This window comes from Tenrec ecaudatus, chromosome 4 (genome assembly GCF_050624435.1).
Source record: "Tenrec ecaudatus isolate mTenEca1 chromosome 4, mTenEca1.hap1, whole genome shotgun sequence".
NCBI classification, from domain to species: Eukaryota; Metazoa; Chordata; class Mammalia; order Afrosoricida; family Tenrecidae; genus Tenrec; species Tenrec ecaudatus.
This window is the reverse complement of record NC_134533.1, coordinates 163,423,717-163,567,895: the sequence shown is the minus strand read 5'-3', so window position 1 is coordinate 163,567,895 and position 144,179 is coordinate 163,423,717. Positions and strand designations below refer to the sequence as shown.

Here is a 144,179-nt window from a genome sequence, read left to right as displayed (position 1 = left end):
AAGTGGCCCATAAGAACATGGCTTTGACAGAAGCAACATCGACATGCTGATAAGCAGAAAAGCCACTAACATACAAAATTTACAAGGTAAAAAACAAAACAAATTAAAAAAGACTAAGCAAAAAGATAGCAAATATTAAAAGAAAAATTGCTAGTAGTTCAAGGTCCTTTCGTTGGCCTGTAGACCATCCTTTATACTCCCTCGGGCTCCCTCTGCTCTGCTTCCTCCTCTGCTCCATTGCACACCCCCAGTGTTTGCCTCAGTGTGGCGGGGTCAGCTCAGTCGCCCATCCCCCATTGTGTCTCAGGTGCTGTCCCATGTAGGGCCATGTGTTGGTGCAGGATGTCGTATCTCGTAGTGTGGTCAGCTGAATGGTCCTCTCTGTATGACGGGCCCTTCTAGCTGGTCTATCGACTTTGGGCTTGGTGGACCCAGGTGTACTCCACTACGTCCTTTCTCCTTCTTTTGTTTCAGCTTCCTTCTGGATGTGGTGTGGTGGGTCAGTTCCTTTCCCACTCCAGATGATCTATTTTTGTTTTCTGTGGTATTCCCTTCGAGTGTGGGGGTCAGCCTAATTCTGGTTTGGGCCGGCTTGTCGTCCAGCCTCTTTGTGTAGACCTCTGTACTTTGCGTTGCCCTCCTTGTTTGGTGTGTCGTGTTGGGGTCCGTATGCATGTTCCAGATCTGTGGGGACACAACCGATACTCTCCCCCGGGTGGGTTAGTACCCTGCCCCCCCCCCATACCATCCATTCAGATTCTTCCCCTCCCGGTTCTCCCTCTCTCTACCCCACTACTCATTCTTTATGCTGGGCTCTCATATACCTCCCTAGGTGTGGCCTGTCCTCCCTCCAACTATCTATGCTTCCTCCCGTTTATTGTGGGATGGATGTTTATTCTTCTAATTCTGTCATGCTGATTGTACTTACCTCAGGGGACTCATGTTGTACCTGTCCCTTTGGGTCTGGCTTACCTCGCTTATCATAATTCCTTCCAGCTCTTCCCATGAAATAACTTGTTTCATGTGCTCATCGGTGCTTTTCAGTGCTGCATAATACTCCATTGTGTGTATGTGCCAAAGTTTGCTAATCCACTCGTCTATCGATGGAAACTTAGGCTGTTTCCAAGTCTTTGCTATTGTGAATTGTGCCGCAATAAACATTGGAGCGCATATGACTGGTCGTGTTTTATTTGCTGCTTCAACCGGGTATATGCCCAGTAGAGGGATGGCTGGGTCGTAAGGTAGATCAATTTCCATTTTCTTTAGGTATCGCCAGATTGCTTTCCACAGTTTCTGTACAAATCTGCACGACCACCAGCAGTGGAGGAGGGTTCCTACTTCACCACAGCCCCTCCAACACTTGTTGCTCTCTGATTTACTGATCTGGGCTAGCCTCAGGGGTGTTAGGTGGTATCTCATGGTTGTTTTGATTTGTATTTCTCTTATGGCAAGGGACTTCGAGCACTTTCTCATATATTTATTGGCCATATTGATCTCCTCTCTAGTGAAAGTTCTTCTCACTTCTTTTGCCCACTTCCTTAGAGGGTTAACTGTTTTCCTCTTTTTGCAGGTCATGATGGTGTTGTAGATTTTAGTAATGAGCCCTTTGTCTGACGTGTCATTACTAAAAATCTTCTCCCAGTCTGTGGGTTGCCTTGTCACCCTCTTGGCAAAGTCTTTCGAGGTGCACAGGTGTTTTATTCTTAATAGATCCCATTTGTCGATTTCCAGATCACCTGTGTGTGTCCCCTTCCCTGTTGCAGTGAGCCTATGTGCTCCCTGGGCCAGTGCTCTGAGATTAGTCCCGATTCCCTCCTTAATGGTCCTGATGGTTTGGGGTTTGACTTCTAGATCTGTGATCCACCTTGAGTGTATTCTTGTGCATGGGGTGAGGTAGATGTCTTGTTTCAACTTTCTACATGTGGATATCCATTGTTTCCAGCACCACTTATTATAGAGGGCATCTGCTTCCCACTTGACGTTTTTGGGACCCTTATCAAAGATCAGTTGTCTATATGCTGATGATTTTACTCCTGGGCTTTCTATTCTTTTCCACTGGTCTGAGTGTCTATCATTGTGCCAGTACCATGCTGTTTTGACCACTGTAGCTGTGTAGTAGGCATTAAAATCAGGTAGGGCGAGTCCTCCAATTGTGTCCTTCTTCTTGAGGAGTTCTCTGCTAATTCTGGGTTTCTTCCCTCTCCATATGAAGTTGGTGGTCAGTTTCTCCAATTCTTTGAAGAAGGTTGATGGTAATTGGATTGGTATAGCATTGAACTTGTAGAGTGCTTTAGGAAGAACTGTCATCTTTACTATGTTCAGCCTACCTAACCATGAGCAGGGGAGGGTCATCCATTTTTGAAGGTCACTTTTGGTTTCCTGTAATAGGGTTTTATAATTATGCTTATAAAGGTCTTTAGTATTTTTTGTTAAATATATTCCTAGGTATTTCAGTTTGTTCTTGGCTACTGTGAAGGGTACTTCCCTCTTAATCGCCTCTTCCCTGGCCCTGTCCGATGTGTATAGAAACCCTACCGACTTCTGTTTATTGATCTTGTATCCTGCTACTCTTCCGTATTCCTCTATTGCTGTAAGTATTCCAACTGTGGAGTTTTGGGGGTCTTCAATGTATAGGATCATTAAAAATGGTTTTATTGCGAGCTCTTACATAGTTCAATCACATCAAGCAGTATTATACAATTGCTACAACAATCAGTTTTGAAACACTTTCTTGTACTCCTTGATATTAGCTCCCTTTTATCCTCTCCAACCCCCACTCAACCCCCATGAACTCTTATCTATCTATCTATCTATCTATCTATCTATCTATCTATCTATCTATCTATCTATTTGTTGGCTGGTTGCTTGAGGCCATATCCTTCCCCACCCCCTATCTCCTTTCCCATACAATTCTGTTCTTCACTCCTTTCAGTGGGATCCTACAGTCACCCATGCTATAAACTCCGCCCCTCCGCATTCCATCCTGTACCTCAGGGCTGTAATTCTGATGTTTGGGTTTAGGAGGGGATGCAAGGAAGGGCTGTTTGATCACCTTGCTGCCATCAGCTGAAAATGCTCCCACTCATATCCACAGCCCAGAGAAAGCAAAAACTCTGCTCTGTTCCCCTGCCTACTCAGGATCTCAGGCGTGCTCCAGATCCCTGGCCCGCCAGATCTCCATATTGCTTTAGATCTCTGGCCTGCTCATGGGTGTCCAGGTAGCATCCACATTCTCTCATCTTTCTGATCTTCAGTTCCACAGTGTCTGCCATAAATCCGATATTAGCCCGTATGACTGATACCAATCTATAAAGTCCTCTTCAGACTCAAGAAACACATGCAATGATGCTAAATGCAGGATGATCACAAGTCAGTGGGTAGAAAGTCTTTGGATCCCTGGCATTGTAAGCATCTCTGCGCTGGCAGAGGTCTGCCCATGGCTTCTCCATTTCCCAGGGCTGCATCAGGATAGGTCCATGTGGCTTCTCCTCAGGGATGTCTCACAGGGAATTAGTCTTGTGTCTTGTCAGCAAAGCATCTCTAAGGGAGCGAAGTAGTGAAAGAATGTGTCTTCCTCCTCCAAGGAGGAAATACCAGAGTTCCCAGAATTCTCAGCAGATAGCCATGCCCATGCAGAGCCCTCATTGGTTATATCTTGATTGACAAGCCAGACTGCATCCCTTCACTCGTAATCCTCTCAAATGGACACCAGATCATGTCACTACCACACCTTGACAACTCCAACCTTTTCTCTGAATATCATGGTGTTAAATTGTCATCCATATTGAAGACTCAATCCTTCATTTTCATCAGCAATTGTTGCACGTTGTTTTCACTCAGCAAACATGGTTGTGTCATCTGCATCTACTGTAGGTTCTTAATAAAACTTCCTCCAATCCTGTTGCCACATTCTTTCTCATTCAATCCAGTTTCTATGATAACTTGTTCAGCATACACATTAAATTAATGTGGCCAGAGGATACAATCTTGACACAAACCCTTCCTGAGTGTGCCATGAATTCTATCCCGTTTCTGTTTCAAAGCTGTCTCTTGATCCCTGTACAGCTTCCACAGGGCACAGTGAAATATTATGGAATTCCAGTTCTCTTCAAGGATATATTGGTTATGATCCACAGAGTCCCACGCCTTAGCATAGTCAAGAAAACACAGGAACTGTTGTGATGTTCAACACAGTTTCCAAGGACAGCACTATAGGAATGTGTACGAGTGGTTTTCTCTTTCAAAAAAGGTAAAATGTTGATTGATGACAAACCCTCATTCTGGACATTCATCCATTTCTTGAGCCTATCCTTTGATAATTCATGTGCAGATCTTTTATTCATAATTTCTTCCATTTGTTTTAGCCATTCTATATTCAAAAGCAAATTTTAGAGTCTCTTCTGATATATTTTTTGTATAATTGATGACTTCCTTTTTAATGAATGATATATAATTTTAATCATTTTATTGGAGGCTCTTACAGCTCTTATAATGAATGATATTCTTGATGTCATCCCACAACTTGCCATATCTTCTGTAATTAGTGTTCAGTAACTCCTAAGATGTTCCTGAAATTTAATTGGAATAAACCAATGGTCATATTTTGGTTCTTATGAAATTTTTTTGTTTTCTTCAGCTTCATCTTGAACTTGCATATGAACAATCGATGGCCTGTTCCACAGCGAGCCCCCAGAGAGCTCTACTTTGGCTGCCAACATTGAGCATCTGCATAGTTTCTTCTTGCAGATGTGTCAAATTGACCCCTGTGCTTTCTGTACACCTAGTTACATGGACAATTGCTGTTTATGCTGTTGACAAAGAGGATTTTCAGTTGAGAAGTCATTAATCTTGAAAAATTGCATGATGTGATCTCCATCTTCATGTCTATCAACAAAATCTTATTTTCAAACTACCCTTCCTTCCTTTATATTGGCAATTTTTGCATTCTAGTTGTCAATAATTATCAACAAATCTTGTTTGCATATTTTATCCATTTCAGAGTGAGGAAATTGATTTATTTTTCAACAGATTCATCATTAGATTTATTAGTTAATGGATACTTTTGAGTAATAGTTTTCCTAGCTGAATTTCCTTTTAGGCATCTAGACATTTAGTTATCACATTGTACTTCAAGATAGATCCTGAAATTTTCTTTTTTCTTTTGAATGCAACCCCACTTAAAAAAATGTGTCATTCATAGTGTAGTATACCAGAGGATTATCTGTTTAAAATGTTACTAAACCAGGGGACCCTAAAGCAAGCTTGTCAAAGAAGAAAGAATATTAATATATACTTCCAATTTCCTAGATTCATGCTTTGTACATTCCACTCTCTAATTGTTAATTGATGTGCACAGCTGTTTATTTTCATTTTGAGTCATGCCTCACCACCTAATGAAAGTTGAGAAAGCTTTACTCAATCCATATCATCACGGTCAACTCTACTTTGAGGTAGCTCTTCTTCAGTCATATGCTGAGTTCCTTCCAACCAGAGGTGCACAGTTTCTGGCATTATATCTGATAATATTGGGTCATACAATATTCTATTGATATTCATGAGTTTTTCAGTGGCCAATATCTCAGAACTGGGTAGACTATGCCTTCTTTGTAATTTTTCCTAAGTTTGGAATGTACATTGATTCTTCCTGTTCACCTTGGGTGACCACACCCCCTATGCCCCTTGTATTTAAAATACCTGTGACATCTCTTCCAGCATCACAATAGCACACAAGCAACCGCAATATAACGAACTGACAGCCAAGTGGTGGAAATGTGTGCCTTTAACCATCATTTTGGGGCTGGTATTATTATTTTTTATTTTTATAAAACATTAAAACTGTGTTAACATCTGACCCACATACTCTTCTTCTATTATTTGACCACGTAGTTACTCCTCCTTTTACGTGTTAATTGCTTACCTCTGTTAATTTCCTGTAGCTTGTAAGTTCCAGTGTATATCTTTTGCTTTCATATCCTCAGTACCTGAGGAGTGTGTGACAAATAGTAGGTTTCCAAAATATATATTAAGTAAATAAAGACATTCTTAAAGTATATTTCATATGAATTAATTGTTTCCATTTTATTTTAGTGGAAATGTGCATAATGATGGTTCGTTGACACATGGGTTTATCTGTTCAAATACTTACACCAGATATTATTACAGTGTAAGTGGTAATTTAATGGGAAGAAAGAAAACGTACTTTGATCCTTTTATCACAGGGAACTTTGTGCTGTTAAACACCTTTCCATTTTATGTGTATACTTTTCTTAGCAGTAAACCTACTATTAGATTAATTATTCTTGATTTGTCGAGTGGGTAATTTTTAATTTTTCACCACCATGAATGAATGCAAAGTATTTAATTATATTACCATATACCAACAATTACAATAATTCAATTATGCCTTTTCCCCAGAATTTTCCGATGATAATGAACAGTATTTTGTTTTATTCATTTAAAACCAGATTGACTATTAAGAAAGCCTCCTACATGAAAATACCTATAACCAACAGTCCTCTAATTGTATTTAAATTATATTCCAGCTAGTGGTTTTAGTACTAATGTAATATAATGGCCCTTGAGTTTCCATTCTTTCAAGTCTAAAGAGAAAAAAGAGTCAAATCTTTTTCCACATATAAAACATGACACATGTTCATAACTTGCTCTTCATTCAACAAGTGAAAATTCAGCAAAACCCTGGCCCTAGAGTAAATTCTGACTTGCTATATTCCTACAGAATTATGGAGAATGTTTCCAAAATTGTAAATATTTACAGGAGCCAACTTTCCTTTTTTCTCTTGCAGAACAGCTGGTGGGTTTGCATTTCTTATCTTTCAGTTGGCTGCCATATGCTTAACCACAGTACTACCAACATTTTTAACCAGTGAAAAGTTCAGTCAAGTCTGTTGACATTACCAAGTAGGCTTAGGTTAGTAGTTAGCATAACTACTTAACAAGTTATATTAAAATCCACCCTTTCAATAAAAAAATTAAATGTCACTAATAGTTATGAAACCACTGAAAATCCCTTTAATTTACTTCAAATTAAGCTCACAGGACTTAATAAAACAAGCATTTGCCAGGTGAAGAAAGGACTATAAATACATTTCATTATTGTATAATATTTTAGATTTAGTTTTAAAGCCACATTTGTGATTATAGTAGGTTGTAATGTAAAAATAACAAATTAATATCAATGATATTAAAACTGTAATAATAGGTACATTTATTAAACAATGTGTAAAACATTGAGACATAGGAACTAGTGTTAACACTTGGCCTCTTTCATTGCTTGTGTGAGTCTACAATAGTGTAGTCATGTGAAAACAGTTTAGTGGTTCCTCAAAAATGTACACATAGTTACCATGTGACTCAGAAATTCTATCCCTGACCCTTCAGATCTAGCTCAAGAGGGAAAAAAATAAAACTGAAGTAGACTTGGAGACTATAGTGACATACATGGTCATACACATATATGTATATATATTATTCTTCGGTATAAGCAAAAATATTGAAAGCAGGGACTCAGGTAGATAATTATAGAACTATGTTCATTATAGTAATTTCATACCAAAATAAAGCTGGAAAGCACTCAGGTGTGTATCAAGAGAGGAATGGCTAAGGAAAACATGATCTATCCACACAGGAGAAGAGTAGTCATCAAGAACAGAGAATTAAATTCCAATACATACTACAATATGAATCCACTTTGAGACATTATGTTATATAAAATAAACCAAGGGAAAAAAAGGTGTTTTTATAATTTTTAAAAATTATTAGGTTGATTCTCTGGTGTTACCCAGTTCTACATTTATTAAATATCCTGATAAAAGTTCTATATGATATTTTATAATATCAATTCTTTGGGTGTTTTCCTTCTTATTACTTAGATGAATATTTCTGACAGTCGAGATAATAGGTTTGATGATTTTGATTTTTTAGCAATGTTCTGATTTTTGTTATTTTATTCTTTTTATTTTTCTTTATTTTTGAAGAAGTAAGTATAGTTTTATATGAAAAACTTAATATATGTAAAGTATGCACATGATAAGTTTTATCATGTGCTTCTACTCATGAAAAAAACACTGAAGGAAAGATTGTGAATATATTCATCACTTCCAAAAGGTTTTACATATTAAAACTAAATCACAACCCCATCTTATCTTTATACCATCACTGGCAGTTTTGAAAAACATTCATGTGTTTCTTTTCACTATAGATTGATTTGAATTTTTTGGATTTTACAGAAGTGAAATATGACTGGTCCATTTTCATGCAATCCATCTTATAAACAAATGGTCCATTTTTCTAACTTCTTTCATTTAGCACTACCTTTTGCCAATTGACTAGTAGAAATCCATCTTTGTGTCCATTCCCAAGAAAGGAGACACAACAGAATGCTCAAATTAAGGAACAATATTATTGGCATCACTTGCTAGGAAAATTTTGGTGAAGATAATTCAACATCAGTTGTATAAATACAGTGACAGGGTGCTGCCAGTGGCCCAGGCCAGATGCTGCAGAGGATTTGGAACAAGAGTCATCATTAGGCCCATGCCGAACTTGTACATGGAATAAGAAGCAGTTGTGAGAACAGAATAAAAGACTACTGCATGGTTTAAAATCAGGAAAGGTGCATCAGGGCTATATCCTCATATCATCCTCAATCTGTAAGCTGAGAAAATCTGAGAAGCTGGGTTATATGAAAAAGAATGGACATCATGATTGGAGGAAGTCTTACTAGAAACCTACAATAAGCAGATGACACAGCCTTGCTTGCTGAAATGGAGGAGGCCTTGAAGCACTTGTTGAAGATCAAGAATTACAACCTTGAGTATGGCGAGTGAATCAGCGTAAAGAAGACCACAATCCTTACAGTTAGATCGAAGGGTGACATCATAAAATAGAGAGAAGGTTGAAGTTGTCACAGGGTTTGTTTTGCTTCTGTCCACAATCAATGCTCATGAAAGAAGCAGTCCAGAGATCAAAAGTTGATTTGCATTTGGTAAATCTCCTACACAAGACCTCATTAGAGTACTGACAAGTGAGGAAATGACTCAGAGCACCAATGTGCATCTGACCCAAGCCATAATATTTTCAAGTGCCTCAGATGCATGTGAGGGTTGGACATTGAATAAGTATGACCAAAAAAAATAATTAATGTATTTGAATTGTGGTCCTGGAGAAGGATGTTGATAGTACCTTGGACTGCTAAATGGACAAACAGATCTATATTGGAAGAAGTAAGGCCAGAGTGCTGTTGAGAGTTAAAGGTGGTAAGGCTTCCTCTTACGCACTTTGCATATCTTGCATGTTGTTGATGGGTCCGTGGTACCTTTGGTAGAGTAGAGGGGCAGAAAACAAAGGAGGACCCTCAAGGAGATGGATCAGCATTACGGCTACAACTATGTGCTCCGGCATTGTAACAGTTGTTGGTGCAGGACCCAGAAGTGTTTGGTTCTATTGTGCTTATCAGAGTTGGATTGGAACCAATTCCAATGTAACAACAGCATTCTCCCCACAGCTGTGTGGCTGCTTCACAGAAGATCCCATCATGGAGTTGATCGTATTGAGTTAAGTCATATCATAGGAGAATCCTGGCCTATTGAAGCCAAACTAAAACCTAATTATCACATTGTATATACTACTTAAAAAATTCATGTTGATAAGTCCATGTTGATACTTATTTGCCATTCTCCAAGGAGATTTTGATCAAGCTGAGAAGATAAATTTGTAAATTTCTGTCTATAGTCCCAGGCTGAATGATAAAAATTCTGTATCATTATTCAAGAAAGAGCACCTTATTTCTTACATGGTAACCAGAGGTTGAAAAATGAGTGGAGGTAGGAAATTGGGAAGCAGAATGAAGAGATGTGGCAATGATGTGAAAAATGTTTTATATGGATTTGCTATCATCCCAAATTCTTGAAACTTTTATAGAAAAGAATGGTTTTTATAATTTGTTTGCCTCTTTTTTTCAGCTGTGGGCTGAATACTGTTATGAATTTGTTGATCAGGGAGGTGATTTGATGATCTTAGAGGCTAAAAGCAGAAGTCATTTATTTCTTCTGTGTTCCATTATAGTTTAATGTCTAACTGAGCTTTCAGGGATTGAGATTCCTGAGGGAACTAAGATTATCATTGGAAAAGTTCTGAGAACAGAATATCCCATTTCATGGAATGCTGCAAATGATTGCTCCTCTACAATTATTGACAATTTAAAAATAAGAATTGAAATTAATGTATGATAAATGTTGAAATAATGTAACATTTGCTATGAATTCTGAAATCATTTGAAACATCAGTTTCTTTGGTCATTACCATATGAATGAAACTATATTTTACTATTCAATATTTTGAGGCTAAAATAAGTGAATTATTTCAATGATCCATCTGCTATAATTCCTCCTTGGTATTCCCTCTGTGAGTATCCTTGTGCTTCGGAACAAACATCTGCCCTCCCTGAAGTCTAACATACTATACCTAAAGGAGCTGTGATGAAATTCTAACTGGATCAGGGTGCAGTATAGAACATACAACTTTCCTCTAGATTTTTAATGCTCCCCCCCCATCAGGACCCCAATTCTACCATACAAATTTGTCTAGACCAGAGGATGTACATAGGTACAGGTAAGAGCTGGAAACACAGGGAATCCAGGATAGATAAATCCCTCAGGAGCAATAATAAGAATAGTGATACCAGGAGGGTAAGGGGAAAGTAGGGGAGAAAAGGGGGAACTGATCACAATGATCTACATATAATTCCTTGCCAGGGAAATGGACAACAGAAAAGTGGGTGAAGGGCAACATCAGTCAGTGTAAGACATGAAAAAAATGATAATAATTAATAAATTATCAAGGGTTCAGGAAAATGGAGTGGGGAAGGGAGGGAAAAAAGTGAGCTGCTGATACCAAGGTCTCAAGTAGAAAGAACATGTTTTGAAAATGATGGTGATAACAAATGTGCAAATATTCATGACACAATGGATAGATGTATGGATTGTGATAAGAGTTGTATGAACCCCAATAAAATGATTTTTTTAAAAAGAAATTATTACTGGAGTTCATAGAATCCATGTTACATCCTGAAGTTCTTTTCCTAATTATCTGTTTTTGGGATATAAAATTTTATATTACATTAATATTCACTTATTCCTAAATTTATATGTTTTAAACATTAACTATGCATTTATGATGATCATTACAATATATTATCATTAAAAGGAGGCATGGTGGCAACAATGAGTTAAGCATTGAGCTTCTAACAATAAGGCTGGTGTTTCAAATTGACCAACCTTTAATTGGGAAAGACGAAGTGTCTGCTTCTATAAAAATGTACAGTTGAATACCCAGTGGGGTAGTTTTAATTTGTCCTATGGAATCTCTATGACTGTTAAATTTGGTATTCTTCTAATCATGTAAGAGGATACTAGTTCTGAGGATTAATGGAAAATCATAAATGTATGGGAAACCAAAAGATGTTAGGCAATGATAGAATACATCCATAATCAAGTTTCTGGAATTTTTCACTTCGAATATCTCCAGAAATGCTGGATTCTTTATTTTTTGCCTCCCCAATAAATTACCTTCAAGTCTAAATCAAGTAACTACTAAGAACAGAAGAGGGGCTATACAATCAATTTTCCCAGTGTGAGAGGTTCCTTACTTCCCATTTCCTGAGATCTTCCCCACAATAATGTTATTTGCTGTTGAGTTGATTCTGACTCATATAAATCCAAGGGTTGAAGAAGAACTGCCCCTGGGACATTCTTGCCTGTCAGCAGATCACGTCATCTTCTTCCTTTGAAGTCACTGAGGTGCATTTGGACTTCCAACATTTTAGTTAGCAGTCAAGTTATTAACTATTATGCCACTAGACTTTCTTCCTCTCTGTGATAATAGTTTACAATGCTATCAGCTTAATTTTCTTTTAATCAATTGCTTTGAGATAAGTGGCACAAAAATTAAAAGTATTCGGTGTTTTCCAAGGTTGATGCTCCCCCAAAATTAAAATATTAACTAATGGTATTAAATAAGAGGAAGTTTATAGAATTAAAAATTATTTAATTGGGGGATTATACAACTCTTATCACGATCCATACATACTTCCATTGTGTCAAGCACATTTGTACATTTTTTGCCATCATAATTCTCAAAGCATTTGCTTTCTACTTGAGCCCTTGATATCAGCTCCTCATTATCCCCCTCCCTCCCCACATCCCCCTCCCTCATGAACCCTTGATAATTTATAAATTATTATTATTTTGTCATGTCTTACTCTGTCCGATGTCTCCCTTCTCCCCCTTTTCTGTTGTCTGTCCCCCAGGGAGGAGTTTATATTTAGATCCTTGTCATCAGTTCTCCCTTTCTACCCTACCTTCCCTCTACCCTCCAGGTATCACTACTCTCACCACTGGTCCTGAAGGAGTCATTTGTCCTGGATTTTCTGTTTCCAGGTCCTATCTGTACCTATAGATTTGTAAGGTAGAATTGGGATCATGACAGTAGAGGGAGGAAGTATTTAAGAACTAGAGGAAAGTTGTATGTTTCATTGTTGTTACCCTGCACCCTGACTGACTGGTCTCCTCCCCGTGACCCTTCATAAGGGGGTGTCCAGTTGTCCAGAGTTGGGCTTTGGGTCTTCACTCTGCACTCATCCTCATTTACAATGATATGATTTCTTGTTCTTTGATGCCTTATAACTGATCTCTTCAACACCTTGTTGTCATACAGGCTGGTGTGCTTCTTCCATGTGGGCTTTGTTGCTTCTGAGCTAGAGGGCTGCTTGTTTATCTTCAAGCCTTTAAGATCCCAGATGCTATATCTTTTGATAGCTTGGCACCATCAGCTTTCTTCACCACGTTTGCTTATGCACACATTTGTCTTCAGTGATTATATCAGGATGGTGGGCACCCACTGATATTTTTTGTTCTTTGATGTCTGATACATGGTCCCTTCTACACCTCATGGTCACACAGGATGGAGTGCTTCTTCCATGTGGGCTTTGATGCCTCTCAGCTAGATGGCTGCTTATTTACCTGAAAGCCTTTAAGACACGAAATGCTATATCTTTTGATAGTCAGGCACCATCAGCTTTCTTCACCACATTTGCTTATGCACATATTAGTCTTCAGTGATCGTGGCAGGAAGGTGTGCATGATGGAATTCCAATTTAATAGAATAGTGTTCTTGCATCGAGTAAGTACTTGAGTGGAGGTCCAATGTCCATCTGCTCCCTTAACAGCAAACCTATAAATATATGCACATAGATATATTTCCCCATCCTCCTATATAAATATATTTACATATGTATATGCCTGTATTTATACCTCTATAAATACCCTTTGTCTCCTAGTTCTTTCCTCTATTTCCTTTTACTTTTCTCTTGTCCCACTATCATACTCAGCATTCATTTGGGTTTCAATAATTTCTCTTGGTTACATTGCCCTTACCAAGCCTCTCACACCCTCCTTGCCACTAATTGTGGATTACTTTCTGCTCCCTTGTCCCTGGGTGGGTCAACACCATCTCCCTACCCCAGTCTCCCCCTCTCCCATGTCCCCCGGAACCATCGGCCACCTTGTTTTTTCCTCAAGACTCTTCATCCAGCCTATCTTATCTACATGGATCTGCAAACATAATAATATGCACCCAAGAAACAAGGCATAGCTAGACAAAGCAACAAAAGAGAACACAATGATTATTATAAAAGAGAAAACCAATGACCCATAAAAGAATAAATTAATTTAAAAAGAAAAATTTGTTTTTAATTAAAAAAAAGAAAGAAAAACATGTAAATAGATCACAGTCTGATTTTTGACCTCTAGGCAAGTCCTCCAGTCAAGTCTGATGGGGTACCATGCTCTGGTTCCCAAGTCTATCCTTTGTACTCCCTCAGGAGCTCCCTGCTCTACTTCCCCCGTTTCTCTGCTGCACAACTTTAGTGTTTTGCCTTGGTGTCGCAGGGTCAGTCTCAGCCAATCCCAACACTGAGTCTCCAATGTTGATTCCCGCAGGCAAGGGTCAAAGAGGGACATCGTGTCTTATAGTGGGATCAACCATATTGTCTGTTCTATGTATTGGCTGTTCAGAGCAGGGATATCTTCCTCCAGGTCTGGTGGGCCAGGATGTGCTCCACTCTCTCTTCCTCCCCATTCATTTGCTACCATGTACTCTGATCAGATATATCCCTCTACCCTAGCTGAAGCTTCAGTGCCATCCTCTAATGCAAATTCTTCTGGGGGGAGGTGCAGTTTTCCACGAATCTGGTATGGGGGTTGAGCCCTCAGACCTCTCCATGTTGGCTCACTGCATTTGCATCCCAGAACACTGGATTTAAATCTGGTTCCTCTTTCCTCATGGAGACATAAACAGTGCCCTTCTCTTGAGTGAGCCAGTGCCCTATACCCCACCACAAACCCTCCCCCTCTTTCCTGCTAACCCTCCCTTTTAGTTGGCTACCATATGTACCCCTGGATTTGGTCTGACTCCTTCCATACTTACTACCTGGACCTCACCCCTAGAGTGCTTGTATAAGGTAGCTTTTTCCCTGTGCCCCTCTTGCATTTTTCTGTTCTTTCCTTCCTTCCTTCCTTCCTTCCTTCCTTCCTTCCTTCCTTCCTTCCTTCCTTCCTTCCTTCCTTCCTCCTTCCTTCCTTTCTTTCTTTCTTTCTTTCTTTCTTTCTTTCTTTCTTTCTTTCTTTCTTTCTTTCTTTCTTTCTTTCTTATAAACTTACCTCGGCAGACTCATGTTGTACTTGTCCTTTTGTGCTTGACTTACTTCTCTTAGCATAATTTCCTCCAGTTTTTCCCATACAGCGATAGGTTTCATGCATTCATCACTGCTTTTTAGCGATGCATAGTACTCCATTGTATGTATGTACCACCGTTTTTAGTCCATTCGTTTGTTGATGAAATTTGGGTTGTTTCCAACTCCTTGAGATTGTGAACTGGGCTGCAATGAACATTGGAGCACAGATACATGGCCGTGGTTTGTTTTCTTGCCTCTTCTGGGTAAATGTGCAGTAGGGGGATTGCTTGGTCGTATGGTAGCTTAATTTCCATCTGTTTTAGAAATTGCCAAGTCGATTTCCATAGTGGCTGTACATACCTACAGGTCCACCAGGAGTGGATGAGAGTTCATATCTCCCCACAGGCCCTCCAACACTTGTTTTCTGATTTTTTTTTAATTGGGCTACCTTTGAGGGTATTAGGTGGTATATCATAGTTCTTTTAATTTGCATTTCTCATAGCTAAAGATCGGGAACATTTCCTCATATGTTTATTGGCCTAGGATTTCTGTCCCTGTGAAACTTGTGTTGAGGTCCTTTGCCCACCTCCTCAGTGGGCAATTAGTTTCTTTCTTTTTGAAAGCTAGTAGAGTATTGTAGATTTTAGTAATAAGGCCTTTGTCTGATGTGTCATTTCTAAAGATGCTTTCCCAGTCCATGAACTCTCTTAATATTCTCTTGGTGAATTCTTTCAATGTACACAGGTGTTTAAACTTCAGTATATCCCATTTGTTAATTTGTGCCTCCTCTGTGTTTGGGCCCTTCCCTATTTCTGATAGTTTATGGATTCCGTGTGTCAAAATTCTCAAGTTGGTCCCAATTCTGTCATTGATGACCTTAATAGCTTGGGGTTTATCTTCAAGGTCTGTGATCCACCTTGAGTTTATTCTTGTGCACGGAGTAAGATAGGGTCTTGTGTCATTTTTCTGCAGGTAAATATCCATTTTTTACACGACTTGTTAACGAGGGCATCTGCTTCCCATTGAATATGTTTGGGCCCTGTATGCTAATGATTTTATTTCTGGGTTTTCAGTACTTTTCCATTGGTCTGAGTATCTGTCATTATAACAATACCATGCAGTTTTGACAACTGTGGCTGTATAATATGTGCTAAAGTCAGGCAAAGCAAGCCTTCCCACTGTGTCCTTCTTAAGGGGTTCTCAGCTAATTCTGGGCTTCTTCCATCTCCATATGATGTTGGTATTCTGTTTTTTCATTTCTTTGAAGAAAGATGAGAGTAATTGTATTGGGATTGCATTAAACTTATATAGTACCTTGGGCAAAACTGACATCTTGACTATATTGAGTCTTCCAATCCACGAGCATGGGATATTCTTCCATTTGTTGAGGTCTCTTGGTTTCTTGTAATAGCGTTCTGTAGTTTTCCTCATATAGATCTTTTGTTCTTTTAGTCAGGTATATCCCTAGACATTTCAATTTGTATTTGACTATTCTGAAGGGTAACACCTTTTTGATCTCCTCTTCTGTGGTCTTATCTGATGTGTATAACAGTCCGATGGACTTCTGTTTGTTGATCTTGTATCCTGCCACTCTGCCAAACTTCTCTATTACTTCCAGTACTCCCCTTGTGGAGTTTTTAGGATTTTCCATATATAAAATCACATCAGATACAGATAACAATAGTTTCACTTCTTCCTTCCCCAGATGAATACCTTTGATGTCTTTTCTTTGCCTTATGCTGTTAGATAAAACCTCCAGCACGATACTCAATAAGAGTGGGGACAATAGGCATCCTTGTCTGGTCTCCTTTTTCAGTGAGATTGTATTAGTTTTTACTAAATTGGCTACCACGTTGGCTGTTGGTTTTTCATATATTTGTATTCTATTGAGGAATTTTCCTTCAATTCCTATCTTCTCAACTGTCTTAAAGAAGATTTAGTTTAGGGTGTTTTTGAATTCTTTTTCTGCATCTATCAATATTATCACGTGGTTCTTATAAGTTTTCATGGCAATGTGATGAATAATACTAATGGTCTTTCATATTTTGAACCATACCTGGTATGAATCCCACTTGATTGTGGTGAATTATTGGTTTTATATACTTTTGTATTCTGTTGGCTAATATTTTGTAATGATTTTTACATTGATATTCATTAGGGATATTGATCTATAGTTCTCAATTCTTGTGGGATCCTTGCCAAGTTTTGGTTTCAGAGTTATAGTAGCTTCATAGAAGGAGTTCGGGGGTTTGCTGCTTTTTTATGTTCTGGAAGAATTTGTGTAGGATTGGTGTTAGTTCTTCCCTAAATGCTTGGTAGAATTCTTCTGTGAAGTCATCTGGACCTCGGCATTTTTTGTTGTTGTTAATCCCTTGATAACCTTGTCTATTTCTATTGCTATGGGTCTGTTGAGATTCTTGATGTCCTTTGGGGATAGTCTAGGGAGGGATTGTTTTTACAAGAATTTGTCCATTTCTTCCAAGTTGTTGAATTCATAGGAGTACAATCCTTCGTAGTACTGTGTAATTATCCCTTTGATTTCATTAGGGTCTGTTGTAATGTCCCCTCTTTCATCCCTTATTCTTGATATTGAAATGTGATCCCGCCTTTCTTTGGTTCTGTTTGCCAGCAGTCTGTCGATGCTGTTTATCCTTTCAAAGAACCAACTTTTAGCAGCATTATTTTTTCCATAATTTTCATATTATCACTGTCCTGACTCATACCCCTGATTTTTATTATTTCTTTATTTTGCTATTAGTAGGATTGTCCTACTGACTATACTTTAGTTGTTGTAAATTTTGTGCCAACATATCAATCGTGAGTCTCTCTTCCTGTTTCAGGTGTGCATGTATTGCTATGAAACTTCCTCTGATGACTGCCTTTGCTGTGTCCTATAAGTTTTGGTACATCGAGTTCTCATTTTCATTGGTTTCTAGAAATTTCCTAACTTCATCTTTGATCTGTACCAGTGCACACTCCTTTTCCAACAGTGTTATTCATCCTCCAATTTTTTGCTTTTGTTTTCTTTGTCTTCCTTTTTGTTGATTTCCAGCCTATGGCACAGTGGTCAGAGAGAGAGTTCTGTATGATATCAATGTACTTAAATTAGTGTTGACCCACCTTATGCCCTAGCATGTGGTCTATCTTCAAATATGTGCCATGTGGACTTGAAAAGAATGTTATTTTTTCTTGTATTTGGATGAAGAGCTCGTAAATATTTATCAGGTCAAATTGTCTAATTGTAGTATTACATCTTTAGTCTCCTTGTTGAGTTTTTTTTCCCTGTGATCTATCTTTCTCAAAGAGTAGTATATTGAAATCACCCACTATAATTGTTGAGGCTCTGATTTCTTTTTTAATCGCTTTGAGTGTTTGGTTGATGTATTCAGCGGGTCTCTTATTCGGGGTATATATGCTTACAATGCTTAGGGTTATTTGTCTACTGTTCCCTAGAGCATTATATCATGTCCCGACTTATCTCTTTTTATAGTTTGCACTTTGAGGTCAATTTTATCTGATATTAGGATTGCAAACCTTCCTTTTTTTAATTACTGTTTTCTTGGTATACCTTTTGTAAGGTTTATTGGGGTATGAAACAGAACCAATGATCCAATTGACAAAGTTTTAGAAGTAGGCTTTATTGAGAAGCTTGTGGATGGGTTCAGTAACTTAGGGTATTGAGCTATTGAAGCCTCACTGGGAAAAAATCCTGGCAGCGTTTTTATGCCCACTGCTGGCAGGCACTGTTGGGAAGGATCAAAGCTGGGGAGGATCTGCGCACACGTGCTTCAGAAGGGAGAAGGTCGTTAATCTTATCTATATGTCAAGGACGGGTGGAATGACCATATCTTAAAAGAAAGTCCTGGCTCTGGAGATGTTTGGTTCTCAGAACTTGCGGTTTTCAGCGAGGGGAGGGGAGGCCAGAGAGGGGTGAGTTCTGAGAGCTAAGGTGAAGGTGCCGAACTCAAAATGGAGTCCCTTGTGCCAAGACCAGGCACCTTTCTCCAGCCTTTGATTCTTAGCCTATTTTTCTATAGCCTTGAGATGTGTCTCCTGTAGGCAGCAGATTGATGGGCTGTTCTTTCTAATTCAGTCTGCTGGCCTCAGTCTTTTAATGCCCGAGTGCAGGCAATTGATATTCAGGGTTATTATCTCCATCTGTGGACTCTGTGATGTCATCTTATACCTTTTGTGTTGAGTGTTTTCCTACCTTTCTTTCTTATTAGTGTGTTGTGTGTGTGTGTGTGTGTGTGTGTGTGTGTATTATTCTTAACTTCTTTTAGCCAATGCTATCTTGGCATCTTTTTTCTCTTTGTTGCCCTCTGGATTAGGTTGTTCTATGTGGTGGTCTCTTATTTATGCTTGATGAGTGTTGTTCTTCTGCTCATACTGAGATGGCAATGATCTTCTGTAGAACTGGGTTTCTTCTAACATATTTGAGTTTTTTCCTTCTCTGGGAAGACTTACTTCTCCATCTATCTTGATTGATAACTTGGCTGGGTAGAGTATTCTTTGATTTGCCTTGTTTTCCTTCTATTTTTGGAATATATTACTCTATTCTCTCTTCTTCATCGTTTCTACTTATAGGCCTGAGCACATTCTTCTTTGGGTACTTATATATGTGATTGCTTGCTTTTCCCTAGTTGCTCTCATGATTTTCTCCTTTTCCTCCAAGTTGGATAGTTTCAATATTGTGTGCCTTGGTGATTTTTTTCTTGGCATTCAGTCTAGCTGATGTTTTCAGCCTCTTGAATGGTTGCTTGGTTTTCATTCATTAAGCTGGAGAAGTTTTCCTCCAAGAATTCTCTCACAATTGTTGCAGAAGTCTCCTTTGTTGTGTCTTCCTCCTGTAATCCAAAAATTCTAATGTTGTTCCTATTCTAGCATCAGACATAGCTCTTAGGTTTTCTTCATCTTCTCTGATGATCTTATTCGATTTTTGTTTGCGTTTGTTAAAGTCTGCTTGGCTGTCCTCCAAGTCACCGATGCGGTTCTCTGATTCCTCCAGTCAATATTTGATGTCCATGAGTCTGCTGAAGGTTTTTGTTAGCTCATCCCTAAGCTCCTGTATTTTCCTTTGGTGTGTAGGCTTTATCTCCTCTATCATTTCGTCCTTTTTCTGTACTGTTTTCCTCATATCCTGTATGACTCCAAACAGCATTCTGAAAATTTTTTTCTGTGGCAGAAAAATGTCTGCTTTTTCTATGCCCATCGTTAGGTTCAGGTCACCTTCTGCCATTGCCTTTTGTGTCTCCTATGTTTTCATTTAGGTTTTTGAGGCTGATGGTTGTTTGCATTGTGGTGTTTTAGAGGAGCCAGGTGCCATTTTCCACGGAGTCGAAGAGCACTGGCTCTCTCTGGGAGACTTGTAGGAATGATTCTTCGAACTGCCTAAAACTAATTTCACTTTGGAATTAGCCTACCACTTTATCCTCCTCTGGCTTCCCTCTCATGTAAGCATCCCAGAAGACTGGTGGGTTGCCTGACTTGGTGTAGAACACTGCGAATATTGGGAGGAATTTCCCTGGCCAGTTAGATCACTGCAGAGGTTGGGCAGAAGCTCCTGTAGCATCTTGGAATGTTGGTAAGTGTTGACTGAGCTGCATTATGCCATGTGAGGCACTAAGGAAGGTGGGAGGAAGTTCCCTCAGCCAAGTGGGACAACAGAGGAAAAAAGGAGCTCCCCCAGCCACACAGGCAGGAATTCCCAGGAAAGAAGTTGGGCGCAGTATCCCCTTGTGGAGGTTGGTCAGGTTCCCCAGCCTCTGGCTATGCTGCACAGGGTGGAGCTCAAGTAACTGGGTTGGGGGGGAGGGGGAGGCAGGCTTAAATGCCCTAGGCTAAGGGGAGTAGCCTGGACATTGGCAGTGGAGTGTGTGAGAACAGGGACAAAGAAGTTAAAAACAAACAAACAAAAAACTAAGCCCACTGAGACTGTGGGGGGATAGAGAAGGGAGGGAAACAAAAGTAACAATATAGCTGCTCCCTGATACCTGCCCTTGGGACTACAAGGGTTTAATTCCTGCCTGGAGGTGGTGGCAACCTGTGGCTGCTGAGATTAAGTCCCTGTGCCAGCTATAAATGGTCCCAGCTCTGGCCAAGCCAGTCAGTGGTGGGGCTAAGGTCAAGCCCTGGCCTCCACTGGGGTAAGCCAAAAGCCCTCAGCCCCTCAAAACATGGTGGATCTGTTCCTACTTATCTTTATGATGCTCCTCTTGTGATCCAACATTGTTCAAATTTCCCTCCTAGTAACTCTCCTAGGCTGATTTCTGCGGCGTCCCTCTAGTATGTGTTACTCAATCACCACCTTCCATTTTATAGAATTTAAAATAAATAACTAATATCTTCTTTTAAAGCATCCATTGGAATATTTTATTTTATATACTCTTGAGTTATTAGCAATTGGCAGCCTTTTTTTGATATCAGGTTTTATTACTTTGTGTTTTTTAATCTATGGTTCCAAGGATTTTAATTGTGATTATAAATAACTTAGAATATACACATATATGCACAATGATTTTATTACCCTTGCAAGTTGGTATTCTTTTCTCAATAATCAACTGGAATAGTTTCATTTTCAAAGATTCATGTTTATTACTTTACTGGCCAAACAATAGTTTTTTAATAAAATATTTGCACTATTCTCAGTGTGGAGCAGAGATTAACAATAAAAAACAACAAATTATTCCTTGATATACTGGGAGATAATATACAAGGTGGAAAGCTCTTAAAATTATAAATGAGAATAGATAGAGCTAATCCAAGTTCTACTGCATCATTTTGAGCCAGACACAGTGATATCTTCTAGCTTAGTGAATGCTCTGTAAAATGGAAATAGTGAGTTATAATTTGTAATGGTAAGAATTCAAGGTAATTTGTATGAGTCTTCTGTATTCATGTTCAGCCTTAGTTTTATGCAGGAGTCTTCCTGTCTGTCTTTTGAAACAGTGGCCTGCTCAATCATACTATCTCAGACCGCAGGTATAGGGTGACCTCTTTAGAGATCTGGATGCAGGATAGCTTTGATGGAAGAATTCCAAAGTATACTAAAGATATTGGTGAAAAGCAAACTTTCATAAATTGATGGGAAACAAACCAAAAGGTTTCAGTAAACTAACGTAGATCTGCAAGTGCTCCTTTTATATGCCAAGAAATTTAGATGACAATTACATGGCCAGCTAACTGAAAGATATCTATATTTACACTCACTCCAAAGAAAGTTGATTGAATAGAATTAAAAAATCATGGAAAATTATCATTAATTTTACACAAAAGTAGATGCTTGCTGAAGATATTTCCAGGACTGTTGTAACAGTACATAGACAGGAAAGTGCCAGATAATCACACTGGGTCAGAAGAGAATTTGGGGTGAGAGAACATCACTGCAGATGTCAGATGAAATAACTGCAATCAGAGAATATCAAAAAGATGTTTATCAGGGAACTGATTACAAAAATCTACATATAGCCTTCTCCCTGGAGGATGGACAGCAGAGAAGAGTGGCCAGGAGGAGACTTCAGACAGTGTAAGATATGACAAAATAATAATTTATGAATTATGAAGGGTTCATGAGGTAGGGGCAGTGGGGAGGAAGGGGGAAAATGAGCAGCCACTATTAAGGACTCAAGTGGAAGGCAAATGTTTTGAGAATGATAATGGAAACAAATGTACATATGTGCTGACACAATGGATGGATGTATGGATTGTGAAAAGAGTTGTTCATGGCCCCAATAAAATGATTAAACAAACAAACATAAAAGATGTTTATCTACATTTTATTGATAATGCAAAAGTATTTGACTATGTAGATATATGATTAATATTGTAAGAATGAAAATTACCATATACTTAATTGTGCTTTTCTCAAGTATGTACAAAAACCAAAACACAGATATTCAAATAGCATAAAGGGACATTATATAGTTTAAGATCAAGAAAGGTGTGCATCATACTTTTTACCATACTTATTCAATCTGTATACTAAGCAAATACAATGAGAAACTGGATGACATGAAGAAGCAAATAGCTTCAGGATTGGAGGAAGTCTTAATAACAATTTCCAATATGCATATGACACAACTCTGATCAATGACATTGAAGAAAACTTGAAATACTGATGATGATCAAAGGCCATAACCTTCTATATGATTCCATCTTAACAGTCGCTCAAACCCACTACCATCAAGTTGATTTATACTCAAAGAGATCCTATGGATAAGGTGGAACTGCTCCCTTGGGTTTCTGACACTGTGATCAATAGAAGTATAAAGCTTTGTATTGCTCCCTCACATCTGCTTATGGTTTCGAACTGCTTACTTTGCTCTTATTACCAAACATATAACCATTGGACCACTAAGCAATGTCATGTAAATAAAGAAAAGACTGAAGTTTTATTGGAACTCATTTTACTTGCATTAACAACCAACATCCAGGGAAACAGTAATCAAGAAGTCAATCGACTTATTGCATTGGAAAAATCTACTGTAAAAGGCTTCTTTAAAGTGATTAAAAAGCAGAGATGGCCACTCTAAGGTATGCCGTACCTAGGCTATGGTGTTTTCAATAACATAGTAAGCATGTTAAAACTGGACAATTAATAGGAAGACCTCCCCACCAGCCAACAAATGATGCCTTTGCAGTTTAGTGTTTATAAAACTCCTGGGGGAATGGGGATGGTGGTGGCAACCATTTGTAGTTCAGGTTGTTTTATTGTGTTGGTTTGTGTTTTGCTGTGAGGTTGGAAACGGTGTCCCCACTATTTAATATGCCAGCAGGATCATCTAAAGTGAAGAGGTTTCGTGGAGCTTCCAGGCTAAGAACAGACAACAAAGAAGGATTCAGCTGCTCACTTCGGAGGAAGGAGCCACTGAAAACTTGGTGCATAGCTCTGACACAGTGTCAGATACTGATGGAAGCAGACCAGTGTGTTGAACATAATGCCAGAGGATGGGCCCTTCAGGTCAGAGGAGACTAGAGATATCACTGAGGAAGACCTACTTTCTCAGAGTGGGGTTAGCCATGGCGGCGTGAATGGAATAAAGCTTATGGGAGTGACGCCTTTGAAATCTTCATTTGCTGCTGGGACCCAACTCAAAGGAAGAAAAATAGCAACAAAAGTCTGCAAATAAACAGAACTTGAAATGTGCAAAGTGTGAATTTAGGAATATTCAAAGCCATGAAAAATCAAGTGGAACTCATAAAGGTGGATCTCATAGGCTTTAGTTCAGTGCAATGGTCATATATTGGCCATTTTGAATTAGAAAATCATATGACTCACTCTGCTGGGAATGACACAATCATGAAGAAGGGATTTGCGTTCATTGTCAGAAAGGACAGTTTAAAATCAATCCTGAAGTACAATGCTGTCTGTGATAGGATTCTATCTGTTGACTTCAAGGAAATCCAATCAATACAACTGTTACTCAAATTTGTGTACCAATCACAAACTGCAGCGATGAACACATTGAAGAATTTTACCATTGTCAATGGGAAATTCATCAAGTGTGCAAGCAAGATGTATTGATAATTGTTGGCGACTGGAATGCAAAAGTTGGTAACAGGAAGAAAAAGTAGTTAGAAAATACAGACTTAGGGATAGAAACAAAACTGGAGATTAGATGGCAGAATTTTTGAAGACCAACTGTTTTTTCCTAGCAAATTCCTTTTTCAAAAACATAAAATATCATTGTTCACCTTGACTTCCACAGACAGAATACACAGAAATCATGTATACTACATCTGCGGGAAGAGACAATGGAGAAGCTTAAATATCAATAGCCAAATGCAGGCCACAGGTTGGCTGTGGAACAGATAATGAATTGCTCATATCAAAGTTCAGGTGAAAGTTGAAAAAAAGAAATCCATGAGAACCAAAATACAACCATGAATCAATTCCACCTGAATTTGGAGAACATCTCAAAATCAGATTTTCTGCAGTGAACCCTAAAGACAGAAAACCTGATGAGCTGTGGGAGGACAATCAAGAACCTCATTCATAAAGAAAGCAAAATGTTATTAAAAAGACAAGAAAGAAAGAAATGATCAAAGTGGTTGTCCGAAGAGATTCTGAAACTTTTTCTTAATCATAGCATAGCTAAAGCAAATGGGAAAAATGAAGTCGAAGAACTGAATAGAAAATTTTACAGAGAACTTTGAAAGCACCAAGGAAAAAATTATAATGAAATGTGAAAAGACCTAGATTTGGAAAACCACAAAGGAGGAATATGCTTAGCATGTCTTAAACTGAAAAAGTCAAGAAAAAATCCAAGCCTTGAGATGCAGTGCTAACCGGTTCTAAGGTTAAAATAGTGAATAAATACTGAGTGAAGACAGATTTCGAACTGCACTGAAAGTATTAGCCGAAAACAAGGCTTCAGGAATTGATGGAACACCAAATGAAATGTTTCAACAAGCTGATGAAGCACTGGAAGCACTCACTCATCTAGGCCAAGAGAGCTACTTGTCCAACTGATTGGAAGGAATCCATATTTGTATAACCATTCCAAATAAAGATAACTTATATTTTGAAAATATTGCATAGTCTATGCAACAATATCATTGCTATCACATGCCAGTAACATTTTGCTGAAGAGCATCCAACAACAGTTGTTGTCGTACATTGACAGAGAGCTTCCAGTTTCAGACTGGAGTCCAAAAAGGACATGGAACAAGAGATCTCATTTCTGATGTCTCATGGACCTTTCCTGAAAACAGAGAAGACCATGAAGATGCTTACTTGTGTTTCATTGACTATATCAACACATTTGGCTATGTGTACAAAACAAACTATCAAGAACCTTGAGAAGAATTGGAATTCCACAACACTTCATTGTGCTCATGCTGAACTTATACATGGATCTAGAAGCAGCTGTGAGAACAGAATAAGCGGATAGTGTATGGTTTAAAGTTAGGGAAGGTGTGAATCTTGGTTGAATCTTCTTAACATATTTATCAAATCTATAAACTGAGAAAATAATCAGAGGAGCTGGATTCTATGAAGAAGAATGTGACATCAGGTTTGGATGAAGGCTTATGAACAAGCTCTGCTATACAGATGACACATCCCTGTTGGTGATGGAGAAGAAAACTTGAAGCATTTGTTGATGAAGGTGAAGGATTTCAGGCTGCAGGATGGGCAGGGACTCGATGTAAGTAAGACCAACATCCTCACAAGTGGAACAATGGGTAATATCATCATTAATGGAGAAAAGGTTGAAGTTGTCAAGGATTTTGTCTTGCTTGTGTTTAAAATTAATACTCATTGATCCAGCAGTCAAGAGATCGAAAGATGTGTTCCATTAGGTCAATGTGCTGTAATGATCTCTTTAGAGCAGTGGAATGGCAGGACATTACTGTGAAGATGTGCCTGACTCAACCATGGTATTTTCAATGGCCTCATATGCGTGTGAAAGTTGGACATTGACTAAGGAAGACTGTAGAGGAATAGATGTATTTGCTGGATGCATGGTGCTGGAGAAGAATATTGAAAATACCATGGACCGCTAATGGTGACTCTTCTTTCTTGATGGTTCTGGAATTCTTCTTCTCTCTGCTACTAAGACCTTTCTCTTAACTCAGAGGAATGCCAAACCAACCAGTGCCCTCTATTAGTGCTCCACACACAGCATCTTCATGGTGCCATCCAAATATTTGGCAAGAATTTAAAGAAATGAATAGAAGCATAATTTTACTTCACCAAATGTACATAAATATATATTTATATATCCTGTATGTTTTGTAATGTGTGTGTATGTGCCTATAGTGACTATTTTTAAACTATTTGGTAAACTACATAAAGAAAGTCAAAGGATGTAATTGAGTATACAAATAATTCACTTGATAAAGTGATTGATCCAGAGTAGACACACTTATCATTCATTGCATCCTGAGATTTAATAATTCAATACTCGTTATTTTCTCAGCAGCCATATTAAACTAATTTGGAAAAAGAGCTACAGTACCATAATTAAAGAAGAAAAAAGAGAAAGAAAGAAATGAGAGAGGAATGAAAAAGCGAGAAGGGAAGAAAACAAAAGCAGATAGAAGACAAATGTTCTTCTGTGCAAAGAACAGCAGGAGGGCAAACAGAAGATAAGGTGTGGCTTGGTGCTGGACTTGGAGTTCTTTTGCCTTGGCAGCAAGAATGTGGACTGATCTGTGCTGGGGACAGGGAAAAAGTGCTGCTTAGATGAAAAATCTTGGCTGGGGTTGGTAGGCCTTGGCTGAGTCTACCTAGGAAGTACATGTATCTGCAAAAGGAGGGGGTCGTGTTGGAGGAGGAAGTGGAAGTCGAAAAGAAAATTGAATAAAATAGAGTAAAATAAAACACAAAAATTGTAAAGTAAAAAATTAAAACTGCAGTCTGGGTGAGGATTGTTAGTTGTTTGTTGGGGTTGTATGGACACAAACCTGTCACTCACAGGACATGGACGCCCTTTGGGGGAGGGGCATTACAGAAGGAAGGAATGAAAAACAAATAGAAAAAGGATAAAGCACTGCTTGGGTAGTGAGTATGTCTGCATCAAAATACAAGTAACAAAAGGGAAATCATGTATTTGAAAGGAAACATCTACTTATGTTCTGAAGCTGTACCATAACTTTCAGAAACCAGATAGCACACTTCATAATTAACTTGGATTCCCAGCTAGAAATATCTGTGCCAACTATTCTCAGGGTTAAAGCTTTTCACAATTGCATGTTGCATGAAAGTTTCTTAAACATTGATAGGCTGATGAGGGTGCAATAAAATTTTATGAGTCTCTTAATATATTGCTGGCACTCTCCCCTGATCATTGCTTCAGCAGCCTTACACAACTGTGCCACACTCCACAAACGGAACAGGCTATGAAATAAGGGTAAGTCCAGGGTGGGGAAATCATATTTTAAAATTTTTGTTATTTTCAAATCTTAAAACTACTATATTTCCTCCAGTTTATGTTACTAGCATTTATGGCTATCTGGAGTTGATTACAATATAAATTATAACAGATTTTCTTGTTTATTTTAAATATGTAGACACTTGTACTAAAGCAACAGAAAACATTTATATTTGTTTCTGATATAAGATTATTTTCTTTAATCAATTACTTATTATTATTGTCTGATGAGGTTGAAAGTATATCAGATTTAGTTTATTGACTTTGCAGGACATTATAAAACTTTAAAGTATCTCTAAAAATAGAATATTATGATAACCATGAGCAACTCTATATTATATAAGATACCTATATAAGCAAAGTAGAATGCTACAATCATAAAGCATTTAGGCATTTTTTACAAATCTTTTAAAGATAAGTTATCAAACAACCTTTTAATAAAGTATTATTTTGAAAATCAATATTCAGAGAAAGAGCACCTATGTAGTTTGCAAAAAGTACTTTGCTTAAATTGTTATGTTGCTAATATGATCATTATAATTAAAAATTACAGCTTATAAACACATTTAGCACTAATTGTTTATGAGTACTCATTTTAGTAATTCAATTTTGGGACATTAATTTTGTTTTCATTTTTCTAGAAAGTAAGCGTGCTTAATAATAATCTGAAACGTTATTATTTTAATGTAGGCTTAAATTTACAAGAGGAAAGGATGGTTCTTTTACTGATTTTTTTCTTCTTCTTTTTTGGGGGGGTTGTTCATAAAATCAAAAGTAGAATGTAATTTCAGTGAGCTTCACATTTATTTAAAATTAGGTCTTAAATGCTGTAGCATTATTCTTCACATAGTATTAAGCAGTTGAATTTATTTTCCTAAGAAGCTTCACATATTACACATTGCTTTGTAGAGCTCAGGGTCTATGAAGATCACAAAGGTAATACATACCCTGATAAATATCTATAACAGGAAAACACATGCTGACAAGAATGCTAAATACTTATTATAAATGTTTATTCATAAGATATTTGAAAAGCTAAGGCTTTCTTGATGTTAAACTTGAACTATTTTCAGGATTCTTGCTGTTTACAAATAGACCTATTTTTGAGAAAATTAGTAGATAAATAATGTCAGTAGCATAAGATATGTACTATAATATAGGAAAATGATAGATTAACTGCTTCCAGGAGAAGTCAACATTTTATGTTAAATATGAATTGGGGGAAAATGAAGCATGTAGATGGGGAGGAAGATGGGATTGGAAGATCAAATTTCATGGGTGACAGACATATGCTATCCAAATGATTCTATAGTGAGGGGAATAGGGAGAGGATATGATATGGAAATATTTTAGATGTAGAATCAATATGGCCTGTTGAATTATTGCTATGGTAGAAATACTGGAATAATTAAATTGAACATTGAATATCCAGGTTATAAACTTACATTGGTATAGGATGGGGAACTGGTTTGAGAAGTAGACATACTACTAAGAAAAACAAACCCAACAAAATTTACCATGGAAATTCCAAATTAAAGGACATTAAAAGAAAAGCCACTAAACTCAGGACATACAGAGTAGTTAAATATACCAATCAGATATCATTAAAATAGAGATAATAGTCAAAAGTACTGAAGGAGATTAGCTTTTGAATTGGCAGTGGTGGGGGCAGTAGCAAAGCACTACTGGAAACGTTTCCAAGACTGGAATGAGAAACAACATTTACAGGACAATATTAAATAATAAAGTTGAATAAGTCCAAAGATGGAAAGAATAAAATATAGTTCAGATGGTGATTAACAACACTTAATACAGAGAGAATTCATAGAATATTAAAAGTGAAAATAGCCATTTCACCAGTAGGAAGTTACTGGTGACCTTTGCTAGAATACGTTGGATCAGTAGAAAGTTTATCAAAATAAGTTACTGGGAATTGAGAAAGTGGAGAGAGCAAGCAACCTGGATTTTGAGAAGGAGAGAGTAGCAGCATGATGCCTAAAATCAATCAATCTCTCTCTCTCTCTCTCTCTCTCTCTCTCTCTCTTTCTCTCTCTCTCTCTTTCTCTCTCTCTCTCTCGCTCTCTCTCTTTCTCTTTCTCTTTCTCTTATGGTGATAGCTTGATCTGGCTTCCAGGTTGAGAGAAGATTAGAGTGGAGTGGGAGAACTATGGAAAAGCACACATAACTAAAGCCTGTAGTGAGACAGGAAGGATACGCTTATGAGAAAAATTAAAGGGATCAGCTTTGCTAACAAGAAGGAATGAGCAAGAGTGCTATTTTAACTTATTGAGCAAAATGACCATTCTTAGGATGTACTGATTTCTTTATTGGCAAATTATATATCTAGTTCCATAGGCAAGTGAATAAAAAAGACTTTTTCTTCATAAATTAAAAAGCAGCATGATGCTATTATATGGAACATTGGGAATAGTAGATACCACATTATTAAACTTAATCCAATTTCACCTGGGCATGGCATACTAGTATAATATGTCAGGAAAGAGGGAAATGGTGAGGGTAACAGAGACAAAATTGATTTCAAATCTAATTCCAGAGTCCTGCGATGCAGCCTAATTTCTCAACGTTTTTGAGGTTTGACATGAATGTGAAAAGAGGCTTCTACTTTTATAAAGATTATTTAAAAATGACATTTTAGGCCGTATTTAAGCCCCTTAGCAAAGTGCATAACACACGAGTTTGATTCAGTAGGAGTCATTGTTGTAATCACCATAAACGAATGGCTTCCTTATGTAACTGTGTAACTTCTTGAGTTATCAAAGCATAGTTCCAGTTCAAAACTAGAACACATTCACTCCCTGAGAAATAACTTGGTAAAAAAAATGACAGTTCCCCATTTTTAAAAATAAAAAATCTGAAGCAAAGTTTTTTGAAATCTTTTCCAGTATTTTAACCTTATCATTTCATAAGTAAAAATATAAGATCAAAGGTTACTTTCCAGGACTAGGAAAGAATGAATCAGTGGGAATCATATTTCCATCTGCAACAGTTTTCTTGAATGACCATATTCTGAACTAGTTCTCAAAAAATTAAAGGGATTTAGATGTCAGGATGGTGATGATAAGAAAATTTATTGGGATTAAGAGTTCAATTTGTGTTTGGTTAAATTTATTTTATAGAGGTATAAGGAAGCTCATTAATTATTTTAGTGGCTAAGAGTATTTGGGCTTAGACCAGAGATTGGCAAATTGCAGTTCAAGAACCATATGGAGCAGTTTTGGAAAACGTATGTGGCTCTGAGTTAGATTTAAAAATGAGAATAAATCTATCCCGGTTTCATTTATAAAATTCAGATAATGGTGATTTCATGCCTTTAATTTATTTACGGGTATAAATATGTTTATGGCTCTTGGATAATTATTTTAAATTGTGTGAGGAACAGAATTGGCTCTTCCATTTCAAGTTTGTTGACCCCTGACTTAGACTATGGAGCACTTAGCAATCGCTTCAGTATAGAGACTATGGGGGAAATATATGTATTTTCTCTATGTCCAGTTGGCTGATAAGACTTTGTCTGAAATTCATTCATGCACTGTTTGAAACCCAGCCTTATCGTTGTTAGTTGCCATCAAATCTAACCTAGCGTCAGAGTAGAATTGCACTCCCTAGAGTTTTCAAACCTGAGACCTGGAGGAAGCCAATCACCAGGTCTAACAGAAAGAGCCTCTGCGTGCCTGCTGAACAGGCATCTTGTCAGCGAGTAGCCCAGTACTTGTCCAGGTGTGCCTCTAGAAACCAATGCAATATTATTTTATCAGATACACCCATTCTTTTTCATGGTTCTGCATTGGTACTGACCACAGGTTAGCACTTCAGACGCACCAGCACTTCAAAGGAGAAAGATGAAATGTTCTACAGTCTCTGAAATCTAAATAGTACAACTCTTTACCATCAGTCAGGCTCGACACTATGGCAGTGGGTTTGGAGTCAGGTTTTGTTTGCCATGGAAATGTCAGGGGACTTTTATAATACAGATAGACATGAAAATGCTTACAAGTAGAACAAGAGAACAACTTGAGTTTAGTTTTAGTCATGTTGGTAAGGATCATCAGTGGACTCTTTCCAAGCTTCATAGAGTCAAGAAAGAATAATTGAAAATTGAGATTGCTAGTACTTTTATTAGTTGTAGACAAGGGTTGTGAAGCAAACCAGTTTATTTAAACCTTGCAAATGAGTTGATAGAACAACAAGCAGAATTTTAAAGGGAATATCATCTATGGACTTGAATTACAAGTTAATAGATTAAGATTTGATTAATTGGTAATGGAAAAAAACACACTTGAAAATGTGCATTTATTAGGGATGGATATAACTTTACCAGGAAGTATAATATAGGAAAATGATACCAAAAGACCATAGAAATGAACTAGACAGCAGCTAAAGAATACCTGAAACAAACTTCAGACACAGAAAGAGTACAGATAATACAAATCGTGTGTGTATGACAATATAATGCAGTTAATATTGACAAGATATTACACAAGATAAGATGATAAAGGTGCTTAAATGTTATAGTATGAAAGTTTCAAAAAAGTAGATCTAATTGTTACAACAAAATATATTATTCAAGGTAAATAATTGATATCTCTTGAGAAGAAATTTCCACAGTGTATGTCATTTATTTTAAAAAAACATTAACATTCATTCTGGCTAGGAAATCTAGTTGTTCTCGTGTGCCATTAAATTAAGATTTGTGTAAAATTATGCAATGCAAAATTATGAAAAATTAAAGATTAGGAGAGATATAAGATAATAAAAGAAGAAAGAGAAAGCTATACATTAAATTGTACAAAAATGTTTTAAGACTAAAATGTATGTTAGTCAAAAATAAGTATACCTATTACTAGGAATTTCTATTATATTTTATTTAATATAAAATAAAGAATCTCAATACTATATCTCTCAATTTAAAAAAAAACCTTCAATATATAAGTGGGTACCCCCTAAAATAGGATTAAAAGCTTCACGGGGTGAAGTTTTGGGAGTATACAATTTCTCCTTTAGGCTAGCATCAAGCAACTTGCTCTGAGTTAGTTCACCCAGTGGCGTCGTCTGGAAAGGTTCTCTCTGGTCAAGGCAACATTTTTTGTAAAAGCAGTTTCATTTGAACCTCGTTTCTTTTTTTTTTCCTGTGTGTGTGGTGGTGGTGGAATTAAAAGAACAGTGTGCAGCTGTGAAATTTTTTTTCCTGATCAGGAAAAGTTCGGCAGAAACTGTTGTGATGTTGAATATGGCTTACAAGCACACCTCTATGGGAAAAACTCATGTGTATAAATTGTTTTATCATTTCAAAACAGGTGAAATGTTGATTGATGACAAACCTGGTTCTTGATGCCTGTCACCTTCATGAAGGAATAAGAACGTCCACAATGGTCTGTTGTAGGTCTTCAAGCAGAAGTACACGAATTGTGTTGACATTTTTATTCCTTCATGAAGGTGACTATCTTGGAGCTTGGTCCAGTGAATTTTAACTGAAGATTTGGGAATGAGAAGGGTCTCTGTGAAATTTGTGCCTTGGGTTCTGAGTGACCAGGGAAAAATGATTGCTGAGTGGAAACGCGCCATGCTTCGAAAGAACAAACAGCTCCGAAGCGACCCAGACGGTTTCTCCAAGGTCATTCATTACTGGTGACAAGACATAGTGCTGTTCTTAGAACCCTGAAACAAGACATCGAGCAAGCCAGTGGAAGACACCATTGTCACCTCACCCTACTCACACAGCCATCTCAGTGGGCCAGTTTTTGGCAACAATGAGCATGCCTCTCTTGCCCCATGTACCTTACTCACCTGACCTTGCTCTATGCAACTTCTTTTTCTTTCTGTGAATGAAGAGGGACATGTAGGGACAGCGATTTGAAGACAGAAGAGGTGAAGGAAAAATGAGGGAGGTGCCTGTCAGCTATCCAGTTAGATGCTTTTGAAAACTGTTTGCAGGAATGGAATCGTGCATTTGACACATGCATTGTGTAATGGAGAGTATCTTGAAGGTGATAACGTTGTTTTGTACAAAGAAATGTAAGTAGATAGCTTTGAAGAAAATTCTGGTGTGTTTTGGGTACTCCCTTGTTTATACTACTCACTAAACCATATTTATATACCTTGAAAAGTTTTTGTTAAAGAAAAGCTGAGTTGAAATTGGAGAGTAGAGTTAGATTAGGGAGAACTAAATAATTTGATTTTGAGAATATATTCTCTATAAATATGTTGATGTCAGATGATATCATGTCAATTTTCACCCCATAGCAAACTCCACGTGATGGTCAAAGTGCCTAGGGTTTTCTAGGTTGTAATCTTTACAAAGTAAAGTACAAAGTCTTTCTCTTATAAAATAGCCAAGATTTTTTATCGTTTATTGATTACCCATTGCATCACCAGAGCTTCTTCACTCATTCTATATCTATATTCAAATAGGTAGAGATGATATACATATGGATATATGTATGGAAATTGTATACATAGGTAATTTGATTGATGATTTATGCTGATAAGTTTATGTATTTTTGTAGAGTCTTGGGGTATATGTTTTGGTGACCTAGTTGTTTACGTTTTGGCTACTAACTGCAAACTCAGCAACTCAAGCCACTGGGAGGGAAGAAGATGGGACTATTCACTCCAGTAAAGATGACCATATATTTACTGTTGCCATGTCCTCTTTGCTTTTTCAATGATCTCTCTTAGTCTAGCAGGCAGAGTTCCGGCTTTGTGAATGAGTGCTATTAAAAGTTTTGCCCTATCTCCATCTCTCATTGTTTGTGTAAATAATATCCTGTCATTTAAGTTTCTAATCTGTCCAAGCCAGCAATCCATGCATTGTGGTCTAAAAAACTCTTTTGCATGTATACTCTCCTTTTCTAAATATTGCTTTAATTCTATAACAATTGCTAAATTAATGATACTGTTAAAATAATTACCACATGTGCCATGGGAGTGATTTATAATGTTCCTCAAGAAAATGATAATGTTGTCTCTAAAGTGAACCAGGGGCATATATAAACACAGTATATTGATTTTGAAGTTTCAATTATTATAGCCCTAATCTAAGTACAATTATTCTTACAACTTGGCCTTATTCAGTATTTTCCTTCATGAAGAGATCACTGAAGGTATGGGTGCTACAGTCAAGTGTAGTGAAGAAATCAGATTGTACGCAGCTAACAGAAAGAATAGCATCTGATTTCTTTAAAGCTTTTCTTAAAATAAGCAAGTACTTTGCAAGCTAAGTCCACATGAAAGAATCACGCCAGCCTATGTGATCCCAAAAGGACAAATATTAAAATCCATATCCAGAGGAGGTTAACAATATTTGAGTTAAAATGCTGAGCACCTGGTTTGCAGAAAGCTATGAATGACAGTGAAAGTGCAAATCCATTTGTGGGGCCGCGCGTGGCGTCAACCTCTGGTGAATCCACTCTGACCATTGACCAAGGGAATGAACAGCCGTGCCAACAGAGTGCATTGTAAAGACAATTAATGCAAACGTAGATTGAAATATAATACCCTTTCGTTTGCTTTCCTTTTGAATAATTTAAATTGTTTTCAGTTTTTAATAGTTTCTGCTTACTTTTCCCGTTTTATTTGTCATTATTGAGGTTTTTGTGTTTTACTCTTTGTTTTTAGTTATCTGTGAAATCCAGGATAGGTAAACCCATAGAGCCAGTCCTGGATTAATAGTGTCGTAGGGCCCTGGCAGGGACGGTTAGTGAAATGGGAGTTAACAGTGAGCATATGAAAGAGGAAAATGTTTTTAACTTGTTTGTGTTAATAATTTCACAACTCTGTTTGAAATAAATGAGCTATTAAAGTGCGTGATGTATGAATTATATGTCAATGAAACCATTTTTTAAAAAGATTTACAGTCTTAGAAACCCACAGGGGCCATTCTCTCATGTCCTAAAGGGTCACTATTTATTAAAATATGCTTGATGGCACTGAGTTTGCTGGACGCTTTTGGTTATACATTTTATATTTTCAACACATTTTTTTTCTTCTAGATGGCAAGGAAGAAATTCAGTGGACTCGAAATCTCCCTGATCGTCCTCTTTGCTATAGTTACTATAATCGCCATTTCCCTAGTTGCTGTTTTAGCCACTAAGACACCTGCTGTTGAACGTAAGTAACATGGCAAAGACTACATATGATGATGACCCCATAATTGGTGAATATTAAAAAAATTAAGATAACTCTAAATTAAAAACAAAACAGAATGCACATGAAATGAAATATAGGAGGAAAGATCTAGCATACGAGACACAATTATTTCAAATTTTCCATTCATTGTACTCCAGTTATTTTAGTGCAGAAATGGAATAAGGAATTTGTGCACCATGGCATTAGTGATGTTCCCTAAATTATGGTGTTCGATCAGTTTGCAAAGAAGCAAAGGGCTCAAGATGTCAATGTTAGGTGTGATCCTGGCCTGAGGTTCATAATGAGTTCTCTTTAGGCTTTTGGACACTTTCAAAGAAATTCCTGGGAATATGCCCTTTGCCTTAAGCACATTGAATTCTTTTTTCAAAGGAGAGGTAATTATTATGACAAAGACAAGAGGACAGAAGCGTGTTATGTTTAGTTATTATTGTATTGAAGTGTTTACTTAAGATTTTAATATTTACTCCTTATTAAACATTAGAATATTCTGATCCAGACCATCAAATCCACTTTCTCTTTCTTCATCATTCTCTCTCTGATGAAATAAGAATTCAAATGCACATTTTTAAGCATTTGCTGCTGCAGACTGTTCCTGGTGTGACCCGCATGCAGTAATGGAGAGTCCGGCACATGGCGACTCTTATCCATAGCTGATTAACCAAAGGCTTCTACTTCTTTTTTTTTTTTTAACATATAGTTGTCCTTTATTTAGAGCTATCACGTATTTTTATTAGTATTTCTTTGATTCTTTACCTAATAATTCTTCCCTTCAAAATGCTTGTTTTCTCCTCTTTTCTTATTTTTTTTTCTAGACTTTCTTTTCTGGGTCTTCTCCTTAGGCCATGTGAGTTGTTCCATTGTCTTTCTTTCTATATTGAGCAGGCACTATGACCAGCTGTGAAATGGGGATAGCCTCTTTATTTGTTTTTCCTTTTTGATTCTATCTCAAGACTTTGGTGTCTAGTTCGGTGTTTCAGAGGAACAGTCAGTAGGGCTCTGCATGGTCAGTTTTAGAAATGATTTGGTTCTCTTCATTTTTATGACTAGAGCATGAACGAGTTCTTTCCTTGTGCAAAATTAAAATTTAAATACATTTCATATTGATCATGTATCCTTCCAATGTATTAATTGCTTGAAGAATCTGGAAATAATTAACACCAAGTGTTATTTTAATGTTTGTTTATTTCCAGAAACCAATCATCCTACTGTAACTACTGCTACCACTGCATATCCACCTGGTCCAGGAAAATGTCCAACTGAGCCAAATGACCCTGTGAATGAGCGAGTAAACTGCATCCCAGAACAATTTCCAACACAGGTATACAATGCATTCTTTAGTATTTTATGAGTGACTAAAATTATAATAATTATTTAAAAGTAATTGTTTAATGCTGATTCAATTACATTGATTCAATTCAAACTACACAAAAAAGATAAGAACTATTAGAAGTTACTGAGTTTACTCCAACTACACTTTAATAAATAAATTGCATATTCATGTGCCAGAGATACTTAAATTATGAACAGTTAAAAATAAAATATTGACAAGGTTCTCAATTCTGCCAGTGTTACACTCAATGTCTCTACATTTCTCAACTTCTTATATTTTATGTATAATTCTTTTACCATTTCACATAATTTTATAGATTATAACATTATTAAGGAGCTGAGGTGGTGTAGTGCGTATTCATTGGGCTGAAAACTTCAAGGCACCAGTTCAAAACTACCAGCCACTCTACAGAAGAAAGACAGGCATTCTACTCTGGCAAATAGTTATAGTCTCAGAAACCCATAGGGCCAGTTCTACTTTGTCCTAGAGGGTCGCTCTGAGTCAGCAGAAAGTGCAAGGCAGTGAGCTGAGTTGAGAAAGTTATTAAAATTTCACAATCTTGACATCCTCATTAAATATAATTCCTGAGCTATAAATTAGCTTGAATAATTGAAACCTTACCTCAAACTTAGTTTTAAAAAATCAATATAGTAAACATTTCAGGTAGTCATGAACTCAAGGCCATATTTTCATCTTTGTATTACCATCGGCAGCTTAATATAGAATTAGCATTTAATAACTTCTTCAGCTTTTTGGTGTCATCATTCCCACATAATACATTACAATTATCCAGATGATGGACACTTCAAATATATGCACTTAAAGTAATGTGCATATGAATTTGACAAATCATGAGTCACAGCATCAGCGTCTGATATGGTATAATTGATTCAGTAAACTAAATGTCTACATTTCTTCCAAATGAAAGGAACAAAAGCATAGGTAATTTTTCAGCATACTATGAAGAAAGAGACATATTTAAAAAAAACAATTGTTCACTGAAGGAAATAATTATGAAGTAGTGATTGATACATCCAGTAACAGTAAAAATATATGATTCTTTTACACTGTTTTAACAGGCAATTTGTGCTCAGAGAGGCTGCTGCTGGAGACCATGGAATTACTCGGTTATTCCTTGGTGCTTCTTTGCCGAAAACCATGGTTACAATGCCCAGCCCGTGAAAACAACAACTACCGGTAAGATGTGCTCTGTCACAACGGCTCATGATGCTACAGGTGGAACAAAGGAGAGATGTTTGATCTTTCTCTTAACATACAAAAGTGTGCCCATTTGATGAGATGGTTGTTTCCCTTCCTGATTGTTTTCTTTGAAATCAAGGAATAAACCCTTGGCATTTGTGGTAAAGGGAATGGGAATATTGTTTTTAATATTATGAAGATTTGATGGGTATTAATCCTTATATCCCAGAGGTCAGTCACACCAGCTTTATTCTTTTTTAAAGGACTTGAAACTCAATTAAACAGGATACCTTCACCGACCCTATTTGGAAATGACCTTGATAGTGTCCTCTTTACAACTGAACATCAAACATCGAATCGTGTCCGGTTTAAGGTTTGGCTTTTGCTATATCTAAACAGGATTTTAAGAACAAAAGTATCTCATAGTTTACTCTTTCATCAGATCAAGGCATTCTCTATTGGAAGAATAATATTTATTTCATAGAAAAGGAAAATTTGACAAATTACTTCTCTGAGTTGGATTACTCAAATGCAACATAAGAATGATAGTTTCTTCTGCAGGCATTGGTAGAGAATGGAAATAACATCATGCATTTAAAATATTTATCATAGTGCCTTGATCTTGAGAAGAATAAGCCCTGAATAAATATTTGAACTTTTTACTATTTTGACCACAGTTTATAAGGAAAGATAACCTTAAATTTTAATGTGAGAAAAGGATTAATAGTGTTGAATAAATGTAATGTACAGTCACTGTCCCTTTTCACTAATAGCTCTTATACATTGTTTAAAAAGCAAACAAAATAAATGAATTTTTGTCCTTTTTAAGCAAATATTTTACTACTACTGTGCTTAGATATCAGAAGTGAAAATAACACTATAGCCTTTGTATAGTTCCTTTTCAGCAATAATTTCACAAGAATAAAGACTTTTAAAAAGAGCATTAAAATCTTCAAGGTAAAATTTATGAAAAGTAATGAGAATAATGATAATTTTTCAAAATGTAGTATACTTTAATCAATATTTTCTAATATTAGTATTTGCTAACCAACAAGTCCAGCCATTCAAAACCACTAGTCTCTGTGCGGGATGAAGAGGAGGCCTAACCCCATAACGAGTGACGGTCTTGGAAACACATAGGGGAGTTTCAGCTTTGTCTTACAGGGTCACAATGAGTCAGAATTGCAGTGAGTTTGGTTTTAGTGTATCGTTAATTTTAATATCGATACAAATTTAAAATAAATTTTACATATAGTATTTTGAGTATATAACTTCTGTATACTCCTTAATATTTTATGCAGTTTATTTTCTTCAAAATTGCGTTAGATTTAATGTGCTGCTGCAAACAAAATAGTACAAATGGGTGGTTTAAAGAAAAGAATTTTATTTGTTCATAGTCATAAGAAGCGGAAGTAAGGGTACTAGCTGTCGAGGAAATCTTATTGTCTCTTGGATCTGGACGAAGGTCCTTTTTATCTTTTAGCTTCGTATCTTGATGATCCTCGGGTGGCATCTTTCATGGCACTGGCTTGCCTCCTCTATGCCTGCCACTTTTCGTTGACATCTAGTCAATTCTAACGCATGGAGACCCGTGGGAGCCAAGTGGCCTTTCTCCACTGTGGTCTCAGGCTTTGAGCATTCGGAAGCAGCTCGCTAAACCACCGTGCAATGGCGCCACAAGATAGCTTCAGCCGCCAACTCTGCAGGGACAAAGAGAGCACTTAACTTGTTGTGCCACACAGGATTTTCCTGTGTCTATGCGGTTTATTTTATGTTTTATATCACTCACAGACTATAATAGAACTTCATTAACACATCAAAGAACACGACATCACCTTATTTCCAAACAGATTATATCCACAAATGTAGAGGTTAGAATTGTAACACGTTTGGGGGACCGGAGAGAGGATAGGAGAGAGTGGCAATCGCAGCCATAACACCCAGTATTCACAATATTAAGATTAAGTATGTGAACAGAGGACCTGTTCATCTATGCGCTCCCAAACCAAACTCATTGCTTGGAGTCAACGCTGACCCATAAGGACTCCCTGTGCTTCCCGAGACTCTTCCTGTTTACAGGAGGAGAAAGCCCCGTCTTTCTTCCGTGGAACTGCCAGTGGTTTCAGACAGTCCAACCACGTGGATCGCATAGCCTTTTGGAATGATCTGTAAAGTTATTAAATATATGCTTTTCTATTGGGAACTTGCATTTGATATTTAATTTTGCATTATTAAATTAAATGGCTATTGTGAAGCAAACAATATTAATTTATTTAAATCTTTTCAGATTACTAATCTAGGGAAGACTAGATATGAAGTTCCTCATCAGCATGTAAAAAATTTTGCTGGCCCTGCAGTTTCTGACACATTATATGAAGTATCAGTTAAAGAAACACCGTTCAGCATCCAAGTTATTAGAAAAAGCAATAAGAAAGTTTTGTAAGTAGCTATTTTGCGTTTCTACCACTTTAACTAGATACTTTAGTATCTAAATGGGGAAGTCTTAATGTCAAGGCATATTCCGAAAGAACGAAGGACTGAAAACAACTTTAAAAGTCTGGGTATGTATACTTGTACAGACCATCCTTGTAAAATAACTTCGTGTCTTGTGAATGTGAAGTGCTTGAAAGTGAATGGGATACACAGAGACTGAAAATAATAGAGTAGTATAAACATATTGACAGCCAATTTGGAATTTTTCTTTTCTTTTTTAATTTATTAGTGCCATAACTGAGATTTAATAAAATCTATTTACATTCAAGGCACTCACACACACATGCACTTATACATGCACATACATTATTCTGCATTATAAAATCTCTGCATCATCTTAACTTGACAGTGTCTATTGATTAAACTATATTTGGATTATGACTATAAAGTCAATAAAGAAAATGGTTTTGAAGGAAAATGTTTGCCTATTAAAATGTCAGTGAATGTCTAATTAAATTTACTCTTCCAAAATGAGAGTGAAAATATACTAAGGTTTATGTAAACATATTTATTTGCTCTATATAAGGATATGATTCCATTTTATAGTGCGAAATTGTGTGACTCTCTTGGTGATTGTTAGACATAGATAATGGCCTATCTCCTAATAAAATTTGACTTCAATTTTCAAACATATTTGAGAAATATTCCCAATAATACCTCTAGAATGTATACTTTTAAATGTGAACAGCTTTTCAATCGTCCTCATATAGCCACACTAAAATATCCTCATTTTTAGCACTTTGAGACTTTATTCTTTTGGCTTAAATTACAACACAAGAAGTTTCACACCTCTCACATCTATCTTGCATGTTGGCGTACCAGGCAGGGAATGAACTCCTCTCTGTGAGTGTCAATATTTATCAAAGCGTTTGGCAGTATTAGTTACAAACTTGATGAACCACTATTTTAATAAAATTCTATCCATGGCTATATTTATGAATATCTAGAAGTTCACTGTTGATATTTTATATCCTACTGTGTTTTCTCCTCATGGTTCATTTGATTCTGTGACTAATTTATAGACTAGGTTATGCATTTGTAGAAAAAGTACCCAATATTTTAAATATTACTCCTAAAATTATTAATATTAAAACCATTTCCTTATTTCTATTAAATTGCACATAGAATGGTTACCTTCATTATGAACATTTTCAGTGTGAGGTGATATTTGTGAAAGGTGTTCATTGATTCCCTATGTATATGTTCATGATAAATTCTTTTGCAATTGACACTGTGTTCAATAATTAAAGCAGAAAAAAATCAAGTGCCTAAATGCTAAATACATTTCTTATATATATTTGATCAGCATAAAATTTCCAACTTTTAATAGAAATTTGGTCTGGAAGCTAAAATATGACTGCATTTTAGAAATGAATTATTGAAGTAAGACAAAACTGATCTTGAAGCATGGCATTTCCATCTACCAATTTGTAACCAAAAAACACATGAATTACATTTTTTGATCTGTGTCAATTTTGAAATGTGATTTAGATCAGTAGCTATTAGACTTGTGGTGAAGATTAAAGGTGGGATTTCAAATAGATAATTGGATTTGTGATGATGAGGCAAATTCTGTTGAGGTGATTAAATCAGTTAAATTATGGTGTAATTCATTTTTTTCCTAAAATGAGATTAACACCTAAACTCTGACATTTTTAAAGTTAAACATTCTGAGTGATCCTTATTTGGTAGAATATCTTATATAAGTTGCTAGGTTATTTCTTTATGTATGTATGTATTTATCTATCTCCTTACCTATTTATTTATTTAATTGTTCAGGTTTGACACAAGTATTGGTCCCCTGGTGTATGCTGATCAATATTTACAGATCTCAACAAGACTTCCAAGTGAATATATGTATGGTATCGGAGAACAAGTTCATAAGAGATTTCGCCATGATCTATATTGGAAAACTTGGCCAATCTTCACCAGGGATCAACTTCCTGGTGATGTAAGGAACGATACTTCTTGTTCTAAATAAAATTATTATATTGGGAAGATGATCATTTTAGTCTTTCTGAAAAGATTATTTGGTATTATCTACTAAACTATTTGGACATCAGGTAGACCAAAACCAAAAGCCTTTTATTTTGAGAATGATGATATCTAGCTAAGCATTAAATAAAGTTAATCAGTGTCCAACAGATTTTGTGAATATTTGGACAAAATGTTTAAGATAATCGAGGCTTTCTTTGAGTTCTATTTTCATATTTTATTATTCGCTTTTTAGTTTAGTCATCCTTATATTTAAATCTACTCATGAGAATGCATGTATACATTAATTATGCACATACATGTCAAACACTTATCATAATTTATCTGAATCTAGCTAATCTGATATCTACTTATATCTGGAGCATCACCTCACCACATGTCTGTTCAAATTTTCCAATTTTGTAGCCTTTGATAATCCTAAAGCTTCACATCTTTATGCCCAATGTTATGGCTCTACATACTGAACCTTGACCATCTTTATCATATGCTCAGTAAGACATTGAGAGTTTATCAGCTTTCATCTCATAAGACTGTCTCCCTATTTCTCAATACAGGATAAATATTTGCATTATAATATCTTATTAAAATCTCATATGACCATCAACCTTATCACTGTGTGTTGTATATTTATATGCACCTATAGAATTTTTCCTTATTTGAAACACAGCTATTAATAAATTCTATTGATCTCTGTAATAGTGCCCTTACATTCCTAGCACCAAGATGAGAGCCTCGTAATTTCTTCTTTACTTTAAATTTCCATGTCCACTTGCTCAGGAATTTTTCTTTTTAGTTCATTTAGGTCTTTCCAATTTTCCTTACCTTACCATTATAATTCCTCACTTACTGAGAAAACTTCCACCAGAATGAGTATCAGCTGAGACTTTCCAGCTGTGGCTTGGATTTGCATGGAGCATAATGGATTGACATGGCATTGCCCTATCCTGGGTAGACTTATTAAAATTAATGTAAATACTCTATTAATAGTAGACTACATGTACTACATTTTAATCCAAATAAATCCTATATTCCTAGAACAATGGTCTAGATGTTTTGTTTTATAATATTTCATATTTGACATACAGTCTTCTACATTTAAATATATTTTTGTATTTTCATTTTTCTCTTATAGAATAATAATAATTTATATGGCCATCAGACATTTTTCATGTGTATTGAAGATACTTCTGGAAAGTCATTTGGTGTCTTCTTAATGAACAGCAATGCAATGGGTAAGAATAATTTAGTTGATAATGAGTTAAACTAGGTTTAACTTGAAATGACTGAATTAGTTCATTTATTCCAATGATATATACTCTCGACCTGAGTGCTAATTTTGGTGTGTGAATTTATTATAATCAGTTATTTTTAATTTAGTAATATTAGGCTCTCTAATGATGTGCATATCATGTCAATTAGGCATTTATTTTTCCTTCTGAACAATATTGAAAGATAAATATTCCAAACCCATAGCCTCATTTTTTCAAGAGAAGATAAAATGCCATTACAAGTAAAAATAAAACTCAACAAGAATATAATTAAACACTAAAAAATTCTCTATGGAGATGGATAGAAGATAGACTCATTTTTCTTTATATGTCACAATTCATTTCCTGTCCAATATTTGTTGTCTTAAATACCTGTGTTTTCCCATGTACAGGGGGCCCATGAGCGATATATTTCATTTGATCACTAACCAAATGATTGGCTTTTATCCCTAATCAGAGTCATCTCAGAAGGAAGATCACAGAGTTGAGCACTCAATGGTGTTCAGTTCTAGTCTGCACATGTGCCGTTGCCATAAATCAGAATCACTTTAGTTTTTACTTTGACTTAATAGATAAATCATGTAACAAAAAGTGACAAAAATTAATAATGTTAAGGAATTTCTTACTATTCCTATTTTGTTCAGTGTTTTGATCAAAAATGGGTGTTAAATATTCTCTTTTCTGCATCTTTAGATATAATCATGCGACTTTTATTATTTGACTTGTTTATGTGATGGATTACATTGATTAATTTAAAATATTGAACCATCCCTGCATCCCTGGGTTGAATACCACTTGGTCATAGTGAATTAATTGTTGATATGCTGTGCAATTATACATGTATTTTAAGGATATGAGCATGTTTGTAATGAGGGATGCTGGTCTATAATTTTCTATCTTTGTGGGGTATTTGCCTGGTTTGGGTATTAGCATTATGCTGGTTTCATGGAAAGAGTTTAGGAGTTTCTTTTCTTTTTTTTTAATTTTTGGGAATAGTTTGTGTAATGTTGGTGTCAGATCTCTGAATACTTAGTAGAATTCTCCTGTGAAATCATCTTGTCATGGCTTTTTCTTGATCGGGAGTTTCTTAAAGATCTGCCCTATTTCGTCTGTTGTTCTGGTCTGTTGAGATGCTTTCAACACCTGTCTGCACTAATTTGAGTAGGTCATATATTTTGAGAGAGTTGTCCATTTCTTCTAGATGGTACCATTTCTTTGAGTACAACTTTTCAAAGTAGTGTTAGATTTTCTCTCTGTTTTTCTCTCTATTTGGGTTTTATATTTCATTTGGATCTGTTGTAATGTCACCCTTTTCATCTCTCATTTGTGATTGCATATCTCCCCCCTACCCCTTTGGTTAACTTTGCCAGTAGTCTATTTTGTTAACCCTTTTAAAAAACCAGCTTCTTGTTTTGTGGATTTGTTCCATTATGGGTTTTTTTGTTTCTTTGTTTTCCATATGATTTATGTCTGCTTTGATTCTTATGATTTCTTTCCATCTTCAACTGGAAGGTTTATGTTGTGTCCTTGTTCAAGTTCTTGAAGGTGTTGTATAAGTTTTTGATTTTGAATTACTGCTCTTTTTTCATGGATGGGTTGATTTCTATAAATTGGGTTCTGATTGCTGTTTTTCTGTGCCCCAAAGGTTTTGCTATATTGTGTCATTTGTCTCAGGGTATTTTTATATGTCCTCCTTTACTTACCCAATGCCTTTTGAGGATTAGGTTGTTCACGGTCCACTTGTTTGTCTTGATGTTACTCTTTTATTGCTGATTTCTACTTTTATAGTGTTGTGGTCTGAGAAGATTGGTTGTAGGACCTCAATTTTTTTTTAATTTGCTGAAGCATGCTTCATGACCTAGTATGTGATCTGTTCTTGAAAATGTGCCATGTGTGTTGGAGAAGAATGTATACCGAGTTTTTGTTGGATAGAGTGTTCTATATATATCTATGAGGTTGATTTTGTTTTGAGCTTTATTGTGTCTTTGAGGTTTTTTTATTGATGTTCTGTCTTTCTTTGAGAGTGGCATAGAGAAGTCTCTTGTATTGTCGAGGTGTCTTTATATTTTTTCAATTCTGTGAGGATTTTATTAATATAAAAAGGTTAATTTCAAAAAAGGTTAATTTCTATATTTGGCACCTTAATAATCCCCTGCAGTAATATGACAGGTTTCAATCTGATAGGCAAAGATCTGTATTTGTAAGAAGTGAGAGGAAAATTTCCCCTAATACCAATCCTCATGCTCAATGTAAACAGAGCTCAATCAATTGAGAAACATATCTCTACAAAGCAACAACTGATGGGCTGCAGCTCGCAGTTGGACGATACTCACATAACTCCTCATATCGATGTCAAGAGATACATCCGATGCCAGCAAAAGCAATCTGATATATGGCTCTTCCGGAAAATTTGCTTCAAAGGTATTCTCAAAAGTGTTAAAATCAAATATGTTATATTGAGAACTAAGTTGCGAATGACCCAAGGCATGTGGTTTACCATCCAGTGCCAGAACAAACAACATATCTATCTTGGAAGAAGTGTATGAATAGTTAGAATTCTCCTCAGAAGTTAGATTATGTGTTATCAGGAGAGACCAGTCCCTAGAAAAAGTCATTGAAAAAGAAGAGTCTCAATGAGAGGGAGTGACACAGTAACTATGACATAATGACTCTGATCTAGAAACCGTTCTAAGACTGGCGCAGAACTGGCCAGTGTTTTGGTCGATTGCACACAGGGTTGCTATGAATCAATAACAGACTAGACTGCACATGCAACCAGGCCCCGCTGTAAAAGTTGCTATTTGAATCCATTCCGACTCAAAGATAACCTGCATGTGTTAGAGTAGAACTGCTCTCCCTGTTCGGTGGCTGGGATTTCTAAAGTAGATGGCCAGGTCTTTCTTCAGAGGTGTCTGTCCAGGTTTGAATGAACAGCTTTGAATGGCCAACCTTTGTTTAGTACACAAAACTTAACTATTTGTACTAATGCATATAAGCTTATTTAATGCATATAAACTTAATGCATATAAACTTATTTTTCCTTCAACTTTAATGTTTCTAAGAATGTAAATAATTTCTATTAAAATATGTTTCACAATTTTAAAACTGAAAGTTTTTATTATGTGAGGATATTCATCAATCCTATTCTATTCAACTTATAAGTGAGCTTTTTGGAAATATCTGTATATGCATTAATCTCATGCATGGTAAAGTTCTAAATTTTGTCTCTACATTTCTCTTTTCCGTTTTTTAAAAAATAATTTTATTGGGGGCTCTTACAACTCTTATCACTATATATATATATATATATATATATATATATATCCATGTGTCAAGCACATTTGTACATTAGTTTCTATCATCATTCTCAAAACATTTTCTTTGGTATCAGCTCCTCAATTTTTCCCTCCCTTCCTGTTTCCCCCTCCTCATGAACCCTTGGTAATGTATAAATTAATATTATTTTGTCATATCTTATACTATCCAACATCTCCCTTCATCCACTTTTCTATTTTCTACTCCCCAAGGAGGAGGTTATAGGTAGATCCTTGTAATCAGTTCCCCCTTTTTTACCCCACCCTCACTCTACCCTCCTGGTATCACCACTCTCACCACTGGTCCTGGAGGGATCATCAGTCCTGGATTCCCCGTGTTTCCAGTTCCTATATGTACCAGTGTACATCCTCTCATCTAGCCAGATTTGTAAGGTAGAATTGAGATCATGATAGTTGGGGAAGAGGGAGGAAGCATTTAATATTTAATCTTAAATATTTTGAAATAGTTAAAATAATTATTAATATAAATTACATTAAGAAACTGAAAATATATTTTTTATTTTCATATACTTTTCAATTTCATTTGGTAGAAATATTCATCCAGCCTACTCCTATACTAACCTACCGAGTTACTGGTGGAATTTTGGATTTTTACATCTTTCTTGGTGATAGTCCAGAAGAAGTAGTGCAACAATATCAAGAGGTATTCATCATGCTTATATTATAAAATTCTTTCATATCCTACTTTTCTTTCTTCTAATATGTCTGATTATTAAGTTCACTTTATGTACTTAAGGCCCTTATCTTTAAATAATATAAATATTTGCCTTTTTTTCAAATGTGAAAGTGTTTATTTTTCTACATAATGACATTTAAATATTTATATTTATGACTTCAAAATAGTTTCTCGCTTCTAAGTAGCTGAGTTCAAGAATTGAACATGTTTGAGATAATTTACAAAAAATATTTGTTTATTCATGAATGCCTTTGCAGGTAGGAAAGAATCTCTGATTTGAGATGAGGATTTGAAGTAGAGACAGGGGTGGGATTCAGCAGATTTACATTGGTTCAGCAGAACTGCTATAAACTGTTTGTTGAGTTTGGTGAATAAGTTGTTAAAATGGCACTAGTAATCAGGGCTCTCGCTAAGGTGAGTAGCTGAGGCCATTGTGAAAATCACAAAGTTACATTCTTTACTTTTTTGTAAGATTTCTTGAGGAACAATGGCATTCTGATCTCATATTGAAATAATAAACATGTTATTCAAAAGCAGTTGAACATTGGATATGGAAGACTGGATTTGAATTATGGTCCTGGCAGAAAATATTGAAAATAGCATGTAAGCCAAAAGAACAGAGATCTGTCTTGGTAGAAGTACAGTTAGAAGGATCCTTAGAAGCAAGGATGGTGAGACTTTGTCTCGTGTATTTTGGAATGTCATCAGGGAGACCAGTCCCTAGAGAAGGACACCCTGTTTGGTAAAATCGAGCGGCAGTGAAAAAGAAGACCATGCAGAAAGATTAATTGACCCAGTGCCCACAACAATGTACTTCTACCAAGGGATAGTGGTGACATTTTGTGTCATGTACTTTGCAAAAGTTATCAAGACCGACCATTTCCTGGGATAGGATATTATCCTTACAAAAGTAGGTATCACTGGAAAACAGGACCCTTGATGAGATGGGTTGCTAACTTCAAAACCGGGCTCAAACAATAATGATTGTGAGCACGGTGCGGGAATAAAGTAGGATTTTGTTTGTTACATTTGGGATAATTATGAGTTGGAGTCAATTTGAGGACATTTAAGCACAGCAATATAGATATAAATAGATACAGATATGGATCAGATATAGATCTAATATATGCCTATAGAGAAACACTCAATTGAATTGTATATAAATATACTTACATATTTTGTATGTGAATTACATTATAGGTTTAATGGCATATGGAAATATTTTAATCAAATATAATCTATTTAGTAATATAATTTTAAATTTCTGACATTTCAGTTGTTTACATCAGATCCCTACTAGTAAGGGGTTTTAAATTCTAAAGATTATGACATTACTAAAATAATTGTATTATATTAAAGTAGAGGATGAGCACTTGGTTTTATCCTCTTCTTCATTATTATTATGTCATAGCATGGTTGGTGGAATAATTTTCTGGTTATTTTGAATTGCTTTCAGGTTATCTTGCATAGTATTATGTAACTTAGGCAGGTAAACATATATTTTGGCATAAAGTATTCACTTGGGGATGCACTTTCTGATTTTTAACACAAATGAAATATAAGTGCCAAAGCAAAAATGTCTTTAGTATTTTAAAATAAGATTCTTAATAGATTATATATGAATTATATTAGAATATAAATGCCATCATTTCTTTCTTTGTATGAAGAATGTAGTCATACTTAAACAATTATTAGACCTATGGCAGTATAAGAAATATGTTTATATTAGTTTTGAATCATGAACATATTTTCTTTTATTGAAACGAATTATGTTCTCATTTACTTCAAGCTCATTGGATTACCAGCAATGCCATCATACTGGAGTCTTGGATTCCAACTCAGTCGCTGGAATTATAAATCACTAGATGTCGTTAAAGAAGTGGTGAAAAGAAATCGAGATGCTGGCATACCATTTGTAAGTGGAATAAAATGACTCTGGGGATATTTATTAGATTCAATTTTGCCATATAATGGTACATATAGGAAATTGACTGGAATATACACCATGTAGTTATTTAATATTCATCATTTAATGGTTGTGTACTCAGAAATTAGAAAAACAAAACTAACTTGGTAAATAATAGCATTATCTCCTTACTGGAAAACAAGTGAAAAGAGCCCTGGAGATAGAATGGCTATGAGGTGGCTGTTAACCACAAAGTCAGTGGTTTGAAATGACCAGCTGCCCTTCTGGGGAAAGACGATGCTTTCTACTCCTGTTACCGTCTTGGAAACCCACAGGGTCAGTTCTGTCCTTTGGTATAGGATTGCTATGAGTCAGAATTGACTCACTGGCCATCAGGGTTTTATTGTTTGTTTGTTTTTGAAATTTATTTTCCGTACTTGTTATGTTTATGGTACAAAGTAAATGACCCTAAAAGTTAAAGGGATTACAGAATTATTTCAGTAGTATTTGTTGAAGTATACTGTGCTAATTTTTAGGATACACAGGTCACTGATATTGATTATATGGAAGACAAAAAAGCCTTCACATATGATGCAGTTGCATATAAAGGACTACCTGAATTTGCTCAAGATTTGCATGACCATGGACAAAAATATGTCATAATCTTGGTAATATTTGATTATATATTAATGCATTCTTTATGGTTGCACCTTTAATAAATCGATACATTTTCTAGAGTTTCTTTTTTTTAATTCTTAGGACCCGGCAATTTCCATAGGAAAACGTGCCAATGGAGCACCATATGCCAGCTACGACAGGGGAACTGAAAAGAAAGTGTGGGTCAATGACTCAGATGGGACAACACCAATTATTGGAGAGGTAAGTTATAATATTCATTAAAGTTGTGTTGTTCAGGTTTTCTTTTCTGCCACCAAATTCCTGTATATGTGTGCTTGCTTTTCTAAAACTTCAGGATGACTTTGACTGTGGAGGGGAATCACAAACGTAGTTTAAGTCTCTAAAGCGGTGTTATTAGAAGCTTGTTACACCCAGAGTACACAGCCATAGAAAATCACCACTTCCATAAATAGAGCAATTGAAAACAAAAAATTGCAATCTAGATTATTATATGATCATCCAGAAGGCTATGAGAAAGTTAATAATATAATTAAAAATATAAGTTGACTACTTATAGCCGAGGCTTGAAATGATATTTTGACCATTATTCTACAAAATAAAATAATGAAGTGACTATAAATAAAATCTTACTTATTAGGTAAGGAAACTGAATTTTAGGAGAGGTGAAGTGAAATCACAGAGCTCATAGGAAACAGAGTCAACAAATTGTCCTCATTCTAAAATGCATACCTGTAATAAAATAAATAATATCTTATAGGAAGCTTGATAAGTCACAGGCAAAACTACTATAGTTTTTAGGCTTATTGACTTAGTTATTCCCCTTCTACCATTTAGTCAAATGGAATAATGCAAAAGGAGGAAATATAAATTTGTAAATTTAGATGAAAAATGTCTTCCAATAAAAATGGACTCCATCAAGAAATAACACATTATCTTCCCTATAACTAATTGCTATTGGCTCGAGTTTTCTGATACAAAGTAATGGCATCTGTACTAGAGTACAAATGTGTCCCACAGAGTTTTCAGTGGCTTATTTTCAGGACATTGTTAGGATCTTCTTTCTAGAGCTGTCCAAGTGGACTGGGATCTTCCACGTTGGGGTTAGCACCCAAGAGTGCTGGCTGCACCATTCAGGGATCCTGTTCTCATTCATGTCTGTCACTATCCCACAGCATTGAGAATCGGTTCTGTTGGAAATGAGCATCTGTTGGAAAAGGATGTCTTAGGCAATGAATATAGTTCCTTAGGATCTAAAAGGATCAGGTATCCTAATCTATCTGAAATTGAATTACTCTTGTTAAATCTTATTTTTGTAAGAAACGTAGAAAATATATAAATTATTCAGCCAGCAGCAACAACTTGCAATGAATGGATTTGGAGATGAGGCTGCTGAAGACCGAATGAATGCTGAAAGTGCTGTTTCTTAGTGCTGTGATCGTGAAAAACTTGTGACTTCTTTGTGCCTCATTTTCTTGATCTGTAAAATTGATTGTGTTACAGAACCTACCACATTTGTAAAATAGTAATTGTAGTATCCAGCTCCTAATGTAATGAAGAAAATTGAATTATTTATCATGTAATACTGAGAATGGCCCAGAATTAACAAGTATTAAATCCATTTTATTAAATAAAAATGAATAATTGTCTCAGGATAGTTTCTTCTTGTATATTTTAGGAAGAGATAGCTTTCTATAGCAAATAATGTTTTGTGTGCATGTTTGTTTTCAAATAAATCAATGAAGATGTGTATAGTGATTTCTTTTTACCTAATCTACTAGAAACAGAAATCCTCTAGTTTCAGTAAAAAATAGCAGCTTATTCTGATATTTTAAAAATGTTTTCCCTGTCTAAATGTTTCATCATTTAATTTTGTCTTTATTTTTTAAATTTATTTTAATGTAAGCATGATTTTATTATATATACAGATGATGTATGAAGCACCCATACTTCAAGAAGTATATTTTATTTTCAATAATTTTTACTATGTGACTAACAGAATGAGGTTTGAATTTTGTTTGTTTGCCATTAATGTGTGGATATATGTATATGTGGACATATGTGCAATGTATGGATATATGTGTGCGTTTTATTGTAGGTGTGGCCAGGACTCACAGTGTACCCTGACTTCACTAGTCCTCAATGCATAGACTGGTGGGCCGAAGAATGTAGTCTTTTTCATCAAGAAGTAAAATATGATGGTTTTTGGATTGTAAGTAAAGTTTTTAAATCAGTCCTAAAAGTCAGTGAGCATAAAATTTAGGCATAAAATATTATGAAATAACAGGGTATATATTTCTCATATATTCAAAAACAAATTCTTATAATATTTTTGTACAATATAGAAATATGTAGCAATCATATTATTTGGATAGACAAGATGTATACTTAAAATTGTAATTGAGGTTTATTTGTCTAGTCAAGTCGGATATATCTGTTCCTATAACTGAAGTACAATGAGGTTAGAATAATAATTGATCTTTGAATAAATCAGTTCAAGAGATCTATAAATACTCCGATATCCAGACTCTAGATGGGAAGTTAGTGGGCTGTTGAACAGAAGTTTGGCTGTTCAAACCCACCAGGCTTCTGTTTCCAGGAAGATTTTCAGTCTCAGCAACCCGAAAGGGTCGTTCCACTCTGTTCCATAAGGTTGCTATGCATTGGAATCAGCTTGATGGCAAGGAGTTTCATTTTTTGGAGCTTGATTTAAAACAATATCATCCCATAAACGCATATGTCTTAGTTTCTTAGCATGCCATGATAATTTACTAGAAAGTGGGTAGCTTTAAAGAGCAGAAATTTATAGTCTCATTGTTATTGAGACTGGAATTCTGAATCCGGATAGTAGGGGAAATGATGTGGCAGCCACTTCTGACATGTGACCTCTGACTAGACGAAGGGGAAGGGGAAGTCAACTCCACATCTTCCCCAGGATGATTTGGATGAGACAGAGGTCAGTCATAGTCCTACCCCATTCTTTGGTGAGATTTACAAAGATATGGAAAGAAATGCAGTGAATAAATAATTGAACTTCAGCAAGATTGACAGCGTTGATTCCCTCAGAAAATTCAGAGTTAACAGTTTCTAGCCTATTGACTAATTCATTCCAGAAACTTTCGGGATTTTCTTGCTGCTTGTGGATGGCAAGGTCCCCTAGATACTTGTTGATGGCAAATGTCCCAAATGTGTGTATTTGTTTCTGTAACTGTTCACTCGTTTTAAAAGCCTCATGTAAATGGATCAACTTTCATCCGACTAAATTGTGACTTTGTTTTCTGATAAAATCTATAGAGAAAATACTATCTTCCAAAGTTATGTTCCAAACTATAGGGTTTAATACTTTAGCATATGTTTATTTGTGAGCACAATTCAATGCATGTCATTATATTTTGTTCTACAATAATCAAAAAATTGCTGTGACATGAACACAAATGTACCACTCCTCTTTGAAACTTCTTTTTCAGTAAGTGATAGAATCGGTGAAACTATTTCAGGCTCCGTGGACCATAACTTTATGAATTGAAATACTTAAAAGTTATTTATCTTTTTCCTTCTTTCATTTTCTTGTGAGACTATGGGATGACACAGTACTACACATAGCATTATGCACAGAATACTATACTCTCACTGCTGTAAAGTTTATTACAACTCGTGGCAAGCACACCGTGAAAAGTAGAATTGAAACATCTATTTTTAAGGCTGAGACCTTTGGAAAAAGATGACCATGCCTACCTTCAGAGGGTGCCTTTGAATGGGAATAGACCACCAAGCATTAAACAGTGGTTCTTCAGAATATCACAGAACTAGATTAAGGCAGCTGAAATGAGCTTCATACATGGAATGACTGAATGCACTAAGAATGTGTACAATGATAGACTCACAGTGCGAAGACTGTAAAACTATTTGTAAAATTCACTTGCTTAACACACACAGGGCAATTAGTCTTTTCTATGTATAACTAGGTCAAAGAACAAATATTTTTGGTTGTTTATAATTCCCTAGCACCTGGTAAGGTTTCTCTGTCATCTAGTATGTTTGTTTATTCAAAATATATATTATCTATGTAAATATTATAATTTATTTTAGAAAGTTTTAAAAATAGATTAGTAGTTTACACTTGTCTGCAAGAATAGCAGAATACTACTATTGTCAAATAATTGGAGAGTTTTTGTTTACATGCTTTAGAGTAATTTTGAAACACCTGTTCTTAATTGTGTATCTCTTCAGGACATGAATGAAGTTTCCAGCTTTGTTCAAGGTTCTACGAAAGGGTGCAAGGACAACAAATGGAATTATCCGCCCTTTACTCCAGGCAAGAGAACTAGTGTGATTTCATTACCATTGGTTGAGACAAAGCCTCCCTATAGAATAGTAAATTCTAAATCATAAACATTTTTGTATATATTTGAGGGCTCTGAAACCAATGAATTTTTATACTCATCGAAAATATTTATTATTAGATTCTGGGAGAAGGAACTTGGTTTTTGATTTGCATGTCTCTCTCAGATTTGAGTTTCTTCTGAAGTCTGTCGATGGGTGACACATGGGTGCATAAAGTACTGAAGCATCGCAGAAACACATAATCCACCACAGTAGAACAAACTTAAAGAAAAGGTGGTGGGTCCATCTTTCTGTATGGCTATGAAGTATGCCTACCTGAAGGAAAAAAATTATCAAAATTGGACGAATAAACATCATGTTAAGGAAAGCATTGAAATAGTCAATCACTTCATTATCCTTGAATCAACAATCAACATTCAAAGAAGCAGTGATCCAGAAAATGAATTATGTATTGCACTGAGAATTATTTGGCCAAAGGAAGAGCTCATTAATGTCTTTAAAAGATAAGATCCATTCACTTTGATGACCATGGTGTGTCTAATCTCAATCTTTAGTCTTTTCAGTGACCTCACACACATGTAAATATAAAAAAGGTAACAATTATAAAGGCATACAACAAACTCATGTATTACAACAGATTCATTGACACTTTTTGATGAGGAAGATAGAATATATTGGATTTCCAATTTAAAAAATCAGTTCCTTATGGGAGAGAGAAAAAAGAGTGATGCAGGATGCATCAAAAGAAGATATCAGTTTATGTAGTCATCTCAACACATAAAACAGAACTACCTGTATTAAAGGAAAATGTTCAAGGGTCCTGAAGACTGTTGTTATACAGATTAGTGAAAGACATGGGCCTAGAAATTCAGAATAACTTTGAATGCTCCAACAAATAGATGCATTTATTTGTCTATGTTGAGCAATTTGCAAAATAGCTACATGGTTTGCATTACAAAAGTGATTGAATTGGACACAGAGATTATTGATCATGATTGGTGATGTCATACACAAGCAAATATTTGGAAGATAATTCAAAAATGGCTGTGGTATTATATCAACAAGAGCCTCACAAAAGTTTAAGACAGATTCAGGATAGGGTATGGAAATAGAGGAAATTACTGTTCATGTCAGAAAGATTTTGCTGACATCAGTGAATGCATAAACATATATACCTGTATTTTACTGACAATTGAATGTGTGGAGCCTAACAAATTGTGGATTAGTGAAGACTCGAAATTCCCAAATCTGTTGTCATAGAGTATCCTGCTTCGGTGGAGAAACAGTTGTCTGAGTACCACAAAGGAATATGGCAAGGCTGAAAATTAGCAAATGGGTTGAGGTAGAGTTGTATTCTTTGACTTATGTGATTTGTGTGAAGAACAAAAATCTAAGGAGCTGAAATATAGGAAGCACATGGTTTCATTGATTGGAGACGACACATTAATTATTTGTGTTATGTAGACTATATGACTTTACTTGCCAAAAATGAAGACGCCCAAGTAGCACTTTCTGAAGTAAAAAACAGCCTTTGTTATGAATTTACACATGAAACTGACGAATTGCCTTTTTACTTCTTGCATATGGTCCATAATTTTAATAATTAGCTATCATAAAAATGTATTATCAAAATAGAATTAAAATTGTGAAAATATTTTACATATGGTAATTTAAATATACACAAATTGAATAGTTAGATCTCATATCTTTTTAGAAACACTAAAAGTGAGCAAAATTTTTAATATAAGAAAAGATAAGATTTTTGGAGAATAAATCTCTTTGAGGTTATCTGAAGAACTATGTCAATATTTTTTATACTATCAAATAAATCAAATTAGAACATAAAAACCCTTTAACATAGGACATTGAATTACACAATTCTATTGATTATATTATAATTTATAAGCAACGTCATGATGAATGATGAAGAAATTGACATCAATGATGTCTTCTACTCAGATCAGCAATCACTATCAATGGAAACACCATTCAAAGTATCGTTGCAATGTTTTTCATTGCAAACCTGTGGCAAAAGACCTCTTAACTTCTTAAAAGTTTATAAAACGAAGGTAGCATTTTGATGATAAAGGTGCCTGACCCAAGTTATGACAGTTTAATCACCTGAGTGGTCTGTAACAGCTGGGCAAGTTAAAAAGAAAGAATCATAGATGCCATCAAATTGTGATGTTCCTGAAAAAACACTGAAAATACCATATGCCTCAAGAAAAATGTACCAGCCAGTCTTGGTAGATGAAGAGCCATAATGATCCCTAAAACTGAGCATGATGAGACATCATGTGACTTACTTGAACCAACTGTTGGAGAATGACATCATGTTTGATAACATAGAATCATCAATAGCAAAAATGAGGGAGTCCTTCAATGGAATGGCCTATGTAACAACTGTGACAATGGGCTGAGGGACAGCAATGATTACAGGCTGATCCAGGATGGGCAATGCTCCATGATGTAGTATAGGCTGTCTCTAGATGAGGAATACCTAGATTGTATAAAGATGAAAGTATTTAAAACAAGCCCCATGAAGGTTATTATATTAAAAATTTCATGAGCATAAACAGTTTATCCTAAAAACATATGTACTTTATGACATGCATATGAATAGTATTATCATTTTATTGTTATGCTGATGATGTTTGATTATATTTGGAAATGTTTTTAAATGTCTTTATGCTGGAAAGAAATGTATACAAGGTAATGTATGCCAAAATAAACATCTGATTAACTGACATAGGCATGAGCTGACCTAAGTGCTCTTACATACAAATCTTACTTCACGACTTAAGGACACACTAAACAAGGACACTTACTTGAATTCAGGGACCATGTATAAGGTCACTATGACTTGCAGCTTACTCGAACACACCTAGTGTCAACATATCAAGTCTACATGACTTGAATTAGATCTCTCTTTAATAAACTAATTTTTATATTATCTTAAGAGGACAATTAACTAATCCAGTAATAGAGGTGAGTATATAGCTTTGAGTTAAAATAATATGTTCCGTGAATTTACTTATTAAAGATAGTCACATAATTTATTAAGATCTAGGTATTTCAAGTTCAAAAATAGTGGAATGCAGGGGTCACAATGAAACCTAACTAATTAATTAAGTCTGTTACCTTAATACTTTTTATGTTTTTATTAAGTATGTTATTACACAGAATCATATGTAAAGAAATGTAAATTTCAAAATGACTCACTATATCTTAAGAAATATATTGTCTCTATTTTCTCTAAGATATTCTTGATAAGCTCATGTATTCCAAAACAATTTGCATGGACTCTATACAGCACTGGGGGAGACAATATGATGTCCACAGCCTCTATGGATACAGCATGGCTATAGCTCAAGAAAAGTAAGTATGCGCTCATTTATAACCTCCGTTCCTGATTACAATGTACAAGCATTTTGTGATTGTCCAATTATATACTTGAAAATACTGAGTGAGAAAGCAAAAATAAATAAGATGACGATAATAGTAAGCTTTGATTTAGTGCTAAAATTTGTGGCAAAGGAAGGGTACAATTTTATGTCAGTTACATGCGCTTTTCCAAATTCTACCAATACTAGCACCAGTTGCCATGAGTATCAGGCTCTGACATATGGTGACCAGATGTGCGTCAGGATAGAACTCAGGGAGGTTTTCAGTGGATGACCTGTGGATGAGAACTACAGGTTTTTCTTCCAAGGAAACTTTGAGTGGATTTGAACCTCCAGCCTTCTGTTTAGCACCTGAGTGTTGATTGCTTGCAACCCCAGGATCCAAACGCATTGTAAAAGTGCCTACAATTTAAGAGGCAATACAATCCAAATTCTAGTCTCAACAAATTTATGATATTCTCATAATCAACTGTGATCCACTTTAAATCCAACCTCCAGCTTGACATCATGATAACATCAAAATTTGCACATTATATTGACAAAAATAACTTGTTTTACTTGAAATTTAATAAAGTTTTATGTAATCATTGTTTAAGCCCATTATTACAAGAAATTAACAAAGAATATTTTATCATCGAATATGATACATTTATAAGGTGAGACTAACAGCTTTAGCAGTTATGGGTGATGGTTGATTTCTAGAAACAGACAATGAAGGGCTGCTCAAATATATAAATTTTATAATGAAATTGCTCTCTGATAATTGAAATGCAGATGTTAAGACAAAGAGTAAAAACAATATAAAACATGTTGAATTCCTGTTTTGATTATTAAATTTTATATTTATAAATTTATTTCAACGAGTTAAAAAGTTTTTTATGCACAAATTCCAAGTAGATGTCCAAAGCACATTTTGAATTATTTTGATAGCTTTCTTAGTACCATAAAAATATATCCCAAAGTGCATCGCTTTAAAGATCAGAAATTTATTTTGCTTGAAAATTCAAATCAAGGTTTTAGCTATGTCAAGTTTTTCTGTGACACTCTATCCTACTTTCTGGTGACAGCCAGCTGGCAATCCTTGGAGACCCATCCTAGCTGATAATGCTCACCTGACAGGCTCCCTTCTCTGTGTCTGTTTACATCTAGTCTTATTTTATGGTGTCATAAACTTCTAACTCTATTTAGAACCCTCTGTTATGAGCTCAGAAACAAGAGAAAAGCCCCTATTCTTACCCTGGTCATATTTACAGGGAACGGGGATCAAGACTTCCACTTTTCAGAAAGAAGGGTGAAAATCAATAGAAAAAGTAATTCAGGATCTGAATTATTTCTAAAGACTTTTCCTTTGTATTTGATCGAAGTGTTTTAAAACAAATACATCAATCCTCAATAGAAAATTGACATAAATTTTATATATGTAGTTGAAAGTATGATGACTTAGCAGTAGAACTTGTAATAATTGCATTTGAAACAAAGCATTAGATCATATGCATATTAATTAATTATTATAAAATATATCTTATTTATGAACACTGTCATATTTTTAGAGCTGTACAAAGAGTTTTTCCTAACAAGAGAAGCTTCATTCTTACCCGGTCAACTTTTGCTGGTTCTGGAAAACATGCTGCACATTGGTTAGGAGACAACACAGCTTCGTGGGAGCAAATGGAATGGTCTATTTCAGGAATGCTGGAGTTCAGTTTGTTTGGAATGCCCTTGGTAAGTCTTTCCATATAATGCTATTTATAAATCTCTAAATTAACTTAACGAACCTTGGTAGTGCTACTGGGTAAACATTGGATGGCTAGAATTGTGAGGTCAAATCCTCTAGCCTCCCTGTGAAAGAAACATGAGGCTGCACTGCTCTAGAAAAGATTCACAACCTTTCAGTAGGGTTGCTATGAAATGAAATGGCCTTGGTAGCAGTGGGTTTTTAAATTAGACTTTCAGGTAAACATTTTTTCTTAATGATTTTTGGTAAAATGATTGAAGGCCATGTTCCATAGAAAAACTATGCAATCTGAATCCATAAGAATTAAAAAAAACATAAGATAATTGATGTTTGCAGCATTCAAAATGAGCTCCTGTGGTGCAAATATCTCATCATTCAGGTGCTACCTCAAAGGTGTAGTTCAAGTTCACCCAGTCACTCCGCAGGTCAAATACCTAGTCTTCTGCTGCTGTAAAGACTACAGCCAAGATATTCCTTGATAAAGTTATAGAATTGCTATGGCTTAAAATCTATTTGATAATACCCCAAACAACAACATATTAATAGTTGGAATGAGAAAATTGATATATCAAGAAAAGATCTGACAGGTGAATATAAACAGAAATAAGATGATATGAAAAATTCAAACTAGATTAGTTAAGAAAAAGCTCAATAGACTAAATCTATCTAAAGGACTATAAGTTCAGTTGAGGTAAAGAAAGCACATGTATGCATATATTATTTTCTTAAAATATACCTATGTGGGTACATTATTTTTAAAAGATTATATAAATATTCACTATTTCAATTACCAAATACAAAAGCATGATCAAAATAAATTCAAAACAGAAAATTTGTACTAGACAATTTTAGCATCAGAAATCTTGGCAAATCAATTTATATAAACATAGAGGAATTATGCAACATTGATATTCTTGGATAAAGAGGACCAACATAAATGAAAAAACTAAAGAATGTGTTATGAAATTAGGGTCTCAGTGTCAAAATTGGCCCAGACTGACCCCATGACACCAAGGTAAAACACTGAAGGTGTGCAGCCGAGCAACTGGGGCAGCAGAGCAGGGAGCTCCCTAGGACAGACTCGGGGCCAAAGCGTGGCACCCCATCGGACTCGACTGGAGGACATGCTTAGAGTTCAAAACTCAGACCTTCATCTATTTACAGGTTTTTCTTTCCTTTTTAATTTTTTTCTTTTTCTTTTTATATTAATGTATTCTTTTATGGGTTGTTGGTTTTCTTTTTGTTGTCATAGCTGTGTTCTCATTCGTCACTTTATCATGCTATGCCTTGTTTTTTGGTGCATATTATTACTTCTGCAGATCTATCTAGATAAGATAGGCTGGATGAACAGTCTTGAGGAGAAAAAAATGGGACTGATGGTCCCTGAGGGACATGAGAAAGGGGGACATGAGGGTAAGGAAGTAGTGTTGATCAACCCAGGGGCAGGGGAGCAACAATTGATCCACAATTAGAGGCAAGGAAGGTATGAGAGGCCTGGTAGGGATTCAGCAAGGGCAATGTAACCGAGAGAAATTACTGAAACCCACATGATAGTGGGAAAAGAGGAAAGTAAAAGGAAATAAAGGAAAGAACTAGAAGGCAAGGTGTATTTACAGAGGTCTAAATACAGGCATGTACATCTGTAAATATATTTATATAGAAGGGTGGGGAAATAGATCTATGTGCATATATTTATAGGGTTTGTATTAAGGCAGCAGATGGACATTGAACCTCCACTCAAGTACTTACTCAATGCAAGAGCACATGGTTCTATTAAATTGGCATTCCATGATGCACACCTTCCTGACACGATTGCTGAAGACAAATGTGTACATAAGCAAATGTGGTGAAGAAAACTGATGGTGCCCATCTATCAAAAGATTGTGTCTGGGATCTTAAAGGCTAGAAGATAAACAAGTGGTCATCTAGCTCAGAAGGAACAAAGCCCACATGGAAAAAGCACACCAGCCTCTGTGGCAAAGGGGTGTCAAAGGGATCAGGTATCAGGAATTAAAATTTTTTAAAAATCATATCACTGTTAATTAGGGTGAGTGCAGAGAGGAGACCCAAAGCCCTTCTGTAGGCAACTGGATACCCCTAACGGAAGGATTGTGGGGAGGAGATGAGCCAGTCAGGATGTAGGAGAGCAATGATGAAATGTACAACTTTCCTCTAGTTCTTAAATGCTTCCTCCCCCCACTATCATGATCCGAATTCTACCTTACAAATCTGGCTAGACGAGAGGATGGAAATTGGTAAATATAGGAACTAGAAACACAGGAAATCCCGGACATATGGCCCCTTCAGGGCCAGTTGTGAGAGTGGCGATACGTGGAGGTTGGAGGGAATGTGGGGTAGAAATGGGGAATGCATTACAAGAATCTATGTATAGCCTCCTCCCTGAGGGAGAGTCAACAGAAAAATGGGTGAAGGGAGACTTTGGACAGTGTAAAATATGACAAAATAATAATAATTTATGAATTAGGAAGGGTTCATGAGGAAAGGAGTAGTGGAGAAAATGAGGAGCTGATATTAAGGGCTCAAAAAAAAAGTAAATGTTTTGAGAATGATAATGGTAATACATGTACAAATGTGCTTGACACAATGGATATATGTATGGATTGTGATAAGAATTGTATGAGCCCCCAATAAAATGATTAAACATTTTTTTAAAAGAAAACATATTTTGACACTGATGGTGGCAGCAATTGTACAATGATGCTTCATCCAACTGAAATATGAATTGTTACATCTGTAAGAGCTTTCCCCCCCCAAAAAGAGCTCCCAATAAAATGATTAAAAGAAAATAAATTAGGAAGATCCATTTATTTTTTCATAATCATATCCTAAAGGAAAAAGATTAAACATTTTCACAAATTTTATTTGGTGATTGACTTTAAAATTAAGCTGTTTATGAGACTACATCTTAATAAATTTAAAAAATTGGATTGTGTAATCATTTTACTTCATATTAAACTTATGAAAATGAGTTAAAAAAACAACAAAAATAGTAAACTCTCTAAATTAAAAATTATTGAAGTCACATGGCAGAGATAGGCATTTTAAAAATAGAGAATAGACCAAATTATAACAAGTTTTGACCTCCAGAAAGAAAGCGACATACAATATTAAAGTAAACTTAAATATACGGTACAACTTAGTATACCAGTGAACTAATGAGTAATCCAGAAGTAAATATTAAGAATATGGTTAGGATTTGGAGAAAAAATACTTAACTACATTAGAACTATACCCTCTCAATGGATAGGAAGATCATTTATTAAGAATGTTGATTTTCCCCCCAAAATAATTCATTTCATTAGATCCAAAATAAACCACTGTCTTTTGTAGAATATTTTTTAAATTCTCAATTTTAAGTGGAAAATTATACATTTTATAGATGTAAAGGATAAGACTATTTGGTATCATAGATGTTATAGTAATTCAATGATATTTGATGTTGAATATGTAAATATACTCATATGGCAAAATGAGAACTCAGAAATAACCCCATGTATATCTGGACAATGTTATCACCAAAGGTCAGAAAGGAGCGCATTAACAATTCATATGATCAATTTATTATCCATTTGAAAAATAAAATAAAATGGATTAATTTCTACCTTCTTTTTTAATGTCTTTTTGGTTGAAGAGCTTTTTGTGAAAAATAAAATTTAAATATTTAAAAAGAAAATATTAGAGTAACTGTATGACTTTGACATATGGAACTAAAATGTTATTAAAAGATAATTTTATTGGGGGCTCTTGCAACTCTTGTAACAATCCATACATTGAATCAGGCATATTTGTACATATTTGCCTTTATTCATGTCTAGACATTTACTTTCTATTCACCATTGCTATCAGCTCCACATTTCCCCCAAACCATCCTCATATCCCCTTAATAGATAATAAATTATCATTATTATTTTCATATCTTACACTGACTGCTGTCTCTCTCCCCCTGTATTTTCTGTTGTTCTTCCCCCTAGAGAGGGGTGTATGGTTTTATGTCAATCATTGTGATTCGTTCTCCCTTTCTCCTTCTCCGCCTTTCGCCCTCCCCTTCTGGTATTGTTATTCCCACTCCTGTTTTGGCATTCCATGGGTAGTGAGTCCCCATCTCTTTTCTATACCTGTGTACATGCTCTGATCTAGTCTGAATTGAGAAGCAGTAATGGAGTAATGATAGTGAGGGGTGAGGACATCTCAAGAAACCAGAGGAATGTTGTGTGTTTCATCAATGCTTTATAACACCCTGGTTGACTCATCCCTTCCTGGTGGCTCCTTTGTGGGGGAATTCTTCCATTGTCTACATACGGACTTTGGGTCTCTGTTCCGTGCCCCTGTGTTCTCAGCAATAATATTTTTGTTTGTTATGTGTCTTCTGATGCCTATTACCCAACACCAATGACTTCTCATGATCGCACTGGTGGTGTGCCTCTTCAGTGTGGGTTTGTTGCTTCTCTGCTGAATAGCTTCTTGTTTAACTAAAAGCTTTTAAGACCCCAGACATTATATCTTTTTATAGCCAGTCACCATCTGTCTTCTTCACCACATTTTCTTATACACACATTTTGTCTTCAGCGATTATGTCAGGAAGGTGTGCATCTCAGAAAGCCAATTTGTTAGAACAAAGTGCTCTTGTATTGAGGGAGATTATGAGCAGAGGCACGAATATTAACACATATAATTATATGAGACCACTTTATAAATATATGCTAATAGGCTAATACCTCTATTTTTGTGGATTAATGCATTTATATCTGTAAACACCTATGCTTATACCTATGACCATTGCTTTGCTTCCTAGATCTTTCATCTGTTTCCTTTTTCTTTCCTCCTACCCCATCATCACCTTCCCCTTATTTCTGCTTCTTAGAACTTCCTCTTAGCTAGTTTACTGTTGCTCCAACACCCATAGGATCTCTATCGCCTCCTTGCTGTTGACTCTAATTCCCAAGTTGTTACCCTGTCTATGGCGCTGCCTACTCACTGCACCCTTCCCCCGCTACCCTCACCCCACCACTCCTCTGGGACTCTTCCTCCGGCTTGCTTCCCATGCCTGTCTTACATAAGTAAGCAAACTGACTATGACATAGACCAAACAAAAAGAAAACAAATGATTGAAAAAAGAAAATGAGAGGGGGTAAAAATAGAGAGAGACAAAATATGCATAATTCCAGTTCTGTTCTCTGACTTGCATGACTATCTCTCCACGGGTTGTGGGGTATCTGGGAGCTGTCCCTCACAGCCTGAAGTCCAATTTAGGGGCTCTTCAGGGGCTTCATAGCTTCACTTTGCTCCAGTTGCTGATCTGTTATATTTCCTTCTTGGTTTGCCCAGCTGTGGGGTGTTCACAGCGCACTTTCTCCCTGCCTTACCATGTGACCAAGAATTGTCCTCTGTCTGCTCCAGTAAGGGGACAACCTGACACAAACTGTTGTTGACTCCACAGTCCCCTTTGAGTCCCCACTGCTTCCTGTAGGGAAGTCATCCTCCAGGCCTGGTGTGCCCGCATGGAGTCCAGATCAGCTGTCCCTCTCTCTTCTTTGTTCCTGGTCTGCTTCCAAAGGGGCGTGACATTCTGGCCCCTCTCGCCAAGCTGGAGGTTCAGTGTTGTTCTCTGTCACCTGTTTGGGGATCTGTTTGGGGCCAGTCCTGTAGCGTCTCTTTTCATGTATTCCTCCATCTGGCAACGTTGCCCTCATGGTTTGGTGCACCATGGTAGGTTCTGCATGCCCACTCCCAATTCTGTGGAGACAAAACCAATACTCTCCCCCAGGTGTGTTAGTACCCTGTCCCCCGCCTTGTCATCATCTCCTCCCCCCCCCCTTTTTCTCACTCCCCCTACCCCCATCCCCATTCTTTGTGTTGGATCTACATGTAACTACCTCCTTGGGTTTGGTCTAACCTCCTCCAGACTCCCTGAGCTTCTACCTGAGTATTGTGAGAAAGGTGTCTTCTCTTCCAAACTGCTGTGCTGATTACACTTACCTCGGGGGACACATGCTGTATTTCTCCTTTTGTGATTGGCTGACCTCATTTAGCATCATGTTCTCTAACTCTTCCCATGAAATGACACGTTTCATTGATCATCAGTGCTTTTTAGTGATGCATCATACTCCATTGCATGTATGTGCCTGAGTTTACTGATCCACTCATCTACAGATGGGAATTTGGGTTGTTTCTGCGATTGTGAGTTGCGTCACAATAAACATTGGAGTGCAGATGACTGGTTATGGTTTCTTTCTGGGTATGTGCCCAGTAGAGGGATAGCTGAGTCATAAGGTAGCTCAATTTCCATTTTCTTTAAATATCACCAGATTGCTTTACAGGAATAATTTTTAAATACTTTAAAAAGCAAAAATAAAATATGAAATGGATATAAATTTGACTGCAATATGAAAACTTTTGCTTACCGAAGCAAAAATTTTAAATAAAACAATTAAAAGCCGTGTATTGGGATATGATAGTTTCTATGCAGGTAGTCAATGAACAGTCATTCAATTAAAAGTACATCTTAAAATTCACAGAACATAAGAAGAATTAGTCATGTAAATGAACAAACAATTATATAGAAGGAGAAATTCCTATGGGCTTAACACAAAATGGAAAGTAAATACATTTTCCTAGTAATTCAGTAAATGCAAATACAATTCTTCAAATTAACAAAGATGTATCACATATAGCAGTAATAACTAAAATGTGAAAACACCTATTATTGGCATGAGAATGGAACAATGACAATTTTAATGTACTGTCATTCTGCTTATAAGTAGTTAAAATAAATTTGGGAACAGGATTTACAATTGAAAGAAGCTAGAAAAATAACAAAAGTATTCTTAGGTGTATATACCATTAAATAAGAGTACTTTTACGCATCTTTAAGAAAAATTTCATGGAATTACTTTTTATAATATCATTAAATTACCGTATATATTAATCTATAAGCCAAGTTTTTCAGCAAATTTTTAGTATAGTTTTCGTGATAAAACTTTGTGCCTCCGCTGATATTTGGGCCAGCTTATATTTGAGTATATATGGTATATGTGAAAATAATATTCATCAGTAGGAGAATGGATAATGATGATATATTTATACAGAGGAACCCAATATAACGGAGAACTTTAGTTATATTAACACATTTGAATGTTACAAAATAATATTTTAATATGCCATCAATATTTATGGAAAATGCGCCATAATACATTGTTTTGTTTATGATTAATATATTATATAAGACAAAATATACTCATATAAATAGTTATCACTGGATTTAGAATATTGATCATTTCTGGAGTGTTCTTTTAGGAAGATAAATGCAATCAGATATGGGTACATAGTGAACAAACCTCTTCATCTTAATTGTGGTGATTTCTTTTGTAAATTCAATGAAAGTTATATATTGTATTATTTATCTATTATTGCATCAGATATTTTATTAAGAAGTGAAAAGTCATATCAGGGACATATTTTTTTGTTCAGCAGCACCACATTTTAATACCATATTTCCCCCTTAGATACAATGAATTTGAGCAAAGATAAAACAAATGAGAAATAAAATGAAGCTCAGGAAATATACAAAGAAACAACGAACAAAAATAGAATATGCCAATGGAATTTGTGTCAAGAACGGATCAAAATTGAAAACTAACTTAGGTTAACAAATAGGCAAAGACAGTAAAACAAAAAATGTATATGAAATAATGCAAATTAATCTGTTGATACAAAAATTGTAATAACCTGACAAAGTTTGCATTTAAAAACTGAATGTGTTTTATTTTAGGTCGGAGCAGACATCTGTGGGTTTGTGGCTGACACTACGGAAGAGCTTTGCAGACGCTGGATGCAACTTGGGGCATTTTATCCATTTTCCAGGAACCATAATGCAGAGGGATATGTCGTAAGTGACCTAAGTTTTTGTCCATGTTTAGAAAAGAAATGCCTTCAGATAACTAGCAATGTTCTAAGTGTAAGTCTCTAGAAGCTATGCAATGAAGAATGATAGAATTTTTAAAGCATTGCCAGAAATCTTCATCTCACAATGTATAAATATTTTATATTTACAAAAAATTTAAAGAAGAAAAGATGAAACAAAATGTAGTCACAATTTAAACCTAAAGCACACACACACATATTTTAGCTCATCAGTATGTTAAATTAGATGCAGTGATTTTTTTCTTTGCATTGGATTCTACCAGTGTTAGTTCCAGGTCATTTTTCTCTCATAAATAAATTGTGTTGTTAATAGTTTCCAGGTTTTGATTAATAAAATAAGAAACTAAAGACACTTGAAAAATAATTTGTATCTCAACCCCTTCTGTGAGTCATAAAATGGGTATCTATAATTTGGGAAAAAGCAAAATTGTAGCTTTGAAAGCATGAATATACACTCTTTGGAACAGAAATCCTAGGACATTTTAAGCTATTCTACTAGCTTAAGGGTGTCTTGCTGAAACAATACAATAGTCATTAAACAGCTAAGCAAAAGGTTGGCAGTTCGAACTCACCAGCTCACTCTGAGGTGGAGTTTAATCTGAACACAGGCGTGACAAAAATATAATGAAATGGTACAAAAAGTACATTTCCAAAAACACCCAAGCACATGACATTGAGTTGATTCCTATAGACTAGAGCAGGGCTGTCCCTTTGGGTTCCTGAAGCTGTAAATATTTACAGGCCTAGAAGCATCTTCTTTCTCCTGGGGAGCTCCTGGTAGTTAGAAACTGCTGATGTCGTGGATATTAGTCCAGCACATAATCCACTATACCACCAAGAATGTTCAATTATTTGTCACTGCCTAATAAACTCAAATGGCACTTTCTAGTAAAAGATAATAATAGGTAATCCTGACATGAATTTCACTAAGCAAAGCAAGGCCTAACTTACTTCAATCAAGATGATAATGTTTAGCGACCCTATAGAGTAGAGCTAAAATGCTCCTTAAAGGTTTCCAGGAATGGGAATCTTTATGTGAAGCCTACATTCTCATCTCTCACTACTGAAGCATGTGGTGGGTTTGAACTATGATCTCGAAGGTGCCAGCCTGATCTTTAATCCGTGGTTTTACCAGGATACTTTCTAACTAGTGTGAATATTTGTCCCTCAAGATGCAGATGTCAACACAAGTTATTTATTTCTGTTTAGAGATTATGGCTATTGATGATACAGGGAAGGGAGCACCTGTGTGTGTGGGAAAACCTTGGAAACACCGTGTAGGTCTGAACCTGGTGCAGAAAGCAGGGAAAGGAAGATATTTGACAGGGAGAATCTTAAACTGCAGCCCACTTCTTACCAAGCTTCAGTCCAAAAAAAAAAAAAAATGGAGCTTCTTGCGCAGTATGTCGTATGTTGGATGTTGGAGGACATTTCACAGGAATAGCCTGCAGAGTGTGAGAACCCTGCTCTTTCCATCACTAAGAGCAGCAAAACAAATCTGTAGCCTCACCTTAAACGTGGAGCTAGATGCACTTGGGCAGCAATGGGAGCCTACTTACACGGATATCCAAGCCAGATTACTAAATCTCTGCATATCTTACAAGGGAGTCAAGCTGATCTCGGTAGGGCTGATCAGGAGGACTTGCTGCACATACACAGGCCCATCAGCTCTGTTCCCTGTGTCAGAGAGCCTGTACAATACCGAAGCACATTCCTCTACTGACAGTGGTGATGCCCCAAACAGCAAGCCCCTTGAAAGCTCAGTTAAGCCCTGCTTGAGAACTTTACATGTACTGACATCATCTTGGCCAGAGTATGCCACATTCTGAGCATAAATAGAGACAAACAATCCACTCTTGGCAGGAGGATCTGCAAAGTCAAGGGCAAAAATTGTGAATGCAAGGGTGGATGAAGAATTGGAAGCAGGAATATATTCCATTCATAAACACACATTTCATAACCCTCAAAGTCCTATTTCATTTAACTAGTTTCTTATCGATTGGGTATCTAAATGAGCAATGTCCATTACAATAAACACTTTAATGGAAAGACATGAAAACTCAAAAATATACAAGAACTTTAATGGTGAAATAGAGAAAATGTCAACTTTTTCAGAAGAAGCTAATATTTGTACGATTAGCTTTATAAAACATGATCATACTTCTACTTTAATTTTCCCTCGTAACCTTTCGGATTTTAATTTCTGTTTTTATCACCCAGGATCAGGACCCTGCATTTTTTGGACAGGACTCTCTTTTGGTGAAATCATCACGACACTACTTGACTATTCGCTACACACTGTTACCATTCCTCTACACTCTGTTTTATAAAGCCCACCTGTATGGTGAAACAGTAGCAAGGCCATTTCTTCACGAGTGAGTAAAATATTCAATGACTTCACTATGTCTTGACTTAAAGTACATTTTCACCCAGCTTCCCTCCTTGCTTTTTCCTTGCTTTCCTCCTTTCATCATTTTTCCTTTGTTCCTTCCTTCTTCCTCATTTATATTCCTTAGCGCCACTGGACCTGTAAAGGATGAATGAACAGTGCAGCCGAGTCAAATTCAAGTTGGAAATGAATTCCAAAGGGAAAAAAAAACTGAAAAGAGAACCCAAACAAGAGATGTATAAATGTCTTAATAAACTTAAATATATATACTTTGAATATTTTCATTTTCTTTAGATTTTATGAAGATACAAATAGCTGGATTGAGGACATGCAATTCTTATGGGGTCCTGCATTACTTATTACTCCTGTCTTAAAACAGGTACATTTTACACTCTTATTGCATGGAGGGAACTATGTATAACTATGTAAAATCAAATTTAAATTACATTAAAATTATCTTGTAAATAGACTATTTCAAGTTGGTATGTGACTCATTGAAATCTAAATTTTAGAAAAATGTTCAAATAATTATATCATTAAGGATATATGTGCTTATCAAATATATAATATCTAACTGGAAATAAGATACTTACATAAAACTATTTTAAAAGCATGACCTTTATTGAATGAAAGTTAATATTTGGAAAGTAACAATGAGATACCATTTAAGCACATGTAGATAATATTCTGTTACATTGTAAATAAAGGGGAATCTTAAAACTACATAGTTCCTATCATATAAAAGTGATGAGAAAAGAGGAAATTAATTACTATACATTTTAATAGGTCTGTGTGTCCCTGGATACAAAACCAAACAAATATGCTTTCCTTCACAATGTCCACTATTTTATGACAATATAAGTGCATTTATATTGATATACAATGGACACTTAAATTATTTTAATTTTTACTGTTTGATTGTAGTTTACATTGATTTTGATTACTATTTATTAGAAATACTGGATTATATACCATAGATAAAGGTTCTCTTACTCCTTGATTATAAAAATCAACAGAGATGTTGACTTGATTCTCCACTGCGAAGTATTAAAGTAAAAAGTATATAAATATTTTTTCCTGCCTTCATCGTAGGGAACAGAGACAGTGAGTGCTTATATCCCTGATGCTACTTGGTATGATTACGAAACTGTAAGTAACATTAATATAATTATGTGCTTACAAGAGCTATACTTGTGAACATCTATACTTAGAAATTCAACTCAAAACACCTATGTATATGTATTTCAAAATTTCTGTCATGTTCATAAAAAGGAATGCATTCATATTTTAGAATATATAAATATTTATTATATCTGCTATTTGTTAGTATAAAGGTCTGTATTCTATGAGAGAATCAAATTAAGAAAGGATGATAACTCACCTTAATATTTTCCTATTTGAAATTCTTATATGATGACCAGTTGAATTACATATTCAGCTACTCATAATCCTTTGTTTCTGTAGAGCACATAGAAACATTTGGAAAAGAATTTTAAGTTCAACAACAAAAGGGCAACATCATAGCATCCATTCCCATAATTTGTTTTGTATTTGACCAACCAACAGATTTTCTGAACTATGTTTGTTAAATATATCATTCTACATATCAAGTATTTTTTTAAATAGATCCTTCAGTTACCTATAGGGAATGATTTCAAATATCTCTCCCCAAATCACCTGCTTACAGATATAAGCAAGCAAATCAATAAATAATGAAACTATTTAAGCATATTACTTATTACTTTATTTTTTTATAAAAAAAGTTTATTTCACTCCTGCTTTGGTAAGTTCCTCGAAAAAGAAACTACTTTAAAAGTTAGATTTTAATATATTATTATTTATTTTAATGGGGTGGATGCTCATAACAGTACACTTTCAGGTAGACATTTTAATTCTCGTAATCTGTACTTTGAGAACTTTATTAATAATTGATCATTTTACTTTTCATAAATAGGGTGCAAAAAGACCATGGAGAAAACAACGAATTAATATGTATCTTCCAGCAGACAAAATAGGATTGCATATCAGAGGAGGTTATATTATCCCCATCCAGCAGCCTGCTGTAACTACCACTGCCAGGTAAAATGAAAATTCACTGATTCATATTTAAAGTACAATTTAAATTGTAAAATTTCATATGTGTTTTAGCAAATCCTAGATTGTCTAATTTTTACTTTTGTTCATCAGAAGATATTTGACTAATCGGAGAAATTTCTTTTATTTTTTTAAGCAAAAGGTTAGAAATTTATTGGAGCTCCTATGGGAAAGCCTAGAGGGGCCCAGCATACCCTACTGTGTAGACATGCCCAGTAAAGGGTCCCACCATTCACTGTACCCCCATGTCCCAGAGGGACTCCCCTTGAGTCGAGCCCCAAAGCCCCAGGACTGGCTGGCGGTAGAGACAGGAGAAATTTCTTATCAATTATTATGATCATCAGAGTTAAGAAAAACACACACCAAATTTTATGTAGTGTTAAGTTTTTTATTTTAAAAATGAATTGAATTGAATTGGAGTAGAATGTTATTTCCTGTAGCTAAAAACATTTTAAAAAACTCTAAAGGATTTTGTGTAATTAAAAACAATCACAAATTCTTAATAAAACTATGAAATATTAAAATGTGTAATATCATGAAAAATTTATGTGTCAGTTTATATATATTTTGAGTTTTAATATCAAAAATATTTCTGCTAAAAATGAAATCTGGTGTGTTTATTCATTTTACTTATTTAACACATATCCAATTTTTCTCATTGAAAAACTATTACTATTATGCATATTAATTTATTAATGCCAATGGCTGTATCTGAAGCAGAGTTCCTACAAAATGATTTTGCTGAAGTAGGCTTATTTAAAGACTATCTCAGTGTTATAAATTTATTTTTAATCATATGTGCACCCAATCTTAACAGCCGGAAGAACCCCTTAGGACTTATAATTGCATTAGATGAAAATAACCAAGCAAAAGGAGACTTTTTCTGGGATGACGGAGAAACTATAGGTAAGTCTCAAAATGGATGAAATACTTTTCAATGTTCAGTAGGATGATGGGAAAATTACCTTCCTTATCCAAGTAAAATTACAAGTGCTTAAAAAATATCACAAGCTTTCATTTTTAATTCCATTTTTACATATTTATGCTTCCAGATTATTGTACATTGCTATTTCTATATATTTGATTAAAAGATCTATCTAATATGTGTTTTAAAAAATCAAAACTTCATGGAAACAATCCAATGGACAAATGGAGCACATGAACTAATCAAACACACAACCATCTCCACAACTCTGAGAGTAGGAAAACTCGATGGTACCTGGACACCAGTACCAACTGCTGTATAAGGAATCACAACAGAAATTCCTGGGGATCATAGGGAAAAAGGAAGGAACAAATTGAAAACCACAAAAAATACCCCAACATGAGGCTTTAAACTTCTGTAATGCGTGACCGCCGCAGAGACTTACAGAGCATTGTACCCGTCTGCTAGGACCTGAGAAGTCAGAAATGACTTGATGGCAGGGAGGAGTTTTCTTGTTGTTTGTTTTGATTGCTTGTCAAATAGAGATTGTTGAAACACCAAAGCTCTGTCTCGCAGTCACTCCTCAGGTCAAGCAATGAACTCGTTTCTGTTCCTCAGGTTTAAGTCAAACAGCTGATAGCTCTACAGGGAGAACAATAACATGGGGCGGGTGGGGGGGGGGGAGGAGGGGGCGTGGGGGTGGGGGGGGGAGGGGGAGATGCATACCTCAGAATAACCTCCCATATAAGATCAAACAGCAGCATTTGGGGGGAAAAAATCAGAAGGGTTAGGAAAGAGGAGGAATTCAAACAGGAAAAACAGGTCTGAGGTGGGAGGACAGTTCAGGTACAACAAAGTGTGTATGACATGTGGAATAGAAAACTTATCTTCTATAACCTTCACTTAATTCATTAATATGAAAAATAATCGAATGCATAGAACATATGACTAAAAACTATCTAATATGATAACTATATAGATTATGTTTTCAGAAACTGAAAGGAAGTCAGTCGTTTCTGAGTAATGGATTTATAAGCAAGCATGCAAACAAACATATATTGCCTATAGTTGAGATTCTAATTCTAATTTTATTTTACTATGATTGAAATTTTAATAAAATTGCAGCACAGAGTATTGTCCATAAACCCTATGGTTCCCACTGTATGGTTTTAGCTATGCTTTTTCCAAGTCAATTTAGTCTTAATTGTCTCTGTAGACGAGATATGTTGATTAAAAGTTTTGTCTTACACATGGCAGAGAAAAATCTTTGTACTTTTCGATATTCTCCTTAAAATGGATTGTGTTGCTTATTGTGCTTCAAGTTCATCTCATTTTTGTCCATTAATAAAAATATGTACAAAATTTAATTTGATGGCACAATTTTTCTAGGCTGAGTGATTGTAATGTGATTTAATAGATAAACTGCCATTCAATATCATTAATTTATCTATATATTTCACCAGAAGTATTGATTTCTCTGAATTTTCAAAATAGTTCAACAGTCTTTGGAAATTTATGTAATCAATTATGCATTCATTAGATATACTTATGGGGAAATGAAAATACCAGGATTGATTTATGTCAACACAACAAAAGGGAAATTTCATTGTTTTCAATAAAACCATATCTTTTTAAAAGTACGTAACTATTATAAACCTATAAAATAATCAAATTGAACATTTTAATAAAACTTAATTTTTTTCTCTTTCAGATACTATCCAAAAAGACAACTACATATTATATACATTTTCAGTCTCTAATGTAAGCAGTTTTCTTGTACCCATAGTGAAATATGTAATTTGGTAATGTTTAGGTTATTCTTCGATAATGACCATATTTATAAAGATTTGACAAAGATTTGCCAAATTTGAATGGAAAATAATGAAATAATTTACCACATTAAATTGTTAAATTTACCTTATAAAATAATAAACTATTACAATAAAAATGTATATTGTAATATGATAGATGAGTTTGTGATCATCTCATAGATACATAGAGGCATTTAAGTCATATTATGAAATGTTTAAATTATTGCTGAAAATAAGTTTTTAAATAAGTTTATCTAAACTGCTAGAAAAGATTACTATGGTATATTTTTAAACATGATACTTAGACGAACTGCTGGGGTGAAGGAGTAGATGAATTATTTTCTTCTCTTATATCTCTATTATTATTTCAGTTTTCTGTCGAAATACTTCCTACTTTAACCTATTGTATTATATATGTTTTTCAGAACAGTTTAAATATCACATGCAATCATTCAACCTACCAGGAAGGAACCACTTTAGCTTTTGAAACTATAAAAATCCTTGGATTAACAGATTCCGTTACACAAGTTAATGTGGCAGAAACCAATCAATCACCAGCTCCCCATGCAAATTTTAGTTATGATGCTTCCACTCAGGTAAATGGAATACTGTGCACACTTTAACAGCCATGTTGTCTCGCATTTAATAACACCTATGGTAATCATGCAAGTAATTGGTCTTGTGATATTTTCTTTCCTCATGTTGTATACTTAATTTTCTTCATTCCATCTATTTTAGAGTCAATATTCCATTTTAACTTATAAAATTTATACTTTGTTGACAGCTTGGGGCTTACTATTGCTCACTCTATACTTCATTTTGTCTTAGAAAGGCCTTCCTGGCATTTTTCTACCATCATCTATTTTGAAATTTAATTAATAAATGACTATAGCTTCTGAATGTTTAATCGTCTAATTTAAGACTTTAAACGTTGATTTAATTAATTTATTCAGCTATTCTCCCGGATCCTCAATTTTCATTGTTTGACTTCAGAACTTTATTTACGTGCTCCATCTGAGTAGATCACCTTCCACGTCTAGTTTCCTGTGGATAGTGAGAAGAAAGGAAACTGTTTCCGAATCGGGGTCTAACCTCAGTTCTTCATCTGAGTGTGTTCCAGGGAGCTCTCAGGGTCTTTACTTCTTCATCTGTAAATGTAATTTTAAAGCCATAGTACAGTTTATATAATATGAAAACTGTAAGACAAACAATTCAAAATCAGAAAGCTAAGTTCTATGCTACAAAACCACAGGCACCTTTATTGGACAGAGAAACAAATGTGGACCTATTGTAACTTGACCCCTAGGTGCACACACTTCTGAAGGTGGTATTTTACATTTCCTCAATCTTTCCCCCAATAATTCTGACCTCTGATTTATGACACATCCAAATGTCAGTTGGAGATTTCCTGGGGATTTGAGTGAAGCTCTTTTTGTTTATTTATCTATTTTAACTTATTCTGGGTGTGAAACAAGTGAAGGTTTACAGGACAGATAATCAATTGTATAGGAAAGCCATTTTAATGGGCATTCCCTTTTCTACCACTCTACTAAGGTCTACCATTTATATAAAAAAGCAAATTGGAAAAGATAACATAACTAAATTATTTGAGGTATAGAATTTTGCTTTATAGTATCCTTTTACATAAATCCACTGTCTTGTTAATCTCTTTATTCTACTGTTTTAATGAAGAAAATTTTAGAAATATATGTAATGGGTAACTATTCTGAATATGTAACCATACTATAATTTATAAATGCGCCTAGCAGTGTCAGAAGATATCTTTGATATCAATTCAACAAAACAATATTTAAGAACTTTATGAAATTAGCAAGAGTTATCAACAGGGAACAATGCCAATTCATTTCTACAGACATGTTTACCAGCTTAGTTTGTGTATTTTGCTCTTATACATGTACAAGTATATACTGGACACTCATAACTTTGTGATTCTGTTGGACTTTGGGTGGCTTTTATGTGAATATTCTTAAAAATCAAAGTTGCAACATATCCAAAAATATGCTATCCAGAGAATAATTTGTTTGGAATTAAATCTTGCCCACATTCTTCTGAAGTACACTGATTATTCTGAAGCAACAATAAAGCATAGCATTGCATGTCCAAAAATGGGTTCAAACATAACAACCATTGTGAGGGGAGCCAGATAAAAGGCACTTAGGAAAAACAACTTGTTCAAAAGCTATGCTAAGTATTTTAAATTTCATAATCCATTCATTCTATCAGTAGAAGTCATTGGGCTCATTTAAAGGGGAAACAGATAGAAAATAATACAAAATATACAATTTACCCAAAGTAACATGAGCATTGAATGGCATAACAAAAACTGAACTCATGTGGATACAAGGAAAATGCTTTTCCTCAATATTCCACTACACCTATCTTACAATTCCTGAAGCTTTGCTGCCTTGGGCTTTTAGCATTTCATCAACATTTTCTTTCTTTTTCCGATTCTATATTTTTTTGTATTTTACTTGAGAGAGTTCTTGACGTACTATATCATGTTATTAATGATTTGGTGTTCAAAATTATGTGGTTGTTGCATTTCATGAAATGGTAAAATGTTCTAAAATTGTTGTTCAATGGTCATAGACAGTTTAACATATTTTTCTTTTCAAAGATTCTCCAAATTCTGGGTCTCAAATTAAGTCTTGGAAAGAGCTTTAAAGTTGAATGGACTCAAGTTTTCTCAGAAAATGAAAAGTTTACTTGTTATCCGGATGCAGACGGGGTCACTGAGGAGAAGTGCAAGCAGCGTGGATGCATATGGGTACCGGTAAGGCATTTACACAAGGCTCGGTCACGACTTCCACACAGGCATAGCGATGGAAACTCAGTGGCATGTCTTTGAGACAGCACAGCAGGGACATTCATCTTGTGTAGCATTTACAATCTGAATTTGGCACCTCTGATAGATTATTTTCATCTATGTATTATTCCAAAGATATAGTTTAATAACTGTGCCTCTATTTAAATAAAATAGTACTCAATAGCTTACGTTAATTGTGTTACCTGGATCTGATTAGCTACCTAGGGGATATTTCATGTCAGCAGGGAATGGTCTCTTAAAAACCTTATCTCAAGGTATTAAAGTCTCTAAAATTGAGTGATAGGTGAGGTCTTTGGCGTTAAGTGGTGATCATTTCTAGTTGCCTATGTTGGCCATCCCTGAAATGGGAGAATGATAGCGCTGGACAGCAGATATTTTAATGGATGGTACAGAAAAGAGATTTGGAGAAAGTTCCCTTTTATCATATTTATTTCTCAGATCCTAAGACTTTGACTTTATCATTGGGTTTTGCCATTGAAATAAAAATCATGTAAGCAAGGGATGAAATGCAAGTGTTACTCCACTAAAAAGTCAGGATCCAATGTCCAGCAATTCCCAGGAATACATATATTTCTTTGAGAGATGTAAAAACTCCTTTCCTGGAGAAAGTACCTCCATTCCGTTGCTTGATAAAGCAGCATCCTATTAATCATTGGGAAAGATCAAGGAAATGCTCTAAAGCGGGAGTAAAGAGCAGAAGTCAATGAAAGTCAAATAATGAATTATTTTTATTTTTCCAGTAACTTCATTTTAATATGCATATTTGTAGTAAGTCCACATTTCATGCATACTATGATCCCTACTTCTGCTATTAAAACCAACCTGATAGGGCATGTGTTATCAATTTATTTCACTACAGCAAAATTTTTTAATATGATAATGCAAAAATACCATTACAAAATCAGGCAAAAGAAAGCCAATATATTTTTTGATGATTTAGAGTGCTTATTACATAGTTGTGTTTTCTCAGAAAACACAATTTATTCACTGATTCCCTTTTTAAAAACATTGAAACTTTCTATTTTCTAAGGAGTCCTGGTGGCTCTGTCATGTAAGCATTTGAAAAATAACCAAAAATTGGTGGTTGAAATCCCACCAGCCAATCTATGTGTTATAGAGTTGGTTCAATGACAGTGGGTTTGTTATTTAGACTTAAAACCCCCCAAAAAGAAATGTTCTCACACTACTAAGCGGTAAATAAAATAAATCTCCTTGTCCTGATGGAGCTTACATTTTAGTGTGGGAAAATAAATAAATCACAGGAAAATGTGATGTGAAGTTATAGAAGTACTATGGAAAAAAATAAAGCAGTAAAAAAGAGAGAGGAAAAGCCAATTTTATAATTTTAAAGATTGGATGAAGATGCTTTATTTGAGAAGGTGACAATTATTAAAAGATATTTGAGGGAAATGAAGAAAAGGAATTATTTTTCAAGAGAAGAAAGACCGGCCTGAAGTGGGAATGCCCATAACATACCCCACAAGCAGAAAGAGGACAAGGTCTCTAAGACAGAGATAGTGAGGAGAGCAGTGGGTTGAGAACGCAATCATAGAGCTAAGGAAACAGATAATGCAGGACAAATAGACCATTTTTAAGATTATGATTTTTTTCTCTGAAATAGGATGTTGATAAGATTATAAAAACTTTTGGAGACACACAAAAAAGTGTACAATTAGAAATACTAAGAATTCATGCATCAAACCCTGATGGTGCTATGTTTTAGGTATTGGGCTGCTAACTGCAGAGCTCTGGTGAAAAGATACGAGGCCTGTTCCAATAAGTATCTACACATCAGTTTCAGAAACCAGTTCAGAAAGCAGTTCCACTTTATCCTACAGGGTCACTATGGCTCAGAATAGAGTCCACAGCAGTGGGTCTGGGTTTTGGGTTGACAATATACTCTTTTAAAGCTCTAAGGTAGAAGGATCAGGTAAGAGATTGTTGCAATAGTGAAAGCAAAGTAGCCAGAATAATGCTAGGAGAGTAGTAAGAAATGGATGCTTTGTGTGTGTGTGTGTGTGTGTGTGTGTGTATTAAGATAAAGCCAATGTATTTCTTCTCTTTTATTGCATATGGATTAAAAAATATTTTATCTGTTCTTGCTGTTCTTTTTTACAAGAAAACAGGAGAGGGCATTGATATTAACAGACAATGTGAGGAGCAGACATAGAAGGGGAGACTTGATTTAGACAAACTAATATTGATAGAGACCTAACAGAAATCCAACAATTGTCCAGTTGTGAGTTGTATTAAACTTGAATAAGTTTAGATTCTGATGTAGCAGGTCAGGCGTAAAATTTGGAATACACACACACACACACACACACACACACACACACACAAAGAATCCCACACACATACACACATGGGGGTACCCACCAAAACACCAGAAGTTTTTTTTTCAAAGCTCTGAATTTAATTTTTGTTACAAAATAACCTTATTAACTACAAAATACTTTCCATTACACTGAATACATTTGTCCAATCTGTGATTCCATTCTTGGAAACATTTTTCAAACTTATCTATTTGGATGGCTGACAGCGCCTTCCTTTATTTTTTTCTTCTTCGCCTCTTCTAGCTCTTCAAATCATTATCCTTTCATGTCCCTCTTCATTAATGGGAATAAAAGGAAGTCACACAGAGAGAGGTGAAGTGAATAAGGTGTGTCAGGCAGGAGAAGCATGCTGTTTTTGTCCAAAACGTGTACTCTGAGGTGGCTTTGTGAGCAGGTGCATAGCTGTTGTGACAAAACCAGTCCCCTTTCTGCCACAAATCAGGCCTTTTGTGTCAAATTCTGTTTTTCAATCTATTCAGAATCTCTAAATAGAAGCTTGATTACAGTCTGACCTGGGGGAATGAACTTCACATGCACTGCCCCCTCACATCAAAAACAAATGAGCACCATGAGTTGGGAGGTACACCCTCGTGTTCACACATAGTCTTTAAAGCCACGGGATGGGATGGGATCATCCAGTACAGGTGAGAACGTCAAATACCAAAGAGGAGGTAATCCTAACTCTCATTGTCAGGAAAATCAGAAGAAAAAAGAAAAGCAACATAAAAATGGAGAAGAATTAGGTTGAAATGACAAGACTTCTGAGTGCTGAAAGTCACGATAAAAGCATTTAAAGAGATTGAAAATGATCAACTCTGCGAATTATGCTTATGAGTCAGTAAAATGTGCACTACACCCTGACATTTAGATTTGGCAACATGGACATTTTGGATCCCCAGCAAGAGATATATGGGTAGAGCGGCAAGGGTAAAAGCCCAGTTTGAGTGAGTTCAAATGTGAATCAAGGGATGCATTGGAAATAGTACAATGGATTCCTTTCTATTTTTGCTATAAAGAAAGCAGAGAAATAGGGAAGCAACTGAAGTTTAACAGGTCACCTATTTCTTTTTTAACTGGGGAAAATAGCGAAATGACATTAAAAGTAAAACAAACAAACAAACAAAGACATCCCTCACTGCCATCTAGCTGATTCCTACTCAGAGTGACCAGAGCCCTGGTAGAGCGGCTCTTGTGCACTTCTAGAACTGTCACTCTTTGAGAAGTAGAGAGTGTTGTCTTTTTCTCAGGTGTGGCTGCTGGTTTCGAACAACTGGACCTTGCACTTACAGTTCAACTTGTAACAAGGATGCAATACCATTTACAATGAGAGTTTATATTAGTTATTCAGGGGAGGATGCAAAGGATTTGGGGATAGTGGTTGTGCAAGAAAGAAAGCAAAGGGTTGGAAGCACTTTTGAAAAGGGGTCACCTTAACTGGAAACAAGGACCAGATAGATCTTGTGGGAGGACAAGAAGAGGTAGGTAGGTTGGTAGGGTGATTCAGATGTTGTTCTTTTCCTATTTAAATAACAAGATAACCATGAGAATCCAGAAGGGCTTTGTGAAATGTGAAAAGAAATGAAAATGTCCTCTCTAGGTCACTGTAATTTGGAAATGTATTTCTCCCGTAAAGTTTGCTTGATACTGAAAGTATCAATGACTAAGTATCTGAGTAGTTGAAGCAAAACAGGATCAGTTTTTGTTTAATAAAATCAACCCTAGACCTAAAATATTATAAATTTAATATCCATTAGTGTCTCTAGATCTTCCATTTGAATTTCAGTCTCAAAATTACTTCTTGATGTCAACATCTGTACTAACATTTATAACAGTAATGACTAAGATCTCACCATATATTCAGCTTATCTTCTTTTATGTTAAGGAACTTTGGAGATTAATATACAACATCTGTAAAATAATGTGTTTTAAATGAACAATTGGCTGCTCTCAAAATATATATTGTTACAAAATAAAGAAGGTGAGGGAGATGGATTATAGAACAGCAAATGACCCTTTATGTTATGGATAATCATTCTTTCACTTAGATTCCAGTTCTCAACCTTGGTAAACTTGTCAGCTCTGATCCTAGCTCAGTTTTCTTTTCAATTTTGAGTCAGGCAAGATGCAATTTTCAATCTTGACTACCATAAGAATTCATCAAGCAAGGGGTAATTTCTTGTGAATGAAAAAGTTAGGGTACAGAACTCTGAGCACATGTCTTTCTGAAGGTTGCTATATTACTAATAATATTGGAGTCTATGTCTGCTTTTGCTCTTCAGATTGTGTTCTTGTGTTCATGTGCAAACATAGTCAAACATTATTAGTAATATACTTAATTCTTACAAAAGCAGCACATCAAATTTTATTTTCTGAGTTGAAAAGATATACATTTGGTTCTTCTTTACTGGTCTATGGATCACATACAAATATTCTATTAACATTGTAGCATAAGTGGTCTCTGATTGCACAGGAGGCGCATTGTGTTCACTATAATCACATTTAGAAACACAAACAAAACAATAAATTTTGGGTATCGTTCAGTGGTATTGTTGATGCAGTCAGATTCCGTTGAGTTGGCTCTAACTCAAGCAAATATATATATGAAACAAAACGTTGCCAAGTCTCTTGCAATTTTCACAATCTTGCTATGTTGGAACTCATCATTGCTGTATAATAAGTTATAATTTAGCAAGGGTTCATGAGGCTGGGAGGGAGGGAGGGAGGAAAAAATGAGGCGCTGATATCAAGGGCTCATGTTGAAAGCAAATGTTTTGAAAAAGATATGAATGGCAACATATGTACCGATGCGCTTGACACAATGGATTTATGGATTGTTATAAGAGCTGTGAGAGCCCTCACTAAAATGATAAAAAATATAAGTGAAAAATAAAAATAGGTCAACATCACCTTTTTTAGAGTCACATATGTAATTTTTTTCCTTTTCTTTTTAAGACTTCTTTTTCCAGCAGAGCACCTGAATGTTACTTTCCTAGACAGGACAACCCTTACTTGGTCAATGCAATCCAGTATTCCTCAATGGGTGTAACTGCTGACCTTAATTTGAATCCTACTAAAGCCCGAGTAAAGCTGCCATCTGAGCCTATCTCAACCCTTCGTGTGGAAGTGAAATATCACAAGAATGATATGCTGCAGTTCAAGGTATGATTAACATAAGCTGTACCGCTACTTACCTTTGCTTTTGAGGCAAGAGGGTTTTGAAATGATAAGGAAATTGGGATTATAATATAGATAGGTGAGACTTAGATTTTAGAACATTTTGAGTCTATAAAAACAAAGGCCATTAGGTTGTTATTGTATTTTTGCCTGTTGTTTTTTCACATAGCTCACAGCTAGGTGCTCAACAAGTGTAGTCCTTTATCTTTAGTAATTTCATAATCAAATATAGTGATTTTAAAATTTAATTCTTACATAAAATAATTATTAAGTCAATGAAAATGGAACTATGTTGCTAATCAGACTTAAATGAACAAATAGAGTGTTTGCTATCTCCCTAATTTTTTTTAAAAAGGTGTCTTAATTTTCTGGCCAATGAAAATAAATAATATAGTAAATTTGGTCCCATTATATACCAATGTGCATATGGAATTTGATACAGATATAGGAGCCATAAATTTTTAATTAGGGATTATAATGGTAGAAATGTTAGCTGTGCTTGTGTGAGCTGTGTTCCTTATCACTCAGAAACTAATTTTCCAGCTGTTTCCCACTGTACGCTCTACTTTTTCACCTGTGTTAAAATCCATTGCAATGCTCACAAAGAACTCACAGGTAATGTCCATGATTTAGCAATGTATTATGGAGGCTAATAGAATTCAGATCGAAATACTCAGAACAGAGACTTTATTTGAAGACAAGGTCTTTCAGGTCTGCTTATTAATGCACAAGGACATACCACGCCACTTTCTGACTCAACTGATGGCAACCAGCCCCAGCCGTCGTTCAGCTAACCCGATTTCCCCCATTAAGTGCACAGAGGCACCTCACTCCACGAGATGTTCTCTTGCCCCAAAGCACTCAGCTTTATTTGCTCTGTGGCCTGGGAAGTCCACCTGCTTCCTACTCTGACTCCGCTTTCTGCTACCGCTTTTCTGTCACTCTGCTGGTGTCAGAGCTGTCGCTTGGACCAAGGAGGTGCACTTTGCAGCAATCGCACATTCCAGAGGCCAAGCTCCCCTCCTGGCTCCTCCTGGTAGTAAAATCGCTCCTTTTACTCCTAAGATGATGTTCTTTATACTCAGCAGATTGGCCATCACTCATAGCTGAACTGTCACATAATCTGCACTTTTCTCCCCCGAGGAACTCACACCTATCATAAGGGAAAGTCATTTGGTGGGAATTATGGCTACCATGGATAGAAGAGTCATAGCAAATAACCCACCATTCTGCAAATTGTTATTTCAATTATTCAAAATAAATTATATATCAAGTTTAATAGCCAACTATATCTACTCTTATTATTCCCCACCATAGATTTACGATCCTCAAAAAAAGAGATACGAAGTTCCAGTGCCATTAAACATTCCCACTACTCCAACAAGTTCATACGAAAACAGACTTTATGATGTCGAAATCAAGGAAAATCCTTTCGGGATCCAGATTCGTCGGAGAAGCACTGGGAAAATTATGTAAGAGATTGAACTATTTGATATGAATAACATTTTAATTTTAGTTTACTATTGGGAAAGGTTTAATAAACACCCTTCTCAGCTCTAGTGTACCATCATATAAACAGAGTTGTACTTGTGTTAAATAGCTAGACCTCTTTTATTGTTTCTAATCTAGACAATTCATATAAACAGGAAGCATCATAACATATCTACATAAAAATTAATTTATACTTTGGATGTGCTTGATATATCATAGAATGTCTGACACATAATTCAAGTCGAGATCCATAAACCTCGTGAAAGCACAAGGGTATGGGAAAATATATGTAATTAAGAATGAGCTATGTGATGGTTTTATTAGAATTGGAAAAAATAGTTTGTTGTGAAAAATGTGATAAATTTAATACTATCTCTGCTACTTATTTATGAAAGGCAATTAAGAGACATATCAAAGTATATTTTATAGGATGATGAGCAAATTCTTAAAATGTTATGCCTTTATAGTTAAAAGACTAAAGACACTTTTATGTAATTTAAGCTTGCAAGGTTATCCTTTATAAGATAGGATGGTTAAGAGACAGTCAGAGAATAATGAAATATGCCTGCTTTCAAAACAATTTTGTTGCTAAAAATACTTTTCTTAAAAATGATGAACAGTTGCCTCATTTTATACAAAGAAACATTATTCTCTAAGAGATAGTTGGACATTTTTATTATAAAATATTTGAAAATTGCTCACTTTGAATACTTACACTTCTGCTTCCTGCTGTGCTTTCTCCCGTTTCCTTGTCACTTATCGTCTTGCAAGCTACTAGACCAAGAATACATGTTCCTTACATTAGAGTTTTAGATTTTGTCATAAGGCCTGATTTTTATAAATGCAAAATAAAATAAAGAATCAATTTTAATATTTGAAATAATGATTGGCAAGGTTGGGATAAAAATGCTATGTGAGCAATAAATTTTATATTTGAAAGTTGCTTTGCTTATGCTGTATAAATAGAAATCATTTACTGTTGTAATTACCAGTGTTTGGGGAAATAGAGAATGTTCCATTTACAGATGCCTAATTAGACTCATTTATAAGTATATATATATAATTTGTTTATTATATATTTTATACATATGCTATATTTTTATTTATTTTAAAATGTATTTAAAATGTAATGCAGATCCAAAGATAAACTTACTATCAATGTATTTTGATTTATGTTAACAATGTTGGAAATATAAAACCTGCTTCATATCCTATTATTCACCAAAATAAAAGTATATGCTTGTAATTATTTCCATTTGAAAAATGGATACAATAATATAGATAGAAAAATCTGAATTTAAGATTACTATTAACAGAAAGGATTTCTATTATTACTTGTCCTACAATTTTGTATCTATTTTTTACAAGAATGAAATTGTTTTGTTTCTAGTTGGGATTCTCATCTCCCTGGATTTGCTTTCAATGATCAGTTTATTCAAATATCAACTCGTTTGCCATCCGAATATGTGTATGGATTTGGGGAAGTGGAACACACAGCATTTAAGAGAGATATGAATTGGCATACTTGGGGAATGTTCACAAGAGACCAGCCTCCTGGTGTAAGTAGCAACTTGGAACTCTCTTTGAAGCAACTTGTATGGTGTGATTAGGATCCACATAATTTCTTTGTATTTGTGAATTTCAGGACCAAAATACAGTAAAGGGGCTTTAGGAAACATAGCAGTCTCAATAGCTTCATGCTGACTCTCAGGGGAGAAACAAAAAGTCACCATTGGTTACAGATAAAAGCAGTAATGTGGATGGATGACAACTTGCTTGACTACAGTGAGACCCAATTCTGTAACCCTCTAAGCTGCATGCAAAGAACATGCTTATTCAGTATTCCCTGTCAAGCCCACCTTTAGTCTCAGCTTTCAGTAAATAAATATCTGGGTTTCTCCTTGAAATTTCATGAACTTCTTAGATAATGATTTGATACTGTCTTTGTTCTCTATCACCCAACACTGTAGCCTTGCATCTGATGGACTTAAGCTGCTCAGTATATGTTCATGATAATTTCCCTAAAGATTGATTGTTTCTGGAATGCATTTTTAAGTATTTACTGCAACATATAACAAATACAACAACAATTGTTTGATGCATATGTGACATTACATTTGAATTAAAAATTAGCTCATTTTTATACACATGTATGTAAAGGATGTATTCAATAGAGATTATAAATATGTGGATTTTAAGTGTGTGCAATATTGCAAACACTTTTATTATGTTAGGTGCTCAAATGATGTTTTATTTTTATCATTCTAGTTCAAACTTTCATTATTGAAGGTTCTTTTTCATTGACATTTAGGTGAAAGGATACATTTTCTTAAATTTTATATCTTAAAGACATTTAAAAATAAGTATTGGTATTATTTGATTAACATAACAATGGTTCTGAATAGACAGTATTTCTTGTTCAGTCTAGTCAATTCAAAGCATGAAATGTGGGCTACAAGGTGCCACTTGTTTTTCAGTCCCCAGAAAGAGTTGTCAGTACAAGACTACCAGCAAAAGTTCTCTGTGGTGAAAACGTGATGATGTTGATGATAAGAAAATGAAATACTTTATAAAATGAAGATGAGATTTTGTTGGTAGTTTGAGCTCTTTTATCACTTTTTTATTTCTGGGATATGTTATTGTAAAAATAATTACAATTTATAGACAAAAACATCTAACTTGTGGTGGAACGCAGTTTATTTTATATCAATGAGTTCATGGTTTTTATGAACATTTTTACACATTTGTTTAATCATTTGCATGTTCTAAAGCCTTAATGATTCAAATAATACAGAAATGATTTGCTAAAGGAAATGCCAGTAAGTAAAATTTTGTTGCTACCAGGTTTCTAGTTCCTCCATGTATGTTTTTATTACAGAGGATATGTAAATACATTTCTGTGATCAGGGAATAGAGATACAAAGTTCTTTCAGTATTACACTCGCCCTGTTGTATTAAAATCCCCTTAAAATGTAATTGTTGTAGTGACTTCCAAGGAGATCTGCTAGATCAGTTCAATTCAGAGTGGAAAATTCAGCTCAGAACACTACGGCAACAGCATTTGGGAATTCCAACAGAGTAATCTTGATAGTTTGTTAGGAAGGACATGGACGACCCAAAGGGCATATTACTAAGAAGGTTCAAGAAAATCAGAAACTGCATTGGAGAGAGAACAGAAAGAAATTTACATTGAGAATGTTTCTTCTTATTATTCCCAACTCCCTCCTTCCCAACCACCTCCTCCTCCTCCGCATTCCCAGGACCATGTCCCTGTTCATGCTTAGAGGGTAGAAAATGTCCCTGATAATCATGTCATTGGAAACTTTCCCACACCCACCCTAAAGGCCTGATTTTGCCCCTTTAGAATTCTTTTTGTTCCCAAAATTTAAAGAATATTTCAAAGAAATGTTATTTGAGTCCCTGGAGGATGCTAAAGCTATCATTTTGACTTCATGTTAAATCAATATTAAATCCACAGAATTCTTCAGGAGAAGATGTTTTTATTAAAGAGACAGACAGCCTACTTTTTGAAGTGTAGAGGCCTAGATGGAAGATATATTGAGAATCAGTAGCTTCACATTTTGATGATTTTATGTAACATTTTTCTATAGTTTTGTAGCAATACTTTTGATTTATCTTCATACTTATTATAATTAACACATAATTTGAGTATGCAGGAAAGGAACATCTAAAACCCGAGATGCAATCTTATAATGAATTCAATGTATGATTCTATTCTCATATTATTGTTTGAATATGTATAATTTTTATATCTTTATTTATTTCAGTATAAACTTAATTCCTATGGATTCCATCCCTATTACATGGCTCTGGAAGAAGAGGGCAATGCGCACAGCGTTTTCTTACTCAACAGCAATGCAATGGGTAAAGCAACTACGTGCTGAAGCGCTCATGATATATGCATACATATGTTTTAAAATAAAGGAGTATCTAATACTTAAATTGTGATCATCTTTTTGGATTTCCAGATGTTACATTTCAGCCAACTCCTGCTCTAACTTACCGCATAATTGGAGGAATTTTAGACTTTTACATGTTTTTGGGCCCAACTCCAGAAGTTGCAACAAAGCAATACCATGAAGTATGATTGCATATTTCTTTTAAAAACATATTATATAGCATAATATGTGATATTTTATAATATTAATGTAATTTTCCCAGAAGCTACATAACTAATTTTTTTGTGTGCCTTTTTTCCCCAAAGGTAATTGGCCAACCAGTTATGCCACCATATTGGGCTATGGGATTCCAACTGTGTCGTTATGGTTACAGAAATACGTCACAGGTTGAGCAGCTCTATAATGAAATGGTAGCTGCCCAGATCCCTTATGTAAGTATATTTGTATTTAAGATGTTAAGTACAGCACCTGTAAAGACAGAATAGAATAAACAAACACATCATTAACAAGGATTTTCAGTATTGGTACTAATCAGTGTTCATTTGTCTGTTTGCTTGGCTTTACCACAAGTTAGTTGGATAGGAGGCCATTAGTAAATGTCTTTATCAGATTGTTTAAGGAATAATACACCATTTTCCTTCATTTTGTCCATCAGTATTACTAAATGAGCAAACTTGTTTTTCTCCTATACAATTTGTTAGCATATGGAATCAGAGACAATTATCATAGAGATGTGAAATTGGATTATTTTACCAAAGCCCAACAATAATAATGATAGTTGTAAACTAGAATGCAAGATAACAGGGATTATGCAGTATACTTTCCATTCAATTTTCAAGAGACAATGTATTCCTATTTCTACAAATAATCAGTTCCTGAATTTTAGTTTTTAGTAGCAAGATTAAGGAATTCCTGATCATTCTTACATATAAAGGGGTAGATATGTGGCATATAAGAACACATGCAAATTAAAAATCCGGAAGATTTCAGTACAAGGCATATTTACCTGTAATATGATCCCATATATGCTTCTTATATTACTAAGAGGAGAATTGTGTAGATGGATGATGTAGAATTATGAAAAAGGACATTTTTAATAAATGCTGCTGTCGTGTAAGGGTTGGACTGCTAACAGGTTTGAAGGCTCAGATTTACCAGCTGTTCCTTAAAACAAGGGGAAGCTGTCTGCTATTTTAGAAATGTATGGCCTCTTAAAGCCTGTACATGGTCACTATGAATTAGAATGGACTTGGAGTCAGTGACTGTTTTCGTTTTCTTTGACTGTGGTCATAATCACGTAGTTAAACACGGAGTTGCTTAGGGGCGAAAAGAAAAAGAACCTGCCAGAAGCTCTATGGGAGAAAATCTTGGAGATACGCTTCTCTAAGTTTTATATCCAAGAAAACTCACCGGGGTCATTACATCTATTCTGTCCTACAGGACAGCGAGGACTGAGCATTAACGCCAGTGCACACACAGCAATACATTCGACGTATCATTTGGAGAAGAAATTTAGCAGATACTATTAGTAGAAAATAATTAACAATATTTTATTGAAACCGAAGATGAAGATTCCATGATAAAATTCAAGCACACATTTTCTTAAACATATTTTAAATACCAATCTATAATCAATACTCTGCTTACTCTTAGGCTGCTAGTTCCAGGAATGACTTTGGAGGCTAATACAAAAGTAATCTGACAATAATTAGTGAATTAACTAACAATTATTTCTCCTCATTTGCCAATAACGAGTAGCAATCAGCAATCGTGCCATATTTGTTTTATAAGAACTAGAAATAGGGAAACATCTATTTCTGAGTATTGTGTACAAAATTATATGGTGCCATTTAACGTGATTTTATGGTTTCATAAATCATCTTGCTCCTGTATCTTCCTGTCTCCCTTGAAAACTGTAGAAAAGAGTACACAGATTTGTAAGTACTCTGAATTCTAAATCAAAACCACTAAATAAAATATTGGCAAATCAGAGTATTTAGATTAACCTATTCTTAGAATGTTATTTGCCTTTGGCATACTACTTTTATTCCTTGAACATGGACTCATTTGATTAATGCTTTAGGATCAAGTGGCATTTTCACATTGCTATTTCAGAATTATGATATAATGTTATTCTCCCATATTCAGGATGTCCAATACACAGATATTGACTACATGGAGAGGCAGCTCGACTTTACAATTGACGATGAGTTCCGTGATCTTCCTCAGTTTGTTGACAAAATAAGAGGTGAAGGAATGAGATACATTATTATCCTGGTCAGTATTTTTTATCTAGTTTGTCTGTCTTATTATTTTGGTTTTATTAATATTGCTATTCAAGGATGAAATGTGTCATCTAAAATAGTAACTATAGAATTTTGTATCCTATGCCCAGATATAAAACATCCTGCATTTTATGTAAGCTGTCACAGGTTATCTTTGTACTTTAGAAAAATTCTTTGAGTTCCGACAAAAGCTAGTGAATCACAGGCAAGCTATCCTCCAGTAATCATGCAAGCTGCCTGAAACCTGGTCTCAATTTACAGACCCCATCACAAAGTATTGGTGAATTTTCTACTTCTATACAATTCTTAAATCAGTCTCTGGAGTTGCGTCTAATGCTTGTTGTGGTAGTCTGGATAGACTAGAGAAACAAATTCACAGACACTCATATGTGTATAAGAAAGAGCTTTATATAAAGAATAATTGAATAGTGAGAAAACATCACAGCCCAGTCCAGATCAAGTCCATAAGTCCGTTATTAGTCCATATGTCCAATACCAAACTACAAATTCCCTTCAGACACATGAAACACATGAAATGATGCCAAATGTAGGAGGCTCACAGACCAGTGGGTGGAAAGTCTTGTGGATCCAGTGGTGGTAGAAGTATCAGTGCTGGCAGGCATCTCCGCTTGGCTTCTTCAGCTCAGGGCACTAGCTGCCAAATGTTGGCAGGCTAAACTCCACCCCTGCATTCTTAACCATCTCAACTTGACAACAGATTATGTAACTACAACACTTGCCATGTTTATAAAATGCCTTCAAGTTAGTGATGGAAGAAAAACCATGCTATTGATAACTCATAGAAAGCAAGTTATGGAGGTGGAAATCTCACAGACAAAGTAAAAATAAAACTAATAATCCTTCTAAACTTATTTATAATCATAGTTCATGGATTTTCATAATAACTTCCTTCCAAAAAATGAGAGGACATCTAACTAGACTATTAATTAGAATGCAATTTGTCAGTCTATGTGAGAACTTCATATGATACATTTTGTAATGAGCAATTGTGATGTTTTATGATGGCTACTCTAGTGGCAATATTTTTACTTCATTTTTACATGGTTTCATTTTCAATTCAAATTTAGGATCCCGCAATTTCTGGAAATGAGACAAAGCCTTACCCTGCATTTACAAGAGGGATCCAGAAAGATGTCTTTGTCAAGTGGCCTAACACCAATGATATTTGTTGGGCAAAGGTATTAAATTCATGCCTTAAGCTTTTTATAATAAAATAAAAAAATTATTTTATGGAAATATTCCATCTAATTAAAATATTAACAACTAAATTACATTCAGAGAGGAATAGAGACATAGGAAATGTAATGAGTTACTATGTAATCAATGAAATAATGTACATTACTTGAGTTCAATTCAAATTATTAAAACCAAAGAAGTCAAATTATATGCTCAAAGACTATATTTTCATCTTTAAGTTCTATTGTTTTGTATTTCCTACTATATTTTTGTGTTTTATTAAAAATAATACAATTATTAGTAAAAATTTTAAAAGTTAACTTATATTTTTAAATCTGGAAAAATTAAAAATAATTAAATAACATTCTATCTTAAATTAAATTTATGTATTCTCATTAAATAAAATGTTGTTTAGCCATTTGGGTTATATGCATTGTTTTAAAAATCATCACCTAATATAAAAATCAGAAATTCCTCTTGTTTGGTTGTCATAGCAAATAATTCACTAGCATCTGAAATGGAATTGTTTGCAAAAGATACATATATTAAATAATACTTGGCAAAAGTTAATGGAAGAAATTATTAAGTTGATGATCTTGAATCTACACTATGTATTAAAACACTAATAGACTTCATTTTTGTTACAATTAAATCATGCTAAATTTCTTTTTCTTTTTTTCCCCCTTTCTAGGTTTGGCCAGACTTGCCCAATATTACAATAGATGAAAGTCTAACAGAAGATGAAGCTGTGAATGTAATTTTTATATTTATTAATTACCTAACAGAAAGAAATTTAGCAATGAAATTTGATCATTTTGACTAGTGATTCTGTTTGATTAATACTTCCTTTAAAAATGTCAAAGGCTAATTTTCTTATATCCTATATCAAAACATTGTCAGATCAATTTGACTTCATTTTTCTTGAATACCAAAACTTGCCAGTTATTTTATCAATCAAATTTTTACTTTATCACATTAGATCCAGAAGCAATTATTTTAATGATCTCTGATAATCATTAAATTTATAAAGAAATGTATGTGCAGCTACATTGCATAACCTGCTGTGGAATGTATGTGTAATTCAATGTGTCAATTCAATATGTGGGCCTTGCAGATGAACCTGGGTGTTCTGCTCAAAGTCCAAGGAAGGATGAGAACTATGGGATCATCCTTATTTAAAACTAGCCGAATCAATTTTCAAGTATATTAAAAAGAACACTAACCATGCCATTGAGGCAAGAGTCAGGGTTTACCTTGTCTGAGGGGAGGGAGGCTTGCTCACTACACTTGGATAGCGGTGGTAGTGTCCTCCTCAGATGGGTGTGTGGGCAGCTTCAATCTGCAGTGGCTTCTAGAAGGCCCTGGTGATGTAGCAATTCCAGCAGTCAGAATGCAGCAGTAGTTTGGTGGGAGAGGGATGTTGTTCTGCTCCTGGAAAGATACACAGTCTGGAGTCTTCAAAGGAATAATTTTACTGTATCCCATAGGGTTAGATATTGGAACAGACTAAATGGCAATCTATTTGCTGTAAAGTCTTCTAGAATGCTTTTCCATGAAAGTTATAGAGTATTTCAACAGTTATTGGATCAATTCTCTGAATAAAATGATTTATATTAAAAGTATGAAAGCAACCACCTAAAAGAATAAAACAAAAATGTGAAAAGAAAAAAGAGTGAAAGTTTAAACAAAGTCTGATCTGACCTGTAATAATTCATCTGTGATCTGTGGAAGATCCTAGCATGGAAAATCGTTCAGTATAACTCCACTAGGCCTCCTTCAGGTGATAAAATTAAATTTCTTTCTAATTGAAAACACTCCATGATGTATAGATACTTTGTAAATCTCTATATCCTCTCTTATCTGTGCTTACTCTATGCCCGCCATATTCTGTTCACAAATGAAGCTCTCCTGGAAGTGACTTGCTACTCCTAAAAATCTGAAGGAGCATTGACTGATGATGCCATGCATTCAGACATTGCCATTTGCTTACTTGAACAAAATCAATCCTCTGCTAAAGTACAGTGACTCAGGTTTTTTGCTGACTGGCAAGTAGGGAATTTTCCTGGGTGGTGCCACTTTTCTGTTTGGTGAATTTGGGCATGAGAAATAAATAGAAACAGTGGAGATAGTTTTTAAAATATCAAAACAAAATAAAAGAAACTTTGCCATTGAGTCAATTTCTACTCATAACAACCATAATGGACAGATTAGAATTGTCCCAAAGATTTATAAGGCTGTAAATAATCCTGTCAGCATTTTCTCCCATTCAATTACTTGTGGTTTCCAATCTCCAACCTTGCACTTAGCAGGTGACTTCTTAACCACCACACTGTCATGGCTAATGTGAGGATAGTAGGGTGTTTTATTAGTTCACTGAATAGATACATTTTAATTAGACATCCCACAAGGATAAATCTGCTGGTTAGAGCTCTCCCAATACTGAGGTGAAAATTCGTATCACCTGGCATGCAAAAATTACATTCCTGTGTTCTTTTAAGTTGGTTCGTTGGCATCTACCCAGAATGCGCTATTCTCTCTCCATCTTTTCTTCTACAGCACCCAGGTGCCTGCATCAGAAATCACACATACATGCATATCAATAGGGTTCCTTTCTTTATCACTAATGCATAATTTGTAAATCTGACACATGATTACTGGTAGAGAACCATAGGATGTTTGTAACATGTAAGTCTGATTTTTTTTTTTAATGTAGGCTTCCAGAGCTCATGTAGCTTTTCCAGACTTCTTCAAGAATTCCACAGCCGAGTGGTGGATTAGGGAAATTATAGATTTCTACAACGACCAGATGAAATTTGATGGTTTGTGGATTGTAAGTAATCTCTAAAATGTATCTATTACATTATTTTTTGTCATGCTTATGCAAAAATCCTTACTTGATTTCACTGTCAATAAAGTGTTCTTTGTGTAGTCAGTTCACATTTTTCCCATTCAACCTTCTTGTGAAAGGGAATTCTATCATGTTTGCAGGCATTCCTTCGCAAACATTTTTATCTTAATCAAGTAATTACATCACCTATTTTCTTGTTGTGAATATTGATTTTATTGTCATTCAAGAACAAATTCTCACACTCAAACAAGTATCCATTCTTCTGTACAAGAAAGCATAATCACTTTAAAATGTATCAAGGGATTATATCAAACATTCTGCCTCTTTTAGATGTAACTTTAAATTGGTTGCAGTAGGATTCTTTAAAAGGTAATTTTAAAATAATCTGAAAGGAAGCTCCTTTTCACACAAAAATACAAAAATTTTTACATAACACATCCCTAAGTAGTGAATATGCTGTTTGCTAGTCTACTGGATTTTCAACAAGAAAACTGGATGAGGTCAGTGATTTAATCAGCTGCTGAGAGGTTGACAGGGAAAACACCCCACAACTCTTGGGAAGAAGACCTGTGGTTAATATTGATAAAGATTATAGCCAAGAACTATGAAGTAGTTCAACTCTGCAGCACATGGGATTGCAATGATTTGGGGCAGAACTCTTTGGGCAGCTAGTAACAAGATATATTTGCTTATAGACTTGCTAATTGAAGAAGTCTCCACTGAGATGCTGTTGTAGTTATATGAGAGCCTTAAGGATATAAAATTAATGCACAGATTTTTTAAATTATTGGGACAGCTATGTCAGTTTGATGTACAAGATCAGGTATTTGAATGGGCTTTAGACTAAGTGAGCCTGCCCCTGGAAATATCTGGATCCAGAGAAGGGAACCTTCAAGGGGTCTTCAGAGTTCATGGAAGAATTTCATTGTCTTCTCATCCATTTTCCCACAAAATTTTAGCATAGAAGTATTCTCACAAACTCTCCATTTAGAAGTGTTGATATTTAATCAAATTAAGTTACATATTTAAATAATAATCCCTTCATTTGTGCTGCGGAATCTTGAGACATACGCTCCATAGAGCTCATCCTCGAGGTGTTCTGTATTTGTAAACTGTAGCTTATGGTTAAGAAAATAAAAGTAATTTGTTTCAGTCTCACAGGCCTTGGTGGGTGAGAAGAAAGTAGTGTAGAAGAATAATACAGTATGCAAGATTTCCTTAGATATAGTCATTTCCTTTCTTTTTTCATTGCTGCAGACAAAGCCTGAATATATATAATTCTTTAGAGAAAATTATGATGATCAAAAAATTTAAAATGTAGCCAATATAACAGAATATAAAGTCTACACTGTGAAAATCTGAGTTTATGTTTGAGAAACAAAACAACAACTTACTATTATATGTAATATTCACTCCACAGAGAAGAGCAGGGGGCATTATATATTTTTGAAAAGGAAGCACTGATTATCAAAACGTTAAGTGAATTGAACTTAACCAAATTCTTATATTATTGAGCTTCCTTTTATTTTGTGGCTTTAAAATAGTGAGTAAATTTTAGTATGCTTGCACTACTGGATATAGGATATGTGAATTACATATCAATAAAACAAATAAATATGTAGGTAGATAGATAGAAAGATAGATAGATAGATAGATAGATAGATAGATAGATAGATAGATAATTGGCTTAAGTTCCCAGTTCTCTGAATTAGTCTCCCCTCCTAACCAATATATGTTCTGAGCTTTTTCCTTTTTCCCCTTTTCTTCTTCTTCAAGGATATGAATGAACCATCAAGTTTTGTAAATGGAACAACTTCTAACCAATGCAGAAATAAAGACCTAAATTATCCACCTTATTTCCCAGGTATTATATATAGCTATTGTTATATCTTTTATTTCATTATGCTATTGTTATTGATTCATTAAGTTACCTACATCTAAGGACTGAGGGATTGGATTCACATTCCCAAGTCCCTCGTTAGTTTGTACACATACTCTATACATTACCTATATTATTTAGCTCTGTTTTGAAAAAAGCCAAGAACCTTTTTTCATCTACATAAATTTGTTTGAAAATTGATTGAATTTTTTTTAAATCATTCATTTGGATCTCTAAAAATTACCTTCCCAGATTTGAAATTGTAAATGTTATTTAAAGTTATATGAACAAAGGAAACTTTTCTTTCCAACTTGATCTTATTTTTGTACTGAAGGAATACTAATAGTACTACTCTGCCCCATCTGGCCTGGGAGCAGAAGAACTCGCCAGTCCTTCTACATGTTTCCTCCTTCCCAAGTACAGACAGTAAGCTGCGTGACCTGTATCAATGCCTAAATGGTACAGTTCCTTAAACGACACCTCAAACTGAGCAAATGAGCATCTAAAGATAGTATCAGCACAGTTGCCTGATTCTGAACACCAGAGAATGAGGATACAAAATGAATTTTTTATTAGAGATCTTTTAACCAGAAAATTTCATCTAAATACATAAAAAGTAAGCATTTAAGATTGTACATATTTTCAGGTTTTTTATTAGGTTGTACTCAATAGCGGCATGTTTGTGACTGAATAGATTACTAATTTTCTAATATTTTTCACAACTTACAATCACACACAAATTTAATTTTGCATTTATAGTTTTGTACACAAAGTATACAAATCCTAAAATATCAAAAATATTTAAAATAATTGTTAAAATATATAGAAAAGAATTGTGAAAAGAAATATAGAAACCTCCATAATATATTCTTTTTAAAAATTTTTCACCAGAACTCACAAAAAGAGTTGATGGATTACATTTTAGAACCATGTGTATGGAAACTGAGCAGATACTTAGCGATGGTTCATCTGTTTTGCATTATGACGTTCACAATCTTTATGGATGGTCACAAGCAAAACCTACTTATGAGTAAGTAATGTTCGTAACTGGCATCTGTCTCCTTTTGGCCCTCAAGTTTTAGATTTAACATGATCTACTTGAGGAGAGTTTTCCTGCTGACTTATTGAATAGTCTTTTCCTTATCATTTGTCCTCTGACCTTACTTGTGCTTTCTTAGCATGTCAAATAATTATGGGTACCTAAATTTGTTTTCATATCTATCTGTCTCTCTTCTTAAATATTCTCTCTTTGTATTTTGTTATTGTGATCCTTGTCTGTGTGTCTTCCTTAGATTAATTGGGAGCCATATTTATTTGCTTCCCAGTTTAGCCAACTCACATAGCACCTGACAAATGATAAGTGTTCAATTAGCAGATCAATTAGCTAGGAGTATATCAATGAATGAAGAACACATAATTTGATATCTGCAGGTCATGGAAATTCTGCTAAGCATATCAATTAATTATGACCTAATTTGAACATCCATGAATACTCAAGTTTCTCAAACTTAAAAACTTTATCTTTTATTTCATATTCTGAAAAGCTGCCAAATGAGGCTCCTGCTGCTGAAACATACTATTCTTTGAATGCAAAGGCTTTACCACAAACAGTTAATAAAATGTTCTACAGTGGTAGACATTATTCCATAATGTTGTATAAAGTAAGAAAAATTAAATGTTGTATAAAGTTTGTGGCTGTCAAGTAGGGTACTTACTAACCACATGCAACATTGTGGGTTAGACTTTGGGAAACTAATCTCAAGGTCAGCAGTTCAAAACCACTAACCACTCTTTAGGAAAAAGATGAGGCTTTCTACTTATCTAACCCACAGGGGCTGTTCTACCCTATCCTATAGAATTGCTATGAATCAGAATTAATTAAATGGCAATGATTGAGAGAGCCATATGTAGTAACTGAGCAACAGGGTATATAAATTGTCTTTACTTTTAATTAATCACAATTTATATTTAATTAGCTCATTTAGCTATTAGCCACTGCAGTAGACAGTGCAGCAACTCTAGGACACCGGGTCTTGACTGTGAGCTATAATTACCTGTAGGCATTTAAAAGATGCTGATTTAATTGGTCTGGAATCTCATCTAAGCATCTGGATTTTTCAAAAATTCCACAGGAGATTCTAATAAGCAGCCAGAGTCCCAAACCACCTCTTTTTATAACATGACTGAACTTAGTAAAATAATGAAAACCATTCTGAAATAAAGAGTATGAATAAAATTCCCCTCTTAGTCAAACATGTTTGTCTATTTCTAGCACCTAATTCTTTCTTAACCTAGAGTAAGAACTCAGTAACTGCTTGGTAATTAATAAACCATTACCAGAACATTCTGTCATTATTTTTTCACTGATTCCCAAAGCTTGGACAAGACATTATGTAGAATTACTAGGAAATTTACTGTTAGTGAACAAACTAGTAGTTAAAGAAACAAAGAAAATTGAACAATTGTATTGGCACTTCATTCACATATGATATAATTCAATAGTTCAGTCATATCAAGAAGAGTTGTACAATCATTACTACAATCAATTTTAAAACAATTTCTCCTCCCTTGATTTTAGTGTAATTGTTTTTATTATGCCATGAATATATGCAACAGATATTATCTGATTCAACAGCTTCTATATGTATAAATTCAGTGGAAATTTTTTTAGAAAACGTTGCTTTCACGACTAATATTGCTTTCAATTGATTTCATTGAAAAATAATAATGGCCCAAATTATTCTTGGCTAATCCTCACTTTAGCATCAATCTATAGTTATTATAAAGAATAAAAACATTGAGACTTTACTGATGGTCTTGTTGAAATTATTCCTGTTTTGAAATGAAAGGCTATAGTTACAGACAAATTAAAAGAATGGACTTCTCTCCAAAGAGAGTGTAAATTAAGCTTCAAGAGCACATTAGTTCGCCTGGCACGGTTCCTGACACGTTGTGGATGTTTAGTACATTTCAAAGGACCCCTTATTTCCCCATTAGCTCTATCAAAATTGCATGAATATATTCTAGAATGATGTGAGCAAATGTTTGAGTAGGTGCTATCAAAAGCTATGTAGGGTTTTAAGTCTTATTTTCACTCTTAAGTAAAATTATGAAGAGGAAATCCAACCCTTTTTTGCAGAATATTATGTAATACAGGAACAAAGTGAATTTCCTCACAGGTTCACTTTCCCTCTATCCATGGTTTATCTTGTGGGAAAAGGAGTAATTACATTTTTGTATCGACAATTATCAAGATTCGTCACTTTTAAATATTCAGTTAAAGACCCTGACTTACACATGACCCCAGAACACTCAAATATTAGTTTTTTACAGTTAGATGGAAGAAAAGTTAAACTCTCAGAAAACTATGGCGATTAAGTATATTTATTATATGTTTATAGAATGAAACTAATCAAAATGAAACCCAGTGCCACTGATTTGATTCTGACGCATGTTGACGCAGGACGTTCCAGAGTAGAGCTCGGGTCCAGGGGAATTTCTGGGCTGGAATATGGAAAGCTGTCCCTTCATGGCTTTAGTTGGGTTCCAACTGCCAACATTCAGGATAATAGTTGAGTGCTACCTTGTCATTTCACGTTGGAGCCATAGCCTATGTAAATGACGTGAAAAATAAATTGCATTGTATATTTAAGCATGATGGAGAGTAAAGACTTTGAATCTAATTTTGAAAACAAAAAGGCAAGCAAGAATTAAACACAAAAATTTTTACCTTCTATTTTCTAGAAATCAGCATATCATTTTTCTTTTTATGACTTATTTTATTGTTTTTTAAAAATTATTTATTTCTTTTAAATACTTTTATTGGGGGCTCTTACATCTCATCACAATCCATACATTCCTCCAATGTGTCCAGCACATTTGCACATATGCTGCCATCATCATTTTCAAAGCATTCTCTTCCCACTTGAGCCCCTGATATCAGCTCCCCATTTCTTCTGCTTCCTTGCCCCACCCGCCCTCCTTCAAAACCTTTGAGAAGTTATAGATTTTTTTCAATATCATACATGATCCTCCTGCCCCCCACCCACTTTTCTGTTATTTGTCCCCCTGGGAGGGGGCTCTAGATTGATCTTTGTGGTCAACTCCTCCTTTCATCCACCACCCTCCCCTAATCCTCCTGGTATCTCTACTCTCCTTGTTGGTCCTGAGGGGTTTATCTATCCTGGATTCCCTGTGTTGCGGGCTTTTGTCTGTAGCAGTGTGCATGCTCTGGTCTAATCTAATTTATAAGACAGAATTGATGTCATGATAGTGGGGTGAAGTAAGCACCAAAGAACTAGAGGAATGTTGTGTGTTTCATCGGTGCTATACTGCACCCTGACTGACTCATCTCTTCCCTGTGACCCCTCTGTGAGGGGATGTCCAATTGTCTGCACATGGGCATTAGGTCTCCATTCCATGCCCCATCCCCTTAGTTCCCCCCCTTCACCTTGAGTATGGTTTTATTCTGGGTCTTACATGCCTGATATCTGATCCCATTGAAACCTCATGATCACAGAGGCTGATGTGCTTCTTCCATGTGGGATTTGTTGCTTCTGGGCTACATGACCGCTTGTTTATCTTTAAGCCTGTAAGACCCCAGATGCTCTATATTTTGGTAGCCAGGCACCATCAGCTTTCTTCACCACATTTGCTTAAGCACCCATTTTGTCTTCAGTGATCATGTCGGAAAGTTGAGCTTGACAGAATGCCAGATTTTTAGAAAAAAAGTGTTCCTGTGTGAAGAGAGTACTTGAGTTGAGGCCCAATGTCCATCTGCAACGTTAATTATTAAAATATAGATAGGAGTATATAGTTCTATTCCCCTCTCATTTTATGTATATATATATATATATATATATATATGTGTGTGTGTGTGTTTACATATATACATGCCTGTATTAAGGCCTCTATAAATGTCCTTTGCCTCCTGGTTCTTTCCTCTATTTCCTTTTTACTTCACTCTTGTCCCACCATCATGTTCAGCCTTCATTCGGGTTTAGTAATTCCTCGCTGCTACATGGCCCGTGATTGAGTCCCAATAGGCATCCTATGACCTTCCTTCCACTGATTTAGTTCACTTGCGGTTCCCTTGTCCCTGGATTGGTCCCCACCCCCCTTCCTTTCTCCCACCTCCCCTTCTCCCCAAGAACCATTGGTCCCATTCTTTTCATTTCCAAATTATTTATCTAGCCTATCTTTCTAGATAGACATTTAAAAGTGCAAAAAAGCAGGCAAAGTCAAATAAAACAACAAAGGAAGTAAAAACCAACAAAACGATAACAGCGAAATAACAGTAACAAAAAGAAAGTCATTGACAAAAATGGAAAATTCTATAAAAAGTTCAAGGTCTGTTCGTTGGCCTTTTTAAGTGTTTTCCAGTTGAGTCTGATGAGCTTTCTCCCAAGTCTGTTTCTGGTATTTCCCTGGGGGTTTCATCCCTCTGTTCCCCTGCTGCTCTTCTGCAGCTGCTATGGATTTGTCATTGTACTATAATTTGCTTCTGTGCTCTTCATTGAACAGAGACCAATAAACAAATAAAAGAATTAAATCGTATATTTAGAAACAGGATATAAATAATCTTGAGAAATACAAATAGATTTAGAGAAGGACCTTGGATGCCAGTGAAAAATGGGAGGTTTATGACATAAACCCCATAAAGATATTTTTCTCAATATTCAATTAACCTATTATTATTTAAAATCAAATATTGTATGGCTAAAATAAGTCATGTTTCAAATGTAGGCTACATTTATTTCAAAAATTTCCTCAGGTGTATGCCCCAATTTTTGACAAATATTCAGAGAACATATGATCATAAACCCATATCTTCATCTTTAACAAAACCTTAAAGAACCTTAGACATTACTTAATAGTTTTCAGTAGATAAAACTTAAAGAAATAAAATGTTTTACTCATTAAGGGTTAACATTATTATATTATTTAAATAAAATACAGGATTTCTGAAGTCGTAATTTAGAATAGAATTTTAAAAATAAATTATTTTCTCAGGTGCTCTTATAAACGAGGTCCATTGGTAGCTTTGAAAATTTTATTGCTATAATTAATATAAATACATATAAAATAACTATTTGTGTGTGGGTGGAAGAATTACATACTGCAGAAAGTATCTTCATACATTTTGTTTAAGATGAAAACAGATTTAATAAAAATAAGCATGAAACCTCAAACCTTTAGATTAATTTAGAAGTTTCCTTGGTTAGTATAACAATCTCCAGTTTTGACTTTCTGTTTATTAACTGGTTCATCCCCTGAGCTGATGCTGAACAAGTTTCCTAGGCATTCCTTAGGAAAGAGTAAGTCCTAATTGACATTAATAGAGTTGACATTGATGCAGTTTTCAACTTAAAGAAAGAGATTTGAATCCATAAACTATTCTTGTGATTTAGATTGCCACACTGACTTCTTCCTAAAGGAAATTTCAAAGTTAATTGTTCTATGACCATTAAAAATAACAAAAAAGTTTTCAAATCAGGAAATATTATTACCAAACTAAAATTAGAATTTTATTTTCAGATATAATGGTGAGTGTACTTGGGTTGTGTGAAGGAAAGTTCATAATCCTAATATAGGAATACAAATAATAACTTCTACTTTCTGATAAATAGTTGGATAAATTAGGTTTTCAAACAGATTTTCATTAAGAATATTGAGAAAAACTATCTTATTACACTTTATTTGCTCTAAAATGTATCAGTTTTTTCAATTTAATTCTACCCGCCCAGGAGATATAAGCCTCTCTAGTGTGTTTCAGGAGGCCTAGGAAAGAGGAGGCTTTTTACTCTGTCTAAAAAAGACTGAAGTTAGTCTCGGAAACCCACAAGTCACACATTTGTTCAATGCAGCATGTTTTATTTAAAGATTAGAGGGAACATTCTTCTAACAAAGACATTTGATTTCTTTGGACATAATTCTTGTGAAAAATGATTTATGCAGAATTAGTCTCCTTCAGGAATATTAAAAAGCATATGTTAAATTATAAGTTTTATACCATGTACATTTTTTACAAAGCAGGAAATATAACAAACTAAAAAATTTCTCACATGAATGTATGTCACTTATGTGAATATCTTAAAATTTGAATAACCTTGACATTGTAAACAGTATGGCACCAGTCAAATAAGATTAATTTTGTTTGTAAATAAATCCTATGAAATATTTCTATTGATCAGCAATGATCTTATCTACATAGATGTTGATTCCTTGTTAAATAGCAGCAAATCATATCAAATATATCCTTTTATGTCTATGTAATACAATTTTAGTGTTCTATAAAGATTTCAGCCTTTTTAACCTTAAAGGGCAGTTATAACTTGTAGGGTCATTATGAGTCTCTACTGGCTCAACTACATAGAAGGATATTTTCATTAGAGTTGTACATCAATCAAACATTTCTTAAGCTTCTGTTATATTCCTACCACGTACTGTATTAATCATAAATGATGCAAGGAAAAATAAGTCGTGATCCTCAACCTCTGTCATCTGAAGTCCTTTTTATATGAACTTTATAGGAACATGGGAATGAAATAGTAGAAGCAATATGATTCATACTTCAACAAGAAAATGATAGATGCTGTTGATTTCATGATAGTGAGCACTTAAGTCTACCTGTTCAATTACTTACAGTATCCTCTCCTGATATAATTTTGCAGTTATTAAGAATATATAAATATGTTATAAAATATATAAATACATTATATAAACATATAAATAAAAATCATTTATTTCCTAATTAATTTATAGTAATTATTGTTCCATTTTCATACTTTAATTGGGAGAATCTTAGTTTATTCACAGTCATAGAAAATATGAAGATGATAATATATAACATTGCATTCTCCTTATCATGAAATATGTTTTTACATGGATAATTAAGATAATAATTAAAGTCACTTTGGAGACTGGGGAGAAGAGAAAAGAAAAAGAGATTTAGTTCAGGATTCTCCTCATGAGAACTGGCTTGGATAGATTTCATGTTTAAAATAGGACATGTGTCATTTTTGCCTGTTATCTTTTGGATCTAGAAAATGTTTGGTTTCTTTCAATGCGGAATATTATGGCAGAGATTCTCTTCAGTGAAATGTGTAGATCGTGTTGCCCAGGTAGAGGACAGTTCTACTCTGTCGTCTAGGGTCACTCTGAGTCCCTACACTCTGAGAATAAACAGGAGGGCCATGGGTCTTCTTTCTTAAAAATAACACATTTCAGTAGCACATACATTCATTTAAAAACTCCTAATATGATTTGCTTACTTGTTTGATTAAACCAAGAGTTTGCTTGCAGCTATGGATCAACCATTAAAAAAACAAAACTAAAGAATATAAAAAGGCAGCAATGATGTGGTGTCGAGTTGGCCTCACAAAGACAGCATGTATTAGACACTAGAAATGCTCCATAATTTACTTACCTTTCATCTTTACAGGAGCATGTTCCAAACCTTTCTATAGCAACACTGTGTGTTTATATACCAAAGATTGCACTAATTGTTGAGTGTAAACAATTTGTACCAGGCAGGGTCCTGCAAAAATATGTTGAGACCATTTGATATTTGCATGTCACTGTAGTAAAAGTTGCAGGGAAGAAAAGTGTGTTAGTGCCAGCCAGGGATTAATGGTATCCTGAGAGCAAACATAAAAAGAAGAACTAAAAGACGCTCAGATACCAGAAGCTACAGACCCTTTTTATGTTGTCATAAACAGAAACTTTGGGAGAAAAAGACCTCTTGTACAAACTCATGAATATCTCATCCTCTTTCCTAGTGCAATACAGCAAGCAACTGGTAAAAGAGGGATTGTCATTTCCCGGTCCACATATCCTACTGCTGGAAGGTGGGCAGGACACTGGCTGGGAGACAACTATGCGCAATGGGACAACATGGAAAAGTCGATCATTGGTATGCTCCAGCCACCGTCCGTATTACTATTCTTATAGTTTTTGTAATATTATTTTCTTTGGCTAGTGCTTGCTCATATATTTTATAAGTCCTCGCTACTATTCTTTTAAATTTTGTAATAGGCATTTTCCACGTCTAATTCTTGCTCATATATAAGCCCACTTAAAATTCATGCTTTTAGCATCTTTGATGTCAGCAAAAAATCATTAAAAAGCTGTAACCCAGGAACTATTATGAGAGAAAAATAGAGACACTAATGTTATGTAGCTTGTTTATTTTGAAATGATAATTTTACCAGTTTGGGTCTCAGTTTTCATATTAACAAAATAGGTGTTGGAAAGATACTATCTAAAAATTAGAAATAGAACTAGGTAGAAATTTTTGATCGTAGAGGACAATAATCACTGATATTAGCCAATGAATCATTTCAAATCACATTTTAAAATACATTATTGACAATAATTGAACAAATATGAACTAAACCATGAAAATCTTCAATGCAAACAGGAAATTTCCCATTTTTCGGCTTAAAAAGACTTTCACATTGATTATTTTATTCATCGAAAGAAATATTTAGAAATCTCCCTTTAAAGGGAAAGTTGAGAAATAAAAGTGTTCTATTTAATTGAAGTGATCACTCTTTGTATATTTATTAATAATAAAATATTCAATTTGGTTCAGCTCAGAATAACAATGGTTGCATAATTTCCAAGGCCGTCTCCTTATTTTGCAAATATGAAACCAGAAAACCACCCACATGGTCCTGACAATGTAATGTCTTCATCACAAGGTGTGCTTTCAATACGCCCTATTCCAAGTGCTGAGAAAACTCAGTGTCCTGTGTTTCTCATATCATTAACCATACTCAGTAAAAATATGTATGAATGTAAAAAGAAAAAATAAAGAAAATGATATTAATTACAAAAACATTCAATTGATTTGGAGGCTAATATTAGAAAGAATATCTTTATAAAAAGGACTATGAACAAAACTTGAAATACATGAATTTCTTAGACTATTTTTCCTAATTTACTTTAGGTATGATGGAATTTAGTCTCTTTGGAATATCTTATGTAAGTAGCCATATTCTTTTTTATCATCGTTAAATATTTATATTAGGTTAAATATTATTTTAAAATTTGTTTCAAATATTTTATGGACATTTAATATTTATTGAAATTTATTTAAATATTAAAATATTTATGTTAAATAATTAGGAACAATGAGCTGAAAACTAATGAAATATAACCATATATTTCAGACTGGTGCAGATATCTGTGGCTTCTTTAACAATTCAGAATATGAACTTTGTGCCCGCTGGACGCAACTTGGATCATTTTATCCATACTCAAGAAATCACAACATTGCGTTTACCAGAGTATGTAATTATTACCTTGACCTACCGAGACATCTGAGCCCATCAATTTAAGCATGTTCTGGCCTGGTTATTCATTCTTTTATTTTAAATTCGGGCGTTTGGTTAAATGATATACTTACTACTGCTCTCTAAAAGGTTTGAATATCCTGGAGAAAAAGTAAAATTACTGCTTCACCATTCACTGTACTGGGATGAAACAAATAAGAAATGTGCTCTAGACTAAATCATTAGAAATAAAAAGGACATTTATGATGTCAGCATCAATTCATGAAATCAGAAAACTTTAAAGACAAACGTTGAAAACAATGAGATACAGAAAGGATGGGGAAATTAAAGGAAAAGGGATAAAAACAAACCCACTTTTTTGTATGGTGAAACAGCTATATTTATTAAAATTTTTATTAAGTCATCTAAAGAAACTTTTGATGTGCTTGAGGGGAAATAGTAAAATTAACCACAGAAAGGTCTAAATAAGAACAGATAATATTTAACTAATCATTAAATTGTACGATATTGACTTTGAGTGAAACACATTTTTGGAGGAACAGAGTTTAGCAAAACTGTGACTTCACAAAGGGTGGACGATGGCAGGATTTTGGAATATGAGCTGGGTTTTGATAGAGGTCCTGGAAAAGGAGGGCCCTGTTCCATAACATCACTATGAGTCAGAGCAGACTTGGTGGCAGTAACAGAACGTGAAAAGGAAGGAGCCTTTCAGTCATGAGTAGATGGACATTAGAACATGCTGGGAAATCTCTGAGTGCATTCTGAGCAATTCGTCTAAGTAGAATTAGGATTTTTTGTAGAAGATTCTGGAGGGTCAGAAAATAATGGGTGGGACCAAAGTATGGGTGAATTTGTGATTTGGGAATTTGCAGAAGGAAAAGCAGTAGGGATTTGATTCAATGGAGCAGAAATACTTTAATGGGAAAACTTACAACCAGAAGTACCATTTAGATCACTGTAATGTTTGGAGCCAAATGAACACTGATGAGAAAAAGCATTTTGATCCCTAAGATATCATCAATATCATCGAAAGAAGAAAGCAAACGGTCACCACAAAGACAAGAGAGAAAGATCAAAGTAGATGTCAGAAGAGATGCTGAAACTTGTGCTTTCCTGTAGAGTAGGTAAAGAAAAGGGGAAAAATGATGAAGATGAAGAACTAAACAGAAAATTTCATAGGACAGCTCAAGAATCCAAGTCAAGAATTTTAATAAAATGTGAAAAAATCTAAAAGTAGATTATAAAAAATCAAGAAAGTACTCAGCATATTATAAACTGAGGGAAATATTCAATACATAATAATACATGTATTATGTAAAGATTCTGTGGGCAAAATAGTGAATGATGCAAGAAGCATCTAAAGTCCATGGAAGCATCTGAAATATTTGGCGCCGAGTCACTGCACCAAGAATAATTGTTCGGTGTTAAACCATATCAAGAGGCAGCATATGATCAACAGCCAATGTTGCAAAAGGAATATGTCTAAGCTTCACTGAAAGCACTAGCAAAAAGCAAAGCTTCAATATTGGACAAAGTACCAAGTGAAATCTGACATGCTAATGAAGCATTGGAAGACCTTTTATGTCTGTGCCAAGAAAATGGGGAGACAGCTATCTGAAACCCAGCTAGCAGAGATTCAGATTCGTGTTAGTGCACATAAAGGTGACCCCATATAAGGTGGAAATTAGCCAACAATATCACATGCCGGTAAAGTTTTGAGGACTTTCATTCCATGGTGGCAGCAACACATTGACAGGGAGCTGCCAGAAATTCAGGATGGATTCAGAAGAGAAAGTGGAATAAGGGATACAAATGCAGACATCAAGTGGATATTGGCTGAAAGCAGAGAGCACCAGAAAACAATTACTTATGTGCAAAGACATTTGGCTGTGTGGATCACAACAAATTATGGGTAGCATCAAGAAGAAAGGCAATTCCAGAACACGACATCATGCTCCTGCAGAACCTGGCCATGAATCAAGAGATAGTTGGATGAACAGAACATGCTTTAAAATCAGGAAAGTGTGTGCCGGGGGCTTTTTCTCTCACCATATTTATTCACCCTTTCTGCCGAGCAGAATGTCTCTGAAATGATGAGATGAAGCAGAACACAGCATCCGGATAGAAGGAAGGCTTGTAAACAACCTTTGGTATGTAAATGATACAACTTTGCTTGTTAAAAGTGAGGAAGACTGGAAGTCTGATGAACGGCAAGGATTGCAGCCTTCAGTATGGTTTACGCCTCAATGTAAAGAAAGCCCAAATCCTCAAAAATGGACCCGTGGATAACATCATGATAATTAGAGAAAAAGATTGATCTTGACAAGGATTTTTATCCTGCTTAGAAATATAATCAATGATCATGGAAGTAGCAGTGAAGAAATTGAATGACATATTACATTGGACCTATAGGCAACACAAGGCCTCTTAACAGTGAAGAGCAAGGACGTCACTTTGAGCACTAAGATGTACTTGACCCAATCTAGGTGTTTTCAGTTTCCTCGTATGATATATGTGTTTGACATTAAATAAGGGAGAATGTAGAAGAGCCTAATCATTGGAATTATAGTGCTGACAGGTGGCTTCATGGCGCAGCACAAGTACAGTGTGACAAAGAACAATAATCGTACCATGGACTGTCAAAAGAACAAACAAATCCCCTTGGAAGAAGCACTGCCAGGAATGATTCTTACAAGCAAGGGCGGTGAGACTTCATCTGAAATTCTTTGGGTGTGTTTTCAGGAGACACCAGTCCCTGGAGAAAGTCAGCATGATTGACGGAGTCACCCACTGCCATAGAGTTGATTCCGACTCATAGCAAACCTACAGGACAGGTAGAACTGGCCCTAGGAATGTCTGAGACTAACTCTTTAGGGAATAGAGAGGAGGAGGATGGTGAAAACGAGGAATGCCCTTGGCCAAATGGATTGATACAATAGTTACAACTTTGAGCTCAAACATAACAGATGTGAGGATGGGAGCAGAGTCAAAGAATTTTTCTGTTGTACATTGGGTTGCTATGTTGGAAAGTACTCTACGTCCCTAAGAATAACAACAGCACAGTTGGGAGATTTGGGCAAAAGTCAATAAAAGCCAACAGAGGTTTTCACCGACTAGAATTGTGAATCTACTGTTTGATTTGTATAAAGCTCTTATCGTAATGATTCATATTTTCATAGAAATAGATAATGGTAGATCATTATGTGTATACTAAGTGAAATACAAATAAGTAGACATGAAGGAAAAATACATCTATAAATGGATAGCGATTGGTGAAGGTCCTTAGAGAAGATTTTTTGGGGAAAAATGACATTTGATCAGAGACTTTAGTTAAAGGAAACAACTCATGGAAGCATGAGTAGCAGTAAAATTTTAGAAGGGACAAGTAAAAGATCAAATGGTTAGAATATTGGATAAAATCTGAATAGAGAAGTAGACAATGATTTTTAAATATAAATGCACAGAAAAGAAAATTTAACTTAATCTAAAGATGGATTTAAAATTTTGGAATGTCTAGAGTAAAATTCAGTGTCTGCACATGAACTTGAAGGATCAGCTCAACTCTGTCCTACAGGTTGAATAAGAATCAAATCAATGGCAATGAGTTTAGGTTTTAGCTATATAGACATGATAAAATTGAAATTATTTTTAGCAGAGTCAATAAGCAACACATATGGTCTTTAAAACTTCTTCACTTGAAGTTGAAAAGAAACAAAAAGAATTAGACATAGTTAGCAGTTTTCAGTTTACCTGCTTTAACTGGTGAAAATATTTCATTTTTGATGACAATTCAAGCTTTGTAATTTCTAAAATCAAGAAGATTCATAGTCACTACAGATATGATACAGTTCTATAATGCACCAACCATTCTTATTTCATGAATAGCATTAAAAGTATTTCCTCCTAGATACATAATATAGCATTGTCTGTTTCTATGGTATAATTCAAACTATAACATAATATGAAAGTGATATGTGCAATAATGTGATTTATACAACCATTTTATCATTATTCTATTAATTTCAGCCTTTTGACCTGGATTTGTGTTGCAGAGAATCTGTTGGCTGTTCTGTTTGAAAATCCTCTGTTAGTTCCTTCTATGAAATTCTTCATAGGTAGTATTAGTTCTACTGACAATATCATCGATCCTCATTGTTCATTCATTGCATAATCCTTCTATACTCATAATGACATATAGGATGCTGGATCATATCTTTGGATCTCCATATTTTGGGTTATTTCTGTCTATATGTGACATAATATTTCATTCCCCTAATGAATTTCTTACCCTATCATTGTCTCTGTATTTAAAAGTACACTTATGTCATTTATTAAAAATTGAGTGATCTTTCATGTATGTTCACTTAAACTTAATCAAGCCCCAGGTTCAATGAAATGAAATATATACATTGATAGAATTGTTTTCATATTAAAGGGTCAGCAGGATCTATGCCATCTCTCTCTCTACTCTGTTTCTCATTCTGTGTCCATCTATATGATAGTAAAATAATACTATTGTATGTTCATGCTGTGATGAAATTGCATAGAACATGACATTGCATTGATATTATTTTATATTTTTTATCCTCTAAATGTATATTTGAATATTATTACCTAAAATGAAATGGACAATGTGTTATGATCTATATTATTTTTCTGTATTCCAGAGACAAGATCCTGTTTCCTGGAATGCAACTTTTGCTGAAATGTCAAAAAATATTCTAAATATTAGATATACTTTATTGCCTTATTTCTATACACAAATGCACGACATTCATGTTCATGGTGGAACCGTTATTAGACCTCTTTTGCATGAGTAAGTATAAAGTTTTTTTTATTTTTCCCAGCAGAGCAAGATGTTTTATTTAATTTACTAAAAAAATCTCCTATAGTGCAATATATAGACCACTTTATTTATTCAACAATCTCTTATAGTCCAATAAACAGACCACTTTTGAGTGGGATTTTTTAATCATTATTTTAGAATAAACTTGAGTTCATAAGAACTTTGCTTATATCTCTCTTCCACTAAGCAGAAAAAAGAATATATGTAATTATATGAACCACATTGAACAATTTTTGAAATGCAATAATACATAATTACCTTTTATAAGATATTGTTCTAAATGCATTATATAGTATTACATTGAGTTTTTAAAAAATTCTCATAAATAAGTGATATTATTACTTTATGTATTATAAAATTTCTTGAGGCTTAGGACTGTTAAGTAAATCTACCAAACATAGTGCCATCCTACCTTCTCCTTAGACGTGAGCTAATAGGATACCCTAAAATAATACAATAGTTTTTTCCGTAAAAATGTTTTAGATTTAGCCATAAGATGTAAGCCACATATGAAAAACTATATTCCCTGGAACATGGTTAGAATGATGTTTTGCTACTGTTACCTTTAAGGCAAGTTCCAATAGATTCTTTCTATGGGTGTTATCAAAACAAACAAATAAAACCAAAAAATGCAAAGGTTTAAAATTACAAATAAGTCGTAATGAAATAATTTTAGTATGCTTCGTTGACTGAGATCATCAGGATAATTTAGTGAAGGGTCACATCTTCTGTTACACATAATGTTGCCATCAACTGGCATCAACTCAATGGCAATTAACAGTAGCATTCTTTAACTTAAAAAAGGTTATTTTTTCCAATCCCCTTTACTTCAAGTGCAGAGATGTATTAACATTTGTCGAGTAGATGCTAACACACAGCGACCTTATGGGACAGTGTAGAACTGAGCCAGTGGATTTCCAAGGCTGTGGCTCTTTCCAGGACTAGAATCCCCGTACCCCCCTTTGTCCTGCAGAGCCCTTAGTGATTTTAAACTACAAACTTATTTTGCAGTTAGCAGCCCAATACATAACCACTATGGGCTCTGGAAGAATGCATAAAGACATTGGCATTCACTATTTATTAAGTTCTAATTTAGGTAGGATAAGTAAAATTTTAAAGTTACAAAATCAAGATTCTGATAACATATTAACTCACAATTCTATCCCATGAAGCTTATTCCACGAACCTTACTTGCTTCTTACTTATCAAAATCATATATAAGACAAACCTAATAGCTGTGCTTCTATGAGTTCTTTTCCAGAAGATCAGTCACTCAATTATTTTTACAAGTCTGTTATAATTCTCTACATTTTGTCAGGAAATTTCATTATAAACCAGATTTACTCATAATTTATTGTACTGCTATACATTAAATTGCAGATGATAGAACTCTGATATTTTATGATTTGAGTTGGACACAAAATTCCATTTTACAAAATGCTATTTGAAAATTATTTTATGATATTCAGAAGATGCATATGACTTGGATTGAATTTAACTATTTGCAATTATTTTGTTAAGGTTCTTTGATGATAGGGAAACCTGGAACATATATAAACAATTCTTGTGGGGTCCAGCATTTATGGTTACTCCTGTATTGGAACCTGTAAGTACTGAAACATAATACTTTTCACAGAAAATTGCTTTTATTTGCCTTACATATATATAATTACTATCCCTTTGAATTCCAGCATGCTGTAAACGTAACAGGCTATGTCCCTAATGCTCGGTGGTTTGATTATCATACAGTAAGTATTTGTTAAATTCTGGAAAGTTAATTAAATAGAATGTGCAACAGTATAGCTATTGTCTTTCCAGTAATTATGAGTTTGGATTATTTTTATTTTAAAAGATTAAAAAAACTTTCTTTTGCTAACTGAGTTGAAATAAATTAATGTAATGTAAAATACAACAGAGCTAAGTTATTCTATTTTCAGTTATGTATTCATAAATTTATTATAATGAAGAAGAATAGAAAGTCCATATAATATACATCAAAGGTTCAATTTTCTTTATTGAAAATGGAGAATTATCATTAAAAGGATGTAATAATTTAAAAAATAATGCATATGCAAATCTTTGATTATGTTTTTAACCTTTCCTTAATGTGCATATTTTTACATGTGAGCACTACATTAAAAAGTGGCTAGGGGTAGCTTTTAAGGTGACCATGAACGTGTGCTATCTACAAAGTTAGCTCTTAAACAAATGTTTGAGTTTTTATTATTTTTTTCAAATTGACAATAGAATTACTTGGTTTTATAAAATTGTACCTCTTCAAGTAAATAAACGTATCCCTGTTGCTGCTGCGGCCACTTTTTGCTTCTCTGATTCGTCCTCTGAACCTTCACCTCACTAGGGGGAGGACATTGGTGTGAGAAGGACGCATCACTCTTTTGAGGCTCCTTGGGATTTCATAAACCTGCATGTCCGTGGGGGCCATATCCTACCATGCCAAGAGCCTGGCCAAACCACATTTTTCAGGTAAGTAAGGCGCAACAGAGTTCAGGTTTAAACTCTGGAGTACCTCATGATAGAATTATCAGGATCTGGGAATGGCCATAAAATTTATTTGTCAACTATCAATTTTGTCTTTTCATGTTTCATTGGTGCTAGATAAAAGCACTTTATAACTCATAGTACAAAAACCATGAGCTTTGTACTATGAGTTTTATTCAGTTTCCTTTTCCCCACAAATGCCCGTGTGGGTAGCATAGTCTGGCCCCTACTGATACTTCACACGCAGTGAGTTTACGTCACAGCTGAGGAGCCATGTACCTTTGTAACTGACTGCACACCAACCTATCAATCAGGGGTTGTGGTAGCTTAGTGGGTTACTGTTGGACTGCTAACCACAAGATCAGTAGTGTGAACCCACTAGCAACTCTATGAGAGATAGATGAGGCTTTCTTTTCCTTAAAGATTTATAGTCTTGGAAACTCAAAGTGACAGTTCAAGTGTGGCATTCTTGAAGGCCCTCCATGAGTCAAAATTGACTCTGGTGGAGAAATTGCGTTTTTTTTTCTTTTTTTCTTCGTTGTTGTTGTTATTTAAACCTATCCATTTTCTTGTCTGTGATGGAAGAGTTTTATAATGGGTAGTAAAAAAAGCCAAGCAACAAAACAGAACAAAAATCCCCAGCCCTGCTATTTACTTCACTATCTCCCAATGTTACTTCACTGTCTTCCTCTGCTTACAATATTGATGAAAAGATAGTTCAGAGGACAAACTACCTGGGCCTCTCCATCCAAGACATGCAGAAATGTAGGAGACTTAGGGAAACTTTCCATCCTAGAAATGTCTCCTCGCCCTCACTGAGGTAGAAACGTGTCCCATAAAGAATAGGTAAAAAGAAACTTGATGTCTCGTATCTAACATGCAAGCTATATTGGCAAATTAATATATTTTAATTTGAATAGTGACTTCACTTGAGTCTGCATTTTTCTCTCTTACATTATGTAAAAATTATTATCATTTACTCCGTGAGAATGTTATTGTGGCTTTTATAAACTTCAAATATGTAAGAGATAGAAAGAAAATGAGAATTGAACTGAGACTACCATTCCTAATAAAAGAGCAGCATTCGTCCGTGTCTGCGTGTTCTATACGACACGTCAGGCGTTTGTCTGTGAGATGAAAGATGGGGTTCTGAACCCACTCAGAGGCACCTGGGGTGACTCCTCTATTTCTGAAAAGTTACACCTTTGAAAACCCTGTGGAGCAGTTCAACTTAGTCCACATGGAATTGGCACGGACCAGAAGGAACTGGTGTTAGCAAGTAACAAAGTGGCGCAGGACAATGAAATGGTCTACCTGATTGCCACACTAACTGCCTTGTTCTATTTATTACCATGCTCCCTGCTGCGCAGGGTGGAAGCGCCCCTGTTTCTAGGAGTCTTCCTTCTCCTGTAGCATTATAAACCACAGATGCATTTTTGTCCTTCCCCATTCTTAACCAATAATCTTTCCATGGTCTTCTTTCTCTGCTCAAAGTCCATAACCCGATATTCTTCCTCTATCACTCAGTAATATCTCGATCTTACCAAAAACCATGGATTTACTCTCTCTCCTGTCCCCAGTGTGAGTGAATCGCTCATAACAGCTGCGGAATTTCTATTCATTGTACCTAAACACCGAATTTAAATGATCTGATCCTGGGAGAGCAGTCTTTGAGCCACCTCTTTGCTCACGCCACGTTTGCTCAGAAATTCTACACACTGGCGCCTCCTGCTTACCTGCATACGTTACTGTCATCCCTTAGAAACACTGGGCTCTACTTACAATAGTATTTATCTTGTTTTCCGTTAATGAGGAAAATAAATATTCTGCCTAATGATGAATGCTTCATGGGGGAGACTAGTCAGGGTTGAGCCTTCAAGATTTTTTACATTTTTCTTTTTAAATGATTCCTCCCCATCCACCCCCCAAAAAACTCATTGCAATTGAGTCCATTCTGTATCATAGCAACCCTGTAGGACAGGACAGAACTGCACCTGTGAGGTTCTGAGACTGGAACTGTGGGAGTCTAGAAGTCTCCTCTTTCTCCTGAGGTGTGGCTGATGCTTTCAAACTGCTGACCTTGTGGTTAGCAACCCAAGGCTTAGCCACTACAACATTAGGGCCCCTATGTAACAAACTATGAGGAGAAAGGACATCTTGCATGTGCTTGTGTTGGGGACAATGGAGAGGTGTGCGGCTTAGGAGTAAAAACAGATAGAATATAGGTCCTGAATCTCTTTATTATCTCATTTTGTTGTAAATTGGAGACGTGGGTTAAACAGGGTTTTTGATGTTGCTAATAGTATATATCTGTGTGTCTTTCATCACAGTTTCAATGAACTGAAATACATATACCAACACATGTATATATGTATACACACAGAGCATATATGTAAAATGCACATATGCAAAAGGGCCTTCACATGTTTATGGGAATTTTTTCATCATGCTTGAATTCTACTTTTTTCATGAACTTTTGAAGCCCCTTCATACAAATGATAGTATTTATGAACATCGTTCCTATAGAAAATACCAAATAATTAGGGAGAATTGAACTTTAATGTGTTTGAATGTTTTAGGAGACTTCTCAGACTAAATCCTTTAGTATTTGTGACCCCCAAAAAACAAATATGTCAAATAGTTAATCATAATTTGTCTGAAAAATTGTCCTTCAGTAATATGAGTCTATGAAACCAAGTTAATGACTGAAAATCTTGTGAAGTGAGTATGAAAACAGGAGCTTTGCTCAAGGATGGTCAAAGTAAACTCAGGATTGGGAAATATTTTCAATTCCTAGGACAACTAAAACCAAGCCAACTTAATATTTTCAAGTTAATTTATACATCCTCATTAGTAATAAAAAAGATAAATAACTCATTGACATATGTATATAAATAAGAGAAAACACAGATGATAAGAAATCCAACATAATACTAAAATAGTTTATTATTTAATAGTCAATGAAATTATTAACAGAAACAAGTCAATAAATCCACTGACAAATTGGTTTTAGAATTATAAATGAGGTCACTTATAATTTGTAATTGGGGCTGAACACTTGAGAGCAAAAGACATGAGCAATATCTCCTATTAAATATGAAGGGCTTTTTGTGCTTTGTCATTCCTCTCAACTTCCTGGAAAGAAGAATGCCCTGTACCTTTGTGTAAGCCCGGTTACATGCATTTGCTTCCATACATACACTCTGGGGTGGTGTTTGTGATCCCTCTTACTCATGATATGGCATCCGTAGGCACATGCTATTCTACAAACACGGGTAAAACTATACATTCCTCCTCCACAGTCGTCAAAAGTTCATGGGACTCATTGTTGCTGCTGATGATAATCAGATGGCACACGGCTCTCTCTTCTGGGATGATGGAGACACTATAGGTGAGTATTCCAGCCAGTAGATGAATTTAAAAGATGCCATAAATAGTCTTCCATGCCTGCCATTTCATTTGTCTTATTCTTTGAAAACTTAATAGGAGTCTATTGATGTTATACAAAGCTGTGATTTTTAATAATTATTGGAATTCACATAAAAGTAGTTTTATAAACATTTAAAAGATTTTTTTATTCTAAATGTAATCTTTACAATAGAGTGTCTAGATAAATAAGAGATCGGTGTGCACAGGGATTGTATAGTATCTTTGTACACCCACTGTGCTGTTTACATAATAAACACTCAATGTGTGTAAGCTCAAGTGAGCCATATAGCACTATTTTATGTGTACATGGTAATGCATAGAGGTCTCTTTAAAACTAAGATAGTAAAAAAAACTAAGTTCAGAAAGCAAGCATACATTTCCTCTTTGTATTTTTGACTAGTGTCTTTAATACAGTGTGTTTTTTGAGAACACATTTGTAAGCATGAATCTTTGTTTGTACTTCTGGGAGTGTTCTTCAAGACCAGACAACAATTGCTAATTTTCGAGTAGTGAGTACTTGGTAACCATCAGCATCAAGAGTCACCAGGGACAGCGGGAGAAAATGCAGTCTGGGACCCACCCAAATTCCACTGCATTATGGGCAATCCACCTTTGTGTGAAATGTTGGAAGACACTAGGAGAGCATTCGGTGTACTGATTCCTATCCAAAGTACCAAGTTTACTAGATCACAACATTTTTTTAGCAGACACTTGGTAGCTTAGTGGGTTATACCACAGGATCAGGAACTCAAACCACCAGAAACATTAAGTAGAAAGAGTAGCCTTTCTACTCCTGTTAAGAGTTCAGTCTGAGAAATCCACCGGGGCGGTTCTAACCTGTCCTATAGAGTTTGCTATGAGTCAGAAGCTCTTGCAAAGAGTTTGGGTTGGGGACCTGTAAAAATTTACAATCTGTCCTAAAAAGCAGAATCAACTCAATGTCAGTGACTTAGTGCTTATACTTATTAGTGGACAGGGAATCAAAAAGTTATAGCTTCTTTCAATCATATCGCAATACTTACGACAGACATTAATTTAATTCTGCCTTTTAATAATAGCCTATTTGTTTTTACATATCATCAAAATCTGAAAAATCAGGGAAACCTGAACAAAGGAGGTAATAGCAATAAATAATATTATAGGAGCTATGGTGAAGTACTTAGAATATGACAAAATGAGTAAAGCCGTCAGCAAGTGGTATTTGGAAGCTTTTTAAAATAAAACTGCTTTTAAATATGGCAAGATTATAATTTATTAAGGACAACTGATGGAGCAACATTTAAGTGATTGTCTATGAGCTAGAATATTAGTCATTAAAATTAATTTATCAGCAGAAACACTCTATGGGGGCAACTACTCTCATACCGGGTCCCTATAAATCAAAATTAACTACAGCCCTAAAGAGAGCAACACATTTTAGGTAGAGATGTCGATATGTTTGGTGTAAGGTACTTCATAATGCTAATTAAGGCACATAGAGAAACAAAGAAAACTGCTTAGTTCTATACCATCCTCATAGTCAGTGTTATATTTAAGTTATATAGGTTGCAACCACTGTATCAAACCATCTCATTGACGGTCTTCTGTAGCCCACGCCCCTCTACTCTTTCAAGCTTCATGTTCTGTTCCAGAGACTGGTCCCTTCTCATAACACATACAGCGCAAGTACGTGGAAGTTGCTCCTGCTTTGTTTCTGAAGAGCATTCTGGTTGTACGTTGTCCAATTTGATTTTAATTGAAGTAAAAATCTTGAACAACTGAATATTGTTTCAAGTGTCACAAGAATAAGTTGCTATCGTGTTTCATGTCCTGCATAAATATTTTATTATTAGTCATTAAATGGCAGGACATGCTATCACTGTTACCAGTCAATTCTGTTTATTCTTTCACTTCCCACTATTGCAGAACTACATTCGGTGTGATTTTCAACACTTCACTGCTTTAGAATGTTGCCCTCTCAGCCTCCATATGCACACGTACACCAACCTGGTCCATCCTTCTCTGTAGGACCACCCCTCATAAATGAGCCTTACTAGTTCAGCACTCACTGCACTGGGCTTGAAAAAGTGAGATATTCTTAATAAAATATTACTTATGACTTTATGATATTTTTGAATCATACAGTGAAAAAGAAGCAAATATACTTGTATACATTATTGTTGTTTGGAAATAAAAAATGTTTTTCTCTTCTTTCTCTCTCTCTCTCTCCAGACACCTATGAAAGAAACCTGTATTTAATGGTGCAATTCAATTTGAACAAGGTGTGTATTTGGATGAGATCATTTAAATGTAATTGTGGGAAATTATATTAAATGTTTAATGCATGGCTTTGCTGTACTGTTAAACATCCTTTTGTTTAGCCAACCTAGTTAAAAAAATATTCCATTTCTTTTGTGGAAGAAAGATATACATTATTTCTTTATCTTTGTAGACCATCTTGAAAAGCACTGTTCTGAAAACTGGTTATATCAATGCAAATGAAACAACACTTGGATACATCAAAGTGTGGGGGAAAGGAAAGACCCCTGTATCAAGTGTCAATGCCCTCTATGAAGGAAATACAATCCAACTGAAATTTACTCAGGATTCAGCCAAGGAGGTGAGTTACATGTAAAAATAAGCTGTTAAATGGAGCTATTTCAAACATTTAAATAGATGTAATTTTGAACCCTAGAGAAACATAATTATGGGTTAATGTTTTCAGTTAAATTACACTTTCAACTTTAATATACTTTCATAAAAATCCAACCAGTGGCATATTTTAATGTGTTCTGAGAAAAATCTCTGAATCATTATTAAGCTTCCAAATAACTATTGTTCCTACGCAAAGGGGCTTCAAAGAGTTTGTGAGAAAAGTCCATTATCTTTTATTCCATTTTTCCACCAACTATTTGAAGAGCCCTCACATGTAAATGACTTCAGAAATAACATTTACTAGGCATTTGATAAAAGATCCTCAACATTCTTTGCAAAATGAGAAGGAATCTGGTACTGCAATAGTTAAAGTGCCCAGCTGATAACCAAAGGTAGGGAGTTCCCACCCTCCTGCTGCTCTGAAGGGAAAAGATGTGGATATTTGTTTGTAAAAATTTACAACCTGGAAAATCCTATGAGAAAACTCTAGTCTCGCCTAGAGGATTGTTATAAACTGGAACTAAGTTGATGATGGCAAAAGACTTTAATTTAACAAAGCTGATATAACTACCCAGAGTATATGGATATAGATATACAAAAGATACTACTTTTGTATAGAACACTAAAAAAATAAATCAGAAATTTTGTGGTAATACCAATTGCTGCTGGTAACTAACATAACTTTAAACAAATACATTTTAGACCTATTTTTGTCTCCAATTAAACACATAAATATGAGTAAACAATACCTTAAACTATAAGTTCCTCCCAGTTCTCAACTCTTCAAAGGTGGATGGCAAATAATTCATCTTCTAGAAAACAACTATTATAAGTCATTGGTTTAAATTTAAGATTTCATTTGCATTCCAAACTCTGTTTGACTTTTCAGGTACATAGTTATGCTCACTACAATGAAGCTCACTGCCATAGAGTTGACTCCGATTCCTAGAGCAGAACTGCCCTATGGGTTTCCAATACTGTAAATCTTTAAGAAAGTATAAAGCTCTTATAGAGCAGCTAGTGGGTTTGAACCTCCAACCTTGTGGCTAGCAGATCACACACAACAAGTAGGAATACTCTTGACATTCCCTTAAATCTTCTTTTGATATCTCAGTGAAGAAAAAATAAAAGGAAAGCACTCAGATTTTTAAGACTCTGAATCTAAAATTAAGATAAAACAGTAGTCTTTGAAAGCATAGTGTGAAGGCCAAGAATGCCTCTGTGGGCCCTGCTAGATGTCACTCACTGCCATCAAGTCAATTCTGACTGACCTGAAGGATAGAGTCAGTTGGCCCTTGTGGGTTTTCAGACTGCAAATCTTCACAGGAGTAGAAAGTCCCATCATCAGACTGTCTAATGCAAAATAACATGCCACTGGATTTCAGGCTAGAGGGGAAATATGATGTTGGGGCACAGTTTTAACTTCTCAAGATTTCATAAGAAGCCAAAATTGAGCAGGCTGTTAGATTCTCGGTGCCATTTCGCATTACCCTTTGGACGACAAATGTCAAGGTCAATAACTAGACCACCCGTTCAGTCAGGGAGCAGAAGATGAAGCTCTCTTCTCCACACGCTCTGAGTAACAGCCTCAGACGCCCACAGGAGCAGTTCTACCCTGGCCCATGAGCCAGTATGCATCAGAATCACTCCATAGCAGTAACTGTGGAGGCCATTTCTTTCCCTTAACTCTTATCCAATTACTACTGCTTTCTAGGCAAATAGCAATTCTCCTTCCATCTTTCTTCTTAATCTTAGCATTAACATACCCGCTATTTCTTGAAATTTTGAAATAATTTTGAAATTATATTAATATTTGTAATGTCCTTCCATGAGAAATTTTTACAAAGTTGACTTAATTGCTCTAACCATAAGAGTTTTAAAGCTATCTTTCAATATATGAAGTGGCATTTTGTATGAGCTCTTCTGAGCTGTGAGATACGCGCAGACGTGGTGAGATATTTGGGGCTACTCAGCAGCTCAAGGTCAACATGTGAAAGCCGACAAGCCTGCAGGGGGAGAGTGAGGAGACTTCTTTCTCACTGTCAACTCGCTGCTATCAAGTGGATCCCAACTTACAGCGACCTTACAGGAGGAGCCAGGGTGGCTAGATTTGTGCTTATGCATTACTCAGTAGTTCAAAACCACCAATCGCTTCTTGGGAACAAGAAGAGGCTTTTTACTCCCGGAAAGAATTACTGTCTTGAAAACCCAGAGACAGTTCTACTTAGGGTCGATCTGTGACAGAATCAACTTGAGTTTATAAGACAGTAACATTGCCCCTGTGTGTTTCGGAGGTTGTAACTACCAGAGTAGAAAGCTTCACGCTTCTACGGTGGAGCAGCTGGTGTTTACAGTGGCCGGCTAGTGGCCAATGTGTAACCCAGTGCGCCAGGGGCAGCTCTCTCCTGTACTATAGGGGTGCTGTGAGTTGGAATTGAGTTTGGTATTTGGCTGCTTTTCATTTTTGATATAAGCTTTAACAAAATTTAAAGTTTGTCTTGGACACTATGTTTAGTGCCCATAGATTCCATAGGATCTTAGACTCTTGGACAGATGTATAAGGAATCTTGGTGGCGGGTCAGATTACCCTGTAGACTGCTAATGGCCAGGTCAGCAATTCCAATGCACCAGCTACTCTGTGGAAGAAAGATGGGGTTGTCTGCCCCAATAAAGATCTACAGCCTGTGTTCACTTGTTCTGATATTGGTGTAGGTTTGATCAGTTTTGAATTTAGCTAATGAATGAATATTAAGCAAATCATCAAACTCTCCTGTTGTAAAGTCTTCTAACTATAAAGTGTGGTAACAATATCCTAAAAAATGCTTGTGTGATGAATAAGTATTCTAGAGCCTCCAGAGAGTGATTTCTCTGGCATATTTTGTGGTTGAATCCACATTTCTGGGAAGACACACAAAGAGTCACGCAGTATATTGGAGAAATATCAATGAGACGAAAGCTCAGTGAAGCCATCGTACCATTAAATATGGTAGATGATTGTTTGAAATAGGTTTTCACTTGATCATTTCCACAACTAGCCCTCAAATAGCCTATTTTAGATTAAACCAGTAAAAGACGGTAACACTTGGAATTAACAGCGTTTGACATACACTCAAACTCCTTAAATGACTGCATTTGGTGTAGAAGAAACATCATATTTGTAAATCTTGAACTGGTTGTAGACTACTAGATAGACTTTGGGCTGGGGTATAGAATATCATATAGTGCAATTACAAACATCATACCTTTCAGGAGGAGAAAGCAAAGTAACAGACATCCAGGCAAATTGGTAATGGCCTCAGTTTTCACACTCCTTTTAAAAGACACTTCACTTCTCAGGGGTTTATTGTCATCATCTTGAAAATACAGTAATTTGAGATTATTATTCAAATTGTTATTTATGAACTTCCAGAAATGAGTTTATCCTACATGAACAAGACAAACAGGATGTTTTAAAAACACTACTTCATTAATTTAAGAAACATGATTCTGTTTCCACAATTATGCCATTTAAAATTTGTTTTTGTCTATTTTAGATATTAAACATCGATCTTGCAGCACATGGCATTATTCTGAGTAAGCCAATAGAAATCTACTGGTCTTGAAGATCACCGTAAAGACCACTTGTCAGAGGAAATGTGACATCTGGGTTCAAGTTTCACAGAATTTACAACTTCTTTTCTTCACCAACTTCTTATATCCTATAAATATAACTTATATAACGTATTTCAAAGATTATAACAAATATAAAATGATGTGAAAGCTATTTTTATATTCATGTAACCTTTATTAAGAAATGTGATAACAGATTTTAACAATGCTACCTTCCTTTGTTAAGTACCTTCAGTATAAATTGTTTCTTAAATAAACATGTGTACGTAATTAAATATAATTAAAACAGATGATCTTTAAAAAACTGAATTTTGTGTTATCTAAGTTCTGTAAAGTGTTTGCTACAGTGCTTAGTTGATTTAAGTTATATAACAGCAATGCCAATAGATTTGATTATTTTGGTGTTTGTAAATTTAGATGAAAATTAAAAGATGTTATAGGTGTATAAAGGGTATTTTTTTATTTCTCTAAAGGAAATCCAAATTTATTTTCTTACCTTAGCTTTAAATACAGGGAAAAAATATTTCAGTCTATTCTACTTAGTAAATTGAATAACTGTCCTGGATCATTAACTCAGAAAGATTCTCAAAGTTGTTTGTTTCATTGGTTTTCACGTTTTTTTTGTTTGTTTGTTGGTTGGTTGGTTGGTTGGTTTCACATTTAGAGCTTGGAATATATTTAATGAATTTATTATCTGTAAACTGACATGTCCTTTTTATCATAGATTATTGTGTTGCTTACAAGGACTACTTAAGACATAACTCACAATACAAAGACCATGGAAATACTACTTCACCTACTACTATTAGATAACTTACTCATGTGTATTCACTTTGACCTTGAATCTTACCTTTGAGAGGCTCTCAAATAGATGTAACATGAAACATGCTACTTGGATATTCACTACTTGTTCCTGAGAAAGAAAGAAACAAATACATTATTGACTTTGTTCATTGGAAGTAGCTTGGTTCTAAGAGGCAGGCCATGGTTTTATTCTGTTACAGATAAGCAACAGAGCATCAATATTTGTTTGAATATATATGCCCTTCTGTTTTATTTTGAGTAACAGACATCCCCATTGTTCATAGTGGCCAAAAAGCAGAGTTAACTCCCCTGCCAGGGCTACTAATGAAATAGATTTTTACGTGTCCCAAATACATGTAACTTGCTAATAAGATAATTTGGTCCCCAGGATGACCTCTAAATTAATTATGGCATGTAAACTTGAAATATAAAGCATGGTATTGCAAAGTGATTATTAAAACAGCCGTTGAATTTAGTTTTCCATGTTATACTTCCATATCATGTTTCACAATTATGTATATCTTTTAAATGTATATTTTAAGAATAGTTAGCTCTCCACATAAAAGTTTGTCACCTGTACTTGTTACCACCACCACTCCCACACACACCAAAACAAAACAACAAAAAACTGAAATGACATTGTCTAACTACTATTTCATCAGATCACTTAATAACATATGTGTGAACTCTCTTTTAACTGGGCAGGGAAGGATTCCTTTCCCTTGGGATCTACAGCTCATGCAGTCACCTTCCATCCTCCATTAATTTTCTATTGCTGTTTAACAACGTATCAAAAATGTGTCAGGTTAAATCTACACAGATTTATTATCTCACAATTTCCATGGAGCAGGATGAGCTTAGCCCAGTCCTCCTCTTAGGGCATCAAAGGCTGAAATCAAGGTGTCGGCCATGTAATATACTCATCTAGAAACTATACTGCTGAATAAACCTCTTCCAAAGTCAGTATGCGGTTGACAGAATTTACTCTCTTGCATGTGTAGAAATGAGGGTCTAGATTATTGTTTGTTAGGGACTACTCTTAGCAGCTGCATGGCAGACCTCTGCTCTTACAGACCACCTACAGTTCTATTTACCATGTTGGCATCTTATTCAAAACAGCAAGAGAATTTTTAGAGCAAATTGGCAAATAAGTTGGAGGTATATACTATAATGTAATCAGGGGAGTCTGATCCTATCAACTTTGCCAGCATCTATTAAGAGTACATCCTGTGTTCTGCCCATACTCAATGGGAAATAACTACAAAGCATAAATACCAGCAAGCAGGGATTACAGACACCCTTCTCGTGTTTCCCACACTCCTACAATTTATCTATGTGCAAAAAAAGAGAGGAAACAGAAGTAAAAACAATTCTCTTTGTAACAGTTTCGCTTCCTGTCGCTTCAGGAAGTGGGAGGCAACCTCGCTGGAGTAACAGTCAAGGAAAAGAAAAACTCCAGACACCTCATCCCCGCCATATTACTCTACATGCTCTGTGTGATATTTTTAAAAGGATGATTTTACTCCGGGAAAAAATTTTAATATAAGTGACTAAAGACACATATTACAATGCCTGGGAGAGTGGTTACACTGCTGCAAGAGCAAGCACTGGCCAGTGACAGAGAAGATAAATAAATTCTTCATTGAGGTTTAGTTCTATGGTTGGAATTTTTTTAAAAGAGGTGAATAAAATATAAAGGGTATAAGTTTTAAATATTACTTTATCTGAGTACAGGATCATTGCTAAAAGAGTAAGAAAAAAAGGGCAAAGGTAGAAAAGACCAATCTTAGACCGTATTCTCCCAATCCTAGTGATTAAAAGGATAAAGGGGAGAGGTTGGTATTTTATACTTAGAGGTGAAAAAATAAATGAGAGAGAGAGAATAAAAATTCCTGACTCATTCAATATTGTTAATTTTTATAATAAACCAATTTTTAAATGTGGTATCAATATGAGGGATTGGTAACTATGAGCAAGATCAATGGCTTGTTTATAGCAAATATATATTTTCAACAACACTATACATAAGGACTTCTCCAGATGGAATAAATAGAAATCAAATCGATTCAATCTGTGGGAAGAGACCATGGAAAAGCTCAATATCAGCAGCTGACACCAGACCAAGCTCTGGCTTTGGAACAGACTCTCAATATGTAAGTTTAGTTGAAGCTCAAGAAAATTAAAATAAGTCCATGAGAGACCAAATATGATGGTGAGTCTATTCCACCTTAATTTCAAGATCATCTCAAGAACAGATTTGCTGCATCAAAGACAATACATGATGAGCTGTGGGAGGATATCAAGAGCATCTTCCATGAAGAAAACAAAATCACTAAAAAGAGAAGAAAGAATGAAAGGACAGAAGTGGATGCCAGAAGAGATCTGAAACATATTCTTAATTGTAGCGAGGCTAAGGCAGATGGGAAAAATAATAAGTCAGAGAGCTAAATGCAAGTCCCAAAGGGCCACTCAAGAAGACAAAGTCAAATATGTTGAAATCACCGGGACTTAGAAAACTAGAAAGGAAGTCTGCATTCAGCATATCTTAAAAGAAACAACGGAAGAGAAACTCAAGCCTTGAGTTTCAATATGAAAAGATTCTACGTGAAAAATATAGAATGTTGAAGGAAACATCAAAAGAAGATGGAAATAATATAGTCACTGTATTCAAAAGAACTAATCTATATTTCACCAATACCGGAGATAGCACATGAGCAAAAACCAATGATACTAAAGGAAGACGCTAAAGGTACACTGAAGCATTAGTCCAAAATAAGACTCCAGGCATTGATGGAATACTAATATTTCAACAGGCTTAACAAGCACTCGAAACACTTAATCATCTATGATAAGATATTTGGAAAACAGCTACTGGACCAACTTACTGGAAAAGAGCCATATTTGTGCCCATTTCAAAGAAATTTGACCCAATAGAATGCTCAAATTATAGAACAATATCACTGCTATCATATCCAAAGAAAAGTTTGCTGACGATCATCTAACAGCAGTTCCAGGAATACACTGACAGTGAGCTACAAGAGGTCCAGGCTGGATTCAGAAGAGGTTGTGGAACAAGGGATATCATGGCGGAAAGCAGATAATACCAGAAGTTCATTTATGCTTTATTTGACTATGCCAAAGCATTAGACTGTATGAATCATGACAAACTATGGACAGCCATTGAGAAGAAGGGGAATTCCAGAAGACTGCATTAAGCTCCTGCAGAACTTGTACATCGAGTAAGAGGCACCAGTATAAAGCGAATAAGGGAATACTGCATGGTTTAAAATCAGGAGAGGTGCACAACAGGGTTATATCCTCTGAGCATACGTATTCAATCAGTATAATGAGCAAGTATCAGAGAAGCTGGATTATATGAATAGGAATTGGGCATCATAAATGGAGGAATGCTTATTAATCACCTGTGATTTGCAAATAACAGAGCTTGCTTGCTGAAAGTGCAGAGGATTGAAGAATTTGCTGAGAAGATCAAGGATTGCAGTCTTCAGTGTGAATTAAGACTCAATGTAAAGAAGACCAAAATCCTCACAACCGGACCAATAGGTAACATCAAAATAAATTGAGAAAAGATTGATACTTGGATCTTTAACCAATGCTTGGATCTCTAACCGATGCTCTCAGAAGCAGCAGTACAGAGATCAAACGACAAGTTGAATTAGGGATATATTCTCTTCAAGACTTCCTTGGAGTGTTGAAAAGCAAGATGTTACTTTGAAGACTAAGGTGTCTCTGACCCAAACCACGGTACTCTTAAGTGCCTTACTGAATAAGGAAGAAGGAAAAAGAATGAATTTGAGGTTGAGATAGTTAATTGTGCCAACCTGGCCGATAAACACTTGTGGGGTTAATTGAAGGGCAGACGGATAAATGGCTCAGTGATCCTCGCCTTTCTAGTTCACAGGTGTCTTGCTTTGTGATGGTCTGACCAGGATGTAGCTACCTTAGCCAGTTCCTGCTTCAGCTGACAAGGTTCACTTCCTGAAAGACATGCCCAAGAAGAAGCCGCATGGACCTACCCCGATGTAGCTCTGGGTGCAGGAGCAGCAGCCGGGTGGAGATCCCTGCCAGCACTGAGATGCTTACATATTCACTGATTCAGCATTCCTCCTGCAGTCAGCATCATAGTATGTGTTTTGTGAGATGTAGGAGGACTTTGTGGATTGGTGTCAGACATATGTGTTGGACTTGTGGGTTTGTGCCGCAATGGGTTGGGATATTTTCTTGATGTGCACTCACCCTTTATATAAAACTCTCTCTTATACATATGAGTTTCTGTCGACTTGTTTCTCTAATGTACCTAGACTAGCGCAGAGGTGATGGAGAATGTTGAAGGTATCATGGACAAGCACATCTATCTGGGAGGAAGTATGGTCAGAGTGCTTCTTAGGAGCAATTTTGATGATGGCACAGTGGCTTAGACAAAGGAAATCCTACTAGCCACACTGTGTGAGAAGGGTGATGGAGTCTGTTTCCCTTAGGATTACAACACTGAACACATTATGGGCAAAGCAATGATGTTCTAGGGTCACTGTGAGTCTGAATTGACTTGAATGCAAATATGTTTCCCAAATTGAACCTTTGCAGTTAGTGTTCAAAACAATCTTACTTTCAAATTCTTAAGACTTTTAGTGTGATCTCCATGTATTTAGTAAAAGCTTCACAGTTCATTTAAAGAAAGATATAATTTAATTTTAAACATGTGGAAAATTCTATTGAAACATATTTTATTTCTAGATAATTATTCTTTTCTAAATATGTATCCCAGATTGTGATTAAGACTTTTGACATACCGTATCATATTCTTATATCTGAAGTTTCAATTTCACCTAAACATACTGCTCAGAATGAGCTATCCGTGATGTTAAGCACAAAGTGCACAACAATAATGAGACCAGAGTACAGTGATATGCGTTCTATTTTCCAGGTAGTCTATTTTATTGAATATTTTAAGTAAGATGGGATTAGCAAATGATTACAACCTATTGCTTATAGCGATATCAAAAGCAAACTATTTTCCTTTTCCACAATAAACAGGGAGTTATAACAAGAAAATATTACTAAGGTGACATACAAAGAATATGGATAATATGATTAAGACATGGTGGAAATCTTAAATGAGCATATGGGAAGAACATAAATAGAAAATTTACTGTGAAGGTTCTATGCAATTATGGAATAATCACATGAAAGCAAAACTAAAAAATTTAAGTTCTACATGCTATGTTCAGGGGGAAAATTGAGTGAACCAATTTCCAGATATCCAGAGAAGTTCCAGGATTATTGAAAAATGTAGGAATATACCAAGGAGATAAACAAAGAGCAGATAGCCTATTTGTATAAAGGAGAGAAAAACACATTCAAATGATTTCTTCAAACTTTAATTTGACGTGAAATAAAAGTACAATGTTTTCATTAAATGACCATATAAGAAGTTAACATATTTAAATTTTGAGATGAATAAAAAAATATTTGGGATAATATAACAAAACAAAACCCCCAAAATACGTGAATAAACAAGTAGAAACGATAGTAACAAACAACCATATTACCAATAACTATATGACGTTGCATATGTTCTGAAAGGACATCGTGTGATTTGTTTATTGACTGACTAGTCAATTCAAACTCTATAATCTGAGTGTTCTCTTGAAAAGCAAAGCATATTGTGGGATAATAACATATACCTCTGTACATAGAGTTACTATAAATCAGAACAGGCTCTACGGCACCTAGCAGCATCTATCTGTGTCTTTATATTTTCCTCTAAAGCTCCCTAGCCTAAATTAGCTTTGAAACATGCATCCATAAAAACTGTAATGATTTAAATATTCCAGACTCTTCTTCGATCCTTCAAATTGCTCAGAAGACGAACCTCAATACTTCTTACCTGGTAGAATCAAAAAATCTCCCGAGGAGAAAGTCTACTGTGTTCACAGTGTGCAGCTGCTCCACGCCTTTGATGTCAGTGAAACTATTAACTTCAGACAGACGAACGTCAACTCACCTTTTTTTCTGCAGAGAACCCAATACTTATTTGCTTGTCCCCCTCCTATTATTGGATTTCTCCTCACCTAACACAACTTTTTCAAATCTATGCAAAAAAGAGTACTCGACTATTTTACATATTCAACATACTTTCTATTTTAATTTTTTAAAATTAATCTACTACCCAACTGATGACTCTTGCTATTTCTGTCATCATTTGTATGATCTAATTATGAAGGAAAAGACTTGAGTTGAGGCTTTTACCTTCATGTTATTTATGAGTCACACATTTAGAAGAAGACAGGAATTTTCACAACACATGCTACTTAGAGTTAGTTTCCAAACAATTGTATATTTTGTTTTTATTTTTAATATCATTTATCCTCAAATTATTTAGGGAGCTGACTTTTATCAATAAGAAATTAATTTTCAAATAAAATTGTCTTGTATAATATAGAGAACATTTTTTCTAAGTATCAATCCCAGTCAAATTAATACAGGGAAGTCAAGGAACATTATCAGTGCCTACCAAAAGTCCAAGAAAAAGAAAAGGAGAAGTTGGGGTAAAAGAATATAAAAGACTGATTTAGTAGTTTATGTTATAAAAATGGATCCCCTCATTTTCTCTTGGTAAATACCGTCCTTCCATGTTGTTTCTCTCTGGTGCCCTTGATTCCATTCCAACTCTTGGCTTCCCTACATTCAACCAAATGAATCCCGACTTGGCTTTCCCACTGTCGGAGGTCTTTTTTGCAGTCACTGCATCACTCCATCTCATCCAGGGTCTTTACTCTTTCCCAGCTGCCTCTCAAATGTACCAAGAATGATGTCCTGCTCCAGGGACTCATCTTTCCTGATAGTATGCCCAAAGTGTGTGATCCAAAGTCTCAACATCCTTCCCTCTGAGGAGCACTCGCGTATTCTGGCTGTACGTCATCCAGTACAAAACCGTTGTTCTCTGTGCAGTCCATAGTACTTTCGGCATTCTTCGCCAACACCATAGTTCAAATTGGTGGTGGGATTCAAATAATTCAACCACTGGTTCCCTGCCCTCATGAAGGTTTTAAGTGTGAAAAAATCATATACTGAACATCAGTTTAGTAGTTCATACAGTTAATACCTAAAGAAGAGCAATAAAAGAGGTACATGCCACTAGACATGAGTATCTTGGGTTTTTCCTTACCTAGCATGACTTTTTAGAATCTACACAAAAACAAAACATTCGCTTCTTAATTTATTCAACATAGTTCCTGTTTTCATTTTTTAAAACTCATCTTTACCCAACTGATGACTACTACTATTTCTGTCAAATAAAACTTCATCTTTAGTATGACCTAATTATTAGGGAAAGCACAACTTTGAAAGGAATGAGATCTTGCTTCAACAGTGAAAAGATGGTTAAGGAAAAATCACAAAGCTGATGGTCCTCAGACAAAAGTAAAGCATATGGAAAGTGAGGATACCGATCAAGAAGCAATTTGGAAATATGTAACTTTTATTATTTTGGTCATGTATATTTTAATATTTTTAATTCTTAAAAATAATCTAGTGTTACGATTCTCATGATTGAATACCTTGCCATCATCAATCATACACAAGCAAACATTTTTCTGTTATTCTCTGCTTTCAGTCAAGGTCAATCTGACATCTGTAATGATATTATTTATTCCACATCCTCTTTTGAATCCGGTCTTAACCTCTGGCAGCTCTCTGGCAGTGTACTGGTGCAATCTTTGTTAGATGATCCTCAGAAAAATTTTAATTGCACATGGTATCAATAGCAATGTTCTATAATTTGAGCATTCTGTTGGGTCACCTTTCTTTTGGATGGGTACAGATATGGACCTCTTCCAATCTGTTGACCAAGTAGCTGTCTCCAAATTCCTTAGCATAGATGATAAAGTGCTCCCTGTGCATCACCTACTTGTTGAAACATTTGAATGGGTATTCCATAAATCCCTGGAACCTTGTTTTTGGCTAATGCTTTCAGTGCTGCTTGAACGTTTTCCTTCAGTTCCATTGGTTCTTGTTCATATGCTACTTCTTGAAATGGTTGAATATGGGCTAGTTCTTTTGGTTACAGTGACTCTGTGTATTACGTTCATCGTTTTATGTTATTTGTATCATTCAATAGAATCCTTCAATATTGCCACCTGAGGCTTGAATATTTTCTTTAGTTCTCTCATTTTAATATATAGGGGGTGGGATCTTCCTTTGTCATTGCATAACTCTAGGTCCATTCTTTCACAGAAGGAGTTCATTGCTTCACCGTTTACTCTGAGTCAGTCTGCGTGAAAATAATGTGAGGGCTGCATCCTCTAACCTCCTCTGACTTCACAAGAAGAGAAGAGAGTCAAATCTCATATTAGCCCAAGGCCAATTCCTGACAAAGTTATCAGACATGCCTCAACCATCCAACCTTCTTTACCAATTTTCACAACAGCTCTTCCTCTGGAAGCACTCCCCTAATTCTCTGAAGAGTTTGACAATTCATTGATGTGGCCACATAGGAATCACAGGAGGATAGTCACAATGATATAGTTCACTTGAAAAGTTAACAGGCTACAATTAAAAGTCAGAAATACTCAGAAAACAAATCTTGGGGTCAGAAGAGCTCTCTCTGGTCCATGGCCTTCCAGCTCTGTGTCCCCTTGGACTCTGATCTACTCAGCAATGTTACAGAGCCTTTATCACTGCCAATTCATATCTTAAGGGCACAGTACTGAGTTGAAAGCCTCAAGCCATAGAGGTTTGGCTCTTAGGTCAACAAACCAATGTGCTCAATCAATCGTGTGGAGGCAATGCGCTTCTCAAGCGAATGGTCTGTCCAAAGGCATTCAGTGTAACTAGCTTCAACTGAACCTACATATGAGCAAGTGAGAGTTAATTCTATAGCCCGATCCTGGTATCATCTGGAGAAGCCTTACGTACAGTCATCATTTTTGTTGTTGAAAAAAGATGTTTGCTATAAACAAGTCATTGGTCTTGTTCATAGCAAACACCATCGTTGTATAACCAATGTCATTAGGTACTTAATAATTTATCAGAAGAAGGTTGTGAAAGAAATCACAAGGGGCAAAAGAGACAAATGTAATGATAACATTACTAAATACATTATTTAAACAAATGTTTGTCAGAGGCAGGGTACACAGGTTAGATAAACTATAAAAAGAAGTTTGTATCTGCTGAGCCATACAAAAGTGTTTCAAAAATTCTTGGAAAGGGTAATGATTTTCCCCATGACCTTTTTGAAGCCTCTTTGTGTTAAACTATGGGATATTTCTTTTCATTTCTGTATGCAAGTGTATCCCAAGTTTAGGGAGAGCTAAAGTAATCATTATGAAACACTAGCTTACGTAGCTTAAATTCTTTATGCTGCCATGTCTGGTCTTTCAGGTAACATCCCAGCTCCTTCAGACAATTCCTTCAGCTATTTGCCAGTGTTCAGCTGATTAGTAAGATTATCTCTGACCATATCCTAGACCTACATGGGCCTATTCCATAATTTATTTTTTGTACTTACTTATCACTGTTTACACATTTTAACCATGTTTTGCTATATTTAGGTCCCTGGAGAGTGTCAATAGTTTTCAACCAAATACTAACCTAAAGGATTATGTCAATACCACCCAGTGGCAGTCAAAGGATCACAAGACGGGTTGAATTGGTAAATCTGCTGCCCACAACCTCTTCAGAGTACTGAAAAGAAAGGATACTACTTAGAGGACTAAGGTTTACCTTATGATTTCAGCCCATGGTATTTTCAATCATTTCATATGCTGTGTAAATTGGACACTGAAAAAGGAAGACAGAAAAAATCGATGCATTTGATTGGTGGTGCTGGCTAAGAATACTGAAAATACCATGGACGGCCGTAAGGACAACAAGTCTCTCTTAGAAGAAGTAAGGCCAGAGTTCTCCTTAGAGGTAAGAAAGGCAGACTTCATCTTACATACTTTGGACATGTCAGGAGACACCAGTCCTTGGAAAAAGACATCATTCTTCATAAAGTGGAGGGGCAGCAAGAAAGAGGAAGGCCCTTGATGGGATGGATTGACACAGCAGCTGCAACAAAGGACTGAGCATAGGAACAATTCTAAGGATGGTGCAGGACCATCCAGTGCTTTGTGCAAAGGGTCGCTGAGTCAGAGCCAATTCCATGGCACCTAACAGCAACAGCTAGTTGATGATTGTGGATGAAAGATACGCTTTGTAAAGCTTCCTTTAAATAAAATTCTGCTGCTGAAAAAAACAAAAAGAACAAAAAAAACCACCCAATGACGCTGCATAAGAAAGGTGTGGCAATTGTCTCCTATAAAGATTGTAGCCAAGAAAACTCCATAGAGAAGTTTTAACCTGTATCACGTATATGCACCATGAGTTGGATCCAGCCCACAGGAGCAATTTTTTATTTGCTACTTGTGATAGTTAGGTTTATTGTTCCATCCTGGCCAATATGAACATGTAGGATTAATAAGGACACAGTTTGATTGGAGGACAAAGAGATAAATGTCTCTGCATGGCTCACCCCCCTCTCTCTTGCTCTCTGGTGATCGGAATGTTCTGGATCATGCATGCTGCTCCTATAGCTAGTTCTCAGCCTCAACGTGTGAGCTACACTACCTGTAGGTCAGGCCAACCCATGGATCTTGTCGCTAGAGTTTGAAGCTCCTTTAAGATTTGCTTTGCCACGATGCTGGTGCGTACATCCATACATCACTTGAGTTGAAGCTGGTGGATCCTGCTGCCTTGCATTGCTTGAGTTCTATATCTTTTCTGGTCCTGCTTTGCTAAGATCCTGAGCTACTGAATATTGGTGACCCACCCTGCTGCTTGCTGCCTGTGGGAAGGCTGTGCTTGCCTTGCCCCAGGGAAGACTCTGCTGTCTGCTTTCTTGACCTTCGACCCTGCGGCCCAACTGAGTTGAAGGGCTTGCAGTATATTCACCATTCCACGGAAGTGAGTTGAACTGAACTCTCTGTACTGCTGTGTGAACTAATTAGCTTTTATATTCCTTTTCTCTGAATAAACCTATCTATCTATAAAGTAATAAGCTCCCTGGCTTCATTTCTCTAGGGAACCCTCCCCTAACACATTATTGGTGTCTCATTTGTTATTCCACTTTTTTTATAATTGCAGAACATTTATTAAACAAAAATATCAAAATGTGAAGCTATTATTTCACAATGTACCCGCCTGTTATAGGCTTCTGAAGGACCTATTTCTATCTTTCTAATCTTTCCCTGGAGAATTCTGGAGTCTTTGATATTCACCACATCAAAATGTCTGTTTGGACATCCTTGATGAATCAACTTGTGTTTATTTGAAAGGTTTAGTTGAGAGAACAAAAATAGAACAAAAGGGGATAACCAGGGCTGTAGGGTGGGTGAAGTAAGATTATTTCATGCCCAAAATATAATTTTCATTACCTTCTGAGATGACACCTGTGCCTTGAATTTACTATCCCAGCAAATTCCTTTGAAAACCATTGATTAGTTTGGACTTTTGAAAACCCAAACCAAAATTAAATAATTGACTTCTGATTGTGAATTGGCCATAGATTTAAATGTGGATCATCATTTTGGCATTTGCATTCAGTGGTTCAAACACGTATGTTTCATCTCATTTGCTGCAAACCTCGAGGTAACACCACCCATCCTACCTCCTCCTTCTGTTTCCCGCCTCCCTCCCTCCTTCTTTCCTAATTCTCCTGAGCTTTGTCCTTGGAAAAATACTGATCCCTGGATCAAATATGCCCAATTATTCCAATGTGTATGCACATCAATAATGTTATTATCCCCTGTACAGAACTCTCTTATTTGGCTGAAAAGGGAACTTTGAGGGTAGTCTCAGTTTCAGAATCAAAGGGTGATGCTGGAGTTTAATCCTGGCAAGGCAGAGGTTTTCCTTATTAACTGCTATATCGGTGTCTGCTCGAAGAGTATTTGGTAATGAGCACTCAATCAATATTTTTGGATAAACTATTTGATCTTCTCTAACTCTCTCACAACTATTGCTTGACCTTCACATTTTTATCCCTGTTATAGAGAAAAGGATGCTGGCAGTTAAGGTCAGACAACTAGAAAACAGCAAAGAATTACAACCTCAACTATTTGGTTGCAAATTATTCTAATTTGATTAGTTAAAATGCATTTGCTTGTAACAAATGAGAAAAAAAAACCCTCTACTAGGGTGGTTAATATGAATCATGGGACTTCCTGGGTTACTGGACATGATCCATCTCAGCAAAGCTGTGTTAAATGATGTTCATTATGGAGCAGTCAGGAATCAATGTTATTGACCTTGACACTAACAATTAGCTATGGATGTGGGAAATGTCATCTGACTGATAAATGAGCATTCTCATCTCGGAAACATTAAAATACCAGAAGTATCTGAATCTGAAACACTGAAAACACAGATGCTTCCTTCTCAGCACAACGTACCCTAATAGGTGTAAATTGGCATAAAAATGGGATTTGGAAATATAGTCTGTCTCTTTGAAAATTGTCAATATCTCCATTAGACATTTTCTTAAAAGAAACAAGCATTCCTTGCTAGGAGCGATGTTATAAAAGGAACCATGTGCACACGAGACTGAACTCTGTGTGTATGTATAGTACTGAAATCTCCACAAGAACCCGAACACTGTTATAACTGCCATCGCAAAAATTACCCCAAGAATTACACTGTGTCTTTCGATAAACAGTATATTTTCTCAAGACCCCAGTCCACCTATCTCTGTACTGCTGTTCAGAACTATTTATTGTTATCATTATTATAGTTTTGGTATAAGTAATTTTTAAGCTTTAACTAATATTTTATAGGACAAACATTAATACTATATATGCCTTGTGGCCACTGTAGGCAACCCCCCACATCTATTGTCTGGCGATGTCTGTGTACTTACCACAGTTACCACTGGGGAATAATGAATTCCTTTCTTGGTTTTGATCAAATTGTTAAATCAATGCAATCTCACGATAAAAGAACTGAAATACAGCTGCTTTTGAGATGGCTCGAAAAGTACAGATCAAGTTGCGTAGACTATAAAATATCTAGGGATAAAGGTCTTTAGGAAAAGAAAATTTTAGGTTAAAATATCTACCATCTGTTACTTCAAAGTGAACAAGATATTTGGGAAAATAAAAAGGAACATTTTTTGAAAAATTAATGAGGTTGAGTTTCAGGGATATATTTAATGATAGGATGGAGAAATCTTTGAGTGTTGTGCAAGTTTCTGGGGAAGAATTTTGTTTTAACAAAACAAAAGCTCTAAAAGGAATTATTGGGCCAAAAAAAGTTTGATTTAACAAAATCATTTTATTGGAGGCTCGTACAATTCTTATCACAATCCATGCATCTATCCACTGTGTCAAGCACATTTGTACATTTTTCCCATCATTCTCAAAACATTTGCTTTCCACTTGAACCCTTGATATCAGCTCCTCAGTTTTCCCCCTCCTTCCCCACTCCCCCTCCCTCATGAGCCCTTGATAATTTATAAATCATTATTATTTTGACATATCTTCCATGTCCGACTTCTCCCTTCACCCAGGGAGGAGGTTATATGTAGATCCTTGTAATCAGTTCCCCCTTTCTACCCCACATTCCCTTCACCCTCTAGGTATGGCCACTCTCACCACTGGTCCCAAAGGGATCGTCTGTCCTGGATTCCCTGTGTTTCCAGTTTCTGTACCAGTGTACATCCTCTGATGTAGGCATGTTTGTAAGGTAGAATTGGGATCATGACAGTGGGGGGAGGAAGCATTTAAGACCTAGAGGAAAGTTGTATGTTTCATCATTGCTACCCTGCACCCTGCCTGGCTGGTCTCCTCACCACCCTTCTGTAAGGCGGTGTCCAGTTGCCTACAGATGGGCTTTAGGTCCTCACTCTGTACTCACCCTCATTTATAATGATATGACTTAAAAATAAAGTTTGAGACATACTTATAAGTTTGTTCTGCCTATTGTGTAAGCTTTGAAAGACAGGGTGAACACAGCATGCACCAAGCAAACAACTCTGGCTATACCCACTATGTGACTTTGGAAAATTTACCTAATTATTTTCATCTGTAAGAAAGGAAAAACTGCCAGTATCTGCTATATTTTCATGAGTTCCATAGAACAAATTATTTCAAAATATCTTCATGTCTGATGCATAGGGAAAAACTCAATACAATTTATCAATTCTTGTTTTAAGAATTTTCTTGAAATAATAACACATGCATGAATCAGGTGGATGTAGCACTTAATTCTGAATATTATATGCATGCATTTCCCAAATGACTTATTCCTCTTCTCCTTACTTCCTTCAAATATATAATGTTGATATGGTTATCAGTAACTTAACACATGGATGGTACACTAAGTTATCAATATATTATATTAATGATATTCATTATTCATATCATTAGCACTATATATTACTTTATATGTGCTTTCTACTTAGCTAAATTAATGTATCTCTCCTGTCTACCTAAAGGTGATAAAACCTGTTGCTTTCCAACAGGCTTTGGGGATAGCACAGAGCACAAATGCCTAATAAAGATTGGAAGGCAGTCGATGTTTATAGGAAACTGCCACATTTGTCTCCTGAGGAGCGGATTCAAAGACACTCACCTTTAATTTAGTAGTGAAATTCCTAACAATTGTGCTCCTTGGGCTCTTGAAAATACAATATATGAAAGGCGAAACAATACAATGACAATAGAGGAGGTCTGGCTTTATCTTGAGAAGATATGTTTTAAAAGGTGATTCATTGCTGTAAGTAAGGAGCACTTGGAAAAGTTGCTGATGAAGCTCACGGATTGTAACCTTCTGGATGAATGAGGGAATCCTCACAAATGGATCAAAAGACAACAATGAGAGTGGATTAAAGATTGTGGTTTTCAAATATTTCATTTTTCTTAGATCACAGGTATGAGATCACTCAATGCTCATGGAAGCACAGTCAAGTAATTGGGAAAATCTGCTGCTCAGTCGTTAGATGTTCAAGAGCAAGAATGGCACTTTGAAGATTAAGGTGCACCTGAAAAAGACTATGGGTTTTCAATTGCCTCATATGCATGTGAAAGTTGATAAATGAATAAAGAATACAAAAATTCATGTATTTGAATTAAGGTCCTGGGAAGAATATTAAAAGTACTATGGACTCTCAGATGAACTAACAAATACTCAGAAGAACACCCAGAATGCGTCTTAGAATCTCAAAGGTAAAACTTCATCTCATGTACTTTGGAAATGTTATCAGGAGAGACAAAATTTTATGGGAAAACAACAACAACAACATCACACTTAGTAAAGTAGAAAGTCCATGAAAAAGTGGAAGACACTCAAGGGGAGAGATTTGATGCAGGGACTCCAAAAATGGGCACTAACAGAACTGTCCGGACCCTGCTGGATGTGGCAGCGTTTTGTTCTGCTGTCTGTCGCTGTGTCATTCTGTAAAAACCAACCTCATGGCATGCAACGACCATCTTTCATAAAAAAGTAAAATGTAATTGTCATCAATGTGTTTCTCACCCATAGGGACAGCACAGGATCGAGTGGAACTCTCCAGTAGAGTAGCCAAGGCTATACTCCTTACAGAAGCAGACTTTCTTCCCAGGACTTCCTTCCCAGGACATCTTTCTTCCCAGGAGATGCTAGGATCTGAGCAAGTGACCTATTATCAGCCAAGCATTCCACCACTGCACCACAAGGCTTCCTTAGCTCTTGTCTTTAGTAGGAACTAGCCATTTATAGACCAGTTCTCAGCATTCAAATTTACAAATGAGGTGCATATGAACTATAAAGGAAAAATATATATGACATTCATCAGGCTACTTCCAGGATCGTGAGGGGTCAGGCACAGTGGAAGAGATGGGATTACATTGAGCTAGAGATGTTACCTAACAAGCTAAGTTCACTTCCAGGACAGAAGCTTTCTTTTCAAAAGGCTCTCAGCATGTGCATGATTGAAATGTGTGCCACTGCAAAGTTGCAGATTGTCATGTCATAGGCTTTCCAAATCATTCATGAATTCTCCCAAACCAAGAATACAAATGAGAGTTTTATGCCATTTCATTTCAGATACGTATATTTTCACTTTCTGACTTGACTTTCCAGGACTTGCTCAGAATATTTTTAAAAGGCTATAACTATGACTTTTTAAAATGAAAAGTACCCTCTTGGTAACTTGGTGAAGACTATTCTGAGCTTGGGAGACAGCTGGACAAACTTCGATACATTTTAGTATGAATTTGTTGTTACATACACTAGGTTCTCTGAATCCTCATGGTTACAGTGGTCAATTTTCTTCTTATTAGGGATATTAAAAATTTGCACTTCAGTGTAGGGCAATAGACTGTTGAATCTTTTATAAGTGTGCTTTAGAATCAATTTTGCACTCCTAGATTGGTACTATCTATTTGGAGTTTTTTGAAACCATTTTGACACAATGTTGTCATAAATCACTTTGGAGAAATAAAAGTTACAATGGCCAACCAAATGTGCAGAACAAAGACAATCATTGCCAAGAGAATCCAGGTTTAATCTGGGCTACACTTGATGAAACTCAGCAAATGCTCTTGGAATTTTTTTTCTTTTCCTTTTTGGTCAAAGGGGCTTGGATAATTGAGAAGATGAGATGTCAAGATGATGGAGTGAGGAAAGGGGAAATTCCAGATCACAAAAGAGGAGTTTCCAGAGAGGTAAATCAACAGGAAATTGGTTCCATTAGATTTTTTTCCTTCTTTTGATGTACACTAGAGGAAAGGATTGAGTAGAAGGTGTTTATGCATTTTGCTGAATATGTATGCAACTAGAAATGGTTAACTATTCAGACTCAGGTCTTCCTGACTCCAGAGCCAATTTCAAAACCCACTCTATAAGCTACTGGTTAAAAGACTACCAATAAAATAAAACCACCCTGATATGGCAAATCATTAATGGAAATAGTTGATTGTGGGTAGAGCTCTGAGAGAGATCAATAATATTTCAAAGTACAGAGAACCTTTGAAGAGGACTTTTATGACTGACAGTAAAAATCAGATAAAGTGATCCCCTGAATTCAATAAAAAACAGAAAATCCCAATTTGAAGTGAGTAAAATCATTTGAGAAAGGCAGGCAGAGTATATTAATATTTTTATCCACCCCCTTCCTCTAGGGCATAGTTTCGATATGCAGTGAAATAGTGAGGGGTAAAATAGACTGTGAATCAAAGACGCCATCCAGGCTGCCATCACCAAGTTTCCAAGCATTTGCATCTCGGAGCATCTTCTGTGAAGGAGAGCAGTTTACTGACAAACCACTCTGGTTGCATTTACCAGAGTTGCTGCAAACCAGGAAGAATTGAAAACATCTCTATAGGGAAAGTAGACATCTTACATTTCAATTTTTAAATATTGGATTGTGGTTGTTGCTCTCATTAGTAGGAGCCATCTAATTGACTCCAACTCATAGTGACCCTCTAAACAACAGAAAGAAATCTCTCTTTCCTGGTCCTCGATCATCTTCATAGTGGTTATTATACTTGAGCCAGTTGTGGGAGTCACTGTGTGCTTAGTCACTTAGTCAGGGTCTTCTCTCTCAAATCTGTTTTACCAAGCAAGGCGTCCTTTCCCAGAGGCTCTCCCTCCTAGGAGTACTGGCAAAATACTTGAGAGTCTACCTTAAATTTATTTATTTATCCCCATCTCTCCATCTTTGTCTTTTGTGACCATTCACATTTTATTTGAATAGCAATTTTATTTTCAATTAGATGGGGATTTGTATGTCAGATTATTAACTTTGTAGTAAACAATTTAAATTACTAATAAAATCCCCCAATAGTTTACCCTTTACCGTATCCTTGCTTTCACTTCTCCCACTTCAGGACTATCACCTTCCATTTCACTCACTGAACTCCCACCACCTGTATCGCCCACTGCTTTACCTTCTCTCTTTGCCCTCCCTACTTCATCAGTCTCCAAAGTCTGTTCACGAAAAGTCTTTATCTTGTGTTTGTTATGTTTTATTTGGATTTTTTCCCATTGGAACAATGTTCTCATATAATAGCTGTACTTGTGGGATTGGCTAATTTCAGTCAGTATAATGTTCCTTGGTCCATCCTTGCCATGAAGTCATTCAAAGTTTCATTGCCATTTTTAATTATGTTATTTAGTATGTTATTAGTTATTTAGTGATGTTATTTAGTATTTATGCTAGGGCTTCTTTATCCATTATTTTACTGATGGTTAACTTTAAATTACACTTATTTTGTAGTCAATCCTTGAACATAGCATCGTCTTTTATGTGTTGTGTAGCTAAATTATTCCAACAGAAATACATATACCAAATATATTATAATGTGTAAGCTATAACTACCCAATAATATTCATTTACACATCAAAAAAACAAAGGTAAAGAAAAATCTTAATCAAATTTAAATGAAACAATAAAAAGGAAAAAGAACTGATATTCTCAGAGACTCCAGAATTTTATTTTTGCTTTCCATTTATGCAATTCATTTAATTTAAATATTTGTTAGTAATATTTATTCCCATGAGATACTTGAATTTGTTCTTTATTATGTATTAAGTGCTTACTAGAAACACACATAAGTCAAAGATGCTAATAATAAAATTTCAATACTATTAAGTAAACAGCAATGTGAGGATAATCCAAGTAATTATTAGATTACTAATTAATATTTTAAAATCCTTGTGTATCAAAATGATTATCCCTTGGAGAATATTCCCACAACTCTACTGTGTGAATACATCAGGTTTATAATAAAAATAACCTCAAATTATTGCTTATGTTATTACTTAGTATCTGAA

At 35.4% G+C, this 144,179-nt stretch overlaps 1 protein-coding gene across 1 annotated transcript; it reads left to right on the top strand.

The window, feature by feature from the left end:
- The first annotated feature begins 35,633 nt into the window (after positions 1 to 35,633).
- Positions 35,634 to 124,558, top strand: SI (sucrase-isomaltase). Its single transcript, XM_075547877.1, has 47 exons — positions 35,634 to 35,751; positions 36,981 to 37,108; positions 38,200 to 38,317; positions 38,584 to 38,693; positions 40,608 to 40,759; positions 42,593 to 42,764; positions 43,941 to 44,040; positions 47,942 to 48,054; positions 49,877 to 50,002; positions 50,530 to 50,661; positions 50,753 to 50,872; positions 52,728 to 52,841; positions 54,860 to 54,944; positions 58,234 to 58,351; positions 59,928 to 60,099; positions 67,902 to 68,018; positions 70,274 to 70,428; positions 70,737 to 70,821; positions 71,535 to 71,591; positions 72,397 to 72,521; positions 73,354 to 73,442; positions 75,173 to 75,222; positions 75,698 to 75,868; positions 77,911 to 78,066; positions 83,409 to 83,615; positions 84,948 to 85,102; positions 86,512 to 86,680; positions 88,910 to 89,006; positions 89,111 to 89,223; positions 89,347 to 89,472; positions 91,190 to 91,318; positions 92,415 to 92,525; positions 93,215 to 93,277; positions 95,237 to 95,353; positions 97,148 to 97,235; positions 98,142 to 98,280; positions 106,031 to 106,164; positions 107,203 to 107,237; positions 107,426 to 107,542; positions 112,216 to 112,364; positions 113,916 to 114,000; positions 114,086 to 114,142; positions 114,754 to 114,878; positions 118,196 to 118,284; positions 120,534 to 120,583; positions 120,754 to 120,921; positions 124,490 to 124,558. The coding sequence occupies exons 1-47, from the start codon at positions 35,634 to 35,636 to the stop codon at positions 124,556 to 124,558; spliced, it is 5,475 nt and encodes a 1,824-aa protein (XP_075403992.1).
- The last annotated feature ends 19,621 nt before the right edge of the window (positions 124,559 to 144,179 follow it).

Bases quoted from the DNA above. Each gene is read 5' to 3' on its own strand.
- SI (XM_075547877.1), top strand. From the start codon at position 35,634: ATGGCAAGGAAGAAATTCAGTGGACTCGAAATCTCCCTGATCGTCCTC. The intron at 38,318-38,583 runs GTAAGATGTGCT...TCTTTTTTAAAG, and splicing joins CGTGAAAACAACAACTACCG to GACTTGAAACTCAATTAAAC. The intron at 86,681-88,909 runs GTAAGTAGCAAC...TATTTATTTCAG, and splicing joins CAAGAGACCAGCCTCCTGGT to TATAAACTTAATTCCTATGG.